At 37.0% G+C, this 144,179-nt stretch overlaps 4 protein-coding genes across 5 annotated transcripts; 2 read left to right on the forward strand and 2 right to left on the reverse strand.

Annotated features, from left to right (window-relative positions):
• Positions 1–6,011: 6,011 nt before the first annotated feature.
• LOC126972039 (PX domain-containing protein kinase-like protein) lies at positions 6,012–24,706 on the forward strand. The gene is made up of 11 exons (XM_050818604.1): positions 6,012–6,224; positions 6,299–6,487; positions 7,377–7,473; positions 8,111–8,217; positions 10,747–10,863; positions 13,694–13,937; positions 15,913–16,155; positions 16,664–16,884; positions 19,314–19,394; positions 21,477–21,573; positions 23,610–24,706. The coding sequence occupies exons 1-11, from the start codon at positions 6,123–6,125 to the stop codon at positions 23,726–23,728; spliced, it is 1,617 nt and encodes a 538-aa protein (XP_050674561.1). The 5' UTR covers positions 6,012–6,122; the 3' UTR covers positions 23,729–24,706.
• A 7,198-nt stretch (positions 24,707–31,904) lies between these two features.
• On the reverse strand, positions 31,905–76,396 carry LOC126972036 (uncharacterized). 2 transcript variants are annotated; one of them, XM_050818600.1, is made up of 23 exons: positions 71,300–76,396; positions 70,994–71,210; positions 68,782–69,201; positions 66,634–66,770; positions 65,886–66,023; positions 65,086–65,176; positions 63,919–64,014; positions 62,007–62,144; positions 60,718–60,858; positions 56,791–56,910; positions 56,435–56,461; positions 54,650–55,038; positions 52,438–52,787; positions 51,071–51,260; positions 47,533–47,703; positions 46,910–47,081; positions 45,616–45,737; positions 39,059–39,258; positions 37,173–38,950; positions 36,430–36,683; positions 34,429–36,018; positions 34,043–34,125; positions 31,905–32,752 (listed from the first exon to the last, which is right to left on the reverse strand). In XM_050818600.1, the coding sequence occupies exons 1-23, from the start codon at positions 76,198–76,200 to the stop codon at positions 32,688–32,690; spliced, it is 11,790 nt and encodes a 3,929-aa protein (XP_050674557.1). In that variant the 5' UTR covers positions 76,201–76,396; the 3' UTR covers positions 31,905–32,687. The 2 variants fall into 2 exon arrangements, with proteins under 2 accessions (XP_050674557.1, XP_050674558.1); XM_050818601.1 differs by lacking the exon at positions 56,435–56,461.
• An 8,550-nt stretch (positions 76,397–84,946) lies between these two features.
• Positions 84,947–101,786, forward strand: LOC126972040 (guanine nucleotide exchange factor subunit Rich). The gene is made up of 11 exons (XM_050818605.1): positions 84,947–85,150; positions 85,255–85,362; positions 87,559–87,708; positions 89,251–89,434; positions 90,801–90,934; positions 94,683–94,774; positions 95,790–95,906; positions 96,802–96,958; positions 98,834–98,947; positions 99,015–99,275; positions 101,647–101,786. Exons 1-11 carry the CDS (start codon positions 85,019–85,021, stop codon positions 101,653–101,655), a joined length of 1,458 nt encoding a protein of 485 aa, XP_050674562.1. The 5' UTR covers positions 84,947–85,018; the 3' UTR covers positions 101,656–101,786.
• Positions 101,787–113,629: 11,843 nt separating this feature from the next.
• On the reverse strand, positions 113,630–118,969 carry LOC126971997 (uncharacterized). The gene is made up of 6 exons (XM_050818522.1): positions 118,892–118,969; positions 118,636–118,728; positions 118,474–118,570; positions 118,183–118,295; positions 115,631–115,829; positions 113,630–113,727 (listed from the first exon to the last, which is right to left on the reverse strand). Exons 1-6 carry the CDS (start codon positions 118,907–118,909, stop codon positions 113,630–113,632), a joined length of 618 nt encoding a protein of 205 aa, XP_050674479.1. The 5' UTR covers positions 118,910–118,969.
• Positions 118,970–144,179: the final 25,210 nt, after the last annotated feature.

Consider the following 144,179-nt stretch of genomic DNA (forward strand, 5'->3'; position numbering starts at 1 on the left):
TCTTGATTATAATATGTAGCCACATTGATGACATCAATTATTTATACATAAAATAATAAAAAACATACAGACACCAAAACAAAACCGAAAGATATCTACAGTACGGGTCCCATTTTCACAATTTTACTAACGAGGGCTCCCAAAAAGTTTTATTTTTGAATGTCTTTTTGTTGAGGGTTTATTACAATAAGGTAAATGGGACAGGAAAAAAATGATCCATTGATTCTTCTGCAGTTAGCAATGGATATACTGAAAGGGACAGTGTTACTAAAAAAAACTCCTACGTAAACAAATAGCACTCACTGTTTACATCCGCTACCTACCCTAAAACTTGTTTTAATAGTTTGATAGTTCAGCTACCTATATACGCACTTGTTTATTAAAAATTATTACATTTCGTATTACATTCACTGCAACAACGAATTTTTTACATTACATTTTAATGTTATAACTATATCAAATTGTAAGCAATTCTGTCAACAACAAACGCGTGTGTACCGTTTTCGTATCGAGAGAGCGACTACGACCAAAGGAACCAATTGACTCCATTTAGGCGATTGATTTTCGGCGCGCTAGTGACATATCTACCTCTTTTAATACTATAATATCATTGTTAAGGGGTAACAAATATACTCACACAAACTAATAAACATACAAACATTCGCCTTTGATGCCATGAGTGTGATTTTTGATAGAAAAAAAACGTAAAAAACGTACCTGAACAGATCTTTATCAGAAACAGGACAGGCTGACAAACGTTAAACTTATAGCAACCCTCTTTTTTGAAAGGGTTTATAAAATACTTAAGTGCTACTCCACTGATGTCACTTTACAATTAATCATGTTCTAACTTCATACGCAGCTTAAACTGCAAAATGTTTACATTGCTGCCTATTGAACAATAATATTTTAAACACGGACTAGTAAAAAAGAAGGACTCGGCGCCGTGATATTAGCAAGTGAAGCGCCTTTATGCTTGTGTGTGTGCGGTTACGGGGTATACTAGTTACACAATTTTTCCTCCCTTAGATAACCATATATCCACAAATACTTTTATAGTATTGTTTTTACACATTTCCACGCTTTTTATTGCGACGCAAACTGATCTGTCACAGACGATGGCAAATCTCATAATGGCGGCCAATCGGCTTCTATTAGTGTAAGTGTATGCGTGGAGCTATGTATTTACATGTTTACCGGCTTGTTTTGGTGCCTCATTGATATGTAAGGTGACACGGAGTCCTTCTTTATTTACTCGTCCGTGATTTTAAACAACTGCAGTAAACGCAGAAGTTACTTCATCCAAGCAGCGGGTTACAATTGGACCATGATTCTGAATAATTTATAATGGCACTGAAAATTATCAAAGTTAAAAACATTGTGGTGCGGGTATTTTTAATTTTTGAAGTAAAACTTTTTTAGGCGCGACTTGGAGGTAACTCAGTAATATTTTCTGACGGAAGTAACCTTCAGTACTCCCGTCAGAAAAAAGTAAATTGAAACAATGTTTTAACAAAATAAAATATTTCAAGTTGCTCAGTAATATTTTTTGAAAATATTCAAGTTTATATTTCGTTAATTTAATACTACTTTTGTAATGAATAAAAGTTTTCAGAAATTTTTGGACATTTGCTCCATTTGTTCATTTGGTGTTGGTTTCTTCGTCCATTATTAGGACAGGCCAAAGGTTGGAACCCATACAGCCATATCCGTTAATATTCAATAATAGCGTCATATTGATATTTGCTAATAATAATCTAACCTTCAATTTGTTATTCTCAGTTATTTTATTTAGTTGATTGAAAATTTCTAAATGTTTAAGTGTATAGTATAAATAGAATATTTAATGATAATAATAATCACCAATAAATAGGATTAAAATTAGAAAATCAAGAACCTGATAATGACTTGACCTGTAAAAAGTGTAAGTGTTTATTTCCTAGTGAATAACATAAATTTAACATTATATCATTCTTTGTAAAATATATAAAATCTGACTTGTTAAAATCAAATCATTAAAACTATTTTTTCCTGGGTAGAGAATATGTCAACTTTGCTCAAGATAAGGTTATATCGTCAGCGTTTCCAAAAAAAAAATAGCAAACAAATGTAACAATGCAATACGTGAGTTCTTAGTTGGTAACACGGCTTTCATTAATATATCTAAAATGTAATAAATTAATGTAATAAGTTTACTATTATTAAGTTTTACTTCAGTCGCGCGTAAAGATGTATGTGTGTAACGCACACTTTTTTTTATAATGAAACTGCAATGCAATAATTTTGTTAATATTATTAATGACTTTATTAATAGACCCAAAAAAAACAAAAACCGAAATGTATTTCGCCGCCATTGCCCTTAGCAGCTTGCCAGTGATATTGACCCTTATTATGTCTCTACATTGCGATTTGAATTATAATGCTGGCAAAAAAGTTTACAATAAACTATGAAAATATTTTTCTGCAACTACGGATCTTTCTTGCCATAATGCTAATAGCTATGATACAGTTATAGGGAGATTTACGGAACCCTTCCGAGTTCGGAGGTTGTCTGGTTATATCCTGTATAATATAACTTATTGCAAGCTTGTAAAATATACGGTAGTTATAAAACTTTGTTAGCAAAGGCTCTAAGATGAACCCCAATGGAATCTAGTTAAAAAATATAACAAGATTGTACAATGTACGGTAACTCCGTTCTCAAAGACTGTTGTAAACCCTTATGCAAACTTATTAAAAAAGTTACTTCCTAGGCCATCGTTTGGTAATCTTACATTACCAAAGCAGCTCAACACCGAACTAAGTATTACTAAAGAAGTTAAATACCTAGGGTTCATACTGGATAGTAAGTTGCTTTGGAACAAACACCTTGAACACAAGCTGGAAAAAGCGTGCATCATCTTTTGGCAGTGCAGAAGACTCATATGCAAAACCTGGGGTCTTGCTCCAAAGATAAGCAGATGGCTCTATACAGCAGTCATCAGACCAATTATCTCCTACGGAGCAATAGCATAGTGGCCCAGGACAGAGCTTGTGACAGTACAAACCAAGCTGCAGCGTTTCCAGCGGCTGGCTTGCACAGCCATAACAGGATGCATGCGCACCACGCCTACTTCCGCCCTTGAAACTATTCTAGGGCTAACACCACTCGACATACACTTTCAACAAGAAGCGACAATGACGACTCTACGTCTAAAGCTGTTGGGTGTGTGGAAGAATGAAGACTGCCTTACAGATAATCTCTGGAATAGGGTAACAAAGGACTATCCACTCTGTGAGCCACCATGACAACCTAAAACACATGTTTTTCATAAGAACTATCACATACAACTATGTGAGAAAGATGCTGGCCAGTCAGGTGTAATTGAATTAAGAATTTACGTGCGTAGCCATCAAGGAAGCCGCCAGTGCAATATTAAGAAGGAAAGTACATGGCCACAGAATCAGAGTTCTTTCTGACAGTATGGCGGTACTAACAGCGCTGAAGGGTACCACCTACAACTCAGCACTAATACACGAGTGTCACCAAACCCTGGAACAAGTTGCCTATTATAACCGGGTAACTCTGCAATGGATCAAGGGACATAGCGGTTCGTTGGGAAATGATGCAACGGATGAGCTTGCAAGGTGGGCATTGGCAAATCTAGTTACTGGTCCATTGCTACTTCTGCCACTGCCCTTCAGCCAAATGCGCTCATGGATACGCTCTCTCACCAACGACCTACACAACACCCGATGGATGAATGTCTCAAGCTGTAGACAGTCGAAGGAGGCGATACCTGCACTGTCGCCCAAACTGACACGTAGACTTATCAGCCTCAACAGAAATGACATCCGTATAATGGTGGGCACCCTAACGGATCACACATCACTAAACAAACACCTTTTCACAATCGGCGTAACGGACAGTCCTAACTGCAGAGGCTGTCTGGCCGAAGACGAAACGGTCGCTCACGTAATCCTGGACCCATGCTAGTGGTTTAATTGCACAAACCCCATAGGAGCGCTTATACCATACCTCCAATGTAGCGTAGAGTCACCACCACTAGCTTTTATGCTGGAGGTTGGTCTGAAAAAATATTGCGGGAATTACAGACTACGCAGGACGTCATCTTTGTTGCTGGTTGTTTACGCTGTAAGGGTTAATTCATCTTCACCTGGCTATGGCACTCTTGGAGAGCTAAGGTGGGCGGTTATGTGGTTGAGGTTCTGTATAGTGATATCATTTGCAGCTACTGGCTTATTATTGGCCATTCTTGCTTCTTCGGAAGTGAGGAAGTGGATGTACCCACTCCCAGACATGTGGCAGACAGAGACCATAGAGTCTTCTATGGTCTAAGTTCAGGATAATTTTTTTCAGTTTTCTGCGTTTCCTTGGACCACCTAATCCTTAGAATCTTACTTTTCTTGGTTTTCTTTTATCGTCATGTCATAAAAATGCCAGGCTTTGTAAGTACAAAGCCTTAAGTAAAGTAAGTACTTTACTTGGTACTTTGTACCACGAGTTCTGGACACAGACAACTCTGTGTAGTGTGCCAGATTAAAGCTGATTAAGTCAGAGGTTCGTCGGCGGGGTGGTGATGACCGCTACTCTCAGGTCCAATCCATTTTTGAGAGCCTTTTTTCATCTATGCTGTTACCATCTCCATGGAACTGGACGGTAAAGATTTAGAAAAATGCACTGGGCTTACTCTTTGTCGGAAGTAGTGATGTAAATAATTTCCCAGGATGCAAGGCCTCCCTTATCATCCGTTCAAAGCCACCTTCAGCTGCGTTCTGGTTGAACTTTCAGCCCTTTTCTCAGCCCGACGTTTCAGCCGCTGGCTAAGAAGAAGTGGCGATAAATGCAAGAAAAGGAGTTAGATACATACACTCTAGTTACTTTTGGGATTTCATCTTCAAATAATTTGTGGGCCTAGATATGAATACGCACCGCCATGATTCGGTTATACAGAGCTGCTTCAGTAATAATTAAGGATTGTGAGGAGCAGAGGTTTTTGTTTTGCCAATCACATAAGATTCTCGGTCAATAAGAGAATGCAACCTCTACAAGAGTAGTCCACTAGCGTTGTTTAGAGATACACTATGAATTGCACTATCGGACAGATACTGGGAGTAGGAGTATCATCAATCTTATAGTTTGAAAGCTGCTGCCGAAGCAAGCAAACGTCGCAAATACGTCGGTCTCAGTGACTCTTACATTTTCGTGCTGTTTGGTGTCGAGATACTTGGCCGATGGGGCCAAGAGGCGCGAAGAATGTATAAAGTACTATCAATGCGCTTCAATGGGGCTACTTATACCCAAAAGTTCTTGAAGCTATTTCTGCCAATGAATCCGTCGAGCATTCCAACGTATCCGTCGAGCTTTCCAACGTGGATATAATATTGCACTGTGTTCTTAGTACACTTGTACACTCGTAGTGATCGTTTCTACTTCATGACAAACATATTATCTACTAGGCTCCGTAAAATTGCTAAATCTTTTAAAGTGGATTGTGTTGTATATTATAATTAACTCCCAAATGAAATTAAAATGTTACCTATTAAAAAATTTAAATGTATCGTAAAAAATAAATTAACATCTAAGGCGTATTATAGTGTGAAAGATTATTTGAATGATAAAGATAGTTGGAATTAATGTTTTAAATTTTGTTAATGAATATTGTTATACTCATTTGAATGCTATTGTTACTTTTGTACTTCATCCTGACTTGCACTAAATAACTTATAAAGTTTTACAGTGAATAAAGATTTTTTGACTTTGACTTATTAAGCATTGTAAATTTAGTTATGTGCATTGTTTTGTTTCAATAAATTTTTATGTTATTATCAATACTAGGTAATGTAACTTTCTATATTTTTTTCTAGAGGATGTATTGATGGTATTGTGTAATGACAACAACGATTGGAATGAAAGAATGAAATCGGATCATTTTATCTATCAAGTGATGACACTTGACAGAATACAGATTACTTGAGAAATGACATAAGTCATATGCTACAATACTTGGTTGTGGACTGTGGTTACCTGATTTTTATGAACAATATTTATTTGTGTTTGGAAAGATACATGTTATTAGTTTTATTCAAATCAATGGTTCTTTACTTTATATGCAGCTGTAATGGCTATATTCGAAAAATCACTTCACTCCAGAATTGTTAAGGATGACACTGATAAGTTATTATGTGTATTAGAAAATGCCCTAAGTATAAGTAAACACATTGTACGTGTTTTTAAATTGTTCTCTTTCTGAACAACATTATGATCTTGGCTATTGTTGATTTCGGTACATTTTAGGAATATGTGTTACGAGTGCAACGAGGTCCATGTAAAGATAATAAATGGTCAGTGTCGCGGCGATATAGTGACTTTGCTGCGCTCCATACTTGTCTTCAGCAGGCAAATATTGATCTTCCCCTGCCGCCTAAGAAGTTGTTAGGGAACATGCAGCCTTCGTTTGTGGCTGAACGACAAATAGCCTTGCAGGTAATTATATAAAACCACATCAAATGGATTCATTGGGATCTGTTACCAGTAGAAGGCAGTGTATAATGTTTAACTTATATATTGAATATGTTAATGTTGCTTTTTAAGTAACTACATTGTGCATACAGAGGATTGTGAGTGTGAGAGTTTGGAATAGTGAAAGGATTTAGAAAAGAATTGCAGAAAGCTAAGACTGGTGTATATTACAAATAGAGTTATTATTTATACATTATTTATTTAGAGCCTTGGAAACAACTAATAAGACCATCAGCTCAACCCAAAATATAATAAAATAATATTTAACTCATTTTTTAATATACTTGATTACTAGTAAAACCTCTATCTATTACTTATTGATAAATAATTGATTGCTTATAGTCTTTTAACAAAGTCAAAAATGAGTTAGAAATACAAAATCTGCTTTAGAGGAAAAACTTAATATGAAATTATAACATAAACTTTTTAATAAATTTGGTCAAATAACTATCCTTTGTGTAACATTGGACTGAAGGTAAGTGATCACTGCAGCCCATACTCTCAACACCAGGGGAATCACAAGAGTTTTCCAACCTTATAAAGTGTCAAGAAAACATACATATAAATTTGAAAACTTAAAACATATGGTATGTGACAGGAGAGGATTGAACCGGAGGCCTCAGCGGTGAGAGTCAACGGTTCAACCTATTGCACCTCCCACACTTAGTTACATTTAAATATTAAAACAATTTTTATATTTATAGTATTATTTGTAAGCTGCTCTAAACTTAGCAGATTTTTATTTCTGTGTTTAAATAATACTTATGTTAAATGTTTAAAAGAAAAAGTAACTAAGTAATTAAGTAACATTAGTGTTTTCCCACAATACATTTATATTTATTATCAATTCCAGAGGTACATAGATGAAGTATTAAGGCACCATATACTATCATTATCATTACCAGTGAGGTGCTTTTTGGATCCCAGTAACTATTCAATGGATATTGTAGGTAAGTTTGAAATATTATATCAAGAATGAAATCTACATGAAAAATATTACAAATGTAAAAAAAAATTGCCCTACACTGTCTATCTTACCAGTGGGAGGCACCTTTGCACAGAATGCTGGCTGGATTATGAGTACCACAACAGCACCTATTTCTGCCATGAAGCAGTAATGTATAAGCATTACTGTGTTTCATTCTGAAGGGTACCATAGCTAGTGAAATTACTGGGCAAATGAGACTTAACATTGTATGTCTTAAGGTGACAAGCACAATTGTGCTGCTCAGACTTTTTGTATTTTTCAAGAATCCTGAATGGCACTGCATTGTAATGGGCAGGGTGTATCAATTACCATCAGCTGAACATCCTGCTCATTGCTTCCCTTACTGTCATAAATTAAAAAATTGTGCAAATTAAAAAAAGTGTTGTTTTGGTCAATGATAATAGTTAATGTAAAAAAAATAAAACACCAGTAATTTTTAAGTTGGCAGCACTGAACTTAATTATCTTTGGTACGGTAATGTGAGTTTGTAACCAAGTGACTTGCTGAAATAAATAAAATACAAAATTAATTTAAAGTTGTTTTCTCCTAGTTGGTTAGGGCTGAAACCCTGCAAAAGTTAATGAGTTCATTTGTTCCAGAACAGTCACTTCAAATTGTATCAATAGCATTGAGGGGTGACGGGCAGTATGAACTGAAAGGACCTTTACCAAATATTGGCTGGAGAATACATAAAAGCTATTTTTCAGTATGTATTTTAGCTATCTATCACAAACACCTTTTTTCCTAATTTTTGAGAGAAGACTTGATGACCAAAAGTGGTGTCTGTTTATGTTAAAAAAAGACGTGTGGCACTCGGGGACTGCCGCGCTAAATGCTATTGCATAGCATTTTTAGCTTATGCAATTCTAATTATTTATTTATTTTATTTATGCAGTATTTTTTTTTGATAAAATTAATTTTAAAAAAAGCAAACGGGAAGCAAGTAAAATTTAACTTGCAAGATTTGATTACAGACAGACAATGGGTCAGGTGAAACTAAATAAAGATGCTTGTCATAATAATAAAAATAAAAAAAACATGGTAAAAAAAAGAAATTAAAAAAAATCAAGATGTACCCCAGGCTCGAATCTGGGACCTTCTGCACAAAAAGCATACGTAATAACCGCTGTTCCACGGCAACTGTAATGACCGTGCCGAAATATCTATATACATCTAGTAAGTAAGTGTTAGGTTATTTTCGTTACGGAATTTCTGGATTCGGTCTCCACACTCAAGGCCCGCGATAGAAGCTATGCAATAGCTTAAAAAAACTTCACCATATGTATGATTTAATGTATGTGACTTAGCGCAATAGGCAGTTGTGGGAAAAAGCAATAGACTTAATCAAATATTGTGTTACCGTACTTTTGATTGTTGATTTAGTAATTCCTCACCATGATAATTAAAATAACAATGTACCTAATGCAAGCAATATACTACGCAGTTCTCACTATTGATTTGTCCCATTTTATTGTAATTTCTTATTAGGTAGTATACTAATAGGTACACAGTGCTAAATATTTGTGGTTGCATGCATATGCCGTTATTTGATGACAAATTTTTTTGGTTTTATATGTTGCGGCAATCTGTTGTTTCAAACAATAACCTACTGTTTTGGCTGCATATATCTCCTCAAAGAGTCATTGTCGGTACCCGATATTTATGTAAATTTACTTTGCTTCAAACTCTCCACTTATTAATGATATCTTATACTGAGATTTGTGATGTCATGTCTCTTAAGCCTGGTGAACTGGATACCACCCTTTCCGCTCAAAGACTTGGCTATCTCGTTGACATGGGTTGTTAGTTTGTCCTGGTATTTCAGTCTAGTTTGGGTTATTTCTTGACTGACAGTTTTAATGCCAAGGTCTAGGTACATGTATAATAACAATTGACTAACATTAATGTTTTTTTTATTCTATTCTATCAACTTAACTGAACAATATACAAATTCAAATAGTTTTAGTAATAATATTAGGTAGTAGTATCTAGTATATTAGTAATGACATCAAAAAGAATTCGAAAGGAATCAATTTTGAGAAAATAAATGCCTTTTTATGCCTTATCGCGCATTGTTAATGTGTAAGTTGTAACAGTACAAAAATGTTATACCCATAAATCAGTTTCAATAAAATCTGTATGTTCCTTCCAGTTTCAGTATTCTACCACATATTCTTGCTCGAATTGTCGGGGACCCAGTGCTCTGTGAACGGTTGGATCACTTGGTGTTGCGTAGAGATGTCGCTTCATTGTGTGTCTTCTACCGCATTTATCACGGCGAGTGTTCCGAAGAGCTGTTTGACCTAATTCCTGCCGCCGAATTCCACCATCGCACGACACGCCACAAGTTAGGATATCATCCCCACCATCTGGATGTGTGGCGGTCCTCCACAGTGCGGTTTTCAAGGAGCTTTCTTCCTCGTACTACAAAGCTGTGGAATGAGCTTCCTTATGCGGTGTTTCCGCGACGATGCGACATGGGCACCTTCAAAAAAAGCGCATACTCCTTCCTTAAAGGCCGGCAACGCTCCTGTGATTCCTCTGGTGTTGCAAGAGATTGTGGGCGGCGGTGATTACTTGACACCAGGTGACCCGTACGCTCGTTTGTCCTCCTATTACATAAAAAAAAATCTACCACAACCATATATTGGTAATGGCTCTATAATAAGTAGTAACTTGGACATTTTTATAGGACCTAAGTTAGGGTTCTAAACAAAACAATTTCAATGGCCAAACTAATGAATTCCAAACAGAATAAGTTTCATGCTGGCCATTCATAATTTTGAATTAGAAGTATAGCTCTTAGATTAATTTAAAATATCTGGATGACCAAGCCTTGCTCGGATTTTTAAGAATGTATAAAAATTAAAAAAAAAGAAAAACTAATAGATATCGGAATTAGAACCGGGGTCTCCTGCTTTCTGGATCACCCAATGACCCATCTGTGCTATTATAGTCTTGTATATAGTGGCGAAATTTACCTTTGTATTCTAATGTTATTGTAGCAGTTTCTCATTAAAACACGGCTAAAACTACATTTGAAACCTAGCTACATCAATTTCTTGTCCCCGAAACTACCTGTATACTAAATTTCATTAAAACCATTGAAGCCATTTCCGAGATTCAGATTATATATATACAAGAATTGGTCGTTTAAAGGTATAAGATATACTCAGCCACATAGAACAAATTATTACCTAAGAAGTATCTTATGATATCAATGTTATGTTTTCAGGTGATTGACTCCATTAGTAAAGAGAATTGTTTATTGGAATGGCAAAGTTATGGACCAGATAAGTATTTGCATGACAAAGACTTGCAGATAGCCTTAAAGAGTCTACAAAGTATATCAGTAGGTATATTTTATATTCAGTTTTTAAAGAATGATTTCTAAATTGTCATCTACAGTCGCGAGCAAAAGTTTAAAATCACTTACTTGTAATGGGTTCAGCGCGTTCTTATTATTATTATCATAAAAATGGCACCATTTTAAAGGTTCAGCTCTTAACTTTATACTGGTAACAAATTCATTAAAATCAAGCCAGTATTTAAGAAGCTATCCCGGATTAAGTGAAGGACTAATGATGTAAGTGATTCCAAACTTTTGCTCGCGACTGTATACTGTATATATATACTTTGGGTGTTGACCATATTGGTTGTGCATTGGCCTTTATAAAATGCATTGCAAGTGAAAGTATTGGTAATTATATGGTAGATTTACACATTTGCTGCTAGTAGGCCGAAAATTTTAACATCCGTACCAACCTCTAATAATCTATCTCTAATATATAAAATTCTCATGTCATGGTGTTAAACTTTGAACTCCTCAGAAACGATTTGACCGATTCTCATGAAATTTTGAGTGCATATTGGGTAGGTCCTAGAATCGGACAACATCTATTTTTCATCCCCCTAAATGTTATGGGTGGTCCAAACTATGTTTTTTTTAATTTTTTGGACATTTTTTTTAAATTTGTTTGATTATGAGTCAGCATTTTTAACATTATAAAATAATATGAAATGCCAAATAAGTAAATATTTTTTATTTTTAAATTGCCAATGGACATGAACATTTTGACGCGTATGCAGCATGCCAACAATGACGTCATAGTTCATCAACATACTAAAAGCAGAGATATTGTGGTAGAAAACACACATTTGTCGCCATTCCTTTGCTTCAAATAACTCTGAACGTGGCTTTTCATATATTTGAACATTCCAGAAGTTATTGAACACTTTGAGAATAATTCCTTGAGAAAAAAAACAAGCCTTTGAGGCAAGTTTGTTTTTTTTTTTATGAAAATAAGGGACGAGACGAGCAGGACATTCAGCTGATGGGAATTGATGCGCCCTACCCATTACAATGCAGTGCCGCTCAGGATTCTTGAAAAACCCCAAAAATCTGAGTGGCACTACAATTGCGCTCGTCACCTTTAGACATAAGATGTTAAGTCTCGTTTGCCCAGTAATTTCACTAGCTACGGCGCCCTACATACCGAAACAAAATAATGTTTACACATTACTGCTTCACGGCAAAAATAGGCGCCATTGTGGTACCCATATAGATTATGCCGGCTTCCAGTGCAAAGGAGCCAATGGAAAATTTGTATATTTCACTTTAGCATTTCATAAAATGTAAGTAGGTACTGAATCTCTTAATCTTTGCGTTTAGCTTGACACCAATTGCAAAATGTTGTTTTAATAATCTTACTTGAGTACCTAACACACAAATAAAATTTTAAAACAAAATTTTATAAACGATGTGGTACTCGAACCCACGAACGTTCCGTGCGAGTGCTCTTCCAACGGAGCTAACGGCTCGAGTGACATATTCTCATAAAATCTTGTATGCTTTGTTCAACTCTCAAGTTGTGGCTTCATCTACAGAATCTACTTTACAGTTGATAACCTTGCTCCACCCCAGTATTTGCATATTAGGAAATGCATACAAGATTTATCAACGATAAGTCACTCGAACGGCTAGCTCCGTAGGAAGTGCACTCGCACGGAACGCGAGAGGTTGTGGGTTCGAATCCCGCATCGTTCTTAAAATTTTGTTTTCAAATTTTATTTGTGTATTAATCCTAGAAGTGAAGGTTACTTTTAAAATATAACTAATTACCTTTTTTGAACATAGATTTGTTTTTTATTTATTTATTCGTATTCAACCCAAGCGAAGCTTAGATACTGGTATGAGTACGTAATCTAATTGTCCTCGACCTTCATTTTGACAAATGAAGGTCGAGGACAATCAACCCACGTCTTCCGTTGTATTTATTTATAACTGATATGTTAGTTAATTTTTAGTTCAACCGCTCCATCGTGAATTAAATTACAATTACTTGCATTAACATGTTACTAAGTATTCAACACTCGATACGAGTTAGGGATGTTCAAGTTTAGATCATACTCTATTCTGTCGTGTAGCAGTAATGTGTAAACATTACTGTGTTTCGGTCTGAAGGGTGCCGTAGCTAGCGAAATTACTGGGCAAATGAGACTTAACATCTTATGTCTCAAGCTGACGAGCGCAATTATAGTGCCACTCAGAATTTTTGCTGCTCCAGGAAGTCTGCGAACACCCCACGAATGTTCTGAACTTCTGGAAAGAGCTGGGCTGGTTGGAGTAACTGGCCAATACTGCACGCAAAATGGACCCACACTAGAGGTTTAATTGCGGAAACAGGAGCCTCTACACCATACCACCATAAAGGCAGACAACGCATCTCTTGAAGCATGCTTTATATCAAAACATGGTGGTCTAGCAGCGCAGCAGTGTAATAATAGAATTATCATTGTTTTAATACTTCATATATTTTACCTGAATATTTTTCTTACAAAGTGTTTATGGTAAAAGCCGGATAGTTGATCATTAAGCTTTTGTGATGTTAATTAACAATGATTTATTGAATATAATATTGTATTGTAATGGCAACACAGTGTTGGTTGTGAAGGAAATGTATGAGGTTATACACACTCTTACATACACATGTAGTTGTTTGAGATATACAAATTTTATTTCGAATAAAAATATTTGAATATGTTTTGATACCCCACATTTACTCTATACAAAAATCTGTATCAGGTATATATATACACATGGCTGCTTTAAAAAAACGCGCACACCTCATATATATTGCAAAGTTGACTATTTGAAATAAATTATTAATTAATTGTTTCAGCATCCATATATAGACGACATATTGGCAGTACATGCATTAGAAACGGGGGCTTATGTTATCAGACGAATACATGAAAACGGGACAATAAGAGATCTGTTATATGACACAGATTACAAGAAGAGTTATCTCGCCAAGTATGGCAACCCGAAAATAAGAAAACCGTTCACAATGGGACAGATCGCGCTTTACGGATATCAAATACTACACGCATTGAAATTTTTACATGAGAAAGGGTTGCCGCATGGTACGTATTTAACTTAGATAATTTATGTGTCTAGAAAGGGTCTCTTGCTGTTAGACAACCGATAAAAAGAGGCAAGGAATATTAGTTTACTGTGCGTGACAAGCTACGTCTTACACTCGCGATTTGTATGACACGTATGTACGTACGTACGTACGTGTGTATGTTCTAAATTATATTTTTTTTCGACGTTTTCTTAGCTGTCATAGTCTATCAAGCCTGTATAGCCGAGTGGTTAGCGATCCTACCTACTAAGCTAGAGGTCCCGTGTTCGAATCTTTGTCTCCTCCACCACTGTTACTGAGTCACTTCTTCTGGAAAATGTTAAAGAATGCCAACAAACTTTCAATTTTAGTTTTGTTAGCCCTGGAGAAATAATTAAAACTTTTAAGTCTCTCGACATGAAAAATACTGCTGATATATGGGGCATTTCTGTTAAAATAATAAGTTCAATAATTGATGTCATAGCACCATATCTTGCTTGCTTGTCTTTAATAATTGTATTAGTCGTGGCGTGTTTCCTGACCTTCTGAAACATAGTAAAATTACACCAATATTTAAGTCGGGTTGCTCTTCTGACCCGAATAACTATCGTCCTGTGTCGGTTTTGCCGACCCTTAGTAAAATTTTTGAAAAAATAATTTTAAGCCAAATGCTAACTTACTTTAACTCTCATAAGTTACTTCATTTGAAACAATTTGGCTTTACTAGGGGACTTTCAACAACGGATGCAGGTGTTGAGCTGATCAATAATATTTTTGATGCCTGGGAGGAATCGCAGAATGCACTTGGCATCTTCTGTGATTTATCTAAGGCTTTTGATTGTGTTCAACATTCAACGCTGGTCAGGAAGCTATACCACTATGGCATAAAAGGAACTGCGCTCGATCTTCTTACTTCATATTTAAACAATAGAATTCAGAGGGTCGATGTGAATGACAAGAGATCTCCTGGGACTCCTCTCAGTATGGGGGTACCACAAGGGTCTAGTCTTGGACCGTTCCTCTTCCTTATCTATAAATGATCTTCCTAATCTTATAGAGAAAAAACATAAGGTAGTATTGTTTGCGGACGACACTTCTCTGATTTTCAAAGTGAAAAGAAACCAAGCTATGTATGACGAAGTGAACGATATTTTATGTGACATCGTGTACTGGTTTAGCGCTAATAACCTATTGTTAAATAGCAAGAAAACTAAGTACATTAAATTTACCGTACCAAATGTGAAGCGCTGTTTGTGTCAAAATTGCTCGCATTCTGCCTATACTCCGAAGTCAAACGAATATAAACAATTTTTTATGTTTTTAAAGTGATAACCCTCACTTCTAGGATTTAGGATACCTACACAAATTAAATTTGAAAACAAAATTTTATGAACGATGCGGGACTCGAACCCTCGACCTCAAATTAATATTTAAATAAGTTACCTGTACTGCCCACTCCTCCCTTAATGTCTTGTGTGCTAACAAATAACAGAGTAGTAGACGGTGGTCTCATCTCGCAGCAAAAAGGAGGTTACAAAAAGAGTTTTAGCTTACTTTCGTGTTTAAAAACAAACTGTACGACTTTTGGATGATACTGTATTTTTTATGACAATAAGGAACGAGTCGAGTAGGACGTTCAGCTGAAACGCCCTGCCCATTACAATGCAGTGCCGCTCAAAACATAAAAAAATTTAGCGGGATTACTTGTGCTCGTCACGTTGAGAATTAAGATAAGTCTTATTTGCCCAGGAATTTCACTAGCTGTGCTTATTACACATTACTGCTTCACGGCAGAAAAAGGCGTTGTTGGTATCTATAATCTAGCCAGCATCCTGTGCAAAGCAAAGGAGCTTCCCACTGGTAATTCCCCCCTAGTCGCCTTTTACGACACCCTTGGGCCTGGGAATTCCATGTTATTTTTATGTCCCAAGAAAGCACAGAGCAAAAACAGATACATACTTTGCAATTTAGCGATGAATAACACAATTTGTCAGGTCACATCCATGCTGGGAACATCGCCATAGAAAACCAAAGAGTATTGTTGCTGGACATTGAGAACGTCCTGGTGGGCGTTCCTTGCGTATACCGACCATACCTGCTGGAGCTGAAGCGCACGCACACAGCGGAGGCTGTTGACGTGTACTGCTTCGGGCGGACTCTCTACGAGATGGCATACGCCGACACCTTAGAAACCTGTTCCTTAGACAGGTTTTCTGAGGGGGTCTCTAATGAGCTGGGTAAATATTATAATTTAGTGATTTCATGCGGCGAAGATATTATTTTATATGGGCGAATTGTTACTGGTAAAATTAACCAATTTTTTTATATGGAATAGGAGGACAAACGAGCATACGGGTCACCTGGTGTTAAGTGATCACCGCCGCCCACATTATCTTGCAACACCAGATGAATCACAAGAGCGTTGCCGGCCTTTAAGGAAGGTGTACGCGCTTTTTTTGAAGGTACCCATGTCGTATCGTCCCGGAAACACCGCACAAGGAAGCTCATTCCACAGCTTTGTAGTACGTGGATGAAAGCTCCTTGAAAACCGCACTGTGGAGGACCGCCACGCATCCAGATGTTGGGGATGATATCCTAACTTGTGGCGTGTCGTGCGAAGGTGGAATTCGGCGGCAGGACCATTATTTTCGGTATTCCTTAGTAGTTTTATTTAGTAAAATACAATCAGCATAGAAAAATCAGAAAGGACATATTTTTTTTAAAATTTACGTGATATTTTTCTAGAATCAGTCCTTCATTTGTGCTTGTCAAGTACATCATGCAAGCATGGTGGTACTACCATTGACGACTTGCTTCATCACCGTTTCTTCACGAGAGCCACTCTGAATGGCCTCACCCCGCACAGCGACGAGAGAGGACATCTTAAGATACCCCTTGGTGTCAAGGAGCAGATCCGGCAAGTGATCATAGGCACGGAGACGAGACTTAAAAATGATCAGAAATTGGTAAGTTAACACTTAACTAGTGTGTCATTTAAATTAAAAGAACCTTTAAAGGCCGGCAACGCTCCTGTGATTCCTCTGGTGTTGTAAGAGATTGTGGGCGGCGGTGATCACTTAACAACAGGTGACCCGTACGCTCGTTTGTCCTCCTATTCCATAAAAAAAAATACGCATTGTCCTAATAGAAAGCAATAACGCGACCATCGCGCGAATGAGTGATGCGACTATCGTACGAGTAGACATACGTATCAAACATATTGATCTAGAAGAATATAGATCTAGAGAATAAGATGTTTGATCTAGAATTGGTGTCTTACTAGGCCATAGCGCGATGCATTCGTGCGACTAAATTTTTTAAAATATATTCGTGCGATGAAACAAAATCAAATTACTGATGAATAGGTGTCCTAACTGAGGCTCGCGCGATGATCGCGTCGCGTCGATAGGGAACGGGGAGAGTGTGTCGAGCTGTGTCAAACCGTGTGTCGAGTTGTGTCAAACTGTATGTCGAGCGGTCATAAATCGTGATAGACTTCTTTAATTTCTAACAGTGTTTTACTTTTTTTTTTAATTTTAATCTTTAAAGATTTAAATTTTTGATTTGAATTTGAAAGATTTCATTCAAATATAAAACAGTCACAGACAATTATCATTTTTCACTGGGAACATATCGGGTCAGCTTGCCCTTTTGCAGAGGCCTCAGTTACTTATGTGCTGTTTTATTTTGTTAGTTTTTTTATTAACTAATCAAGTTTATTTAAAGTGTTTATACTAGTGGGAGGCTCCTTTGCACAGGGTGCCGGCTAGATTATGGGTACCACAACGGCGCCTATTTTTGCCGTGAAGCAGTAATGTGTAAAAATTATTGTGTTTCGGTCAGAAGGGCGCCGTAGCTAGTGAAATTACTGGGCAAATGAGACATAACATCTTATGTCTCAAGGAGACGAGCGCAATTGTTGTGCCACTCAGGATTTTGCGATTTTTAAAAAATCCTGACACTGCTTTTAATTGGCAGGGCGTATCAATTACAATCAGCTGAACGTCATGCTCGTCTTGTCCCTTATCGTCATAAAATCCTTAAACCATAAACCAGTAGTTGCAGAAATCTTTTTGTGTGCGCACGCGCAGTTTTTCTGTTCTTATATAATATAGTATTGGGAATAATAAGCGAAAAAGAATTTAGAATTCGAACATTTGAAAGGTAAATAAAATCTACACGACCGACGGCAAACACTCCCATCCATAATCATAAGATCTTTGTAACCTTAAACCAAACTTTATTAAACAATATGTTATGTTTTTAAAGTGATAACCCTCATTTCTAGGATTAATACACAAATAAAATTTGAAAAACAAAATTTTATGAACGGGATTCGAACCCACGACCTCCGGCATTACATATTGTTTAGATTTACAAGAGCGACATCTCAAGTCAACTTCCTAATATGCAAATATTGGGGTTGAGCAGGTTATCAACTGTAAAGTAGATCCTGTAGATGAAGCCATAACCTGAGAGTTGGACAAAGCAAACATAATTATATATAGCGGTACTCGAACGGTTAGCTCAGTTGGTTAGAGCACCGGCACGGAACGCCGGAGGTCGTGGGTTCGAATCCCGCATCGTTCATAAAATTTTGTTTTTCAAGCACTGGCTTGAAAAACAAAATGAACAGGAACACTGGTTCCTATATGAATTATAAATGATAAGTTTTACGAAGAAATGACTAAACATTTTTATCAAAACATCGAAAGTAAAATTTTAAAACATACAATGAAAATAATATGTTTTGAAATATTTATAATATTGATTTTTCTATATTCTTTAATGCTATCCATGCGCTTGATGCTTGCTGCACAGAAATTTTATATTCGGTTCCAATTAAGTTAGCTTTGATGTCAAGTCTCCGCGTTGTTTTATATCAAGTCGATTTTTTTTATCATTAAGTCACTTACAGCACTAAATTCACATTCAGCTAAATATGAAAATGGAAATGGTGGTTAAAGTTTTCTTGCACATTCTTGGAATTTGCCTTTTTTTGTTAAATTTGTCACCGATATCTTACATTGCATTTAAATAGCCTAAAAGCGAAAGGGTTAAAGTCGTGTCGAGTTCATTTTTTAATTGGCCCCCTTATCTATCAAATTGCCCCCTTGTGTAGCGTGGGCCCCACGCAGAGAAACACTGGTTTACGGCCCTTTTCAATAACGTATCTCTAGACTCTCTCTACATTGCTGTCACCGTTTAATGACAAGATCTTATCTATCCATAGTTATGTCCAATATTGTTATAGTCCAATGCTTTATGTCGATACGTTATTGAAATGTAAGTAAGCGTAAAAGGATAGATTTGTCTACCTCTAGTAAACTAAGGATAGATGGGTTATTGAAATCGGCCGTAAGTTGGTCTTAACTTAACCGTTAGGTGTTGACAGGTGCGGAATGCGAGAAGAGAAATAAGAATACAAGAGATACTAGGCTCTGACGAGGAGATGAAGAAGCAGAGAAGGAAATTGGTAAGGCTTGCATATTATATGTAGTTATAGTTCATTGTGTGTCTTCTACCGCATTTATCACGGGGAGTGTTCAGAAGAGCGGTTTAACCTGATTTCTGCAGCCGAATTCCACCTTCGCACGACACGCCACAAGTTAGGATATCTTCCCCACCATCTGGAGGTGTGGCGGTCCTCCACAGTGCGGTTTTCAAGGAGCTTTCTTCCACGCACTACAAAGCTGTAAAATGAGCTTCCTTGTGCGGTGTTTCCGGGACGATACGACATGGTTACCTTCAAAAAAAGCGCGTACACCTTCCTTAAAGGCCGGCAACGCTCTTGTGATTCATCTGGTGTTGCAGGAGAATGTGGGCGGCGGTGCTCACTTAATACCAGGTGACCCGGTAGCTCGTTTGTCCTCCTATTACATAAAAAAAAAAATTGGATGCGCTCAAAACTAGCTCCTTCAGCGTTCCCTAATCCCTACAGTTGTTACATTATCTTTATTATATTGGAGAAACATCAAGATGAAATTGTTGGGCACATAACCCAATATTTCTTTTTATATATCAGGAAGCTATGCCACTATGGTATAAGAGGATCTGCACTCGATCTTCTGATCTCATATTTAAATAATAGGATTCAGAGGGTCGAGGTCGAGGTCGAGGTCGACAAAAAAATTTGTATTATAAATTTTGTAAACTGATTAGTAATTTAAAGGTTCTCCCTATTTTTGGTAAAAGAAAATATTAGATTACGCGGGGCTACTTAGACACTCCAGTTTAAGGCATGAGAGTTATGCTGTGCGCACTCCAAAAGAAAATATACTCAATTTGAAACTTATCTATGAAAAACCGCATGTGTTCGGGGCAGTGAATGTGTTAAGTACCTAAATTTATATATTATTTAACCAAATAAATTGTCCTATTTTTTTGTAGATTATACTAAGCTGGAGTGTAAAAACAATATCAAAACAATTTGGTATGTTTAATTACACAAATAAAATTTGAAAACAAAATATTATGAACGATGCGGGACTCGAACCCGCGACCTCTCGCGTTCCGTGCGAGCGCTCATTACACTTGAGCTCAGTTTCAAATTTTATTTGTGCAAAACAATATTAATTAAAAATGCTTATTATTTTTGTACGTGACTGTACACGTGACCACACAGCTATCGCTGAGGCGCCATCTCTACGAGCGAGAGAACCGCAGCGATATTATCGTCGTGCCACGTATTGGTATTGGTAAAGGGCTCCTGTTTCCCCAATTAGACCGCTTAGTTGAGTCCATTTTGCGTGCAGTGTTGGCCAGTCATTCCAACCAGCCCAGCTCCTTCCAGAAGTTCAGAACACTCCTGGGGTGTTCGCAGACTTCCTGGAGCGATCTTGTATTTACTAGGGCGTTTTTGCCCGTTTGTTGGCCACCCCAGTAGATTCCAGGATTACATGGGTGACCGTTTCATCTTCGTCGTGCCACGTATTTCTGTATAGTCTCTATGAACGCGTGTCCACATGGCAATGTAATCGCGGCGATGCGGCGAGTGACTAAGTGCGCCCGTAACGTCGTATCGCCGCGGTGTCGTCGCTACTGGTCGCGCGCCCTCTCTCTCAGCGAACACAACACATTGTCAACGAAATGCGGCGATTCCGTGGCGAGTCGATGACGATACGCTGGCGGAATAATCTCTCGTTCGTTTACCCGACGATAGAAGCCACCTTCGCACGACACGCCATAAGTTAGGATTCCATCCCCACCATCTGGATGTGTGGCGGACTCCACAGTGCGGTTTTCAAGGAGCTTTTCCCTCGTACTACGAAGCTGTGGAATGAGCTTCCTTGTGCGGTGTTTCCGGGACGATACGACATGGGTACCTTCAAAAAAAGCGCGTTCATCTTCCTTAAAGGCCGGCAACGCTCTTGTGATTCCTCTGGTGTTGCAAGAGAAAGTGGGCGGCGGTGATCAGTTAACACCCGTACGCTCGTTTGTCCTCCTATTCCATAAAAAAAAAGCGCGAAGTCGTCGCGTTTTTCTCGCTCGTGACATCGCCTGAGAGATCTTTTTTTGAGATGCGAACTATAAGGTGTGTAATATTATTGGTCCGCAGCGGAAACGCGAGAGCGTGTGGCGCTCCATGTCCTCCCTAGCGGAGACCGTGCGCTCTCACTCCAGTGTGCCTTCTACTCCTACGCCGCTCGAGCGATGTAAGTTATCACTTGTTATACACATACACTTACTACTTGCTTCACAATCTTATTAAACCATCTAAATTTTACCAGTGGGAGGCTCTTTTCCACCGGATGTCGGCTAGATTATGGGTATCAAAACGGCGCTTATTTCTACCGTGGAGCAGTAATGTGTAAGCATTATTGTGTTTCGGTCTGAAGGGTGCCGTAGCTAGTGTAATTACTGGGCAAATGAGACTTGACAACTTATGTCTCAAGGTGACGAGCGTAGTTGTAGTGCCGCTCAAAATTTTTGGGTTCTTTAATAATCCTGAGTGGAACTACATTGCAATGGGCAGGGCGTATCAATTACAAGCAACTGAGCGTCCTCGTCTCATTCCTTATTTTCATAAAAAAACTACTCTGCTTGCTTTGTATGCAATGCTTTTTTTTCCACTGTCCACTATAAATAAGCAAAATCGGGCCTAGTTACAAATATTTAAGAGTGCGAATTCGATTTTGAACTGTTCGGCAAATGGTGGTGCGCAAGAATATAATATAAAGTTTTTATAATAACTGTGTAAAATAAATGGGTTCATAAAGTTGACTGCATAAAATATATTTAATTCGCAATACCTGTAGTTAAATAAAACTAATATATTAGTTATGTTTATATTCAAAGACTGGTAAAAATGTTAAAGTGAACCGATTGTGTATTTTTTAATATAATATATTACGGCCAATATTGAGATTCAGATTTTGAAAATAGAACGCAATATCTCAGTTTCCCTAATTAAATGACCAGCCAGCATTATTTGAACAAATAGCACTGTGATAATCTATCAACTATACCGTAAAGAGGTTTAATGTTTAGGAAGTTGTTATTGTTTGTATAATCGGGCACATAAATGACTAATTATACTTACATGTAAGGGATATGGAATCTTGCTTAGACTCGTTGGAAAATAAATTCATAATTTGGTTAACTAGGGAATGTCCCTAATTAGTTGACCACGACTGTATATAACGGTCAATAACGTAGCCAACGTTATAGGACTCTGTAGTGCACTTTGAGACTGTGTGTTCCACTGGAGAAACGCATAAAAAAACATAGCACATGACAATGGTCGTATTCGGTCTACTCTTTAAAATAGTGTCATTAAATTTTTCATTTTTACTCTGTAGTGCATTAAATCAAGATTTAAACTCTAAAATCGTTATAATTATCGAATAATCTGCTCACATCATTGCGATATAAGCTCTGGAAAAAACTGAAAAACATGAAGTTTTCGTCGCGAATATAATACGCGCTCTTATTTTAATTATGTGTCGTAAATAGATTATTTATTTATTAAATCCGGATCTTGTTCGATTACGATTTTAATGCAGTGTTTTCATAGATGGTTGTTGGATGTTATGTCGTGCCGTGCCGGAGGTTATTGCGATGACATCGGTTTATGAAAACCTGGATAACTTGATGAACTTCCATCGACTCATAGCCATATTACACTAATACCGTCTTCAAATTTAACTAACATGTTTTCAGCTTAAAAAATAACAAATATATCTGCATTACAACTTCTATTAAATTTATATTCATTATATTATTGTTTAGTATTTTCTTTGATTAAGCGAGAGACACACTTAAATAAAACACTTTTTAAAAGATTAAAACGCGCGTAATTTTGACGGTACTTTGATGTTAGTTTTTGCGTAGAAATAACATTTTTACTATAATCTTAGCTAACCCGACGTTTCGTAACCTTTTCAGAGCACGTTTTCAGGGGGACTTCGCTTGGCAGAAGTCGAGATAGCTATAGTTGTCATTATGAAGTTTAGCGCCAAGTTTGAAGTTTGTTGCCTCGGAGGTTGTGTTTGTTGTAGACAGATGGTTTTTGGAAAATATTATTGACAGTGTCAGTGCTCTGCCAACTTATGCCAAAACACAGTAATAGTTACACGCGTGTTAATTTTTTGAAAAAGGTTTTTATATTAATGTTATCAAGTTTTTTTTCTCATATTTTATGTTTCTCTCATAACAAAGCCTGTTATAATACTATTATATTTGTTTATAGGTGCGAGCGAGGCATCCCCCCAGCCCGCCAGTAACGTCACTAGTGCGGGGCGGGGCGCGCTGCTGCACGCAATATGCTCTTTCGATAAAAGTAGGCTCGCACGGATCGAGTCACGATGACGGAACAACACTATTACCTATTGTTATTACTTGAAGCTGATTTAAGTGGAATCGATTTTTTAATGCAACTGTGTTATATTTTGATTATTCTCCTATTTTTGTAACCTTGCCAACAGGAAGAAGACCAAAATAGGTGATTGGTTTGTTTTAAGATCGACTAAGGCCGACTGTGATAATTCTTCGTTGATTGAACTTCACTGTTATTCGATCATTAACTGTAACACCCAAATAAATTTTGTGTTATTTACCGGTTTGAATTGTGTCGGTAAATATAAGGGGCGCATATATTTTATTTTATTCTGGCTTCTCATATAATATAAGCTAACGAATTAAAGAGAAATAATATGTATGAGAGTAAATGAGAAGCAGATCTTATGTGTTGTCCACATAAGATCTGCTTCTCATTAAGGTGACGGCTTAAGAGTGACGAGCACAGTGAGCAGTGAACGGGGTTGTTTCGTAGTGGTTTACAAAATATACTATCAGTTATTATCATATACCTTCCGTCACTTAAAAAATCTGTGAATCCCAAATTTACAAGGTCATTTGTCTAGTACAAAACTAAATTTTACATTAAAAAAAAACTATACAAGTTGGTCATTGTAAAGTCGCGTAGATTTATTTGTATGTTCGCTTATTTTCATGATTTAAATCGTATATAAATCCATCATTGTGTACAAATCGTTGAAGAACTGTATTTGATTATAATGATTGAGGGTTATTTTTGTGCGTGACTGTACACATGCGAAATCACAGTGCTGTTTTTACAAAGTGCTAATTATACAAAAGATCTTTAAAATATAATATTATTTCTGTTAGTTTAAGTTGAAGTGATATTTTGACTGGTCCTTTGTTTATGATAAATTTTTCTTTTAAATCATTTTATAAGCTTTAAACAACAGTGTTAAGGACGTAAATTATTGAATATTATAGTTTTGTTGTACATTATAAGAAATTATTCTAATATATCTGATTAAATAAATTGTTTTTTCTTTTTCTTTGCATACCTATACCCTCATAGTTTTTTTTTAATAAATAGAAACGTAATGATCCACCATGGTTATATATTATATTATATATTATCGAGGAGAAGTGGATCAGTGTATTCTAATATATATTAGAATACACCACTATATATATATATATATATATATGTATGACGAGAGACTTAAAATTTAGGAGTATTCCTTCCGTCGGGTAGAGGCGAGCTTATAACGGATTTTACGATATTTCTCCCGCAAAGGGACTAAACAATTATAAAAACTCCAAATGTATAAAACGTAACGTAAACGTAAAATATGCTAATGATAAGCGTAGAAATAACTTGCTTGTTTAATGACGTCATCCTTGTAAAAAGCTAACCAAATGATGAAGCTATCCAAACAAAAAGAAAAATATTAAAAAAAAGATTTTTAAATAAAAAAATCTAAATGTGTGCTGGGTACGAAATGAAACTTCAACGGACAAAGTTTTAAAACAGATATTTCAAAGTTTCCTATCAATATTTTAAAACAAATATTTCGAAGAAATGTATTTAAAAAATATTTTCATACAAATATACCGTAAAATGTTGTTTAAAAAATATAAAAAAAAAAATACAGTGAACAATTTAAATAAAATATTATAAATTTCTATTCTAATATATAATATTTCCAAAATAAAAAAAAAACATTCAATAAAATTTTGTTTAATAATGTTTCTATTAAAAGTCTACTTTCAAAATTTTTTTTTTAAATATAATGTGATAAAAACCTTGGTCTGGGATGTGGGGTTCGAACCTGTAGGTCTACTCGCAAAATCGACAACGATATATTCTGAACGATACGATAATAACACGAATACATCGCACTCTAACTAATGTTCGTATTCCATATCGTTTATCGTAAAAACATCGTAACCATAGATTAATATTTTGATTTTTTTACGATGTTAGAGTGAATGAATTATGCGCAAACTATGTATAATCTATGCTATGTCGCTGCTAAGTGTCAAAAGTCAAAACATAGCTTAGGCGCTTAGAACCATGCCAGACTCTGCACCACCAATTTGGTATCATTTATACATAATGTAAATGTTAAAAAAATATGTAATGAATATGACCATTTAAAATTGAATAAATAATACAAAATTTGCGGATAATAAAATGTAAAAAAAAAGTAACACAACCCTTCTCGTCGACTTCCTATTTCTCAGGCGGCCATTTGCATTATTTCTACGCATAAACGATTAACAAAATGACTTAGTAGTAAAAAAATCCTGTTCACATATAAATCACATATAATTATTTCAATAATATTTATTCAGTATGTATATTGTATGGCAAATAATACAACTTGAAACGATAATAGCATCGCCAGCCTAGAAGGTGTCGTGGAGATTATCGTAAAAGTGACGTTTGATTATTTGTGAAATTCGAATATTCGTCTCTGACATTTTCAACTAAGAGTAGGGTTAGGACCGATAGTATTGATTAATGTTTCGTTCGTTCAATCATCGTTTCGACATTGATTGCGATGTAACTAAGAGTAGGATTCGACACGACTAATGCCACGATTTATCGAATATCGATTTAAGAAGTAGGCCCCCTGCTCTTAATCTTAACTTAAATCTTTTTTTTTTATGGAATAGGAGGACAAACGAGCGTACGGGTCACCTGTTGTTAAGTGATCACCGCCGCCCACACTCTTCTTGCAACACCAGAGGAATCACAGGAGCGTTGCCGGCCTTTAAGGAAGGTGTACGCGCCCTTTTTTGAAGGTACCCATGTCGTATCGTCCCGGAAACACCGCACAAGGAAGTTCATTCCACAGCTTTGTAGTAGGTGGAAGAAAGCTCCTTGTAAACCGCACTGTGGAGGACCGCCACACATCAAGATGGTGAGGATGATATCCTAACTTGTGGCGTGTCGTGCGAAGGTGGAATTCGGCGGCAGGAATTAGGTAAAACAGCTCTTCGGAACACTCCCCGTGATAAATGCGGTAGAAGACACAATGAAGCGACGTCTCTACGCAACGCCAAGTGATCCAGCCGATCACAGAGTACTGGGTCCCCGACAATTCGAGCTGCTCTGCGTTGCACGCGGTCAAATGGATCGAGCTGATACTGGGGTGCGCCAGACCAGCGATGACAGCAATACTCCATGTGTGGCCGGACCTGCGCTTTGTACAGCGCTAGAATGTGGGCCGGCTTGAAGTATTGCCGTGCTATATTAATGACGCCCAGTTTCTTTGAAGCCAATTTGGCTTTGCCCTCCAGATGGCCACGGAATTGGCAATCGCTCGAGATTTCGAGACCCAGTATTCCGATACTAGGCGAGGCTTTTAGGGAAGTGTTGTCGAAGAGCGGTGATGCGACAAATGGGGTTTTTTTAGTGGTAAACGCGCAAACTTGAGTCTTCTGGGGGTTAAATTGGACAAGGTTCAATTTACCCCATTCCGCGACCTTCTCAAGAGAGGACTCGATAGAAGACACAAGTTTCTCCCGGCACTGGTCGACGATTTCCCGAGAGAGACGTGCATGGCCCGTGTATACGGCATCACCAGTGCTGTCATCTGCATAGCAATGAATGTTGGAGGTGTCAAACATATCATTGATATGCAGAAGAAACAGCGTAGGAGATAGCACACAGCCTTGGGGCACTCCAGCATTCACGGGCTTCGGGTTCGAGCAATGTCCGTCGACAACGACCTGTATGCTGCGCCCAGTGAGGAAGCTAGAGGTCCACTTGCACAAGCTCTCGGGAAGCCCAAATGATGGAAGTTTAGAGAGGAGCGCCTTGTGCCATACACGATCAAAGGCCTTCGCTATATCCAGGCTAACTGCCAGGCCTTCCCCCTTGGTTTCAATAGCCGCAGCCCATCTATGTGTTAGGTATACCAGAAGATCACCTGCCGACCGACCATGGCGAAACCCGTATTGTCGGTCGTTGATCAACTGGTGACCCTCTAGGTATACCAAGAACTGACGGCTAATTATGCTCTCCGTGATTTTGGAGAGCAGGGAAGTAATAGCAATAGGCCTGTAGTTTGCCAGATCCGAACTGTCTCCTTTTTTTTGGATCGGATGGACAAGGGCTGACTTCCATGAGTCAGGGACTACGCCTTTGGAATAAGAGTGCCGGAATAAACGTGTTAGCACCGCCGTCAACTCAGGGGCACACGTTCTAAGCACGATTGGAGAAATGCGATCCGGCCCGCTCGACTTCCTGACGTCCAACGAAAACAGAGCTCGCCTAACAGTTTTCTGTCTGAACTGTACTTCAGGCATAGAGCTCTGACACCGCGGGATGGTCGGCGGTGTTTTTCCGTTGTCGTCAAGAGTCGAGTTGGAGGCGAAAAGAGCGCACAGGAGATCGGCTTTCTCTTTTGCCGTATGGGCCAGGGTGTCATTCCTCATGTGCAACGGCGGCATGGACGGCTGGCTGTAGTTACCAAGAGCAGCTTTCGACAACGACCAGAACTTGCGTGTTCCGGTCGGGTAACTGGAAAGCTGCTCGCCGATTTTGACGACGTGTTTTGACTTTGCACGGGCGATTTGCCGCTTAAAAAATCTGGAAGCACGGTTGTATTTCCTCTTAAAAACTATGCAGTTCGGATCCTTTGTGCCCAGCGCCGCAACCCAAGTTCGATACGCCTGTTTTTTGCAGTTAGATGCTGCTTTAATTGACGCATCGAACCAGGGCTGTGATCTGCCACCGATCGGTACTACAGAGCTTGGTATAAAAATATCCATGCCCTGTAGTATCACATCGGCTACTGCAACGGCGCAAGCACTAGGATCATCCGAAGGGAAACAAACCCTGCTCCAAGGGTAGGATGCAAAAAAGGAACGCATCCTATCCCAATCTGCTGACTTGTAGTGCCAAACGCGGCGGGTCGCTGGTGGTCTGCGACGTGGGCGTCGGATAGGCACTACACTCCTGACTAGGCAATGGTCGGACGTTCCGAGAGGGGCGTCGACAATGACCTGGTAACCGTCGGGATGTGTAGTCAGCAGAAGATCTAATAAGGACGGCATGTGGCTATCCACATCCGGGAGCCGCGTTGGCGACTCAACCAATTGGGACAGATCGTACGCCAATGCAAAATTATGCATAGATCGCCCTGCGTAGTCTGTGGTACGTGATCCAAGCCATTGTGCCCGTTGAAATCACCCAAGACTACGATTTCAGCGGAGGGGATCTGTGCAAGCACGTCGTCAATTGCCGCTTGAACGCAGCCCATGAGATGATCGGTTTCTGCGTTACCACTATGGGACCTGTAGACACACGCATAGATGCGGACGCGGTCCTCTAAATCTACGCGGAGCCAGAGAGTGGACAGGTCCCTACCCTCAAAATTGCCGAGACGGCGACAGCTGATATCCTCCCTAACGTACACACATACCCCGGCATGAGGCAAAAAAATGGCCTCCGGCACGTCAGACCGCGCGGCCAAATGATTTGAAAGCAGTAGATGAAATTAATGATACAACTTCACCCATACTACAATCGGCCGCGGTGTGCTTGTAATGCGACACGCGATAGATGGGCGAAAAAATTTGAGGCGATGTACTTAAGGTTTCACTTTAAAAAAAAGGTCACTTAAATATGTTGAGGATAGTGATAAACAAAGCATGATTTTTTACTAGTGGTGTTTAGAAATAAGCTACATTTGATGCAATGATGGGCCTACCACTTCATATTGGACACAGCTCGATGGAAACCGAAGGACATACAACTTCAATTGCAAACTGAGACTAAGCCATAATAGGGGTTGAAGTATAAAATTTCCGTTTTGGCGTACTGGTTGTTTTGGAGGTAAATAAAATTTCTTTCAGAGTGAAACTTTTACTCAACTGACAGCTCAAACATTGGATTGTTCGATTTTCAATTGTGTTTTCGTTCGGTTATAAAAGTGAAGATTGATACATTAAAACTAGCTATCAGTTAGGTTTTGAATACGAGTTCCGGCGTGGAACTTATGCAGCATAAACAGCTCGCATTATCAATTCTGTAATTGGTGATGACACGCCTCATGAAGGCACCTTGCGTTTTTAGTTTAATCACTAAGACACTTCGGCTTAAAAATGAACCCCGAGGAAGACCAGACCGCCAGGGTTAATAAATATTGAATGCGATGGTAGAGACCGATTCGCATCAGGCTGTCAAGGAATTAGCAGCATGGTTTCATGTCATATTTGAATCAAATCTGACTTTTTTTTATTGCATTGTGACACGTGATGAAAAGTGTATTCAAGACGCAATTCTTAAAGCGAAGTTGTCTTCGAGTGTGTGTGGCGGTCACTTCATCGTGTTATTTACAATAGCTTCTTCAGATTTGGTATAGAAATAACAGCAGATGTCTATCGTAATGAACTTCGAATAATGATCGCGGAGTTCTCCGATATCCTTACTTGTCAGACCTGACCACAAGTGGCTTTTAAACATTTTACTTATTTTTGTATGAAAATCTTAATGCTCTTCACAGAATACACCTACTTACAAAGTTTCAACAGTATAGTTCTTATACTTTCGGAAAAAAGTGGCTGCGACAGACAGGGACAGACTTGCCATTCGCTACGGGATCCTAAAAAAGGGCAAATTTCAGATAAACTATGAGTGCAAGAAGTTGATTAGACTAAAAAGTAGCAGAAAAGAGACTGCTTAGAGGTGAAAAAGGGAAGAAGTATCTTGAATACGAGAGCTACAGGTACCTACTGAATATGTTTCTGGACTGGCCTTTTGTAATACAATTATGTAAAAAAATGGTAGCTGTACAGACTGCCGATAGAAATGAAAACTTTGGACTGTTACTGTCATAATGTTTAAAAACAGATAATTATTAATTTCAATTTATTTTCATAATATATTACCTAACCAAACAAAACATAATATTTAAAAAATGAACAGTAGGTACACATCGAACTTCTCACTAAATCCATTTCCATCCATCAAATTCACATAATATATGTATAAGCAGAGATACTGCTGTAAGCATATCGGTGACGCGACTCACGAGATTTCGCCCATCCATAAAGTGTCAACTACATAAATATTTATATTTTTTATTATTATTTATTTATCGCGTGCGCCAGTCAAGAGCATGTCGGTGACGCGAACCCATAAGATTTTTCCGTACCAAAAAGTGTCCAACGCGGGTAAAGAAGTTTTCACTTAAAAATTTCGTATTTGAAAATGGAACACTCCAACAGCAGTTCACAGTTAAGTTGATTAATGGTTTTTTATGATGTTCGCTGTGGCTTGTCAACAAGAAAATTGCCTGAAGCTTCAACGAGCATTTCGTAATGAAACTCCATCTCTATGAACCTATTCCTCTTTCAGACATAAATGTGATCATCTCTGTGACGTTTTTCGTCAGGTTCGACAGGCAACTTCTGTTACTAAAAGTAATATTGATACCACTTACTTATTACTGATTGAATTTAATAAAAAGTTACCTGTCAGCAAATTAGTCGGTACAGTATCTATGAGTCTAGTGTAAAAGACAGTATACACCTGAATTTCGCAACTTTTGCACTCGAAGGACACTACATGATTTAACGGAAGAATGTGTTAATTTATATAACTTCACAGAGATACAGTTTTTAATTTCTTTTGTGGGTTAAGTATCATGTTATTTTCGCCTATAACTGATCCCATTTTCGCCCATAACGTAACATGATTTTAGTACCTATATTTATCTTTTTCAAATAAATTAAAATCAGAAAAGACTGCCTATACAATATGTATAGTGGTGGTGTAAAATTATACAAATATACTAGCGGACCCGACACGTTGTCCTGTACACACGTCTTTAATTTAAAAAATCGGTCAAGTCCTTAGGAATCGTTCACTAACATACACATAATGACTGAATTGAGAATCTAAACCAATCTTAAATTCACTGGAACACAGAAAAAAATCATCAAAATTGGTCCAGCCGTTTAGGACGAGTTCACTGTCAACACACGCACAGAAGAATTATATATATATTATAAAGATAACGGCGAACAATTGGCTGTATAACATACTGTCACCAATACGATGCCTGGGTATATTACCTCTAATCTGAAAGAAAAAGCCCATCCGCGGAACGGGCCTTTTGAAGATTTGCAGTTTAATTGGTCTTATGTCCCAATGACACTTCAGTTGAGAATGACTTGTAAAAAATATTTAAATGGTTGATGGGTTTTATTCATATTTAGTTAAAATCTTCGATTTTTTTCATAAAGATTTAATTCAATTTACATAAAGCATTAGAATTAAACAAACATTGACATTTATTCAATAATATTCGAAATGATAATGAATACTCAAAACAAAATAGTTGCTGCCTGCTGCTATATACCATCCGTGCACTCAGGATCATCGCGTGTTATAGATACGACCCACGGTGGCTCAAAGGATACTGTCAGTGCGAAAAACACACATTTCTTTTCTCTGCCGGCACTGATTGACACTCTTAAGTATTAAATTTAAAAATAATAATCACACGTCCATAAAATATTCACAATACTCTACCTATCTGATAGAGAAAATATTTGTTGGAATAATATTATTTCGTCTACATTATTACTTCCATAATATAATGTATACCTTACTTTAATACTACTACGTACAATTAATATAATATGTACTAATCACCTTAACTAAATAAAATATAAAGCAATAAAAATAATATGACGCTTATTTAGCACAATAAATCCAGTTGCTTACAGCTCTAACATAAGACTCAATCAGTCGTTAACAATTCAAATAAACAAAAAATAAATGTATCACAATAAAAAAAAATCTTATAGATAGATAGAATCAAAATTTTAATATTTAATAATCGCTAAACATTGTTCAATAGTAGTTCAACCTATTATATATTATAATGAATTGTGGCCCACCAAAGAACAGAGATCAATAGTAAAGGTTGCGGGAAGGAACAGTTAACCAACTAGGGTGACCATATATCTGACATTATAATATTGAACACTACTCTAATTCAATAATATCATCTAAATCCTCCAAGTTGAAATCTTTTAGTGTAAGTGGTGGTTCTGAAACAAAAAAAAAATAAGAATACTTTGTAATAAATATTGCATATAATGATCCTAAAAATCATTAACTTTCGGTTTCACTTTCTAGATGGGTTATTGTCAAACAGAAATGTCCGAGAACCGAAGCGGAGACGTCAAACGACAAAGTTACCGAAAAGTGTCTCGCATTCGTTCTCTGACGTCGTGCATACAAAGCCAGCTAATACAACTATCTCGCTCACGGATCGCTTCGCGCGCTCGCTTTTGGTTCGTCCTGGCGTGACACGCCTTTCGGTTTTCTATGTGATTAGATCCAAACGATACACTTAGATTAAGGATTGGTCTTAGCTGCGCTCTAACTAGATACCGCACACTACCTAAGAACAATAGCTTTTTTATTACGGCAACTATTAGATGGTTGTGTGCGTGGAATCTGGACACTCAATGGCATCTTTCAAATTTTGTAACATACGCTTCGTGTTATTTTACATTGAAATTAATAAAATACATAATACTTCCTTATCATATGTGTGTGATCCCAGTGTCTTTCTTATTTCTTGTAGTATCATTTCTTACAAAGTTTTACTACGCAACCCGGCATTTTTGATTCAATTATTAGCAAACTTTAACAGAAAATGTGGCGCTTTGGTAGTATCACGTCACTTTGCGACTATGCCTGCGATATCTAGTTGGAGCGCAGTGGAGACCAATCCTTAATCTAAGACTATACATAACAAATTGAAAACGCTTCGAAACGCTTTCGGTCCGCTGTCTGTTTGACAAAAGCTTGATTGTGAATAAGTAGGACTATATTCAATTAGTGCATTTCTTTACTATTTCTTCTTATAAAAATTCACATGGAGATAATAAAGACAAAGAGATTCCACCTTCGCACGACACGCCACAAGTTAGGATATCATCCCCACCATCTGGATGTGTGGCGGTCCTCCACTGTGCGGTTTTCAAGGAGCTTTCTTCCACGTACTACAAAGCTGTGGAATGAGCTTCCTTGTGCGGTGTTTCCGGGACGATACGACATGGGTACCTTCAAAAAAAGCGCGTACACCTTCCTTAAAGGCCGGCAACGCTCTTGTGATTCCTCTGGTGTTGCAAGAGAATGTGGGTGGCGGTGATCACTTAACACCAGGTGACCCGTACACTCGTTTGTCCTCCTATTCCATAAAAAAAAAAGATAATTTTGTTGAGATAAGTTTGAAACCATTCTGGTCCACTTATTAAAATACAGAGATTTAAAAATACTGAAAATAACTCCTCTTCCCAACAGATTAAGAGTTAAAAAAGCATACTCACTGCGTTGTTCAGCTTTGACCTTTTTGCTCGGATTTTTTTCCACCAATGTTGAAGATCTTTTATCGCCACTTGTTTTGTTGTGCCTAAAATTAATTTCAATATGTTTTAGTATAGTAGGTATATAACTTACTATAAATACATCAAGTTTTTAAAATTAGACACCTAATTATTATTAGGGACAAAAAATATATCTAGTATCCAACCTTATATTCAAAATCGGGCGGGATACCGGATAGTAATAGAATAATCGCAAAAGGAAGTCCGTTTCACATTGGTTGTTGTAATAAGACTTTGTAACACTGACAGTGCTAGTAAACGCGTAATGAAGCGACGGTTCTTCACAGCACCCGTTAATATAATAAATAATAAAGATTCCAGACACTTACGTAAGATCAACCATGTTGATAGCAGCGAATTTATTTTTGTCAGTCTTGTTTGGTTTCCGTTGGCTGGTGCCGGCTCGAGGCGAACTGGCCACATCGACAACTCTTTTGTTGACATTTTTAGTTGATGGCGCATCCGTGAGGTCAATAGAATCCGGAATACGAGACTTTATGACTTCTGTCTTGTTTTTAGGCGTCACTATAGTAACTTTGACTAGCTTATCTTTCTGTTCTAAATTTGAAGAGGTTTTAGCTGAAAGCGGTGCTAATTTCGTGGGAATAGTGCTTGTTATTTTAGTTGGATTGATACTTTTTGGTCTACCTAAGATATTTGGTCGCGGTGTGTCGAGATTGTTTGGTTTCGATTGGGTTGCGATTGGGTTGTCGTAATTCTCGGCCTGAATCTGAACTACATACTTAAAAATGTTCATCGGATCATCTTTTTCCGGCACCACTTTTTTTTTAGTAGCAGTCGTCAAAGTATTATTAAGTATTTTCTGTTTATTCGTATATTTTGCTTGTTGAACAATTTTTATACCTTGCTTCTCTACTGAACGATCTACAGACTTTGACCCTGTCCTTGTGTTGCTATTTCCAGGCATTTTTACCTTAACATTTGAAGTGCTGGGTTTTGATTCAGTTTTAGTCGAACTTATGGGAGCCCTTTCCTGCATTAAAAGTTTACTAGAATCGTTTGTTAACGTTTCTTGAATAGGAGCTGTGGTTGTTTTCGGTGCACTACGTATTGGTTCTAATTGGAGTTTTCCTTGACTTGTTATTACAATCGATGGTGCTTTAGCTTTCTGGATTAAAGGTTTACTATTGCTAGTTTGGACTCCATCTGGCATAGGGCTGGTACTTGAGTTAATTATCGAGCGAGCCTTTACTACAACGTATTTTTTGGTTGGATCTAGCATTTTTTGGACAGAGGGCGGTAATACGTAGGTTTTTTTGAGTTGGACTGTTTCTGTCTGGTTGCTTGGTTGACTTGTGGTAGTTTGAGACGAATCGGCCACTGTTGTTATAGGTGTCACGTATTTGACTGGAGGTCCCAATGGGATAGGTGGGATATTAGTTGGGATAGGTGCCGCTGAAGATACGATTTGCTCTTGAGCTGGTAAAAATCTTTGTGTTGGATTAGCAGCTAGCGCTTCTTGGCTAGCAGAAATATTAAAATACTTAGTTGCTGGAGGTGGGCTAATATCATGATTTTTTGATTGGTTATTGGAGGTGTCAGATGCGTCATTTGTTGCATCCTGCATATCCGATATCGATACGTCGTCGTCGTCGCTATCAAGACAGAATACAGAGTCAACTTCGTACATTTGTTTTTTCAATTGTACGCACTTCAGTTGTGGCTCTGCAACTTGTCGGATTGGCGTAATATTTTCATTTTGCATTTGCTTTGTCTGTTGCGTTGGTAATGTATTACATCCAGCGGTTACGGATCGCAGTATAATTGGGTTAGATTTCGCTTTGAATTCAAGTTTGGGTGTCAAGACAGGGCCCAGTGGAACATCTTCATCAGGCAATATACATTCTTCAACATTATTATTAGAATTCGTCGATACGGGAGCGAGTGTTCTTCTAATCCTGCAATTTGTGATTGTATATTAATTATTAAGTTTAGATTTGCCTAAGCGTTGAAAACTCTGACTGAAATCTGAATGTAAGATATGCTTTAAAAGATAACAAGTATGCTGGCAAATTCTCTCAGATAATGTACTAAGCCCGAATCAAAATTCAATCGAACTTTAGTTTCACAGTGGTATATCTGGTATTGCCAGATTAGGCGTACTGCAGGAATTATAGCTGCTTAGAACATAGAAGGAAGAAATCAATTTTTATTGTAGAAAGTGCACCTATTCTTACAAAATAACTATTCATCCACGCTCTAGAATAAGGATTTAAATTCACGATTACAGATTTGAACAAAAAAAAGTTAACTTGAATCTAAGTATATCGTATCGTATATAAATAAAAAAATGAATAGGTGATACTTACATTCCGACGGGAACGACGCCCGGCCTCATAGACAGTGGAGTCGCAGGAGTAGTAGTTGAAACTATCGTACTCTCCCGCGTACCCAACTTAGTATCAGGCCTTTCGTTATGACAAGAATTTATATTTGGTTTTTCGACAGTTGGTGCACGGATGCTTAAAGATAAATCCGTCGTCGACTGAATGTTTTTTTCTTTGGCGCTACTCCCTGATTTTAAGTTTTCGTTCACCTTCTTCATCATATCTAGACCAAGAGCCTGTAACGTTACATTTCAATGTTAGAATTTTGACGTGATATATGTCTTATTCTGTCTTTTCTTAATAAGCTTATAAGCGACATAGTATGAAAACCCTTCAAATAGAAGAGATATTGTCAAATTCGTTAATGTCTAGTCTGGACTTCTAACTCATAAAAAGTCCAAACACTCATTATACCGGTTTGTTGATAGCTTTATGTACATGGATTTAAATAAAAAAAATAGAGTGTTAGAGATTTTTGATTAATTAGTTACCCAATTTTTCTGCTAATTGCAAACCGAATTTACGCTTTTTTTCGGGTATATTTCAAGGAGCGCTCGTTGATAATTGAACTGTAAAACACCATTATTGCGACAAATGATAATAACATTTTATTAAGTTACTTTGATTTAAATTTGAAACAAATACAGGGGTTCTCAATGTGCTCTCTCAACCCAAAACGTTTTATTTACTGCGAGGGGAATAAGACATAGAAAGAGAATACTAACCTGAACAGCTATCTCATAAATAGGTCCGCTCGTGATAGGTCTCCCGGTCGACTCGATCTCTTTAAGCGCTTTCTGTGTGCTGTACTGCGCTGCGAGAAGCGCTGCGTCAGCGTCCAACATCGAATTGCCATCCACGTACTTATGAGCGACCAGCTTTATAAAATTTGGATTGTTTAGGAACATAGCATGCAATGGAACAGTTTCTTCTTTCTCTTTGCTTTGTTCTTTATTATTGAATTTTATTTTCAAATCAGACCATACGTCCTCCAGTACTACCACATCTTCATTTTGTTCTTTATCTATTTTGTTCGTTATTTTGTATGATTTACCTTTTTTTTCTTTCCCTACTTTCTCGGGTTCCTTTTTGTCTTTCGTTTTTTTTCTTAATAATGATGGACCATCTGAATCCACCTTTTGCTTTTTAAGTTTTAATAAGTCTATTGATGATTCTTCTTCGTCGTCACTGAGTATATTAATATTATTTAAGGATTCTTTTAATGTTGATGATTTTTTTACCTCGTCACTGAGTATATTTAATTTTCTGTTGGATCGACGTCTTTTTAATTTTGATAATTCCTCATCCTCGTCACTAAGTACATTTATATTTCCGTTATATGAAGTATCTTTTAATTTTTGTGATTCTTCTTCCTGATCACTGAGTATATTTATATTTTTGTTACTCCACCAATGTGGACCTTGAAATTTCGATAGTTCGTCTTCCTCATCACTGAGTACATTTATATCGTTATTAAATGAACCTTTTACTTTTGGTGTGACTTTTTCTTTTTTGTTATTCTTTGATGAACCTTTTAACGTTGATGAATCCCCTTCCTCATCACTGAGTACATTTATATTGTTATTAAATGAACCTTTTATTTTTGATGTGGCTTTTTCTTTTTTGTTATTCTTTGATGAACCTTTTAATTTTGATGATTCCTCTTCCTTGTCACTCAGCACATTAACATTTTTACTGTTCAATGAATCTGTTACTAATGATGACTCTTCTTCTTCATCACTAAGTATAATGCTATCATACTCTTTGACCTCATTTTTTAGTTCAATGTGTGTTTCATTTTTTTTTGCTTTGTTTTTTTGTTTTTTATTTTTTGACTTATGCGTATTTTTATTCTTTTCATCGATAGTCTTATTTAATTTCCTTGCCTGATATTGGCTAATCGATTTAATAGTCCATTCATCATCATTTGTATCCAGTATTGCATCATCACTTTCGCATGCATATTCGGTCATGAGAGGATTATCTCTTGATCGTCGAGAACGACCAGAACCTGAACCTCTCTCATTTTGTAGCGTTTTATTAATTACTTCTGGTTTTATATCTTCTGTTTTACTCGATGTACTACAATCAGCTGGATATTGAACATCATCAGGCTCAATATCAGTGGCTGGTGGTATATAAGCCTGTTGTTCACCTTGCATCAGAACTCTAGCGATACCAGCTGTGATAGGATTATTGAAACTGAAACCTTCATTCATACCGGAAGCAACCATTTGCCGCACCGTGGATATTAGTCCAGTCTTTTCTTTCGGCTTCAGATTTTCATGGAATTTTCTACTTATTAGTATTTGCATTATCTCTTTGACGACAGCTTCGTTCGCGATATCATCGCCCTGATTCAATGGTGCCTCTTCTTGTTTAATTTCGGTTTTACTCTTGTGTTCTTCTTGGAGATCTTTGTTCGGTTGTGATGGTTCTTTATAAGATTTAATTTCTGCTTTTTTTGGTTTTTTTAATTTAACAATGCCAAAATTGTTCATATCTGCGGGATAAAACAGACATTGTAAAATTATAAGATCGCAGGTACGTAATATAATATGGCAGTAGTTACAGAGTATAGATAACGAATGGTGAGTATAGTGTTACGTACGGGGGTTAGCGTGCTCCTTCTGGAACGCGTCCCAGGCCTCGGCCCGCTCGTGCTCCGGCAGCGCGGGCTCGGAGCCCCGCAACAAGGAGTCATGCTCCCGCACCGCGTGCAGCGCCCCGCCGGCCGCCACCCGCAACAGAGCCGCGTCTCGCACGCCCGCGGCCACTCCCGCCAGCACGCCCCAACCGTCCTCGTCCAGGCTTCATGTATGTACATAATTATTTGACTACAAATTAAATTTATAAACAAAATTTATGAACTATGCGGGACTCCAACCCGCGACTTCAAGGGTTCCGAGCGCTCTTCCACTGAGCAAAACGTTCGGGTGACGTATCGGTCATAAATCTTGGTATGTACTTTTCAACTCTCAGGTTGTCACTTCATCTACAGGATCTAGTTTACAGTAGATAGCCTATTCATTTAATTATTCATCAATAAATATAAACTATTGACATACACCGCCGCACGCCGCAGTCGTTCCTTATCTTAGTGCTAAGGAGTACTTAGCTAAGTATGCTTTAGAGCGCATTCCCACTATGTCCGATTCGAATCCAATACGTACCCGTGAAGACACAACCCGAAGTAGTAGAACTATTTCTATGGTAGTTTACGCACTAGATCCGGCTTCCGTCGTCCAATTTATTTCCGTCAGTCGTTAGAAATAGTTCTACGACTAGCCCGGGCCGTTTTCCACAGATACGAATCGGACGTAGTGCGAAAGCGCTCTTAACCTACTAAGGAGAGTTCTATTCCAGAGACGTCACTTTTGCTTCCCTTAGCTAAGGTACAGTAGACATATGGTAACAGTATGGAAACTAAGCCTTGTTGATAAAATACTAACCTACACGTGTCTACACTCCATTGCAGCAATAGGGTTGTCAGGTTGCTTTTCTATCCGACTTTAAAAAAGGAGGAAGTTATCAATTCGACTGTATTTTTGGCACGAAGTTCCTTATGGGGCGTTGCGGAGCGTAAAAAAGCGTACGAGTTTTGTGAATAGTCTATGTAAGCGTATGACAGTAGACAGTGTCTAATATAATATTATAGTGTACATTATGACTGTTATATCTTTAAACAACATTTTATTGAGAGTTTTCCTTGGAAATTTCTTCTTGGGAATCATTTTTTAATTGGAAACTTTAAAAAAGTTTTACTTCTACCACTATTCTTAAGAAACTCTTCCCTACATTCACCCCACGAACATGTCTAGAGGGGGCAATTATTGTTTTCGTGAGTGTCAATTAAGTACAATTAACATTTATTTCGAGATACAAGATGGTGGATATCACTTTATCAATAAAATCAATATGGGTATCATTTTCTAGATTTCCAGGAGTGTCAATTACAAATATGACAGCCATTTCGAGATCCAGGATGGCGGATGTGACATTTTCAATGAAATCAATATGGGTATCATTTTCGAAATTTTCGGGAGTGTAAATTACAAAAACCTATTTCGAGATCCAAGATGGCAGGTGTAACTTTAAAACGAAGCCATTGCGAACGTCTGTAAAATATTCTCTTAGTCATTTTCATCAGAAAAGGTGTTGGTTTGCATAAAGAATATACAAGGTATCTCAAGTAAGGAATTAGAAATTGAACTGTTTTTGAGCTGCTGTAATATAGATATATTATGTATTACAGAACATTGGCGTAAGAGTCATCAGCTCCAGTTTAATTTTAGAGAACATAAAGTAGTCAGTTCGTTTTGTAGAAGTAAGGCAATACATGGAGGTTCCCTAATTATTATTAATAACAGACTAAAATGTAAAAATAGAAGAGATATTGTTAATCTCTCTATAGAACAACTAATTGAGATAGCTTGTATAGAACTAAAGCAATTTATTATTGTAAGTGTATATCGCCCCACCACTGCATCATATGAACAATTCCAACATTTCTATGTTGGAGGAGGTACTATCAAAATTTAGCAAAACCAGCAAGTCAATTGTAGTGTGTGGAGATTTAAATATAAACTTGCTTGAACCTTCGGCGAATTGTACTAGCCTTAAAAATTTATTTCAAAGTTTTAATTTGTTCAATGTATTTTGGGAACCAGACTACTACTAGAATCACTTCTACAACAGCAACCTGTTTAGATAATATTATTACAGATGTTACTATTACTAGTAAACTCATAATTAATAATGTTCAGTCCGACCATAGTGGGCAACTTATAAAAGTAAATACAAGATTGGACAATGTCAGACCAAAACAGGTGACGATTATACCAGTTACGGGTAGCCGTCTTGAGAGGTTTAGAAATAATTTGGTAAATACGATACCATTTTTATTTTTACTTTCACTGTGGTGAAACTGCTAATTTTCACTATAACTTAGTCTTCAATTCCTTCTGTGAGGAATTTGACAGGATTTTTACTCCAGTCACGGTGACAGTAAACAAAAAACATTGTTTTAATGCTTGGGCAACAATGGGTATCCACAAAAGTCGTAAACGCTTATATGACCTTTATTATGAGAAACATTACAATAATAGTGAAGAATTTAAAATACATGTAAAAAATACTCCAAGCTCTTTAAAGTAGTTTGTCATGAAGCGAAAACACGTTTCATTGCAGATAAAATTAAAAACAGTAATAATAAAGTAAAAGCGTCTTGGAGTGTAATTAACAATGAAACTGGTAGATGGAATCGCCGTAACACCTCTATCTGTTTGAATATTAATAATCGCGTTATAAATTCGGAAATAGAAATTGCAAATGAATTTGATAAATACTTCTCCGAAATCCCGATTGTCACGACCAAAGACCTTAACTCTTCGCCAAAAGCAGCATATGATATGCTTAAATTACACGTACCAGTATCTTACACTGATTTGAAATTTAAGTAGGTTACAAGTAGCGATATAATAAAAATCTTCAAATTAATTAACCTAAAAAATACAAAAGACCTATGGGGCCATTCGACTAATATTGTAAAATACATACTTGACATTATAGCACCCGAATTAGCAATAATATTTAATGAATGCATAGATGAGGGTGTGTTCCCTGACCTCATGAAATACAGCAAAGTTATACCTTTGTTTAAATCGGGCAGTTCTTTTGACCCTGCTAATTTCAGACCTATTTCAGTGCTGCCTGTTTTTAGTAAAATATTTGAAAAACTTTTGCTTCAACAGCTACATATGCATTTTTGTAAATTAATGAACAAAAATCAGTTTGGTTTCACTAGGGGCTTATCAACAATTAATGCGGGTACAAAAATGTGCTCAATGAGTCTACTCATTGAGCACATCTTTGACGCCTGGGAAGTCACAGGATGCATTGGGCATTTTTTGTAATTTGTCCAAAGCATTTGCCTGCGTCCACCATGAAACTTTACTCTTAAAACTAAAACATTATGGAGTGAAAAATAGAGCCTTAAATCTGTTAAAATCATATATCGGCTAAAGAGTTCAGATAGTCGATGTAAATGGCAAACAGTCTTCGGGTAAACCTGTGGGAATAGGTGTTCCACAGGGTTCTATTCTCGGTCCTTTCTTGTTTCTTATATATATTAACGATCTACCGTTTGTGGTAGATGATAGCCATGAGATTGTATTGTTTGCTGATACTTCACTTATTTTTAAAGTGAAGCGACGTGCGGATATTGATGACGAGGTAAACAATGCACTCTCAAAGATAGTGCGTTGGTTTACGGTAAAACAAAGTGTTTACGGTTCATTACACCAAACACAGCGGATGTACAAACCAACGTACTTATAAATGACCAGAGATTGGAACTTGTGTACACTACGGTCTTCTTGGATATCACGTTAGATAAAAAGCTTCAGTGGGGTCCACATATTGCCCCCATCTAGCAGATAGACTCAGCTCTGCGGCATATGCAGTTAGAAAGATTAGAGAGTACACGAATGTTGCGACGGCTAGATAAGTGTACTTCAGTTATTTTCACAGCATCATGACGTACGGTATATTACTATGGGGTCATGCTGCTGACATTGATATAGTATTTGCTCTGCAAAAGAGAGCTGTTCGTGCTATATATCAGCTTGGTTATAGACAGTCTCTTAAAGAAAAATTTAAAGAAATAAATATTATGACTTCATTGTCAGTACATTTATGAAAATTTAGTATATGTTCACAAAAATCGTCACCTTTTTGCTCTTAATAGTGATTTTCATTATTATAACACTAGAAATAAGGGATTGCTTGTAACTAATTCTAGTAGGCTTCATAAGATACATAGTAGCTTTAAGGGTAAATGTATACACTTCTATAATAAAGTCCCAGCAACTGTTCAGGCATTATCTATAAATAAATTTAAATGTTTTATAAAAAAAATGGCTTTGTCGTAAATCCTATTACTCCACTGCTGAATATCGATTGATGCTCGAAAACCATTAAACCACACTCATAAATAAACTTGATAATAAATATTGCAGCCCCCATCTTAGTTCAACATTTTGAATTATGTTTACGAATTTACTATAATCGATCTCACGGACTTATAATTCGAATGCCTACTAAACATAGCGATATCGTAAATAACGATAAATCATTCTTTATATACTACTTTATAGTTTTAAACGATAGCTCCGGTTTTGATGGAGCCGAGTTCAAACAGCCGGATACCACACAATACGCTGGAATTTTTAAAAAGATCGCGGAAACAAATTTGAAAAAACAACGTGACAGTCGTCTTGACGCGACACTCGCTACTGCACAACACCGCGAAAACCGCTTAGGGGCCTCGTTAATGCGCATGTTTGTGTGGGTGTGTCACATCGAACGTTTGTAGCTAGTTTTCATACTGTTACATATGTCTAATGCAGGATATCGATAAATTATATGTGATACAAGTATAAAAAATAATAAGACAAATTAATTTCTTTTTATTCATAAACACTTATTTAAGATTCTTTATTTTGTTTTCCAAATATATTGAATAGCAGGTAACTCCATAATTATCTGAAAACACCGAATAAAATAAACTGACTGGTTATTTTTTATTGTTACAATATCCGTCCATTCAGCCAGTGTCTTCGACTATGATTGGTGTTGTTTTGTGTTTTGGGAATATGTTTTACGTGAAATTCATTACAAATGATAAGTTACGTTTATAAAGCTCGAGCAAATGAACGTGGCAGCCTGTTTAAAACAGGAGGTGGACCTTCATCTGTACCTCCACAGAAATCGATAGAAGCGTTCCCAGAAGGATACGTCCTTACATACCATACAGCCTTATCATATAGAAAATGAGTGCACTATCAATATATAATCTTAATATATATAAATTACGTGACACGTTGTTTGTCCGCGATGGACTCCTAAACTAATGAACGGATTTTAATGGGGATTACTTCATGGAGTGCAGTTTAGACCAACTTGGGATATAAAATAGTTTTTATTTCGATTTGGGACCCATAATTGTTTTTATTTTCAATATTTGTTTTGTATGGACATATTTTCTATGAGAGAATTTGGTGACGCACGGTTTAACAGCTCCGTTGTGATACAATTTTATTATAATAACAGGAAGCATTTTTTACGAAATAATTCTTGATGTTTTGAAATATTATTGGCAAATTCCTGTAAAACAGTATTTTTTTAATTATCTATAGAACAACGTCTATCGAGTTAGCTAATATCATAATATAATATCATGTAAATGTCAAAACCATTCCTTAACATTTAAGTATAGGTTCGACGATACTTAGGGTTAAGTATTCCTAGGGCCTATAAAGGAATCCTTAAGCGACTATAGGAGTGAACATTTTGAACTATTTAAGTATTCCTCAAACGACTATGAGTACGGCGGTTAGCCTGTTCTGTGCTCTTACTAGGGTTAATTTTAGAACCTTTCCTATATAATACCCCACTATAAAATATAATTGGCCAAATTTCCGATGTGGGAGAATATATTATGTCTCAACGGAATGAGCGCTAGTGCAATGCCACCCAGAAGTTTGTGATTTTCAAGGATCGTCGGGGGCACTGAACTGTATTGGGTTCGTCTTTTTCTCAATATTTATTAAATCTTTGTTACACAGGTCTACAAAGCTGATAATTGTAATAATAATATTTTTATTACAACAAATTACAAAATTTAAAATATCAGTGTTGGAGTCTCCTTTTAAGCATGAGTTGCCTGTAGTAGAAGGCCCCGCTATTCTATAGCAAAAACATAATAACATGATGTAATAATAAACAAGTTTACCTCAACATACCTAAATATTATAAACTAAGAGAATGAAAACTACTAACAATAATAACATTATAACAATTGATATGTGAGTATCTAAACTTAATATGCTGGGTGTGTATTTGAATGTATGTGTGTGATTGTATACAGTATTGGTGAGTGTGTGTGTTAGTTTGAAAGAACACTTAACCTAAGTATAAGTAGGTTTTCTGTATCTTCATAATTATAAAACTTTATCCGCTTAATAATTATTTTCGTGCATTCATGATTTTTCATGTATATTGTTGATTTTATTTATTTTATTATACAGTAAGTCCACACGTTTTTCATACTGTATACTTGCAAACGGCTGATAAGTGTAACATAAAAGTTAAATTTAATTTAAACACCTGTATAGTTCGGTGAGCTCGGCCGAGTTGTAATGCCTATCTATTTGCTGCTCGTCAACGACTCGACAGGCAACAGCCGTCTTTGTCACAGACCGCTCATATATTTTCTGCTCCATTGTCCCCTGCAAAATCGAATGAAATTGCTTTATGAATGTCAAAATACATCTCACACTCTGTCAAAATTTCAGATGTTTTTAACGTAACGTAGACTTTTTTTTATGAAAATAAGGGAAGAGACGAGCAGGACGTTCAGCTGATGGTAATTGATACGCCCTGCCCATTACAATGCAGTGCCGCTCAGGATTCTTGAAAAACCCAAAAATTCTGAGCGGCACTACAATTGCGCTCGTCACCTTTAGACATAAGATGTTAAGTCTCATTAGCCCAGTAATTTCACTAGCTACAGCGCCCTTTAGACCGAAACATAGTAATGCTTATACACTACTGCTATAAGGCAGAAATAGGCGCCGTTGTGGTACCCATAATCTGAGTTAAATTCGTGCGTTTTCCATGTTATTTATACTCCTAGAATCAACGTAATAAAGTATCATTTTTTTTGTAAATAGTTTCTCACCATCTATGTTATCCACTAGGTTGTCATCACTAGTATTAGTACCGCAGACTCTCGCTACAAGGCCAACAGCCAAAATGGCTAATATCAAACAGGCACAAAAGCACTTTGACAGCCGCCAGTCCAATGGTATATAGTAGAGGTGCCGATAGAAGTGATTACTTAAACTAATTTAAGTTGAACTATTTGATATTGAAATTGTTTAACTTGAGAAATATTCTTAGGTTATTACTTAACTTTTATTAATATATCTTTTATTGATTACAAAACATAATTATACTTAGTTACAATTCTTGAATATGTACCTACATTAGAATTTTGTGTATGAACATTATTAGTATCAGTATTTAATCCTAAAAAAGTAACAATTGGTTAGAATAAGATAATAATAATAATATTGACACACTTTTTACACAAATTATCTTGCCCCAAGTTAAGCATATATAGCCTGTGTTATGGGTTACAAGACAATGATATATTTAATACAATATACTAACTTAAACATACATAAATACATTTAAACATCCATGACTCGGAAACAAACATCTATATTCATCATATAAATGCTTGCACCTACCGGGATTCGAACCTTAAATTCGAGATAGGAGGAGCCTGCCCACCGCTGCGGTACACATGAGAGAAAGAGAAAACTGGCGCCGTAACGCGTTACGTAACGAAGCGGTTTACCTTCCCATAAGAAGTAATAACTTCAAAAATACTAACCAAGGCGACGAGTCTGTAGATATAGCAATCCTTCTTCTGGCCGAAGCGATAGACGCGGAAGATGCTCTGTATGTCGTGCGCCGGGTTCCATGAGGTGTCCAGGATGATGACGCGGTTAGCGGCTGTCATGTTGAGGCCGAGACATCCGGCGCGCGTTGATATCAGGAACAATCTGACGTACAACACACATTTTTTTATGACAATCAGGGACGAGACTAGCAGGACGTCCAGTTGATGGTAATTGATACTTCCTGTCCATTACAATGCAGTGCCGTTCAGGATTCTTGGAAACCCCAAAAATTCGAGAGCAGTACTACAATCGTCACTTTGAAACATTAGATGTTAACGTGCTGTGTTGTAATGGTGATTATAATCTGGAGTAAACAAAAGTATTAATTTTTCTGGCAGTACTATTATAGCGACACAGAACAACAGAAACTACAGAACTATTAACAAAAGTCAATGAAAACTTCACAAACAAAGCAGTGATAGCACGAAAATATCACGTCATGTACCTAACGGTAATGAAACTGCAAACCGTACTGATGCAACAGGACGAGCGCGAGGGGGTGAAAGGGGAACGGGAGAGGGCTTCACGTTCCAGAAAGGTCGGTGATACTTACTTGGTATTGTGGTTGGTTTCAGCGTTGAACTCGCGACACCACTTCTGGCGTACTTCGGCCGGCACGGACCCGTCGAGCCGGTAGTACTCCTTGCCGAGGCTCCACTTGTTGATAAGCTTTAGGAAGTACTCTAAGGCGTCCATCGTGTACAAAGACGTTGAGAATATTAATCTGAAAATTATCAACTTACATGAAAAAGTGAAGTTGCGTTCGAATAAAAACGGATAGTGGTGACGATAAAAAGTCAAAGTCAAATAAACTTTATTCAATTAGGCTTAATTTAAGCGCTTTTGAATCGTCAATATACACATTTCTTTTAAATTAAAGAATCTACAATATGTTCGGGTAAAGTTAATGCTTTGTCAGCCATCGTAGACCATAGCAACAGTAATGTACCTATGACCATTTACTTTACACGTATAGAACCTTCTGGAAACAATATTGCTAATGTACCAGTTCACTTTCTGTGAAATAAGTAATGTGACTCTCATTATTAGAATATGCTATATAATGTAAGTTTCCGTAAAACTAAGTATTCTGTGTATAGTCTTAGCTCGGTAAACATTGTAAATCGGGTTTATTGAATAAAGTTATTTTAAGTTAGTAAACCATTCAGTTATTCCTTGACTATCTCGTAAGAAGAAAATACAAGAAACACAACGGCCACTATTTTCAATCACTAGAGTAATTTAACAATGGTTGTAATATTATACAAAAGAAATTAGTTTGTTATGTGCTGCTGAATCCAATACATGAATCGTGTTCAAAGTTAAAAGCGTTTTAACCATCAAATATTTGATAAAATGTAATAGAGAATAAAATGTATAAATATAAAATATCGTATCATGAATACATCAACCTGTAGAGCTTGAATTCATCGTTTGTGTTAGGATGCTTTGTGAACATGATGGTTGTAATTACTCACGGACTACTAAAAAAGTAAGGACTCCGTGTCACCTTACATAACAGTGTAGCACCAAAACGAGCCGATTAACGTGTAAATACATAGCCACGCACACACTTACACTACTACAGGCCGATAGGCGGCCATTATGAAAATTGTCATCGTCTGTGACAGATCAGTTTGCGTGTCAATAAATGTTTTGAAAAATGCTGACGTTCGTTGTGAAAAAGTGTAAAATATGATACTATATATTTTCTTATCTTAAATAATTATATTTGTGGCCATATATAATTATTTAAGGTAGAAAAAAATGTGTAACTAGTATCCCCCGTAACCGCACACACACTAGTATAACGGTGCTTCACTTGCTAATATCACGGCGCGGAGTCCTTGTTTTTTTACTCGTCCGTGTAATTACTGTCATAATTAGAAATCGTTGTCGCTTCGACCAGCCATCGCCCACTTCGCACATATTTTAGGGAAGGAGACGAATATTTGCCAATAACTATCGACTGTAGCCGGCCTGCGATCATGACGTTTGAAGAAACGATTTACGACTTATTATGGAAGTCCCATTGAGTCCAATTTAATTTTATTTCATTCTACATATGTCAGCTTGATGATAGGATATCCCATGTAATAATTACATTTTTTATAACTAACTCATTACTATGTCAGTACTGTTATTTTATATAAAGGCATAAAGGCATTTATTTTCTCAAAATTGATTCCTTTAGAATTCTTTTTGATGTCATTTCTTATACTACTAGATACTACTACCGCTTCGGAAACAAATGGCGCTCTGAGAGAGAAGAAGCGGCGCAAGAAACTCTCCCAGCATTCTTTTCTTTTATATATATATCTTTTCTTTTATATATAATTATCACTGATTAGAAATAACTAAAAGCCTATAATATTCAAATCCTTAGTTAACTTGATTCGTGTTAGTTAGTTGGCATTGCTGTAGAGCCAACTAACAGTTGGTAGCATCATCACGGTAGACGGTCGTTCCCTATATAAGCCTACTCGAACTTAACGTAGTAGACTTATATACTTATTATGAATTGTAAGGGGACACTATGCCCTCATTGTCTTTTAATTTTTAATAATAACTGTATATTGTAATTCTAAGTGGAAACTTTTACACATATTCAAGAGGAATAATATACGCCAGCAGTAAGGTTTCACCTCTATCAATCCTTATTAATTTTTGTGAAGTTGGGTGGAAGATAAAACGCTCCAGAACTTATCTACGTGTCCACTAATGGTTATTGATATTTAATTAAAATTTCTTCAAATAGTGTACGTATTTTAAATAAATTTTATGTTATTAGTGCTGTGTACGCCGTAAGAGTTACACGTACCAGAACTACACAAAAATATGTACTAATACCGATGTAAAAGTGTTTGTAATGTGGCAGTTCTTAATAAATAAATAAATATTGTTCCTTTGTTTTCTGGAGATACAATACGTCTATTAATACTATTATTTATTATTTTATTATATGAAAATAAGGGATGACAAAACGAGAGGACGAGACCCAAAAATTCTGAGCGGCACTAAAACTGCGCTCGTCACCTTGAGACAAAAGTTGTCAAGTCTCATTAGCCCAGTAATTTCACTAGCTACGGCTCCCTTCAGACTGAAGCACAGTAATGCTTACACATTAATTCTTCACGGCAGAAATAGGCGCCGTTGTGGAACCCATAATCTAGAGGGCATCCGATGCAAAGGATCCTCCCAATATCAAAGCTATAATATATATTTTATGCCTAATTATTTTCACGCAGGTGACAACGTGGGACACATCTATGATTTCATGACTAAATGAATCATTCTTTAGTATAATGATAATATATCGCACATTGAAAATTTTTGGAACTACCCACCAAAAGAAAAACCAATATCCAAATTTGAAAATGTAACTCTGTGAGTATAATAACATTAATACGATTATTTATTTATCGATAAAAATTGGTGACAGGAAATCAATCGTTATTTGGTGCTGAATGCTGAAGATGAGAAGATCCCGAAGCTATGAAGATGCATCATGCAGCCGGAGACCCAAAAATTGCAAGGTGCTTCATAAAATGCAAAACAACTATAAAGCTCACATTCTACGACCCATATGCTCTACGAATGCAAATTTTTATGAATACATTCTAAATTTCTCACAATAATAACTGGCTTTAATTGTCGGCACCTGAACTACTGAAACTGAAACTAGCAGTATGTTTTGTCATTCGAGACATGAAGAGCGACTCTACCGTCTTCTACCGCATTTATCACGGGGAGTGCTCAGAAGAGCTGTTTAACCTGATTCCTGCCGCCGAATTCCTCCTTCTCACGACAAGTTAGGATATCATCCCCACCATCTGGATGTGTGGCGGTCCTCCACAGTGCGGTTTTCAAGGAGCTTTCTTCCACGTACTACAAAGCTGTGGAATGAGCTTCCTTGTGCGGTGTTTCCGGGACAATACGACATGGGTACCTTCACAAAAAGCGCGTACACCTTCTTTAAAGGCCGGCAACGCTCTTGTGATTCCTCTGGTGTTGCAAGAGATAGTGGGCGGCGGTGATCACTTAACACCAGGTGACGCTCGTATATTCCATAAAAAAAAAGAGCGACTCACACTTTGTCTCCGAGCGCGATGCACTCATCCAGCAGTCGAAAGAGAACGTGGAACTTGTTGGAGCTCTCCAGACAGTCGAGCATGTTGCCGCCCTCCAGGTACTGCAGCCACCATACTTCAGTCTGCGCTGGCTTCACGTCCTCCGAAGCGGTGATGTCCTCATGCGCGAGGTCATCCTCTATCTTCTCCGCTGTAGTAAAAGGTAAAATGTATAAGCTTCAGATCATTTTAACGTCTAGATAGACTGTGATAGCTGTGAAAATGTCGAAAAATATTACGTTTGACGTAGCTCGTCACGCACACTAAAGTAATAAACCTGGTTTGTTTTCATCGGTTGTCTAGCAGCAAGAGGCTCTATCTAGACGTATAAATTATCTAAGGTTTAAAGTTAAAACCATAGAATTGGAATATACTATCATATAGACCACATGAGTACGCGTTAACATAAAAGGGGCGCTGGGCAGGTTATGTGGCGAGATTCATGGACAAAAGATGGACAAGGACAGTAGAATCGACAATTTGGGGAGACATCTGGCAAAAGATGAAGAGGCCGCTCAAGAAACAGATGGGTAGATGATATAATAAAAATGGCAGGAAAATAATGGAGAGGAAAAGCACAGAAGAGGGACACATGGAGTAAGGTGGAGGCCTACACCTATAGTGGGATTCCAATAACACTTTAACGTTATACGCGTAATTTTAAGATTATATTATGTATTCGAAGATTGTTGGAATTAATTAAAGGCTTATTATTATTATAGACCACATGACGGCCCGCTCATGCGTGAACAATTTTGATGTGTCAATGTGTAAGTTAGCTAGTTAAATATTCGAAATACTATGGCGCTAATGACATTAAGCGTGGCTGACTTTTTACGAGTTGTCAATAAAAATCCGTTCCTAACCGCCGATAAAATTCCTCATTTCTGTTTCGATCTCGCAGGGATACTCCGAGCATTGCCATCTGAGCTACCATGAGCTTTCTCATCAAGCCAATAGTTAGCCACCATGTCCGCGTTCAAGATCATAAATAACTTAAAAAAGTGTCAGACAATATGGAGGCATAATACAAGACATGGTAACACATCTTGTATTATGTGGGATGTCCTCATTATTTCTATTACATTGACCAATTATTGTCCTAAAAATTTAAGAGATAATATATAGAAAGCGTGATACATTTTTATACCTAGACATAAAGGTGGGCAGAAGACTTGTTAAATTTATTATTTGTTCATTTAAAATTAATTCTAGTTTTGGACCACCAAGAACATTAATTTTACTATTCACTATTTCACTACCAATAAACGAGATAACTTAGACTGCAACAATTTCCAAAATCTACTGACTCCCCATATTGAGCTTACCTTTGATCTTAGAGTTCTCAGCATCGCGTGCTCTCATTTGGAAATTGTGCATCACCTGCGGATGCGTCCATATCTTCTGCAGCGAATGAAAGTCTTTCAGGATATTGTTTTTGGCGTGTCTCGCGTAATTCTCCAGATAGTGCCGATACATCGATCTCTGGCACGGAGTCAACGGTATGAACACAGTGTATTCATATTTCTTAGGCAAGTACGGGTACAGGACCGATGCTTCTTGCCTCTGAAGACATCCTTCTAGCACTTTGTGAAGGATGTGAGTACGAGCCTTCATTAGCCTGATGTCTTCCTCTCTAGAATCTCTATGCTGTCCGTTCATTATTGGGTTTTCAAACCTGCAACAATTTTTAATTATATAAGAGGTGCATACGTAATGAATAGAGAAATAAAACATACCGACAAATTGAGAACCTCCTCCTTTTTTGAAGTCGGTTATAAATAAAGATGTCGAGTTTGTAAGATTTTGTTAGGCGATGTATAATATGATTTACATGTTTACAGAAAATGTATAGAACAAATGTGTTACAAAATTCAAAAGAATTGTTAATAAACTTTGTGGTAAAGATAATAACTAACATAAATGATTTTCTTAATGTTACCACAGACTGGGAATGGAGTATAAATACCACTGGATAGGTTGTTTCTATATGTTTGACAGCAAATTTTTTGTGCCTATTTGAAGCGCCACACGCGAGCGTCCAGAGAACTAATTTTGACGTAAAATACAAATGGCTGCGAAGGAACGTATAATACTCTGAAGTATTTTTGCATTTTGAATTAATTTCGTTCGTTTTACGTGTTATTTATACATAAAGAATCAACATAATAAAGTACACAATTATTTTTTGTAAATAGTTTCCCACCATCTATCGATGTTTGCTGAGGTTGTCATCACTAGTTTTAGTACCGCAGACTCTCGCTTCATGGCTAACAGCGCCAAAATGGCGAATATCAAACGGGCACAAAAGCACTTTGACAGCCGCCAGTCCAGTGGTATAAAGTGGAGGTCAGTGGAATGGAATGATCACCCTCAGGCAATTAAATTATAAATTATATCTATATGTACGATATAGAAATTAAGTAAAAGTAACTTACTAAAATTTATTATTAAATAGTCCAGTATTATTAATAATTAAATAGATTACATAAATTATGAAAAAAAAAACCAGCTCGCGCCCGTTCTTCTCAGGTCTGAAGCATACTATTTCGAATGGGTTGTAGTTTTTTGAAGTTCAATAAGTGATTCTAATTCCTATTTTGAATAAAAATATTTGAATTTGTCAAAAAAGCTTCACATCTTCACCTCTAGATAACGTTGATTGGTCAGATGAGCTGAGTATTGTTGAGAGAACGACTTAATAATTTAAAAGGACTTAATTTTTTTTATGGAAAAGGAGGACAAAGGAGCGTACAGGTCACCTGATGTTAAGTGATCACCGCTGCCCACATTCTCTTGCAACACCAGAGGAAACACAGGAGCGTTGCCAGCCTTTAAGGAAGGTGAACGCGCTTTTTTTGAAGGTACACATGTCGTATCGTCCCAGAAACACCGCACAAGGAAGCGCATTCCACAGCTTTGTAGTACATGGAAGTAAGCTCCTTGAAAACCGCGCTGAGGACAGCCACACATCCTGATGGTGGGGATGATATCCTAACTTATGGCGTGTCTTGCGAAGGTGGAATTCGGCGGTAGGTATCAATTAAAAGGCAAAGGCATAAAAAGGCATAAAAGGCATTTATTTTCTCAAAATTTATTCCTTTAGAAATCTTTTTGATGTCATTTTTTAAATTACTACTAGATACTAGATATTAATACCGCTTCGGAAACAAATGGCGCTCTGAGAGAGAAGAAGCGGCGCAAGAAACTCTCCCAGCATTCTTTTTTTTGCGCTCTTTTCAATAAAAATATACAATATTGTACAGTCATTTCTATCGCTATAAAATAATCACAATCTAGTCCCAGGCTGTCCGATCATTTAGATATTCAGCAGTGGAGTAATAGGATTTACGACAGCGCCATTTTTTTATAAGACATTTAAATTTATTTATAGATAATGCCTGAACAGTGGCTGGGACTTTATTGTAGAAGTGTATACATATACCCTTAAAGCTATTATGTATCTTATGAAGCCTACTAGAATTAGTTACAAGCAATCCCTTATTTCTAGTGTTATAATGTTAATTATTAACAACATACCTGTTCGAGTACTCTGCGTACGTTCCCAGCAAATCCGGTTTAACAAAGTTGACCATACAGTAATACTCTCTCAAATTATTCTGCATGGGTGTTCCAGTGAGCATAATCCTGCGTTTGGTCTGAACTCGGCTCATAGCGACCGCCAGTACTGACGCGTCGTTCTTCAGTAGATGGCCTTCATCACAGATGATCATGTCTGGCCCGGGGTCGAGCAACGCCGTGCGGATCTTGTTCACGATAGTGGGCCTTATGTCGTCTATAATAGGGTCCAGAGTCGTGAGACTGCGAAACAGTTCGTAGCCGACAATAAATATGCCACCGCCGTTGTACCAGTCTTCTAGTTGGTATGCACGCTCGTACGTCTTTTTTAGCTTCGATAGTTCAAACACCTGGAATTAAATTTAATTATTAATAAATTTTATTGAGCTTTTATGTTCAAAGAGTGGTACTTTGCCTACAATTGTCACACCCGACAGGAGTTGTCTTGTACACACGTCTTAAATCTTCGGCCTGCAAGGCCCCCGCCCGGCTTCACTTTTTAGCTTAGACTTTAGGGCTGTCAGCAGAGAGTAGGTTTTTAGTAGGGTGTTTACACCCGAGCCCGACATATGGGCCCCGGTGCGGGGTCTTCAATACGAAAATGTATTTTCCTACTCTCGGAAAAAAAATGTCTTAAATGTATATCGCTATAGGGATATCTGTATACAGTGTATAAACAAATTCAAAAGAATTGCATAGTGACGTTTATGTGGTTATTAAAACATAAACCAGACTTTCATACCTACTGATACCGCAGATTGGAAATGGAGCGACCACAATCAGGCTATTAAAATTATAAATTTGATGAAGTCCGCCGGGTTTCTTTCTCCCGTTCATTCGCAGGTGTGACGCATAACTTTTTGAATGAGCGGTAGTTTTAGGCGTTCAATAAGTGATTTCATTTAACAAAATTATTGAATTTGAATATGTAGATCTGGGTCTTCACCCCGCTCCATTTTTTTTTAAATGAAAGCGTCCGCGCCTGTCGTCAGCACTCTTGACGGAATACAAGAATGGGGACGAGGTTGAGCTGTGCCAATGTCTATTTAGTCTGCTTTAAATATACCAAGATTATATTGCTGGGGAAATACAGGTAGCTGTTTGCAAACGAAACCTGACGCAAAATTCTTTATATCGTATACATATTAAATCAACTCATACGGGTCAAGTCCGTTCTACCTCTGGGCTCTGGTTTTCCGAAGTTGAAAGGTAGGAAGGTATTAAATCATGCAGCTTAATCCTAGACAGTGTATCGCCAGTATTTGAAGCTTTGAAGCATGAGAATTCGAAACTTCATTTTAGCAAGAAAATCCGTTGCAACAATTAATAATTATATCTGTCGGGTCAGCTAGTTTTGTATAAGGTAAATTGAATGTTTTCTTATATAAAATCAACGGACTCCAAAAAAGCTATTCCAAAACAATAAATATAATATGCACTAAAAAAGTAAAATAAAATTCCGTATTTTTATACTATCTAATTTACTATTCTAATTCTAGTTATAATTATTGTTATTTTTGGTTAATTGTTAATCGGTGTCAGCCACGGTGCCATGTACCAAATTACAATGGGACCACGCGGGAAGCACAAGTTTTCTACTAAAAAAAGAACTATTAAAATCGGTTCACCCAGTCGAAAGTACTGAGTTAATAATCATTAAATAAAATACCGACGAACTGAGATCTTCCTCCTTTTTTGAAGTCGGTGAAAAAGACAAATGATTAAATAAAATAAGTAATACACTACCTGTAGCTTCCTTCTTGTTTCTTTATGCTTGAAATATTAAAACAGGCAATCAATAAACAGGATTAATTTCACAATTATTATTTAATAAATAAATCAAAAATTACCAGTTTCCCCTTTAGAATACAAAAACCTCTTATTCTTTAACGGATTTAAAAACAGGCATTAATGGGTAAAACTGGAGTAATTAACTTTCTACTAATCTAATATTATTATTTAATATCATATTACTGATTAAGTAACGTACTTTCGATATGAGTTTAAAGTTAATTGATATCTGTAAAAGTTACGGAATCGCCTGGTAATACTTAACGATAACACTCTGTATAAATTCATGTTAAAGACATAATTTGTAATACCTTAATATCACCAGTGACAGGTCCAATCCACTTGTGTATCTCGTCCACCCAGTTGAGTACGGTCGATAGCGGACAGCACACAAGCACGCGACGAATGCCCAAGGCTGGCTGGGTCAGCACCTGAAACAATAATTATACTTTATAAACATTGCGTACTTGACCTTGGGAGGCTCTTTTGCACAGGAAGCCGGCTAGATTATGGGTAACACAACGGCGCCTATTAATTCTGCCGTGGAGCAGTAATGTGTAAACATTACTGTGTTTCGGTCTGAAGGGCGCTGAACCTCCCAATAAGATTTCAGTATCCCACGGCCGCTCTCTTCATTCGGTTGGCTGAATTATTTTTATTGCGAATATAATATATATTAATCACGAGTCTACGTAGTTATAAGGTCAGTATAATAGCGGCAGTGAGGGATAACAAAATAAAATAACAAACTAGTGAAATTACTGGGCAAATTAGACTTAACATCTTATGTCTCAAGGTGACCAGCGCAATTGTAGTGCCACTCAGAATTTTTGGGCTTTTCAAGAATCCGGAGCGGCAGTGCATTGTAATGGGCAGGGCGTATCAATAACTATAAGTTGAACGTCATCTCGCTCCGTATTTTCATAAAAAAAGACATTTCTATTCTTTTAATGAAATGACAGAATTTTGGGTTCCTCTTGAATAATGTCTGTAATAATTGATCTGACTTTAAAACTTAATTTCAGAAAATAAGATATCAATAGTAATTTAAGGCAATGCCACGAAATTAGTACTATTGAGTAGACAGCACAATTTTTTTTTATGGAATAGGAGGACAAACCAGGTGTTAACCAGGTGACCCGTACGCTCGTTCACCGCCGCCCACATTCTCTTGCAACACCAGAGGAATCACAAGAGCGTTGCCGGCCTTTAAGGAAGGTGTACGCGCTTTTTTTGAAGGTGCCCATGTCGTATCGTCCCGGAAACACCGCACAAGGAGCTCATTCCACAGCTTAGTAGTACAAGGAAGAAAGCTCCTTGAAAACCGCACTGTGGAGGACCGGCACACATCGTGGGGATGATATCCTATCTTGTGGCGTGTCATGCGAAGGTGGAATTCGGCGGCAGGAATCAAGTTAAACAGCTCTTCGGAACATTCCCCGTGATAAATGCGGTAGAAGACACAAAATGAAGCGACATCTCTACGCAACGCCAAGTGATCCAACCGTTCACAGAGCACTGGGTCCTCGATAATTCGAGCTGCTCTGCGTTGCACGCGGTCAAATGGATCTAGCAGATACTGGGGTGCTCCAGACCAGAGATGACAGCAATACTCCATGTGTGGCCGGACCTGCGCTTTGTAGAGTGCTAGAATGTGGGCCGGCTTTAAGTATTGCCGTGCTCTATTAATGACCCCCAGCTTCTTCGAAGTCAATTTGGCTTTGCCCTCCAGATGGCGACGGAATTGGCAATCGCTCGAGATTTCGAGACCCAGTATTCCGATACTAGGCGAGGATTTAAAGGAAGTGTTGTCGAAGAGCAGTGATACGGCAAATGGGGTTTTTTTAGTGGTAAACGCGCAAACTTGAGTCTTTGGGGGTTAAATTGGACAGGGTTCAATTTACCCCATTCCGCGACCTTCTCGAGAGAGGACTCACCATTCCAAAATATAATAAAATAACATATGGTGGATTAAGTCATTTAAAAGAAATATTTATAGCGACGATTCACACGGGCTTAGTTTAAGCCTAACTGTTGATGATGTCGAAAATATAACTCGGATGATTTACTGTTAGTAAAACCGACAGACACAAAAACAAAAATTGACCGATCCTTCGTAATCCGAGAAGAATACAAAACTATAATACAGAAATACCTGGACCTGCGTCCTACCAATCGGTTTTTCATCCGTTATCAAAATGGCAAGTGCTTCAAACAAGTTATGGAAAAAAAAACCAAAAGAAATCGCTACTTATTCGAAGTAACCAGATATCAAGCTGTATACAGGACATTGATTTCCTCGTACTTCTGCTTTTGACAGAGCGGACTAAACTGTTCTCAATCGACATGGAGGATGGAAGTCGAGTGCTGTAGCAGAGGGGTATATAGAAGATTCCATTGAGAACAAAACGAAAATATGTGAACGCATCGTGGAAAACATTAAATTGCAACCTTCAGTTAATCCATCCATGCCGCTGTCGCCGGGCCCGTCTACATCCAAACAACGAGATTTTCCTACCACAATATAAATATACTACAATCTCTATTCCTAATAAAAAATTCAACAAAACGTCTCAAATGTAAATACAAATATTTAGTTGTTTTATTATTTAATGTCAATTTAGTTGTTACTTTATGTTTTATTAAATAATAGATAATATTACAATAAAATATGAGGCACCTTTTATTTCCTCATACTGGGTGATGAAAAGTGTATCACTAGGGCGCAAAATATATATCTGGCTCGGGCCACATACTTTGAATCCCTCCCTCAGGATTCTACAAAAGAATCCCCCACTTTGCTCTGGATTCAAAAAAGCGTCCTCGCCGTAAAAATATTATTTTGCTTCCTTATGGAAATAACCTACTATTAAAGAAACACACTTAATTCTTTATTTAACTTATAATTTGAAATTGTTTAGTATTCTATCAATAACTGCGTCTGTAGTAGCGAGCTTGGTGATATTTCTATCGAACCGCTGATTTAGACATAAATCCGTAGTTATTCTAAAGATACCACCTATCCTCTACATATAGTATGTACACCGAATCCACATTCCTTCTAACAGCAAAGTAAGACTGACATATAGCAATGGACATTCGGGATCGAATAAAATTTGGATTCTAAACATCTTAACCCTTTGCAAATCGACCTCTCTTAGATTCAATTCCGTTGATTTCCGAGAGATTTTGGCGCTTGTAGCAAAATAATGTTTATATTCAAGATGATTTCAGTGAATGTTTCAGTGAAACAAGTTATAAGATCATGCATAAATTATTCATATTGTGTTTTATTGTAAATTATATTTTAGAATAAATTATTATTTTCAATTAAAACAATTGGTTTTAAATTTTAGTGTTAATGGTGTTATAATCAACTTTGTATTTACTTTCTAAAACAAAAATAAGATTTTCCTGATAGTAATAATTTGAAATATTAATTCAGAAAGACTAAGAAGAATCCCTTGATCGACCTTGAAGTGCGAGATCGCTTGTGTATGATATATAAAATGTAACTATGCTATATTGGGACAAAATAATTACTGAAATATATTTTACGATCATTTTTCAAGTAAAGTAAACATATTCCAAAATAAATAAAAAATGAAAAACAGAGAAAGGAAATGACGCTTCAAAGTCCTTATTAAATTTGAATGAACACTATATCACGGCGAATTTATATCTACGTACATAATATACACTATATACCATAGTATTAATGCGGTACTATATATCATGTCTTGGAAATATAGCCCAAACTCTACATATATTAGATATATATTAAAATAGCATCTTACCAAGTATTGGATAAAACTTCGAGAAAAAAAAAACTGCGCACTTCACTATCATGTCGGTCCCCTATAAATCCCGCTCCCTTTTCCCGTTAACTTTTGTATGCCGACATCGTACTGTCTTCTAATTTGTACCAAATTTAACGGACTTTTATTCTATTATAAGTTCAAAGGGAAATAAAAAAAAAAAACAAAATAAGGACACAGAAATCTAATGAAGTCGTGTGGATTTCGTTCGTTCGTCGTTCGGTCTCGGTCGTTCGGTTCGGTAGTCCACATGGATTCATTTAGAGTTCACCGAGGAATTCATTTAGAGTTTTTTTTAAATATTATTCTATAATTAATACCGAATATAATTTTTTTTGAAATATCTCTGATGTAATACATAACCAATACAACTGAATCAGTCCGAACCTTCCAGTCCGTCCTCCGTCTCCTGCTACGTACCGTATGTAGTAGAGCCAGCACCTGCAGCGTCTTGCCCAGACCCATGCAGTGCGCGAGGATGCAGCCCCCGCCCTGGAAGCCCTTCGTGACCATAGACACGCTCTCGAAGCACGCGTCCCACATGAACTTCACTCCTTCATACTAATAAAACAAGAAACAATTACAGTATTCATTTTATAACAAGAAATTATATTTTCTGATTCCAATCATGAATAGTCGAGCGCGGGATTCACTTGCTAATCGATTATATTCGCCATTCATTACATCTCCAATTCAACAAGCATCGATAGCGCAATAGGTCTAGATAAGAGTCTCCGATAAAAACAGGCCAGGTTTAATACTTTAGTGTGCGTGACAATCTACGTCTTAAACTCGCGATTTGTATGACACTTTGTGTTGGTGTGCGTGAATTGCTCAAAATACAGGTTAACTCTAAACTCAATTTTTTTTCAACGTTTTCACAGCTGTCATAGTCTATATCATAGGTTCTCAACGTGGGCGATAACGCCCCCTTGTGGGCGTTTGAGACTTTCGGGGGGGCAGTAGAAGACCCAGAGGGGGGCATTGAGATGGCGCAGATGGGGCGTGGGTAGATTAAAAAATATAGTCTAAAAAGGCAAAAAAATACACGAAAATATTCTAGAAAAAAACATATTCTCAAAGTGGGCGGTGAGCAAAATAAGATTGAGAAACTATGGTCTATATAGACGTATTAATGATCTAAGATAGAACCGTTGATCTCCGCGTACACATAGCTTGAAGGTCGGGAACGCTCGTGTATTCCATCTGGTGTTATAAGAGAGTATGGACGTCGCTGATAACGTACGATAAATGACGCTGACGCTAATTTGTCCTAATCTTCCATAAAAAATAACAATATTTCAGCATCGATCGAGTTTTTTTTAATAAGCTGAAAGGACGGTATGGGCTCACGTAATCTACAAAGCAATTAAGATTTTAGTGACAGTCAGAATTGCATTAATGTGGAAAGCAAAATAGACTTCTGAAAATGGTGATGTAGTCTATGGAGCGAGTTAATATTGAGTCTGCTAGAAATGTTGGAGATAAAATTCTCTTGGACCCATCCGATGACTCTTCATACCTCTATATTCAGTGCACCTTTTGGGAATGTTGGAGGTACATTGTAGGCCTTTGAGGTTTGATTAGTTTTGTGGCGTAAAGGTAAGCTAAGGTCATTTGCCTCTAATTACACTGACATACTAGTGGATGTCAAAAGTCCTCTTAAAGTTATTGTGTAGCTAGATATTGATTTAGATATATGATGTTACCTGATGCGCCTTCATGACTCGAGTGAAGAATGGATGAACAGTAACAATGGGTTGATTCTGTTCGAAATCGTACTCGAGACAGAGTTCATCGTTTATAACAACTACGTTCACACCTTCCTCGCAGCCCAAATGTTCTCTCTGTAATAAAATTATGGACAAATAGGTAAAGGAGCAAAATCCATTGGATGCCAGGAACATCAATATACAATGTACACTGGCACTCTGCCAAGAAAATGTTTATTGCATTGCGATAAAAATATATAGTTACCCGACCATTTTAAAAGACATGACATGTAATCAACTTAAAATAAAATAACCATACGGCTAATAAATAATTGCTTTTATTCAATAAATTACTACTTAAATTTAAGGAAATTGATATATAAATTATTATTACTGTTTAATTAGAATTTTATATCAACTTTGTATGACTTAGAAGTTTACATTAAGAGAAATTAAATTCATCAAAATAAGACCGGTTGTAAAACTCACCTTATTTAAATGCAAATAAAGATTATTATATTATTATTATCAATTAAAGTAACTGATGTTCTTAGCATACATTTATAATGTAAACAAACTATTTGAGAAAATAAAAAATACTATAAAAAACAAACTTAACTATTTTTGCAGACTCTACCGGCCATCCATTAATTACGTCACACGTTATAGGGGAGGGAGGGGGGTTGTGTCACAAGCGGCGGGGAGGGGTCCCGAATTTTGTGACGTCACATTTTTACAAAATATAATATTTTATCTAAGCACGACAACACTAAATTTAAACTTCATACCTATTCATGCCTCCGTTTGTTTTAATGTTGATTTCATTGAAAAATAATTAAAATCGAATTAAAAATAGATTCGGAACACTGTTCAAATTCAAATATTTTTATTCAAATAGGATATGATATCACTTATTTTTTACTTTTCACTTATTTTTACTTTTCATTCGAGCAAGTATGCCTAACACCTGAGAAGGATAGGCGCAAGAAACTCACTCCAGTTCTAATTTCATAAATTTAGAATTGCGATATATGTGACATCACACAAGACAGAGATCTCACAAATTTGACCAGCCGTGTCAAGGAGAGGGTAGTAGTCAAAAGTGCATAAGATTCGTGAGACGTAATTTATGGATGGCCGCTATCTGAAATTAATCATTATGCACATTACCAATAATATATACCAACACCAAGCAACAGCTACTAATAAGCATAACGCATGGATTAGCCATCGCTACCAACCCCGCGGGCTAACTGCCCGACGACATCGCCACAAGTGCGGAGATGCTTATGTATTATAATAATAATAAAAGCCTTTATTCACTGACCTTTCCACATTTTCAACTTATATGCTATACTTAAAAATATGTTACATATTATTTACTACAAAAATATTTATATTATTAGCAACCAATTCGCTGTAGTTGGTCAGATTGTCTGTCGACATAGGCCTCCCCCATTTGTTTCCACGTCTCTCTATCTCTGGCTAACCTTCTCCATCCCTTTGGTAAATCATCTTCCCATCTTTTGATTTGACCTCCTCGTTTTCTTTTCCCATTCCTCGGACACCACTCTATTACATCCTTAGTCCATTTCTCTTTGTTCGTCCTCATTATATGTCCAGTCCAGTTCCATTTGAGTTTTCTTATTTTTTTCGTAACACGTCACTGACTTTTGTTCTTTTCCTTACTTTTGCAGTTGTCCATCGATCTCGTAGTCTTATGTTAAGCATACTTCTTTCCATGTTTCGTTGACAAACTGCTAATTTTTGGTTGTTTTTGCTTGTCGCAGGCCAAGTTTGACATCATGAATACATGTATTATATAATTTGCTTTTTATTGCCATAGGAATTGTTTCATTTTTAACTATTTTTAACTAACTATTAGCGTTATTGAATGATTGACACTTACCAGTTGTGCTTGCCTAAAGCTCAGGCGCTTCTTCCTTGCGAACTCTACGTGGTTCGCCATCACCGTCACCATTGAGAGTGCTGTTTTGTCTATCACCTAAAAGCAATATGGTTTTATTAATGCGACATATCTTAATATATATAAATTACGTGACACGTTGTTTGTCCGCGATGGACTCCTAAACTAATGAAAGGATTTTAATGGTGATTACTTCATAGAGTGCAGTTTAGTCCAACTTGAGAGATAGGATACTTTTCATTTCAATTTAGGACCTATAATTATTTTTATTTCCAATATTTGTTTTGTATGGACATATTTTCTGTGAGAGAATTTATTGACGCACAGTTTGACAGTTCTGCTGTGAAACAATTTCATTATAACAACAGGGGGCATTTTTTACGAAATAAATCTTAATGTTTTGAAATATTATTGGCAAATTCCTATAAAATAGTATTTTTTTTATTATCTACAGAATAACGTCTGTCGGGTCAGCTAATATATATATATAATGAGTAACAACACATAGTAGTTGCTGTATGTTGTTTTAAAAGTAATTTTACAGAGAGAAAAAGCTTGGTTAACCCATTATCCCTGCAAGAGCATTTCGACCTCATACCTATATGAAAAACTGTTATAAAATAACAACAGTACATAAACATGAATTTTATATACCTAATTAAAATGTGTAAGTCAACATCAGTTGATTGATAAAGCTCGTAAGCCCATACATTAATTGTATATATTTCAATTATTTTTTGCATAATCAGAAATAACTGTTAAATAAATAATAGTTAAAAAAAACTAAAAAGCACGCTTTATATAAAATTAAACTAAAAACCCCACGCTTTTTTTTTACAATAAAATATATTTTTTTTACAATATTTTCAATTTAAATTTATTTTCTATTTTTTAGTTGAATTTTATATACTTAAAGCGTGCATTTTAGTTTTTTTTAACTATTACTTATTTTTCATTTTTTAGTCAAATTAGTGTAATGTCATCGGTCCTCGATAAATCTACAAAGTTTGAACGAAATCTAGCCGTTTAAAGTGGGTATATCGCGCCCAAAGAAGTTGGTTACAAACATACAAACGTGTAAAAAGTGAACCTCGATTGAACGAAGGAAAGACAATTTCATGGAATTATATTTCTTGTTTTCTAATTTACCTTTCTGATGTTCTTCCGACCTTTTGTATAGGCTTGGGATGACCTCTTTCCAGTATGAGGATTGTCTCCATACAACTCTCGGCGTAATATACTGAAACAAAAAAATATCTATAAATAATTTTACTATGGGACAGTCATCAAAATACGAGAAATTCATTTTGATGATCACCTTAATGATACATAAAAGAGGACCTATTGCATCCAGATCATAGCTAAACTATGCAACTGTCCATGGAGAGAATGCGTCGTGCTGATGTCAGAAAACATAATTTGAAATAATCAGACATGTATAAACTTTGAATGAATGAATGAAAATTCTTTATTGCACTTTATCGCACTAAACATATAAAATAAAGTTACAATTTGTTGGTACAAAATAATAGTTATGGTAGCACCGGCACCGGTGTAAACATTACTGTGTTTCGAGATGAAGGGCGCCGTAGCTAGTGAAATTACTGGGCAAATGAGACTTAACATCTTATGTCTCAAGGTGACGAGCGCAATTGTAGTGCCGCTCAGAATTTTTGGGTTTTTCAAGAATCCTGAGCGGCACTGCATTGTTCTGAGCTGAACGTGCTGCTCGTCTCGTTCCTTAATTTAATTAAAAAAAAAGCACAATTAGGCGACCTTATCCCTATTCAGAGATCTCTTCTAAGTAACCAAAAGGTGTAGGAGATTTATTTATAAATTGGCATGAGGCAATAAATAAATCAGTGCATATTTTTAGCCTGCCCAACAACAGATATGTAATAAGTTACCCATGATAAAATTGGATAGCTTTGTCTGTTGATTAAACTCACTTCATTTGCTTCCGTCGCTCAAGCAATTTTTTGTTTGATCTTTTTCTCTTGGACCCTCGTCTCTGGCGCACCTCGGTTTTGTCACCACGTTTCTCAATGAAGTCGGTCACGATCTTCGCGCGTTTAGCATCTTCGACACTGAAAGAAGAAAGTTTCAATATAAATTCACCTCTCCAGCACGAAAAGGGCGCTATTGCTACGTAAAAACTCGCAGCAAAAAGCGTTTTTGCTGCGAGCGTGAGGCAAAGTGATTTAAATTTCGAACCCCACGTGACCATACATCCGGGAATTACTCCGCGTTAAAAAAATAAAAAACTAAAAAACGTTCAGAAACTCATTTTAGCCTAGCGTATTGTCTCATTGTCACAAAAATTTATATGTTTATAATAATATAATTTTTTTTTATGGAATAGAAGGACAAACGAGCGTACGGGTCACCTGGTGTTAAGTGATCACCGCCGCCCACATTCCCTTGCAACACCAGAGGAATCACAAATCGTTTACTTATCGCAATTTAGATTTATAAATTGATAGTGAACATTGTTAAATATTATCTTAATTGTTTCTCTTACTAACCTAAAACACTTTTCTTAGTGAAAAGTTGTATGTTTCACACAAGAGCAAATTTCAACTCTAGACAACTTCGCCAATTCGTGATTTAAAGTTAGCACTCGCAGCAAAAAATAACTTTGCTCACTTGTTGAACAAATAACTATTGTGGTACGGGTAAAATAAGATATGAACATACTCTGCACTTTCTGTTTTTTTTCCTATTCGTTTTAGTAACTTCTCCTTCGTGTTAACCCATTGCTTTTCTTCTTCCGACGAGGAGTCCTCCTCTGACTTGTGTTCGGCATACATCTTCGCTTTCTTCACAATGCTTTTCTACAATAAGTTAATAAAGTATAATAAATATATAAGTATACACACACAGACATAAACTCACGCCTTGTTCCCGTCGTGGTATAGGTAAACAATAGAAATCCACTTGCTTCTATCCTAACAAACCTCACGTGCTTCCCCTAAATTCATTACTCTTATGCATATTGTATTAGTTATTTATGCAACTGTTGTGTAATAAGGGGTATTAAAACACGAATGTGGATTTATCTCACGAGGCGAAGCCGAGTGTGATAATAGTATCACATGAATGTTTTAATACCTAATTATCAACAGTTGCATACAAGACTTTATCTACACCCAGAATATGAATCCTCTAAAAGATTCTGGAACAGTTAGCTTACTGCTAACATTAAAACACCAGTCCTAGTAGTAACCTAATATCATTCGTTACTGATTATATACAAATAAAATAAGTATTAATGAAACAATTATTTATTTTAGTAGTAATTTACATTTTGTTTTTGTTGTAATGTTCTTTTGCAGCGTTTAAAATGAATCGCTCATTTTTTGTAAACAAAACAATAAAAATATCGAAGAAAAATGGCGTGGATTCGAATAACCTACTTTTTTATTACGGCGCGCGACGTTCTGGGAGTGTGGAGCACGGGTAAACGAAAATGTTCTGTTTTTGAAATTCATACAGATACCACACATCGAGCAATAAGAATGTGGCTGTATGTTGAAACACTTTGCGCATGAAGGGATAAAAAAAAACATAGGAGTGTTGTTATGAAATTCAGTACAACATTACAACACTCTTTTGGGTGATGTAATGGTTATTAGAACATTGGGTGTTTTAATTTTGGCAATAAGCTAACTGTTTCAGAATCTTTAATAGAGGATTTAAAGCATGGGTGTAGATAAAATATATTAAGTATAAATTATATTTATTGCGGAATAATATTATAGCTTTTTGGTTAAAACAGTAAGAGACCATTAAATTTGATTTTTTTTATGAAAATACGGGGCGAGACTTCAGGACGTTGAGCTGATGGTAATTGATACGACCTGCCCATTACAATGCAGTGCCGCTCAGGATTCTTGAAAAGCCCAAAAATTCTGAGCGGCACTACATTTGCGCTCCTCACCTTGAGAAATAAGATGTTAATTCTCATTTGCTCAGTAATTTTAATGATGTAATAGCCTATCAAAAGATCTTAAGATACCTTTGGTAAAATTTGGCAAAATTTCTTAAAGAAGTCTCAAAAAAGTAGATTAGCTACCTTACTACTTATCCCTGTTTTACCAGTAGGAGGCTCCTTTGCACAGGATGCCGGCTAGATTATGGGTACCAAAACGGGCAAATTTCTGCCGTGAAGCAGTAATGTGTAAACATTACTGTGTTTCGATCTGAAAGGCGCCGTAGCTAGTGTAATTACTGGGCAATTGAGACTTAACATCTCAAGGTGACGAGCGCAATTATAATGCCACTCAGAATTTTTGTATTTTTCAAGAGTGCTGAGCGGCACTGCATTGTAACGGGTAGGACGTATCAATTACCATCAGCTAAATGTCCTGCTCTTACTAATGAAAACAACTCCCAAAAATAAGTATTAAAACATTAATTAATAGGGATTTCCACTATAAGGTTTAAATTTAATTAGTTATTCAATATGAAGGTATATATTTTGGCTTTTATCCTAGAAAAAGTTCACATAATTTTCATGCTATAAATATTTTGTTATTATGAATAGTAAGAAGAAAGTCAGGTGCTATGTCATGTCTTGATTTTCTTATAAAGACCTAAGACATGCCATTTGGTCCAGTCATGCATTTACAAATTTGATTTGACCCTCAATGTTCACATCTTACATTGCACTAGTGGTTTTTTATTATTTATCAAGTACTTATGAAATTTAAAAGCAAAACAGATACATACATATTTAAATGAATAACCAATGCAGCCGCTTATGATATAACTATTTTTAAATATGTATGCTTTCAATAAAAATTTCAAATTCAAAAAAAATTCTTTCAAAAAAAAAATACCCACCGGATTACTTCTAGCTGGTCTCTTGTTTTGTTTGACATCCACATGTTCTTGTATCACGATGGGTGCGTGCAATTGATCTAATTCCTTTTTCAAACTAACATCCGCTGTTAGAATTACACTTGTACTCTCCGGACTACTTATTCTTGTCTTTGATTTGGGTCCTGGTCTCCATTTAATTGTTTGAGATGCTTCATCATCTAGCTCCTTTTTTACAGTAACCTGCTCCCATTTATTTTTCTCTAAATTCATTAGAGCCTGCTTTGCAGACTTCGGTCCAGGTTTTAATTTGAATTCTAGGAAAGTTTCATCTTCCGGCTCCATTTTTACAACATTTTCAGTTTTTATACTCTGTTCCTCGTCACTTTCATTATCATCCATGAGAAAGTTTTTTGCGATATTATTCTCTGTAGACCTAGGCATCTAATAAAAGTAAAAGCAATCATGATTTTATCATTCAAGGTTACTTACTGGTCTAACAACCATCTTAATTTCTTATATTCAAGCTTAGAGGTATTACTAATAAATACTCCGTAAATAATGTAGTACTTATGGGATATTTTCATGCTGAGGTTAGCTTTAGCGTTAGTTAGGTCATCGATTAGCTAGGGTAGGGTATGTTTTAATGAAAATCGGAAGTGGCATGAAGATGCAGAAATGGTGAAAACTAGTAGAATTACTGCTCCAACCCTAAATTAACACTCCTCAACCCCATATTCCACAAAAAACACAACATCAAATGGACCTGGATGGAAAGAATGTAATTGCGCAAAACGAATATTCCAGAGGGAAAGGACGTAAGTGCGGAATAGAACATATAAGTAAAAGTGCCCTCAAAGTTCCTTAGTACGGGTACCAACATAGCCAAATATCACACATTTGCAATTCAATAAAAATAATGACAAAATTGGCTACAAGTTATAAATGCTACTATGGCGAAAAGTTGTTTTAAATAATAATAATAAATCTTTATTTGTTGCAAAAAAATACAATTTTGCTTAAAATTACCCCCGACCCCCAAACTAGGATATATAGAAATGTTGTGCAAAATTAGGTCTTATTAAAACATCATGAACGTATGCTATTGTTTTAATTGCCTCATCATACATAAAATAATCTCCTTTCCTCTTATATAAGGAAAGTGAATGGCAGTGAATCAGGATTTTCTCTGAAAGTATGGCCGTGCTAACGACGCTGGAGCCTTACACGACTGTCACCAAACATTGGAATTAGTTGCCTCGGATAGCAGGGTGACTCTACAATGGATCAAGTGAAATAGTGTTTCACCGTTTCAGATAATAGCAGATGAAGTTGCGAGGCAAGTGACTTAGGTGGCAGGCTTACTGTCACTCTTACCATTACCCTTCAGCCACTCATTATATCCTGCACCATAAATGTACAAAAGTTGCTGGCAGAAGAATTCTGAGAACATTCCAGGAATGTTCTGTACTTTTGGAAGGAGCTGGGCTGGATTGGAGTGTCCAACGAAACCTACATGCGAAATAGACCCACTTAAAGAGTTTAGTTGCGAAAGGACCCTGCCCAAGCCATTGGGCAGCATAATATAATATACTTGTACACAAGATTAAAATAATTATTTCGAAAATAAAAATTCAAAACAACATCAGTCAAAGGTAGTGTTTAGAAAACACTTTAGTTCAATAGATCACATACAACAAACTCAAACAGCTAAACTGCAATAAGTACAACAAACCCCTTCTTCTCTATCTAGCTTTCATAGATTTCTATAGATAGCTTTCATAACAGACATCCACATATCAATTAACTAAAAGAGAGATGGACTGAGCACTTGCTCCATTATAAGCATGAATATCATCAAATAAGAAGGTAACTGTCTAGTATCCAACAGATGAGAATTGCAGCCAAGGTCGCAAAATAAGGAGACAAACTGAAAATGACCACATGTCTCCTTTAATAATGGCGGTAGATCAATCATCTCTGAGTCTCATCACTTTTGAGACATTGTTAAGTAAAGTTGATATAAAGAAGCCTACCACTAGTATTTGTTTAGTCAGAACAAGTGAAAGTTTAGATTAAAAAGCTATATCATGGTCTAGACTAAATATTTTTTTAACTTTTTGTTAAAAATGCTACTAATTGAATAAAGAAATTAAATTTTATAAATTAACTCTAGAGAATAAATAGAAAGTCATCTACAAAAAATGTTTAAAGTAATTAAATAAAAGTAACATACGGGTGCTAATGGCATATTATTTTCTAAATCCATTTCGTCTTCTGATGGAGAGAGTTCAGCAAAATGATTATTGTCAGAAAAATGTTGATCCCCTTTATCACCATCTGAAGTTACGTTTGGAACCAAATTTCTATTACATTTATCTTTTTTTCTCACTTGTCCTATAATGTTATGATCCTTGGTTGAATTGCGGTTAAGGCTGTGTAAATTTGTTAACCTGTGAATAAATGGTTATGTGAGAAATCTTAAGTAAACACTGCAATATAAATAAATAAGTACAATAAGTCATTTTCAATAACTACTTACTTGTCTACTTCATCATCATTATCATCCCTACATTCATTGTCACTGGTATTTACATACTTAAAATATGTCTCAACAAATGATTCTGGAAGTTTGTCTAGGAGGACTGATACATATTCATATAGCTTCGTATCACTATTGTTTATTTTAAAGCACATCCAACCATCCTTTTCAATATAGTCTGTTGTTTGGGATACTTGATTCTTATTCTCATCGTCTTCAACATTATTTTGTTTCTTGTCATGAATTTCTATTTCAGATGAACTAACTTTACTTGTCATTTCTAAATTAACTTCACTATCATATGTAGATATTTCAGGTTCACATTCTAAAAGTTCTGAAGGTACTTGTAAATCTAAATCTGGACTCTTTTCTATCTTTTTAAGTGAATTCCTGTTGCTTTTGTAACTTTTCTGCTTCTTATTATTGACCAATTGCTCGGTTTTTTCAGATATAGTAGTTTCAGTTGAATCTACAGCATTACATTGTATGGCATCATCAAATACTTTTGTCTTATCTTCTTTAGCTTTTTCTTTTTGTGCCTGTTTAGGTACACCTTCTATTTCAGAATCTGAGGACTCTGTTTTCTTTTCCAACAGTTTGATTCGTTTATTCATTCTTCTAGTCAAAATTGCAACTTCATTAACAACAATTTTGTCCTTAACATTATTATTAACTTTATGTTTTTTTGTGGTTTTAGGTTTACGTTTATCAATTTTCTTTTTTTCAGATATTTTCTCATTTTCATCACTTGAACTCATCATAAGTGTATGCTTTGCTTGTTCTACACTGTGTGGAATCAATAAGTTCAGGCTATCATTCAATGTATTTGTTTCATCATCTGAGTCAGGGTCATATTGTCTCCGAACTCTTTGACAACTCTGACTAAATACTTCCGTATTTGCTTCACTGTCATTGATCTCATAGTTATTTTCTAAAGCTGTAATAAGTTTGTTAGTCCTAACAAAAGATTCAAACAAATTCTCATCATATGTATTACTACTATCTAGAGAAAGGTCTGGTAGCCTACATTCTGTTATTACTTCAGAACTTTCAATAGATTCTTGTTTAGGAAAAATATCCTTTGAGGAAATGTTATTATGCCCTGCCATAAACATAGGCTCTATCTTAACCTCCGCAGCCATACTATAGTCAGGCAGGTCTTGCGGTTCTATTTTTATGTGAACAACTGATGTGGGTGGAATTTTAGTGCTTTCACAAAATTCTTCTTGATCATTACTATCAATATTATTAGAATCTTTAAGTGCACAAGATCGAAGCTCCTGCATTAGTACTTTGGAAACCCAATTAGATTCTTCTGGTTCCGCAGTATCAGCATATTCCATATCATTATCATATTCAAAGTCATCATTATCATTTACATCATCATATGTGGGATCCGTAAAGTTTTCTAAATTTGAATACATTTCGTCTGACAAAGTGTTCACAGAATCTATTGCGACAGCCATAGTTTCTGCTGGTTCACTACAAACTTCATGTGATGTTGAGATATATTCAAAACAGATATTTGCTAATGTTTTAACTTTATACTTCTGGTTTAAACAATATTGTTCTTGCAAAATGTTATTATAATAGATACAGCAAATCTGAGTCAATGATTGAACTTTATATTTGCTTATACCATTGACCTTTTTTTTATTTAAGCCCTTTAGTGCAGTTGTTGAACTAGAACACTGATTTTCTGATAAAGTTATGCATTTTTTTATTATTTCTAGACAAAGAGTTGATAGTTTCTCTGGGGGATCAACAGTCACTATTTTCATTTTTATAATGGGAGTTGACATGGTCATTAGAATAACACTATTTAACTTTGCAATACTCTGAAGTGATAATTTTTCTGGATTAAAGAAACTTCTATCACTAAATGTATATTTGTTGGAGCCTGCTAAAGTCTGTAACTCACATTTGTCATCTATGACATTTACAATATTTGAAGCTTGACTTCTATGTGGTTTATCTTGCAAGTAATTATTAATTACTTTGATACAAATATTTTTTAGAGATGGAACATGTTGAATGTTGTGTAAATTATCGATTTTGTTGTTTGTTGAACTGATACATTCTTTTACTTGTTTTTTGTTGTCATTTATATCCCATTTGCTTGTCTCATGAAAGTTAGAAGAAGTTAATAATTTAGCTTGAATGACATGTGTACACATTGTGACTAATGATTGAGGGTTTGAAATTACGTTAACTGTTTTCATATTAAGGCAAGTATTAAGAGCAGCTTCTGTTATTTGACTAGATTGTCCAGATTGTTGCTCTGTAACAATTCCATTGCCACTCTGACTATATTTGCCATTCTGGAAACTTTTAGAATCATCAATAAAGTAACTACACACATATTCTTGATTTGTATAAAACCAATCTGGAGATGCAAAATATTGACAAATAGAGGACATCCTGTCTTTATAATATTGGTCAAAAAAATCCTTGACCATTTTGACTGTAATATATGTATCAGGAGGTTTTTTATTTCGGCTGTCCTGGGCTAAAAAAGACTGGTTAGGTTTGACCTTTTTAACCATTATGGAATCATTAAGCCATACTGCATGTCTTCCTTTTATTTTATTTACTGTTTCTGGTGCTTTAGAAAACTTTGCTTTTGGTTCCTCTTTTTTTGCAATTTTGATTGAGAGTTCTTTGTTTAAGAAAACAGTTTTTGGATTAAACTTTGGTTTAGGTGACTGCATGACTTCAACTATTTCACAATCACTGTCATTATCATTAGCTATTACAATTTTCTTCTCTTCTCTGTGTTGCAAAAGTGCATTGGTTTTTAAAAATTCTTCATACTGATTTGCTAAGTCTTCTTCCATCTGAATTAGATTATGTTTTGCAAGTTTAAAAAGAAGAAAAGACTTTTTGACACAGTAATCCATTGTAAATGTATCAGTCACATATTTTGTATTAATTTTCTTTTTAATAAAATCATCAGATTTTTGTGTCATAAGCTGACCTAGCTCAGATGTAGTTTTAACTATATTAGTAAGGAATTCACAAGCTTTTACTGCCTGCTCAGATGACAATTTCACTTTTTCTTTCATAGAAAGGTCATCCCTGTTATCAGTTTGTGAACTAGCTGACACTTTCGATGTAGCATTTGTTTGAATACCAATCTCAACACCCTTTTTTATTTCATTGGGATTGAGAATGGGTATGTCAAAGGGTGTTTTACTACTATTTGAAGGAAAAGTTTTCATTATCTTTATTTCAGTGCTTTGAATTTTCTGAGCAAGATAATTTTCAATTTTGGTTGAATCAGGAGTTGTCTCACTTTTATGGACAACAGATCCTTTTATTGTGTCTTCAACATCACCACTTGTTAGTTCTGAAATCTCACTATGATTTGTAAGGTTGTCATCAGATTGCAGATCAATGTTTTTACCTCTTCTTTTCTTCGGACTTCGAATAACGTTTCCCTCTTTATCAAAAACTTTATACTTTCTTTTTTTCTGTTTTTTTGTTGTATCAACCTCATCTTCATTGAAATCTTCCCCAGAAGAAGACTGTGATAGATATTTTTTTTTATTACCAGGAACATAGTCAGTATCATCATCAAATTTACCTCTACGCCCTCCATGTGGTTCATCATCTGAAAGTTCAATATTTGCAAAAGGGTCTTCATCAGAACCTTCATCATATTTAAATGTTTGCTTGGCTTTATGACGTTTTGGTCTACTTGATATATGGTCATTGTCAATAGTTGTAGGTTCAACAGGTTGTTCTTTTAGTTCCATTTCATTTTGTTTTTGATCATCTGCTATACCATGTTTTTTTGATATATCATTAAATAATAGACTCTGTTCCATATCATTTTTATGATCTTTTAGATATTCTTTGCTTTCATCAATATCTTTATCATTATTTGTGTGTCTTAGCCCTTTTTTAAGCTCACTTAAGCAAATGTCATCAGCATCACCTATATCAGATTTTTTTGTTGAAAAACATAAATCATCTTTTGAATCACCAATATCCAATGTATCATTGCAAACATTACTTGTACTCTCTAGTTCATTTGTTTTCCCATCACACACATAATTATTATCCTCATATTTGTTCTTACACTCAATTGTTTTAAGATTTAATGGAGTTATTGAAGAGATTTCCTGCAAATCTGGGATTTTTTCAACAGTTACTTTCTCAACTGAATCTTTTTTTTTCCTGCCTCTTTTGGACTTGACTGAACATGCCTTTTCATTGGTGGTTGATGATACAACATTAACACTTTCAACTTCACTGTTGTCACTTATATTTAAATTAACTTGCAGCGATTCCTGCTTTACTTTCTTTGGACGGCCCCTTTTCTTTTTAGGTGGAATCATAAGAGGACTGTTTCCAACATGACATGAGTCCTCCAGAAGAATGGAAGACTTTAGATTTTCAGTATTAATATTTTGATCAGTGCTATTTTGTACAGCACAATCATCTTTCCTTTTTCTTCCCCTCTTTTTAACAGGCTTAGGAGATGAATTTTTGGGATACTTTGTTAGCTCAGCTTTTCGCCGTGGTTTTATAATTTGAGTTGGATTGATTTCTATGGATACATCTGATTTTTGCTTGAGATTGTCATCTGAAAACGAAGAGTCTGACATGTCGGGTCTGTTATTACGACTAGTCTTTTTATGACGTCTTAATTTATCTTGCAAAGGTTCAGACCAGCTCGAATCGGTAATTTCTACATTTTCACAAACTTCGATGTCGATTTCGTTAATTATTTTTTCACAACCGTCGCTTGGTTCTTCCAATAACAAGCCGCCAGAGTTAGTGGTAGGGATCAAATCTGACAAAGTAATAAAATCTTCTTTAGAATCCGCTTGAATTTCATTGAACGCGTTCTCTGTTTTATTAGAGCAGCTTTTTAACTCAACATTTTCGGACATTTTGAAACACTCAATAGATTAAGTGGTAGAGAAAACCACATTGTTTATACACCTTTACTTAAGTAAGTAGAACGGATGAAGTTATTCAACGTTTACTTAAAGAAAAACATAATGTTGAAATTCAATTTCACAAACAAACTCTCAAGAATTGTATTTTGATTTATTCCTCTTTTTCATAAATAAATATATCTGTCGCATGTCACAATCTGCATTCTGCAATGATACAAATAAAAAAATAAAAATGGCCAAAGAATAATAAACTTATTTTGAAATGAACTACAACTGCATACTAGACTAGATTATTCTAGTCTAGTAATAATAATGTGCCCCTACAACTAACCAGAAGAAAAAGGCGGGAGATCTTGAATATTGCTACAGCGGTAGATTTTGATTAGGTATTGTACATCATATAAACTTATCCATTCTATGAATGCGTTTAGTGCTCGATCGACGGTCAGCGCTGACCAAGTTGCATTTTTTTTAAATATATTTATTTAAAACGTTACAAATTTATATAAATAAAACAGCAAACCAAAAATCACGAAGATTTGTCCGGATTGCTAACATGAGTTGAGTTCGTAATGATAATTAAAATAAGAACAGAAAAAACTTAAGTAAGTACATACACAAGGTTTACAAACAAAGCATCATTAGATCAGGTTGACATTCAACCGATCATCGCTGATTCATATCTCTATGCGAAAACAGGACACCGCTATCTTTCGATCGCGCTATTCCGTCGCACACGCACAGCGATATGTCTATTCGCTCGGCCGGTGGGCGGCGACAAAGAACCCGATGTTTGACCCACTTAGAATGTATGCTACAGGTGTTCAAAAATTGCAATTTTAACTTATCTCTAAAATTTTTTCTGGTGATGCTAATTTTTACAAATGGATCAATATCATTTAATAGCCGAGGAACCAAATATTGTGTTGTGTGCGAACCATAAATGTTAATGGACTTTAATGTTTTTAAGTGATTATTTGTGATTTTTCTAGTAGTTATTTTATGGCAAATTTTACTTTGAATTTCATGATTGAAAATTGTTCCTTAAGAAGACAATCATTAAATTTTGTGTGTATTGGTAAGATTTTACAGTGCCTGAAGAGATCATTATATTCATTCACTTTATGTTGTTCTTTTACTACTGGGGAGACTATTTCTTTAATTAGCCTAATTTGCATGTTTTGTATTTTATCTAGGTAGGTCTTAAATGTTCTGCCATAGCTGGTAATACCATAACTTATAATGGAATCGGCTTGTGAGTTCTATAATAATAATATTTTATATGGTATTCTACCCTTTATTAAAATTAAATTGGCTAAAATTGATCCGAGTTTGTCACATACAGTATTGATATGGGGGAGCCAGTTAAAACAACAATCGATAACTAAACCCAAGTACGTATGATTTTCAACAGTTTCAATAGTGGGACAGCTACATATTTGTAGCTTTTGATGAAAACACATATGGCAATGCGCCTTAAGCTTCTTGATTGTGTCATAATTAGTTTTAAGATATGGTGATCGAATATGCATCAATTTCGTTTTATCGGCATTGAGGACAAGCTTATTGTCGTGGCACCATTTGTTAAGGCGGTCGAAGTCAAACTAAAGGTTCTCAAGTGCTTGTTCAATGTTTCTATCAGCGATTACAAGACAAGTGTCATCAGCGTATTGATATGATGTACAATGCTTCAGTATATTATTTATATCATTGACATACGCGATAAAGTGTATTGGGACGAGCACTGATCCCTGTGCTGTTCTTTCAGTAACTGATAGAACATCACTCTTGGAATCTTCTATTTTAACATAAAATGACCTATTTTTGAGATAATCCTCACACCAATTTAGGGTGGGGCCTCTGATTCCAGAGTTTCCAAGTTTCGAAATCAAGCGTTCATGATTTAGAGTGTCAAATGCGCGCGAGAAGTAAATAAAAAGAAGCGTGTTTGCGATTACCTAAGTGACCGTTAATTTCATCACTGAACTTAGAGAGCAACAACGAAGTACTTTTGAGTGGTTGAAAACCATACTGGTTTTTGCTAATAATATCATGGTCGTGATAAAACGATTGAATCTGCTCACTGAGGTACTTCTCAACAATTTTATCTATAGATGATAAGAGGGAAATAGGCCGATAGTTAGAAACATCGTTCTGTTTCCCTTTCTTATGCACTGGTCTCACGCAACTTTGCTTTAATTCCCTCGGGTAGTTTCCGACTGCAAAGCTGACGTTTATTAAATGCGCTATAGATGAGGATATTTTCTTTGCGATACATTTGACATCTCTAATTTTTATGCCATCACCACCTTCAGCCTTTCTATTATTTAACCTGGATATTAACTTCTCGATTCTTAAGGGTGTTGCATTTTTAAAGCGAAGAGAGACGTTAGCATCCATTTTATATTCATCTGGATCTAAAAGTTTAATCGGGCAAGAAGGTACGATAGCCTTGACAGCATTTCGGAATTCTTGTGCAAACTTGTTTGCAATAACTTTGTGAGACTGTTAACTGTAGTCAAAAGCCTTAGAAACTATTTCATCTATGGATCTACTAACCCTGCCGCAAATATTATTGACGATCTGCCAAAGTTTTCAAGGATTTATCATATTTCTATTTATTTCATTCTGATAATATCTGTTCCTACTTCTTTCAAGGGTCTTATGAATTTTATTCCTAATCTGATTATACTCTAATCGAAGACATTTGTTTGTCGGATCTTTTTTCCAACTGTTGAAAAGGGCATCCCTTCTATCAGTCATTTTTAGCATAAACTGCTTCACCCAGGGTTGTTTCGGTAGTTTCTTGATGCGTTGCGATTTTAGTTTTAAGGATTTGTTATAAGCTAAAGTAAAATTAGATTTTATGAATTCATAAATTTTTTCAGGACATGAAATATTTGTCGATGCAACCACTCAATATTATTTAGTTCCTCGTTTACAATTTTACTGTCACAGTACTGCATTTTACAGTTATATTTTGTAGCACGCTGTATATTACTTGTAGCTTCACATGCCAACAGAATTACGCGTTGATCCGCCAGAAGTGTATCGACTGCGGCCGTGCACGGACTCAATGAAATTAACTTCGTAAACAAGTGGTCAATGCACGATTTTGTAATTTTATTTAACCTTTCCGATTCAGCGCGCTCCGGATCTCGCTGTACACTGTAGATCGGCAAGCTTCCGGCATTTTCGCGGCATTTTCCCCGTGTGTATTATTTTACGTGTAGTTATAAAATGCTTATAACTAGGGTGATTTGAGTTACTGTCACTGAAAGCTATTGAAACAAGCTATAAGACCATGTATAAATTATTCATATTGTCTTTCTTTTTTATTTCACAAAGACTTTTCATTCGAAAAAAAGTGTAAAAATAGGTATATTTTAAAATAAATATTGTTATTATTGTTAATTACTTGTTTTATTTATTTCCTTTTATGTTTTTGTAATGAATAGTATATGTTAATTATAAAATTAAGCTTAAATCTCCACAAAGAACGATCTTCGTGTAAAGTCTTGATAACGACCGCTCGCTGCGCCGGCCGGGAACAAGTGGACACATAAGTGCTTTGTACGTAAAGCTATGACGTCGAATATTGGTGGCCTTGAATCGTAACGGATCGAAATGTGTTTGGGAATTCACTCGTTCATAACTGCGTAGGCAAATAAACCATCTTGTACACCTAATAAGGGTGAAAACTGGATGAGGTAAGAGTGCCCCGCGGCACAGCCGCTCTCATTGTTTTTTGAATTACCAGTGCCCGCGGGCACGGCCGATGCGGAAAGGTTAATCTCTTTTCAATTCTGGTATAGTCAGTTATAACTACATTGAATCCGCGCTCGGAGAGCATATCGATGTACATATTTCTTATGGAATTGTTGGTTTTTAGGTCTATATTAGCATCGCCGAGAATAATTGTGTTTGTGTTCGAGTATCTATCTATAAACTGTGATAGTTCATAAACAAAAGTGTTTTCGTTTGTACGTGGTGGTCTGTAAAATGCACACAGTGTGACGACGATTTTATCCGCTGTTACTAAATTACCGAATAACATCTCAAAACTTGTCGTTGTTATGGTTGTTAGTTGAGTGAATCTAAGATAACTTTTCACATAAATTATTATTCCACCGCCTCGTTGCTTAGTACGAAGTACTGTGTGCATTTTATAGCCATCAATGTTATATAAATTACTTATACTCGAGGAAATACCCACCTCGGTTAATACAATAACATCGATAGGAATTTCACATGAGTTTAATAATAGTAACAGTTTAGGGAAAAGTTTTTTCATAGACCGAATCTTAACATGTAGGCAAAATAAATTAATTTGATTGAAGGATACTTGATTTATAAAAGAGGTAACAGTAGAACAATCAAAAATTTCAGATGTTGGAGTATGACATGTATTATTTAAGTAGGTAGGTATTTATATATTTTTTTTTCTAAGTTGAACTTATCAAAGTAATAACAGGTAATAAGTATAATCTATTGATTTGATAATAATCCGTCTATGTCTGCTATTGATCGAATAATGTGTGGTCGACTCTTGTCATCACCTTTTTTTACATAGTTAATGACATATTTATAGGTTTCCTTTAGTTTTTGTTGGCCATTGTACAAGAGTACTTTATTACGGTGCGTTAACGCTTCGCGTATAAAGATTCGGGTGTAGCCTGACCCTGTGGTAACGATGTCAGCGTTCAGCTCCATGTTTTTAGAAGAGTGTATCCATTGGGTACGCATTACGCTGGATTTGAGTTCAACTAGGTCATGACCTGGTTGTGGACGATTCCTAGGTTTCTGCAGGCGTCTGGCAGCTACAATGTCAACCGCACTTACCCCCAGTTTATCAGCAACTTTGTTCACTACATCTTTAACGTCTTGGTTCGGAGTTTCCGGTATACCTGCTATCTCTAAAGTTCCAGCTAGCAACTTTTGGTCTACTTCATTGATATGTTGTTCGAGCACAACAACTCTCAACTCGAGATTCTTGTTTTTATTTAGTAACTCCATGTTTTTATTAAATAGGTATTTTATAGTACTTTCTTGTTTTCGTACTATATCTTCGAGATCCGCCACTTGGCCATTCATATGTTCGACAGCAATTGTTAGGTTGCCTACTTCTGCCTTGATGATCCTCTGTGTTTCGCGAGAGATACTCGCGATCAACTTTGTTTCGTTTAGCGCTGTGCAAGCGTGAACTTCTTGTCCTTCTTCTTCGTCAGAGCTGTCTTCTGGTGCCGCAAAGAAAGAGGTACGCCTAAAAGCGTTGCTTAGGCATTCCTGAGAACTCCATTCCAGACCATCCGAGTACCGCAGAGCCGCCATCTGCTTGTTGGTAAGTTTAGAGCAGCTGGTGGTCATATATACCGTTTTATTACATCTACTACAAATGAGACCCGGAGATTTCAAGGTGATGTTTTTATTACATGTAGAACACTTTTTTGGAGCCATCTTAGAAATTACTACAGATTGAAGTTAGTTTAAAATTTCTCAAAAACAACTGTAAACACGACTTTATTTAGTGTTCAGCTGACAGAAAACTTGATGTCGCGTGCACAATAGCAAAGAAAAATGAATCCATTTTAAGCCTCTTTTATATGTGCGTATTATTTACGCAAACGATTACGTAATAAAATATAATATATTTGAAATTGCCAGGACACGAATTTTCGACCGAGGAGGTATATCTTTATTTCTTACAACCACTGACGTTCTATACATATAGACATATCATTCGCAGTCCGATAGCGAAACGGCAGAAGTCTGCTTAAAGACAATGTAAGCACACTTTTCTCCATAGTCATGTGTCAACTGTGAGTCATGTCTAAGTGTTCTTTAAAAAAGTAACCAAATAATACGTTCAAGACTCAAAAAAAGTAAAAGACATCACCAGGAAGTTTATTTTATTCGAATAAGATGGGTTGGCTAAAAGCGTAAATAACTTAGTAAAACGAATATTTTTCCATTAAATATGGTACAATTACTTACAAGTATTCACATCCCTGTCTCTCCCGCTTGTGAGAATAAGACAGATAAAAGAAGGCGACAAGCGTACAATCAGAAATGAAAACTATAGAGTCGAATAATTATTAGCAATTTGTGTACGGAAAGTCATTGCCGATAGAGTTGAATTTTTGAAGTCTAGTGTGTGAACAACATTGTATTTTGTGCACAGAAAGTCATTGCTAGTGAACATGAACGACTGACAAGAACGTGAACAATTACAAATTAGTGCTATTTACACGGTATCACAGACGTATCGTAACCAAGTGATAATTGATTCTAATTTACATCGCAAATCTGTAAAAGCTAATCTTTTTCAACTTTTCCGCACCAAGATGGTGCACGTCACGGAAATAGGCGCCGTTGTGATACCCATAATCTAGCTTGCATCTGGTGAAAAGGAGCCACCCATTGTTAAAGATTAGAAAATTTATATGACACATTATGGAACTTTGAACATGTTTCATTACAGTCGCCGAAGAAAAGTGGATGCGATTTTTATGACTGTAAAAATTTATTTAGTACTAGCTGACCCAGCAAACGTTGTATTGCCAAATAAAGAAATAAAAATAATGTAATATATAAAAAATTTGCGGCATAAAAAATAGATGACGACCGATTCTCAGACCTACCAAATATATCGTACATAAAATTTATCGTACTACAATAATTATTATATTCGGCTGCCATCTTGCAACCCTATTGCTGATCTGTGAATGGAACAGAATAATATAAAAATCATGATTAAGGGTGAACAACGCTTATCACATAGGAGTATGAAAAATAGACAGTAGCCGATTCTCAGACCAGTAGGTTATTCAGTAGAATATGCATATTAAATTTGGAAAAAGTCAGTAAAGCTGTTTCGGAGGAGTAAGGTATCCTACTAGAATCAGAAAACGCCTCTTGAGTAGTACTGACAAAAACATATCTTCTAACTTTCTTAAAAAGTGTCTAATCGAGTGATATTTATCTTTATTCACTAAAATCTCGAGGATCACATTGAATCGTAACACAATTAACTATTCTAATATAAAAAGTTAAATCCTTATTATACTATTGAACTATATTCTATAATAGGCTTCCTTTATTATTTTTTAAATATAAAATTTGAATTGACGAATTGTTAGCTCTACCAATTTTTTCGGAGTTTGTTGTAGAAACACACAGAGTTTCCCATTGAAGAATCCTTAACTTTTTGTAATTGTTATTTTGGAATCAATCATTTATTCTTTTTATCTTGTATTAACGATTTAGCATAGATTTTAGTGCAAACCATGTGCTGGCATATGCTTCGTCAGCACTTGTTACAATAATAATTATTTCATTATGTAATAGTATAAGGTAGTGAACCAAAACTTAGGTGATATTTTATATCAGCTGTACAAAATAGTATTTTAAATCACGTGGACAGCTGTTGAATTATAAAAAAAATCATCAAAAATTATTTTTCTTTTTGGAGCTAACATTCAAAGTTCCATTGTTGAGTTACATTGTATGGCTTGCGGAATAAATAAAATATATATATAGAATCAATTAATAGTTTATCACAAACAGCCAAAAGCAAATGTCTCATTCACCTGTAACTATATCACCTTACATAAGAGCCCTTTTTAATAGTCGGTCGTATCGGGGAGCTTGTAAATTAAACCACCGACTATATCTATCTCTTTCTCTTATGTGATCAGTTGGCACTCCAAGCAATCCTGGGTTGCCAATTTAATGTAGATGCAATCGCCACAAGTCAATGTTATACTTTGATTTTTATACCACTAATATTATAAAGTAGTTTTCTGGCCGCGGCTTTCCCCACGTAGACTATACGTTATAAAAAGTAGCCTTTAAATTAAGTTTACAAACTAATTTAATTCCAAATTTCATCGAAATCCTTTTTGTAGTTTTGGCGTGAAAGAGTAGAAGACGTCAATACATTCTTACAAACTGTCGCATTTATAATATTGTTACATCACACACTGTTGCTGTTCCTGAAGGATACGCGGGTGAAACCACGGGACGCAGCTAGTTAATTAATAAAACAAAATGTCAACATTCAGATTCAACTAACGTCGGCCTGTTCCACTACTTTTCATTATCTTTGCATTCTTTCTTCTTAAGTTAGCAAGTATACTTGTGATTTTTTTTTCTTCTCTTCTTTGACAGCTAACTCTACACATGCGTCGTTTTTTTTTAATTTGTTGAATTGATTTGCAAATGAGTTGCAAAATTGGTTTTTCTTTGTAATTGTTCATATATAAAAGGGATTTTTCGTTGCCCTTGTAACCTCACGTTTCCTGCAAAATAATCGTATTCTGTTAAATTATTTTAACGTTGAAGTTATTTAGTTTAACATCGTTAGGTCCAATCTAAATTTAGAGGTTTATATTAAGCATATCTCTTTTTGAGCATTCATTCATTGGTAGAAATTAATTTTAATTGTATGGTAACATTACTTGTCACAGTTTTAGTACAGGATTCGTGCAGTAGCTTAATAGAAGGAGAGTAGTAGCTCTGCAACTGCACGACTCAAATGACAAGCGTAGCAGAGCAGTTGCTGCCCCTTGCTGTTTTTATGTGAACAATTATCCTTGTTACCAAGTCATAAAAACTCGAAAAAAAAAGTTGTAACAGGGGAAGTGGATGAAAGTTAATTTTTTTAATTTTTATAATATTTACAAGAATGAAGATTTCATAATAAATAAATTTTAATTAAATGTTATAACTTATAAATAATATATTTTAATGTCAATGCCTGATTTATTCTATCCAAATATTCAGATTCCTGGTTTTACCTCAATACAAAATGTATTTTCCAATTGGATGGCCTAAAGTTCTTAGAACTCTAGGCACAGGTTCTCAACAAATAGTTTCAAATCGAGATAAAATTCTATTTGCAACTTTAAGTGATGATTGTATTGCAGTATGGTATTGTAAGGTAAGGACCTCTTGTATACAACATATTAAATAATTTTATTATTTTTTGAATACTTACTGTTATATTAAACTGATAGGTATATTATTAACATTCATTACTTTCAGCCTAGTGTCCCATTAGTTTTTCATAAAAGAAGTTATGATTCATTACAAAGATTGGGTGTTAATGTTGGTGTGGAATGGAAACCAGATTCATCAATGATATGCATTTCAGTAAGTTTGTTTTATATTATTCTATTCAAAATATTAGGACTAACTATTCCTTTTACATTTATGATGTTATTAAAATAGCTATCAAATTGCATCTTAGGAGTGGTCTTTGGAATATCTTCTCCTGATCATCATACCAGTTAGTCTATAATACAAAAACATTTGGAAATAGTTTTTGGTACAGAAATTTGATTTCTAAAAAGCTGTGATGATATTAATTTAACAATATTCTACATAACTGATAGCCTACACACATAGTCGTATTTGGTCCTGCCGAACAATTGGATATGATCTGGTACCATATTTGATGGTTTGTTGCATTGTACATGACACAAAATATTTCTTATTACCAGATTTTGAGCAATGGACAGTGTGACAAACCATCGAATATAGTACCACTTCCAAAAGCCAGATAGTTCCGTCAGACCTTGAGTGTGTGACCGAAATCCTTGTGTGTGTATAATGTATATAACTTAATTCAGAAGCACACACACAACACAAACAGTTGCTTAACAAATTTTAGGAGGTAAACAGTGCTCTTAGTTAATTAATAGAGTGGTTTGAATTTCTTTATTTACTTCTTAAAAAACAAAGTTCATCCTGGTAAAAAACAAAGTGTAATAAATTCACTTGACCAAATGCTGAACAATGGTAAAGTATTTTTAATTATTATAGTACTTTTGCTGGCTGGAAAATCTTGTCAACAATAATCCTGCTTTTGTTGTTAACTTTAAAGTTATATATTTAAGAATACTATATAATATAAATACAACTTTTGCAAAATAGCTATAATAATTTATAGTTTGTGTGTATTAATGCATCAGCAGTATCTAGGATTTTTTATGTTTCACTTACATTTAATATGTTTTCCCTTATGCAAGTCAAAACATTTGAGTATTTTTAGTGCTTTCTTACATGGATTGTATTTAATATAATTTTTAAAATATTAAGCAACTGTAAATATTGCACAAATAGTGTGTCGAGTCCCGCATCATTTTATTTGTGTATTAATCCTAGAAGTGAGGGCTATCACTTTTAAAACATAACAAAATGTTAACTGTAAATATTGATTTAAAAGAGTGGCAATTAGTTTCTGGCCCCAACACAACAAAGATCAACTTTTAACAATGAACTCTGACATTCATATGTGGAATTTTTTACCTGCATGCATAACAGTTTGAGCAAAATAGTGTTACAACAACACTTTTTATCATGCAGATGGAACTCTTGACTTTGAGTTATTGTATATTTCATTTCTCATCCACCACTTAAGCAATCAAATTTAGGTTGACGTCAAAGCAAGTAGGAAATTGAATAGCAAACTGATTTAGTTCGTTCATTCATTTGTACCATGAGGTAATATTTCAACCTAAACTGGATAGCTTGTGTCAAAGAGAGTTATTCAAAAAAAGTGGAAACTTCCTTAGCGGAAAGTGAATTGTGTTGTTAATAACTTTTAAAAAATGGTGAAAATATACAGAAAAAGAAAATTTCATTGATGAAAGATGAGATGAGAATACTTTATTAGACTTTTTTGTAAAACAAAATACTGAAAATAAATACTGAAAATGTAAATACTAAAGACGAGGCATTAAGGGCTAGCTGATCCTGTTCGCAAGAACAAATTAAAAAAAATATGTACTCTTTGCTCCTGTCAAATTAAACATCAATGGAGGTGTGTTAAAAACAAACCTTTAATTTGTAATTCAAAGAACTATGTATATATCTATATTACTATTATTTAATAAGTAAGTACTAAAAAGGCCTTAATGCTTTATAATTTGACTCTATAAAGCGCAATTTTAAAATCTATTTTTAGTAATTTCTACTCAACATAAAACCGCTAAAGTCATATCATTTTAGGTTTTGAAACGCAACACATACGGTTCGAATAAGAGAGTAAAACTTTGCAACAACTGTAGAGCGTCATCTTTTTCTCACACCGCCGACCATAGACAAATTTATTTCGTTTATTCTTCATAAGCGATTCAAACGCCATTAAGTAAAATACATTTCACAGTATGAATTTTAGCGATTCAGTTTAGGTACCTAAACTGACTTGCATCGGAATTGAATCCCTAATTAAAAGTTGATGGTAGGCCTTCTGTACAAATAATTCAGAATTTCTTTAATTTGTTTATTATGTGCCCTTACTATTTTTATAATACATTAAAATGATTATGAAAGTAAACATTTCAGACATCTGAAGGACATTTGATTCTTTACAATATTGAGGTACAAAGCGATCTGACCGCTTATCAGCAGTTCGATCCGCCTACTGCTAGCTTACGAAGAGACTCAGCCGAACTTTTTCTTAAGGAAGTCATACCTTCATTGAAAATCTCTCAGGTATTTAGCATATTATTATTATAATTTATAAAACTCTCCATATGGTGTGTTCTACAAGAACATTATTTTTAGGGTTCTTTAACACTGAAGAAAAACTTACAGTTTACATTATTTCTTCTTTTTTTTATCAAAATAAGGGAAGAGACGAGTAGCACGTTCAGCTGATAGTAATGATACGCCCTGCCCATTACAATGCAGTGCCACTCAGGATTCTTGAAAAACCCTAAAATTATGTTGTCTGCATTTTTCTTACGGCCATTCCCAATAAACTATCTGCAGATAGAGAAAAATTACTACCCTTTACTGTCAGTAATTAGCTGTGAATAATCTGAAGCTGTTCCAATATACCCGATAAGTCATTCTTATCGCCAGTTCACTGTTGCAATTTCCATACAAACTTCTATCCCTGGTAAGCGACGTATACGTCGTCCCATTGACAGACAGCGTGTACGGATGAGTTACCGTCGATAAGTTTATTGGGGCAGAAAAGTCAACGATAGTTACGATTTTTATCTCAAGTAGGCCACAACTGGAGACCCAATATTGGGAATGGCCGTTAGTCAGCAACACACAAGTATGGGTGTCACTTGATGTTATTTGTTTGCACAATCCTATCACACCATTAATAATGAGCCCTCTCTTTTAAATATATTAAAAAAATTACTTCTTATAACTAAAAGTAATTTACTCTTTCAAATTATTGTTCATAGAATATAAATTGTAGTTTCCATCTAAACTAAAACTAAACTAAATGTTCAAAACAAAAGTATTACGTTATTCAAAAGAATTGTTAAAAAACGTTTGTGTGGTAAAGGTTACTATAACATAAATGACTTTCTTAATGATACCACAGATTGGGAATGGAGCGACCGCCCTCAGGCTATTAAATAATAAGTTTTATTGTAAAATGTTACTTTGTAAATGTTACTTTAATTGTAAAACATATTTTTGATGGAAAAAAAAAAGCCCGCTCAGTTTTTTGCGCCCATTCTTCTCAGGCCTGAGGCATTCATTTTGGAATGGGTGGTAGATTTTTCGACTTTCAATAAGTGATTTCACATCCTATTTTGAATAAAAATATTTGAATTTGAATTTGAAAGAGTTAAACAGCCTCTAGCTTGAATAAGATAACGTAGAGGCAGATACATGTTTGACACATTCTGAACTAACGACAAGGCTCATTCGAAGATCAAACGTAAAACGAGGTTGGATGTCTCGTTGGTTTGCACGACTGTTGATTGGCGCCACGTCGTTCAGAATGGAATGATCCACGCGAACACAACAGAACGAAACGTAACCAATAACTTGTGGCTGGCTGTACTGCGATAATATAAATAATTCATTATTCACATTAATTCGTAATAGACTTAAGAGCGTTTTTTACGTTTAACTACTACATTATATTTTACAGTTACAGAAAATATTTTCGCTAAATTGATTAATTATCACATATTATATGCATAGCTTGATGGTGAATATTTTTGAGAATTTAATTTCTTCTAATGCAATTTTTAATGCAATAAAATTGTTATTTTGTTACAGTCAAAAGAGATTCTGGTCTGGGATGGGCAGATCACTCGCATGTGCTGCATATCCGGTACGGAGATACTTGTGTGTACAACAAGAGCTCACCTGCTCAGATATCGATGGGACGGGACACAGAACAGGGATTACTGCCTAGATTTGGGACGCATACCTTTCTCAATTAATCAACAGGTTTCTAAAGGTACGTAACGTACTTAAAGGTAATGAATAAACAATTTGTTATGTTTTAAAGTGATAACCCTCACTTCTGGGATTAATTACGCAAATAAAATTTGAAAACAAAATTTTATGAACGATGCGGGACTCCGGGAGGAACACGCGACCCTCTTCCAACTGAGCCAACCGTTCGAGAGACGTATTGTTGATAAAATCTTGTATCCTTTGTGCAACTCTCATGTTGTGGCTTTACCGTTGGCTCAGATGGTAGAGCGCTCGCACGGAACGCGAGAGGTCGCGGGTTCGAGTACACCCGAGTACCCGAGACCCCGTACACAAACATTTTACTAATACCAACCGTATGGAGAGTTTTATAAATTGCATTTGGCTCCATATCCTACTTTGTGTAATGTAATCACAGCGATTTGGTTCTCTTTATCACCCCACTCCATTTTAATATCGCAAAATATTGTACAATATATTGGCGCCAAAATGTGCTATGAAATATTATTGACAAATTCATAAAAAAAGTGCATTATTTATTATGTACAGAACAACATCTGACGGGTCAGCTAATTAAAATATATACAAGCAATGCATACGAAAAAGTTTTTATGATTTGTGCTGAGTTCTCATTCTTAATTCATTAAATGAGTGAGCTATTGAGAGTGTCTTGCGCCGGTTCTTCTCTCTCGCGCCATTTGTTTCCGAAGCGGTAGTAGTCTGTTATATCTAGTATATTAGAAATGACATTAAAAATAATTCTAAAGGAATTAATTTTGAGACAATAAATGCCTTTTTTATTGCTATTATATTATTATGAATATAATATATAAATAGTAGGTGCAAGGCAGCTGACATGTTCGTCTCAGAACAACATAATTGACTTCATGTAGTCAAAATACTTGTTGACAATTCACAATAATTTAGCCTTTTTTTATGGAATAGGAGGACAAACGAGTGCACGGGTCACCTAGTGTTATGTGATCACCGCCGCCCCCAATCTCTTGCAACACCAGAGGAATCACAGGAGCGTTGCCGGCCTTTAAGGAAGGTGTACGCGCTTTTTTTGAAGGTACCCCATGTCGTATCGTCCCGGAAACACCGCACAAGGAAGATCATTCTACAGCTTTGTAGTACGTGGAAGAAAGTTCCGTGAAAACCACAATGCGCTAATTTGTGGCTTGTTGTGTGGAGGTGGAATTCGGCGGAAGGAATCAGGTGAAACAGCTCTTTGGAACACTCCCCGTGATAAATGCGGTAAAACACACAATGAAGCGACGTCTCTACGCAACTCCAGGTGATCGAGCCGTTCGCAGAGCACTGGGTCCCCGAATTAAACTCTGTTTTCCAGACAAATTTGAATTAAATAAATATTTATATTTTTTCAGCGGAGCCAATCCTAGAGGATAACACACACGTAAACGACATCGAATATTCGCCACTAGTCTGTGGATTTGGTGTTACCTTAAACGACGGACGCGCCGCGTATCTAACTGCACCTAACCTTAAATTTGACCCCAACGTAAGTAATTTAAATAAAATAAAATAAGCCTTTATTGCTGTTCACAAATCTTATAAATAATACTTAACTAAATATAAACTTAAATCTAAATTATATGTTATGTTAAACAGCTTGTCTTTCGACAAAGGCCTCCTCTAAAGATTTCCACGCCTCTCTGTCTTTCGCTATTTGGATCCATTTAGGCCCAGCTACTCTTTTTACTTCATCTTCCCAGCGTTTAGTTTGTCGCACTTTTCTTCTACTACCATCTCTTGGATACCAGTCGGTTATCATTTTTGTCCATTTTTCTTGTTTTTCGCTTAACATATCCATCGCCATTTTAGTGTTCTGCATATTGATTTTGCTTCTTTGAATTTAGTCATACTTTTTATATCTTTTAATTTTACTTTATCTCTTCTTTTAACTCCGATTACGCTTCTTTCTATGCTGTTTTGACAGACATTTATTTTATTTGATAATTGTTCGGTTAGAGCCCATGTCTGACAACCATAGGTCAAGCAAGATAAGATACACATATTATAAACCTTTCTTTTCTCTTTAATTGACATAAGTAATTAACATGTACCAAATCTCACAAAGGTTTGCAGTCGACAGAATTTAATGCAAACTTTTTCGATAACACAAATATATTGCTTAGAAATTCAATTGCACTCCAACGAGTTTCCAAACCGCCACCCGCGCCATACTCCTTAGAGAACCTTAGATTATTTATACGTCTAGATAGACTATGACAGAAAACGACAAAAAAAAATAGAACTAACCTCTATTTTGAGCAATTCACGCACACTAACACAACGTGTCATACAAATCGCGAGCGTAAGAGTAAGTAAGTAGTTTGTCACGCACACTAAACTGTGCCTGAATCCTGATAAAAATTCCTGGCATGTGAGTATCGGTTGTCTAACAACAAGAGACTATCAAGACGTATAAATTATCTATGATGAGACATGATGTTTTAGATCTACAAAGTCATCACTCAATGACTAGTTTTTTTGGAATTTTTTCCTATTTTTTAGTACGTATGTAATAGATCCGGAAAAAGTCACTATGCAGAATTGGACAGTAATTGTTTACACTTAAACGATTATTGTATTTTTCACAAAAAAAAATACATTTTATAGGGAATGAGCTTCTAGGAAAGGAATGGAGCTACAACCTTAGAGTTGGACAAGACAAACCAAGATTTACGAACCTTGCGTCACTCGAACGGTTGGTAAGAGTTCTCGGACGGAACGCGAGATGTTGTGGGTTCGAGTCCCGCATCGTTCATAAATTTTGATTACAAATTTCATTTGTATATTAAGCCCAGAAATGAGGGATATCACTTTAAAAATTACAAATTGTTCAAATTTAATTTGTAGGAAAGGTGAAGGGAAGTTACCACTTACGCCATTTAGAACACGGGTATTACCAAAAACGGTTCGTCTCGTCATGAGTGATAATTAATAATGTAGGAACCAAAACATCTAATATATAAAATTCTCGTGTCATGGTGTGAACTTTGAACTCCTCCGAAACGGCTTGACCGATTCTCATGAAATTTTGAGTGCATATTGGGTAGGTCTGAGAATCGGACAGCATCTATTTTTCATCCCCCTAAATGTTAAGGGTGGTCCACACGACTTTTTTTTAAATTTTATTGTATTCTTTTTTTAAATTTTGATTATGAGTCAGCATTAAAAATACATACAACTTCAAATCAACAGTTACTTTTGTATCGCGATTTTAATATCGGCAATACAACGTTTGCTGGGTCAGCTAGTAATAGATAAGATTTTATACCCGACATGGAAGACCCCACGAGAAAGCCAAAATCCGTACATACATCCAATGTTACTAGAGTTTGAACATGATAATATGATTCAAGCCTTCTTATTTAGATTTCTATATTAGCAACATCAATAAAAACAAAAATATTGTTTTTTTTTTAGTTAAGTTTGGAAACAAAATTAAGGGTGAGGTTCACCAGAAACAATAAAACAGTAGTATTTCCTTGTTTTTCAGTGCTAAGATGTTTTTAATGCTACTTTAGCACTTTTGAATTCATTATAATTATTAGTGCATCGCTAGGATATCATATATTCTCGCGCGTGATGGGGTATCCAGTACTTAATATGCAATCAAGACATTACATTAGCGGAATTTAAACTCAAGAAGGTTCAACACATTTGAATTATTAAATGGTTGTCAAAAAATGTCAAAGCAGCATTGTATATACAGTATTAAAAGGGGCACTTACTTGAAACACGACACTTTTTACTGTAATTGTGGCGGCGCTGTATTCAAAGCGCGGTCGAAACACAGCTGAACGAAAACTCTGCCTACTAGACTCATTGAGAGTTTTGCTCAGACAATTTTAGAGCGTGACTTGCATCGCACTTGCACTAGTCATTTTGAGACAAGATGTTAAGTCTCAATAGCCCCGTAATTTATTACCTATCGGCGCCCTTCAAACCGAAATATAGAAGTTTGCACATTACTGCTCGGCGGCAAAATAAGGTTCCGGTTCGGTGCCAATTTTGCCGGCATCCTAAGCTAAAAAGCTGGTGTTTTTTTTTAAGCTAAGTAGATAATATTTTGCTAGTGTTTAATTAAATATTAAATTGTTTTTTTAACTATTTTTGCTTGGCTTATTGGTGGCTATTATTATTAAAGACTTTTTGTATCTTTAGCAGTTCAAATATGATCTGATTAAAAACTTGGATAATATCACTTCGCACCACATTGGTGAAATTTATCAATAAATACCAAAAAGTTTTTCATACTCAAATAACATGGGTACCAACGGATGTTCTGCCAGATCGATATGATATGGGTACCAACCCTTAATAAGTGCGTAAACTCTTTAAAGGCGGCAACATTCTTGTCCTCTGCTATTGCTAGAAAACAAATGAGGCAAATCACTTACAAATGACCCGTAGCCTCGTTTATCTAATCTTCTGTGAAAAACCAAAAAAAATAAATTGATATTTTAATAGCACAAAAACAGTACTAAGGCCGCGTTTTCACTTGCAAGCAAACTCGCGGAAGTCTTGCATAAGTTCCTTGCAATAGTGATTACATGTGTACAAATTCCTGCAATTTATTTCTGCTATTAATGTCTTACGAGAAGCTAGCGGATCATACTATCGCAACTTATCGCGAAGGTGTTGAGACACGAGAGTTTATGAGTGTCGCGATAGGAACTATCGCAATTTATCCTATTATATTCTGCGTAATCATGCCGCCTTTGTTGTTGAATAAGAAAAAAAAGATTAATTAGGGTTCGAAATGGATTTTTAGGAGACGTGAAGCTGGTGCTCACCATAATTTATTACGTGAAATACAACTGAAAGATGGTCAGCAATATTCCAATTTTATTCACATGACCGCAGTTGATTTAGAAGTGTTATGAGTAAAAGTTGGTGACGTTATAAAAAAACAAGTCACAAGACACATTTCAGAGATTCGATATCACCGAAGGAAAGACTGGTTTTGACTTTTTAGATTTCATTGTCAGTTGTAGAGAATTCTTTTACGATGGAATTAAGCACAGAACTTTTTTTAATTCGGTTTTTATGATGCGCATGCCGGTTGACCCACAAACAAGGATTCCACTCATAAAATCCTATTAACTATTAACTAATTATGTAGTTTATTTAAAAAGCCAGGTATTATTTATGTACAATTAAATAATACTGAGCATTTTTCTGTTGAAAATAACCCAAAAACATACGAAGGCAAAGTAATATTTTTTTTTTAATTTTAGGCAGTGCAAGGTATATGGGCACAGGGTATCGATGACGCGACTTGTGTCAGAGTAAATCATAAATTCAGACTTATTGCCATTGGAAGAAGGAAGTAAGTAATTTGAATTGTGTTAAAATGTTAAATTACCTCGTTCATTTTATTTTTACTACAGTTTCTATGATACAATAATTGTCACTTCAGTTAACTGTAGTTAATGTAAAAAAAAATAACAAATAATACCCAACAGAAAAAAAATACAGAAAAACTTAGGAAATTATCTATTTCAACAAAAATTTAGACGTAGGTAAAATTACAGTATAAATCATTTTCATTATGTATGTACAGTTTCATCATCATCATCAGCTGGAAGACGTCCACTGCTGGACAAAGTCCTCCCCCAAAGACTTTCACGACGATCGGTCCTGCGCTGCCCTCATCCAACGTATTCAGGCGATCTTGACCCGACCGTCGGTCCATCTTGTGGGGGGCCTACCAACACTGCGTCTTCCGGTACGTGGTCGCCATTCGAGGACTTTACTGCTCCAACGGCCATCTGTCCGTCGAACTATGTGCCCTGCCCCCTTCCACTCCAGGTTATAGAGGGATAAGTTATTCAAGGGCATAACAATCATGATACAAGTTCTTTTGGACGTGTCTTTTTTATTGGACTGGACCAGGGCGAGTTTTTTTTTGTATGCCAATGAAGGACTAGACAAGCAGGACGTTCATCTAATGGTAATTGATAGACCCTGTCCATTACACTGCAGTGCCGCTCAGATTTCTTGAAAAACCCAAAATTCTGAGTGGCACTATAATTTGAATAACATGTACATAAGATGTTAAGTCTCATTTGTCCAGTAATTTCACTAGCTACAACGCCCTTCAGAGCGAAACACACTCACACACAGCCTCCCACTGGTGTAGTGGTGGTGAGTTGGCCAACTTCACCTTTTGAAAGCCTTTTGTGTGCAGAGAACATAGTAATTCAAAAAATGGAAAATAATGGTACGTCTTGGAATAGAACCGGTGCCACCCTGATATGAGCACTGCTTGCCTTTGAGCCAGTGTCTCTCTTCTAGGATTTTATTTTATTTTATTTATGCTCAATTTACCTACATACTTTCAGCTCTCAAGTGGATGTGTTCACGATCGACGAATTGACTGGTGGTCTAGAGTTATCGCATACCATGGTGCTAAGTTCTAAGGACTTTCCAGGTGATCCAGGTCCTGTCAAATGCATAAGGTAATTGATTAGCTAATATGAATTCTATTTTGTGAAATACATTGTAAAATATGATTAATTTTCATCATTTATATTAAATAATTGTGTATGTTAGAAATGTTAGGTTATTTGAATTCACGGGACTTTAACGTGACCTTTTTGTTTTATTATGTGTCGAACATTACATAGAAATGCATCGCTGACCTAGATTATATTTTAATTTCCAAGGGGGGGAGAACAAGGCCTTAACATTTTTAAGGCCATTTTTTGAATCGTATATAGTAGAAATGTTTCAGTCTTTTTGTTTTTTGCTTGTTTATCAATCTTAAGTTTATTTTTATTTTTACCTCATATTTTTTGTATTTGTACAAACTACTTACTTATACGTTTCAAAATAAAAAAAATCTTTCGTCTTTCTTTCTTTCTTACATGCTGTTTTTACCGACACGACCCCAACGTTTGTGAACGACGTTCGTTGCCTTATCGGAGTTATGGAATTTATATATACTCGAATACTACACATACACCCAGGGGATCGAAGGGCTTATAACTATGACGTAGACAACGTGTACTGTGGGTACAGTAATAGAACAGTACTTTAACTTCATACTAGAGCGCCCGAATCGGCGCACGCACACATACACATAATTTACACGGCCGCTAAGCAATCTTAGGAAAACAAAACTATTGAATGCCACCCCGTGCGCTGCCAAATCTGTTACTTGTATTGTGGTAAAGTTAATAGAATACTAAAGGAGAATGAAAATAGCGAGAGTGCCAATCTCGTTGCAGCGTTTGTCAAGTCCACAGCACTTGAAGATGCCTCGTGTATAGGTGAAACTCGAAAATCATAATTATTAAATATACCCAACGCTGTCAATACCGAGATTCTGCCATATAAAGTTTATTTCAACAGATGGACGGGAGACGGTCGCGCGGTGTCAGTGTGCTGGGAGCGCGGGGGTCTGTCTGTGTGGAGTACGTTCGGAGCGCTGCTCATGTGCTCCCTCGGGTGGGACTACGGCTTGAGCCAGGACCTCGCCTGCCACAACCCTCTCGTGGTCACTAGCATGGTAACTACTCTCTGCCCATGTCCTCATCGCTATATATTTGGGATTAAGGCTGGGAGCGTACTAAGACTTTACTTACGTCAAACTAAGCTGAGTGTAAGCTTAGCATAATCTTTGATTTCGTTTTTATATTCATTTTTTTATGAAAATATGGGACGAGACGAGCAAGGCGTTCACCTACTAGTAATTGATACGCCCTGCACATTACAATGCAGTGCCGCTCAGGATTATTTAAAATCCCAAAAATTCTGAGCGGCACTACAACTGCCTCAGTCACCTTGAGACATTTGCCCAGTAATTTCATTAGCTACGGCGCCCTCAAACCGAAACATAGTAATGTTTACACATTACTGCTTCACGGCAGATATAGGCGCCGTTGTGGTACCCATATATCTAGCCAGCATCCTTTGCAAAGGTGCCTCCCACTGGTATTTGACAGCTGAAATTATGCTGAGCTTATGTTAAGACAGCGCAATGCAAATGTCAAGTTCGCGTTTTATCACAGTCAGCTAAGTTTTACGTGAGTAAAGTGTGAGCAAAGTTTAATAAATCTCTCTCTATAAAATATCTCACCCTAAGTGATACATCTAGAGCGCCTCGTAAGGCCGGTGAACATGACATCTCGAGTATCACGTTTAAATTGCAAAAGCGCGCGTTTACTTTCCCGACTGGAAAAAACATGAATCGATATATCCGAATGCATAGTTCGCAAACATGTATAAAATACATGTATAAATGTATAAACGAGCGGAAATTTCCATTGGCTTCTACGCTTGCTGGGAGAGTTATCATCATTCGATACAATACGATCACGCACGTTAAAATTTCTCACATATTTTTTCCAATTTGGAAGATCGAATGGGGAAATGAAGGTATGTGTGCGGTTGAGCTTATTAGATATCTGCAGCTGATAAAATTAGCTGTAAGCACCTTTGGACGATGCACGCAAAATGGACCCAATTAAGCGGTCTAATTGCGGAAACAGGAGCCCTTTACGAATACCAAAATACCTTTGGACGATTTCATGAATTTTAGACTTGGTTATAACATTTTTTTGACAGAAAATGATATTCGAACTATATTTGGTTCTTTTTATAGTACTCCATTAAGTAACTTCAGTTTAAGTCCACAATTGAGGCCATAACATTCTTTGTTCCAACTTCTCGCTTGTGGACATCACATAATGCACCAGTTAATAGATTATCTCGTTCATATAATGACTTAGCAAATATCAATAACTGTATTGATATTTTTTCTAATAGTCTGTGTAGTTTTCGACGTCTAGTTTTAGACACTCTGCGCCTGTTAGAGCCTTAGCTTATCTTTACGTGCTTCATATAATATGTTTTTTGAAATTTGTATCAGTTTCGCTTTATTGTATGTTATACTAATTATAATATGTAGGATATAATTTTAGTTTGTGTGTTTTAAATTTATGTTTATTTTATTTTCGTTAACAAGTTAAATGCATTTGCCTAAGTCGTGATAGTAACATAAAATTATTTATTGTTTTATATAACTCTACATTTATTTAAGTTAAATATCACGTGTTACCATCATAAGTGTTTCCATTTAATTGACGTATATGTTTATAATGATTTACTTGTACTAGCGTTATTTTGTAATAATTAATACATGTATGTTGTATGGGAACCAATAAATAAATAACTAATAACAAGGGCACTCCATTACATTTCAGGCCATGGTTCTGGCCTCAATTGTAAATATTGTCGGAGCTATATTCGATTTTCACCATCCCGTGCGCTAGTAAATAATTATTATTTTTCAAGTTTCAAAAGTTTCAAGTCTCTTTAAACGTTATTAACACTCCAAAAATGTTTATGTTCAATTCATATTTTTCACTTTATTATCTCACAGGAATGGGCTACGGAAGGTTACCAGCTATGGATGGTGAAGCTGGAAGAAGACACGAAATCTAATCTCATTCAAATGGACTTCGTAAAGAGTCCACTCTCTGTTAATCCTTGTATGGTAAGAGGTAGTTTAAATAATTTTTTTTCCTTGTAAGTGCTGATATTATATAAAAAATAAATTGCAGGGCAATCAAAGGCACCTCTACCTACAAGGCGATGATAAACTCTACGTGAACTTAGAAGACAATTTGACTAGACGCACTAAACTCTCCATATTAGACTCATCGGATACATACCAAGATAACGTGCAGGACCATACAGATTCCACTCAGGAATACGAGACAAGTGCTAAATACAAGGAGTATGTTGATGACAACGAGTGTAGGAAGCAGTGGATTGTTTTGCAACTACCCGCAACATACATCGCTAGTAATTGGCCTCTGAGGGTAGGTGATTTTTTTATAGTTGTTTAATGAAAAAAATTACAAAAAACAAACGACTTCAAACAAAACTATTCCAAAACAATATAATATGCACTAAAATTTAAAATTATTTCTTATTCTTCTAGAACTTAATAATCAAAATATTATTAGAGTCAAATTATTACGACAATATAAAGTAGTTACAATAATTGTTATTTTTGGATAAAATAATAAGATATTTGACGAGGAAAGAACCTCTGTATTGTTTTTAAAAGGTGTGGACGTCATTACTGTTGACATCACAATTGCTATCTTACTGAAGATCACTGATTGGTTCTTCCAAAGAAAACGGCAGCGTTACGTCGTCCCAGAGAGGTCCGTACCGTACGACAGCCCGAGCACGACTGACCCAAGTGTCGACCGTGCGGCTGTATTTATAGGACCCGGCGCACGTGCTAATCCACGGATTGGCAACCGTACTGCTATTCACTCGTGCTCGTTGTCAACCTTGCTCTCTGAGTCCCTTTATTTTTAAAGCTACCCTCAGAAAGCGCCGCGCAATCATCCGTGGTGCGAGGACGCCGTCACCAGCTCCGATCTCCGGCTACGTAGCTGCCCTCCAGGCTCAGCCCGCCCTTTCGGCAAAGGGGTCCGCTTCTTGCCAGCGGACGAAGCAGAGTACAGAGTGGTACAACAGTACCTCTCAATTCAAGAGGAAACCACGAAGCTCCCCTGGTTCAGTTACTCTTTGCCGGCAGATCGCAGACTTAAGTTTGCGATTCGGGGCCTGCCGGTCGACACTGAACCAGCAGAAATTGAAGATGCTTTGCGCTCACGGGGATACAGTCCCGAATACTGCCGGCGAGTGCAAGCAAGAAGAGGCCGGCCAGAATGTATATATTTTATAATCCTGAAGAGATCTCCTGGAATTACCCCCGCCATATATGAGATAACTGAACTATTTAACATGGCGGGCATTAAGATATAAGAGATAAAGAACCGTGGCGCTCGAAGAAAGGGCCAGCACAGTGCCACCGCTGTCAGGGCTTCCGACACTCGTCGCACGGCTGCCATCGGCAGCTGGCCTGCGTACGATGTGGCGGACCGCACCCAGCCTGAGACTGCAGCCGCCCACTGACGGAGCCCGCCACCTGCGTTAACTGCGGTGGTCCCCACCCGGCAAGCAACACAAGCTGCCGGGTCTACAAAGAAGAGGCTCGCAACAAAAGGGCAAGCACGGTAACGCGCACCGGCTCAAGAAAACCTGTTGCCTCCCCCACGCCGCCCCCACCGAAAGATGTGGAGCAAGAACCAGAAGCCACGCACAACAACCAAGAGTACACTGAGAGCAGCCACCCGAAGAGGTATGACGCCGCTCCCCTGCCGCCCCTCCTGCAAGCTGAGGAAAATGAAACTACCCGCAGTGAGTTTTTTGAAAATACCCACAATAATGAAGATACCCACAATAACTATGAAGAGTTGTTGCGCCCAGAAAGCAACCATCCAGAGCCACCCCCACGATCAGAAGACGTTGCGGCAGACGACTCCATACCCAGGGCCTCGGCAAATCAAGCCCTGCCTCGAGAGGCCAAAGGAAACAATGGAAAAACTGATGGTTGACTTAAGTGATGGGGCATTCGAAAGTTTGGGCATCCTCATAGAAGGACTCGAACTAGAACACTTAGTCCCGGAAGCCTTGAAGCCAGGAATCCTCGCCAACCAACTGATCGCCCCGTGTATCCTTCCTACGGGGCTGGATCGCTCGGGACAAGCGGGGGCGCCAACCAAGAAGCCAAATGAAGACAAAAATGTTGAAAAACGGAAGGAAAAACGTCATGGGGGACGAAAGAACCCCACCCCAACGACCTGGACATAGTCATGTCCAGCGCTGATTCCTGATGCAGGAGGCTATCGCCTCGATCATCATCCCCCACGCGCCCTTCGGGCGTACACACATCAGATGTAGCGACCACAACCACATTCCAAGAAGACTCCAAATATAATCAAATGACTCTCCCAACGTCTTGGGAGAAGAAGTGCCAGGGTATATGGCCCCGCCCTGACACCCTCCTTCCGCCCTCACACAGGGGCTGAGAAGAAAACTCGACGACGCTAATCCACGTGTTTTGAAATGCGGCCGTATTTATGAGGCTCGGTGCACGTGCACGTGTTTTCAATTCGTGTTGTAGTATTGGCGCCGATATATTTTATATTTAAATAAAACTATTGAATATCTCTAGGCGACGACCGACACTGAGGGATGCGGGCTATTTTGTTATGCCGGAATTTATTATAATCATTTTAGACTAGATAATGTAAGAGTGATATATTATGATGTATGTATGCGTGGTGCTTTATTTAAATTTAAATGAATGTTGTTTGTCTGGCAGTATAGTGCGATTGATGAGAGTGGCGAAAACATGTGCGTCGCGGGACGCACTGGCCTAGCGCAGTACAGTCGCGGTGCCCGGCGGTGGAAACTGTTCGGCAACGAGGCGCACGAGAGAGACTTCGTGGTCACTGGCGGGATGCTCTGGTGGAGACAGTATGTGGTTGTTGGTGAGTCGTCGATACACATTGAAAACACCGATGCCATATCATGAAGCTTAGTGTATTTTTTTTTATGGAATAGGAGGACAAACGAGCGTACGGGTCACCTGGTGTTAAGTGATCACCGCCGCCCACATTCTCTTGCAACACCAGAGGAATCACAGGAGCGTTGCCGGCCTTTAAGGAAGGTGTACGTGCTTTTTTTGAAGGTACCCATGTCGTATCGTCCCGGAAACACCGCACAAGGAAGCTCATTCCACAGCTTTGTAGTACGTGGAAGAAAGCTCCTTGAAAACCGTACTGTGGAGGACCGCCACACATCCAGATGATATCCTAACTTGTGGTGTGTCGTGCGAAGGTATAATTCGGCGGCAGGAATCAGGTTAAACAGCTCTTCGGAACACTCCCCGTGATAAAGATATAGCTCAAAATGTCACGAAATAGACGTATCAGCGTATTAGTAATAAAGAAAAAATTATCATCATCAGCCGAAAGACGTCTAATGCTGGAGAAGGCCTCCCCCAAAGATCACCACGGCGATCGGCCCTGCGTTGCCTTACGACTAAGAGACTCAAGAAAGTCTATCTGCTAGCCTGCTGAAGCCAGGCCTCTGTATCCATCTCTCGCATGCAGCCAAAAAAAGGCCAAAGCCTATATTTAAAAACAACAACTGGCCAACAGTCTGAAATAAACAGATTACACAGTAACAGAACCACTGTTTACAAATGTCAGGGCCTTGAAGTGGAAGTTTGGGCCTTAATTTGTAGTAGGCGGGGATTACCTACTATTAAGTGAGCACGGTTAATGGTTGCCGTACAGATTATTTAATATATGTTTCATAATCATTTATGAAAGAAGGCGCAGATTTTATAGTCAATTCAGTTAATTATCAAAAATTTGATGATTCATCAGAGCTTAGTTTAAATCTTTATGAATAAAGATAGTTTGAGTTTGACAGGTTGATTAAACTGGTGGAGGGAGTGCACCAACTCAAATCTGATAATCTGATATCTCGTACATATTTCCCTATTTGATAAGCAATAATGGTATGATAGTTAAAAGCTATTACATTTGTCAGGTTGCTACAGTTTAACTGACGCTCACGACGAGATACGTTTCTACCCACGCGACGCGAAACTGGACAACCGATTCGCGAAGATCGTTCGCGTGCATTCGCAAGTGTTCGCCATCGACATGTTGGACGATCAGTTGGTCGTGTTCGGCGCAGATGCTCTCGTCACTATTTATGAACTGACATGTTTGGACAATGGTGAGTTCTATTTTTTTTTTATTATAGTGGGTGGCAACAGTAGCAGTATCTATATGTGTCAGAAATAATTGTTTTTATCGATTCAAGCTTAGATCATTATACGTATAGATAGACTGTGAAATCTGTAAACACTTTGAAAAAAATTGTTGACATTTAACCTCTATTTTGAGCTATACACACACTAACACATAGTGACTTACAAATCGCGAGTGTAAGACGTAGCTTGACACGCACACTAAAGTAATAACTCCTGTCTTCATCGGTTGTCTAGCCACAAGAGGCTCTATCTAGACTTTTTTTGTATGAAATAAGGCACGAGACGTTTAGCAGATGGTAATTGAAAATCCCAAATATTCTGAGCGGCATTACAACTGTGGTCGTTACCTTGAGACATAAGGTGTTAAGTCTCATTTGCCCAGTAATTTCACTAGATACGGTGCCTTTCTGACCGTAACACAGTAATGCTTACACATTGCTGCTTCTTGAAATAGGTGTTGTGGTACCCATAATCTAGCCGGCATCCGGTGCAAAGTAGCCTCCCACTGGTAAATGAGACGTATAAATTATCAAAGGATTCAAGGTTGTATTTCTTTTACGTTATCAGTTGGCAATATCGAGTTGCGCTGCGTGCAAGCGGTGGACATATCCGCGCTGTCGCACCCCGCGTGCGTCGTGTCCGCGTCGCTGTGTCGCCTGCAGGAGCCCGCACTCACACACACACACGCAGCTCGCGGGCCGGCCGCGCCCGCACCCGTCGCTCCCGACTCGCTGGTAAGGGCCATTCCACAACACTGCGTTGCGGCGTCATATCGCTTAAACAACCTCGTGCGATAAAACCCTAAGCAGTAATGTGTAAGGCTATGGTCTCCTGTTTGTCAAAAATCTTACTATATAAATGTACTTTTGTGGTCTCTTTCACACGTCGACGCTGGCGTGTTGACGCCGTACGTGGCATCCGAACACACACCGTGTGCCGCGTCTCTAGTGATTTCGAACCATTGCAGCGTGAAGGTCGTCGCTCGCGTCACACAAAATCTTGAGGTTTGATAAAGGAAAAGACGAGTTGTTGATTGAATCAGTAAAATCGTATAATGCAGTGTATGATAAAAGTGACAAGAATCATAAAAACAATTTTTATAAGCATTAATGTTGGGGAAAAATTTGAAATGCACGCTTGTGCCTCTTCTTCTAGAAACAAATATACTATTAAAAGTATCATCAAATCCATCGCGAAAACACTATCGCACGTGACCGCTCGCGAGTATCCACTGAGCCACCTGCGTTACGGCAGACGTATTGACCGCCGACGCTGTGCATTGCGTCCAGACATTGGAAGCCACGGAATTGAACGTTGACGCTAACGCCAGACGCTGCGTACGACATAAAATTAGACACCACAGCCTAAGCATTACTGTGTTTCGGTCTGAATGGCGCCGTAGCTAGAGTGTAATTACTAGGCAAATGAGACTTAGCATCTTATGTCACCTGAGACGAGCGCAGTTGTAGTGCCGCTCAGAGTTTTTGGTTGTGTCGAGAATCCTGAAAGGCACTGCATTGTAATAGGCAGGGCGTATCAATTACCATCAGTTGAACCCTGCCCTGCTCGTCTCGTCCCGTATTTTCATGAAAAAAAAAGACGCTAACCAACGTTTCAGTTTCTAGTGAGACATTGACCGCACTGCGCGTGTTCTACTTCAGCTTGCTTTAAGACGCACTAAGAAAAGATACAGAAAAAAAGGTACTGGGTGCACCCATGCGTTCTGCATCGTCGTAGATTTTTACGATACGACGCCGCATCGCAGTGTTGTGGTCGAGCCCTAATTACAACTCGTGGCAAACCGAGTCGCGCCACGTGCAAATCAAAGTCAAACAAACTTTATTCAATCAGGCAACTTCAACTTTAAGCGCGTTTGAATCATCAATATAAATAATTCTTTTTAATTACTGAATCTACCATATGAAGTAGAGCTCGTGAGAGGAACAATCAAGAAACTCAACAGACACTTTTCAATCAATAGAGTATTTTACAATGTCTGTTATATTTTTTTTTATGGAATAGTAGGACAAACGAGCGTACGGGTCACCTGTTGTTAAGTGATCACCGCCGCCCACAACCTCTTGCAACACCAGAGGAATCACAGGAGCGTTGCCGGCCTTTAAGGAAGGTGTACGCGCTTTTTTGAAGGTACCCATGTTATATACAAAATAAATTAGTTTGTAAGGTGATGCATCCAATATATGAATCGTGTTTTAATAATATCAAATATTTCATAAAAACTAATAAAGAATAAATATAAATTATTGTATATTGGATGCATCAAGCGATTGTCATATTATGTCGTGTCTTACTGTGTTTGATATTTCTGTCAATAAGCAGCCTATTTTCTGAAGTCCCTTGGCGCTTCCCTTTTGGTTAGGCCCTAAAGTCATTCGAAAAACTTGCCTTGCCTTGATTAACAAATATTTAAGTGTTAAGAAAACAAAACTATTTAGAAGGCACTGTATTTATTAGATTCAAAACTGAGTAAGTAAATAAAACTGTAAGTATATCAAAATAAAAATAATGGAAAGAAAACAAATGCGTACAGATGACTCGTAATGCGGGTAATGTCTACACTTAAATTGAGCTGTGAGAAGACAGTAAAGGTAAAAATTTGCATTTGTTTGCTTAACGAAAACAAACTTTTTATCAATATTAATAGTGAAAACAAATAAGTGATTAATAATTAACAAGTCTTTAAATCGACACAAAAAACCAATCACATTAACCCATTACTAAATGTAAAAAGTAAAGGAACTTTCATTTAATTTTATACTACCTCTTTGGTCTTAAATAAAATTGTATGGTATTCAAAGGTAAAACATTTGAGCGATTCGTGATTTAGCTCTTAAATATTTTTGTAATTGCTGCAAGTTCAGGTTATTTCCTTACATAATTTCTAAATTTGTTTAGGAATATCCTAAAGAGAATATCCATAAGTGCATCGGAGATACTTTTGGCAACTGATTTAGCCGTACCGTACCACCGATAGAACCATACTCGGTCTTCACTTCCCGTACCTCGTTCTGGAGAACATGCGGTGCGATCACTTACCCACTGCTCTCAATTACCCCAAATTACATTATTTTATTAATTATTTTAAACCAAAATGATCAAGCAGCTAAAGTCTCTAGTTTTAATATAACAGTTATTCTTTACGTATGATCTCGGGTTTTTCTGTGTTTCATTTGAAACATATTTCGATCCCTGCTAAATTAAATTAAATAGCTTATATACTTTCCGAAAAGGAGACAGCAAATATAAATTAAAACACTCGAGCGTTTGAGCTACAGATTTCTACAACAACAATTCATTGTGAGTTTATAATTAACATATAAGTCAGCCACTAGATTGAGTCATAATATTGGGAAGATTGCTACATCACAGAATACGTAATAATATTACAGAACTCAAAAAAACTGTTTCTGTTTAATTTAATACTATTACTATTGTAGGTACAAAATAATATAATACTAACTATGCTAGATTATTCTTGGTAGTCGATTGAATTAAAACAATAGAACTAATGTGACAATTTGTGTTTAGGTAATAAATGCAAGCGGGAAACTAATGATGGTCCAACGAGAAGAGTACGACGTCGACGAAGACAATAATCCGGTGAGTTTTATAAGTTGGTATTTAATACAGCTAGGACAACAATTAAATATTTCAATGATTTACCTGTGAAATGTAAAACGTGAGATCTACACGATTTCACACGGCATTATAACGGTAGCACGGACAATGTTATCACTGTGGCGCTCGGTTGCGGACTGAGAAACATTAATGGGTGGGGCCGGCTGTTAGGCAGCGACACTGCCAAACCCGTGCTAATGCACATTAGCACCGCATTGCCGCTAGTAGCGCGTCGTCTTTAGGTTGAATTGTCTGTGGTGTTAAGAAGCGTTGAGCAAAGCAATTCCACGATAATATTGAGGATGTACTAACGAGAGGCAACATTAACAAGAACAACACAATATGAAACGTTTGATGTCCGTAAAAGAAGGAGTCATTCGTGATTATATATGAATTGCGAATAGAATGCACTTCTAGAAGCGTCTGTTTCAACTGCACCGATAATTCTTGCATTTCGGGTAGCGAGCTTTGGTCATTATACTATTCTAATGTAAGCTAACTTTAAAGTCCTTCCGCCGCGACCCGCTCTCGCCTCTCACCTCATCACGACTCAAGCACATCCCACCTATAACTATGTATGTAGTTACAAGCGATATTGGATGACACCGACTCCAAAATTTACAATAATCGTAACTAGAATTAGATTGTATAAAAATACGCAATTATTTTTATACTTTTTAGTGCACATTATGTCTATTGTTTTGGAATAGTGTTTTTGAAGGCGGTTGTTGCTTTGTTAAAAACTTTTTTATTTTATGATTTTTAGTGAATTTGAAGTACACTAACTAACAATTTGTCTAAATATGTGTAAATATACTAAATTTTTCAATGCAGCAATGAACGTAAGTACTTTGCAATTTGATTACAGACAGTGTTCCGTTACTTTGTCATGGATTCCGTAATCAGAACCTAACCACTCTCTTCAAACTATATGCTTTCCAATAAAAAATCATCGAAATCGGTTGGCGCGTTATTGATTTATTCGTAAATTTATCATCCACTTTGCTATACGTATGTATAGCAAAATTTAAGACTTATGGTTTTCTCATGGATTCCACTGTCAGATCTGGAGCAAATTACAATAGGACAACTCGGGAAGTACTAGTTTTCAATTAAAAAAGAATTATCAAAATCGGTTCACCTAGTCGAAAGTTTTGAGGTAACAAACATAAAAAAAAAATACTGACGAATTGAGAACCTCCTCCTGTTTTTGAAGTCGGTTAAAAAGTGTGGCCACATTGAGTAAAAAATATGAGCACACGTTTCTATTACTTATTGATTCTAAATAATGCATGGATTATGCAACGGCTAATGTAGTATTTCCTCGACAAATAACTTTTGTACTAGCTATTTATTAATTAAATCGTTACAAGTGAATGAACAATTTATAAAATTACGGCGGTTTGTTGTTTTATATTATGTAATATGAAATTGAATGTGCAATATTAAATAAATAATTAATTGGGCTTACAATAATATCAGATATATACGAGTCTCCTTCTAAGACCTTGTCTTCCAGAGTAAGATCTCCCTTCTCTGTCACTAGCCTCGCCGCACTCTCTTTCGTCTCTTAACATTTTTTCTCTGGCATTCGAGATGAAATAATTATTATGAGATGTATTTATCTTTTATTATCTGATAATATTGCCAAATGTAAAAAAATCTCAAGTTCATTTAAGTATTTGGGATTGGCTTGATAAATTTATCGAATGGACTGTTTCCAATGAACACTATTTAATAGAATAGAATATAGGCTTTTTTTTATCCCCCACATGACCTACGTATGTTCCATAAAAAATATTTTTTTCTCATATATATTATTATTCAAATTATAGGTTTATTAAACATTTATGATTAAGTTGTTTATGCCCCACGTTGGGGGCACTCCCCACTTGGGAAATACTCGGAATGCAAGTTCTTGTTGTGTATATATTTGAGAAAAAGGCGTAATGTAAAACTACGAGCATAAATTAAAATGATTTTGTGATTGTTTTCGCATCTATGATTTAAAATGACAACAAAGAAACACATTAATTTTAGGATAAGTTTATTTACAGGCTCAGTCACAAATTATTGGGTACACTTCATTGCTCGGGATACACAACAATGCTAGCTTAACTTCTATTGACCTATGTGTATTTTTGCACGTTCTCACACGTGCAAGAACACACTAGCGCCGCGAGTAACAAATAAGGTTACCTATACACGGAGAAGTTAAAATGTTTAAGGTCATTTACACGCATGACTTAGTGATTATATCTCGATCTAACAGTGACGGTGTTGCCGCCGTGTGTCGATATCGGCCCAGTTGCCCATCGGCGCACTATGTTGCCATGTTTTCCGTATGTGGTGCTCGATACCTGTAGGTATGAGGAAGGTGCCGGATAAGGCAGAGGTAGCGGTGGATAGTTGTATTGTGGGAGTGGAGCGTACAGACCTGGGTCGACTCCATAGTTTACTGGTAGCGGGGCAACGTGATCATACGGTAACGGAGCTGGTGGCAATATGGGGGCACTGGGGTATGGGACAGGGGCAGGCTCAATAGGTGTCACTATTTCTTGCACGGGTGCGACTTCAGCTTGAACTACAGGTTGTTCGACAACGGCTGCTGCCACTACAGGTATGGACACAGAGTGGACGTTCGGGCCTGTCCTCCGCACCACTGCGTTGAAGCCCCTCACAGGGTCGGCTGTGTATTCCACAGTGCGTGTGTTGCCGTCGGGTTCGACTAGAGAGTAAGCACCTCGGACTTGGTCTCCTTCACGTGCCTCCCATTGCGCTTTGTTGTCTCCGGTCGACGGATCGTTCACGGCGTAGTTGAAGTTGTAGTTCGGGTTTGGCTGTAAATTGTAAACTGTTTTGTCTAAATCTTGATCGATTTGAATGAAAAAAAATTTGAAAAAAAAGTTGACTCTAGTATTTTTATACATTTCTACATCTATGATTATAATATGCGACCAGACTGAGTCCAAAATTGCACGCTCAGTTTTCGGTGATCTCACACTTAGCTTAAATTTGTCATAAATTATTAATATAGGGGGAGTGTGAAATGAGCCTTATTTATTATCTTGTGATGTTAACTTTATAAATATAAATTCATATAGTAATTAGTAGTTCTTAATTAATTTAATAAATATAACCTTTCTTAGTATGAGGGTTTTGTATAGAAAAACAATTGACTTACGATGCTTTCCACAGTGTTGACTGGGAGTAGGCCGTACCCGTAAGGGTTGGCTGTCGCCACTGCGACGTACGCCAGCAAGCCGGATATCTGAAATCATTGTCACTTTCATTACTTGAAAACGTCAACATTTTTTCTAAGCACCACCAGCGGTTCCGTCGTATGGTGCATTTTTCGAGATATAACTAGAATATAAAGCTGAAACCGTAAAATGACACTACATTGCATGAAACCTCACGCAATCAGAATCCAGACCATAATATCCATTCAATCCGAGTTAAGCTAACATCTCTTTAGCTAACCGATCTGTAATATATTCAATATATAAAAAATATTTAAAGATTAAACCAAGTAACAAGCGAGATCGCATTATAATCCGTTCTTAGACTTTTATACGCGGACCAAAATGCGTTGACTTTTGAATGGCTATAGACGACCCCAATTTGAATCAATATTTATAAAATTTAATATCAATTACCACCAGATGCATATTCATGTTTCTAACACTGTGTTCCCTTGAGCTACCGAAGTGCACTGTACTTTGTCAACAAAACCGATCCATATTTATACCATTATACAATACAGCACTGACGCCCCGGTTCTGGCAAACCTTTCCGGATCGGTTGGCGTCGATTTTTTACCCGTCAAACTACACGCCTCCCGAATATACATAACTTGTTAATTCGGCACGGATTTGAAAATTTATGCTTGTTGAATAAGTGTGGCACTAATTAGTCCAATAAACTACAATGCAAAAACTAGCAAAGTGTGAATAGTTGATGTAATGATAATATGATACCTACGATCAATTGAGACGTAGTAGTAATAGACAAGACTAGCGAATTTTCCGTTGCTTGTGCCTGGCATCGCTAACATGATCCTCTGTTGTTGTAAGAAACTCCGGACAACGGAGATTATTCACTGTGATTAGACCTTTCTGTATTTAATTAGAAAAATTTATTCTTCTCTGTCCTAGCTTAAAAATAGTGCGTTTGCGGCATATAACCAGTGGGAGGCTCCTTTGCACAGGAGGCCGGCTAGATTATGGGTATCACTTCGGCGCCTATTTCTGCCGTGAAGCAGTAATATGTAAGCATTATTGTGTTTCATTCTGTAGGGCGCCGTAGCTAGTGAAATTACTGGGCAAATGAGACTTAACATCTTAAGTCTCAAGGTGACGAGCGCAATTGTAGTGTCGCTCAGAATTTTTGGGATTTTCAAGGATCCTGAGTGGCACTGCATCATAATGGGCAGGGAGTATCAATTACCATCAGCTGAACGTCCTGCTCGTCGCTTGCTTTTTTTTTATAAAAAAAATATAACCAATGAACAAAGTACTCGCACGCTTTCAAAAAATTTTCTTCGTTTTCTGTTATTTTGGATTTTTGTAGTGCCACGCACTTCGTCAATGTTGAGTTGTTTGGAGGAGGCATGAAGGCGATGTAATATTTTCTTTTATCGGCCAATGGTAATACACACTCCGCCCATAATATATATGGGCTAGAGATAAATGAATGAATATTCTTTATTGCCGTAAAAATAATGTTTTTTAAATAATTTGTACATATGAGGTATTAAGATAGTAGTTAAGAGATGCGTCGTAATAGATTACAGATACAAAGTCGGCTCGGCTTACTCGTCTCGACTTTTTCCATTTTCTCCGAAAACTCTCCTTGAAATAAGATGTACACGATTTAGAGAAATCCCAGCTGTGAAGCTTAGAATGACGTCACATTACATATTATAGAGCTTCGTTTTTTTGAAATACCCTTACTTGTTACTATGGGTCCTCTCAGCTAGTAGTCCCGGGTGCATGTAACATGCAATCATTGTCTATAATTGTTTTAATTACTTACATCCTATTCGTTGCATGATCATTGTATTATAGTTAGATCTTATTCGTTTTTACCCATAGTATAAGATAATTATTATTACATTTTATAATTATTCTCAGCCTTTGGCACGTTTGTCTGCATTTACGGGTCAAAACCAAGTAAATGCAGCGTGTGGTGTGTTAAATTTATGTGTTGTGTGAAATGTCGTGCTCTTAAATTTAATATGTAAGAACTTTCTTACGATTTGGCGTGTTTTATAGTGGCGGCTTTTTGTAAGGTGTTTAAAGAGTTTCTTTTAATTCTAGTAGTTTGAGACTATCTAACAGATGGTTTCGGATAACACCTGTGGTGGAAAGGACTATTGGAATTATGTATTATTCATTTTGGTTCCAGATGATGTATTTGTTGATTTTTTCAGAAATTGTATTTTGTATGTTATGAGTGTTAGTATCAGCAATATCTATCAGGTCGGTTATTTTATTTTATTTATCTTGGAGCCTTATATCCGAACTATTGTAGTGAATTAATTAGTGTTTAACTTTCTATTATATTCAACATTTGTTATTGTTCAGACTACCATATTATTCCAATTAATACTTATTAAACAACTTATTTTTAAGATACTTAAGTAGTTTTTAGTTACCTTAAATGCAAATTAGAGTCACTGTTATTTTTATGGATTGATGTGTTCTCCTATAATTAGTAGTACATACAAATGTTTAGATATAAGGCATGTGTGAGATGTAAGTTAATATTATGTACAACTATTGGAGATCCATACAAATAAATAAATAAAATGATTTTGTCTGTAAGTATTGCGCGATCGCTATAAGGTTTATATGTATTGTTTTCGAAAACTGTTGAAAAGGTGTATTTGTGTTTTGTAAGAGTTTGTCTTTGAGTGCTAACTTTTGGTGAATGATGTTGACTTCTTGGTTATGCTTATGTGTGTAATCTGTTTGTGTGAGTGTTGTACATGCTCCGGTAATGTGTTGAACGTGATATTTGCGGCATCATTTCTGTCAGAAGACAGAAATGATATAAATCAATATGGCCCCTTCCTCCATATTCTCTTTTGATAGTAAGTCTTTCTATTGCAGATTTTCTGTGTAGATTAATGTGCTGAGTGAGTGTGGTGCGATTATTTTTATTATTATGGGGTAAGTGAGCACTCAAATCTGTAGGTCTCCTGTGCCCCTTCACGTGCATTGGATGCTTGTGTGCTTGGATGCACGCCCTTGTGATATGACTATGATCGTTGTGATGAGGTAGTTGGGCAACATTTAGAGAATTTTTTCCCTGCATAATCGGAGTTCTTAATTGTATCTAAATCACATCCTCCATGCCTATCATATTTAATAGGCGTAGTATCCCTAGTGGACAAAAGTTGGGAAGGTTCTCTGTCTGGATATTGGGGGCTTTGAGGCATCCCGCCCTCATTATGGGGATGGCCTCACATTTCAGGAGAGTGTGTTTAGGATCTTCGTAAGCCTCTTGGCAAAATCTACAGTAGTATAAGATAAGCTTAGTTTGGTTTCAGGTCCAAGATTTAATCGAAAATCACTTAAATAAAAAGCCATTATTGTTGTTAACAAGTTTTACACAGAGTAGTTTCGTGTGCCTAAAATTAATTTACTTATGACTACTACCTAAAAAACACATTTTGACTATTAACTAGAGTTTAACTAATATACTAACAATTTTAATATCTATTGATTATCGGCAAACGGTAGTTCGGTTACAACTTGTCTTCCGACAAAGGCCTCATCTAAAGCTCTCCAGTCCTTTCTCATTTTTGCAGTGCGAGTCCATGTTGAACCCGCTATTTTCATAACGTCATCCTCCCATCTCTTAGCCTGTCTTCCTCTATGTATCTTTCCGTATAAAGGGTACCATTCTGTGGTAAGTTTTGTCCATTTTTCTTGCTTTGCTCTCATCATATGTCCTGTCCACCTCCACTTCAGCTGCATGCTTTTGATTTAATGCGAATTAGATGCAATTCTCTTCCCTCCAACTCAATAGATAATAAGCAATAACAATTAAATATCGGTAAACGGAAAACACAACATACCTATAACATAAACAACACAAGTACAAAACACCACGCTCCCCCAAGCCGACTGGTCATCGTGGGGGAAAATGACCATGACCCTCTAATCGAAAATCACTTAAGTAACGCCAAATCTACACTTAATATGTAATTTTAAAATCCTATTTAAAATAAAAAATTTAATTGAAAGTGTATCAATTATTATTAAACATTGTAAACTATGGTTAGTTATCTTGGTTGTAATCTTAGTTGCCGGGTTCACCAATAAAACAAAACCATTTAAAAAAATACTCGAATGAGATAACCGTTTACCTATCTTTTCATGGATTAGGGAGATAAACGAGCGTACGGGTCGTCTAGATACTCTCTTTCAAGACCAGAGAGAATTACAGGAGCAATGCCAGCCTTTTAGATATCTTATCAAAGGTAGTGATGTTAATGATATTTTTGACCCGCATTTTGTTATTATCTGGTGCTGCAGATAATTTTTTTTTGCAAAGAGGCATGGACGTCTTTATATCATTTTTAAACAGATAACCCACGTTTCTACAATATCATATAAGAAAATCGCAATCTTATTAATTTCATCATGAAAACATGTTTCAGACTCTGTTGTGTTACGATATGCTACGCCATTGGTCGCTTTCTGGTCACCTACAATTCAGATCATGTTGTTTCTGTTACGGGCAGGTGCTATATAAAGTAGGTTAAGTTAGGTTTGTTTGGTCGCTCGTTGTTATAAAGTATAGCAAAATGAGAACGCTCAGCTTCACCTCACATGGGATCATGGATTCTTGTTTCCATGCAGAGTTTTTCTGCCATCCCCTCCCTGTTGTTGTGTGGAAGTTTATGTATTATGGCTCCCTGATTCTCTACTATAGCTTAAGTAACTTTTTCAACCAAGATTTACCCTTGCAAGTGTGTGTGTGTGTGTGTGTGTAAGCGTGTGAGTTTCTATTTGTCTAGTTGTAATTTATAAATTATATGCTTCTAGTTAGACCGTGCCCCGCTTTTCTATGGCTAATTCGTATATTATAGTAGCGATCCTCCCAAAAAACGAAATTAAAAGTTTTTCCTTCGGCTTACTCGCCGCGTTAGTCTAAAAATTGCCTGATAATTAGGTAGTATAGGATAAATATAATAAGTAGGTACAGTGCTTATGTCGTTATTTGAATGTGTACATTGTTAGCTTGCATGGTATTTACTGGCTACTTAAACAGCTTGAGGAAGGTTAAGCTTATTTGCCAGATCTAAATAATGGCTTGAATTTAGGCTTAGGGACTGAAATGTTATCTGGCAATGATGAAATAATAACCAATTCTGTTTCATAAACATTCTTTATTTGCTATCTACCCGCATGAAATGTTTATAAATAAATAAACACTTAAAACCTTAATTTTTGTATATTTATAACACGAGATACTGACCGAATACAGATAATTAATGTGATTTCCTTATATACAACGTTCTACCGCGTAGGGATATGGGACCTGTTATATATTTATATACATTTCCGTCAATGTATTTTGTATTATATATTGTCGCGTAGAGACCCTTGTTATAACTGGGTAATGGTCTCCAGCCGCCGTATGAACCTGAAATGGGATCCCAGGGTAAACTGCTCTTTTCATATACAATTCTAGGAACTCCTATAGCTGCAGAAGTAGCACCAAGGCCATATCTTATCGAATCTGCTAAAACGACGTTATTAGCAGGCACAGAGACAGCTAGTTTGGGAGCTGGGTGTCGCAATGGAACATGTACTGGAGACTTTAAGTTAAATGGTACAAGTTTCACGGCTTCGCTTGGGTGAATACTTTCACCGATCTTCTTCACGACAGCGTTGAAGCCTCTATGATCATCGGCATTGTACTCCACAACTCGAAGAGTTCCATCTGGCTCCACTAATGAATAAGATCCTTTGACTACATCACCATCTCTAGTTTCCCACTGCGCTTTCTTGTCATTAGTGACTGGGTCGTAGACGGCATAGTTATAAGCGTATTGAGGGTAGTCCTGAAAAAAAAAATTGTATTGATTTTGTTAACGCATATCTATACATACTTTATGATATACATATATATTTTTGTAAAATAAATAGATTGGAACGCATAATTAATAATATTAGATTCAAGGTTGTCACCTACAATCAGGTTTTGCATGTAACCGTTGATATAACACTTTTCAAATATACCGTACCACACATTTTAGCTAGCTATATAGCAAGTTGATTTTCACATCTTCATTGTAACTTATGCTCAATACAATCGAATCACCTTCGTAAGACATAATTTACTTACTGATGTTTCAGCTGCAGCGACCACCACACCATGACTACTCGATGTCCCTTTGAGACTTGTACTAGATACTGTGACGATACCTATGAGTAAAATCTGAAAAGATAGAATAGATAATGTAGAATAAAGTGGTCGTAAAAAGAGTTAGTAGCAAGATTTGTCATTTAAATAAGCTCATCAAAACCTTATTACCACCGAATCGGAAAGTTGCAAAGGTTGTGAACAAAAATTGTTACTTTCATTTTATTTTGTGTTTAATTTCTATATATTCAATGGGTGTCCGAACGGGGACTAAACCTTGTCACACTATCGGCTGCTTGGTTTCAGCGAGCAGTTATATGTTTGTTAACGTTACTGTTGATTGGTAAATCATCAAGGTGCCGTACCCAAAGGTTAAAAACGAAATTCTATAAGACTCCACTGTCCGTCTGTCTGTCTCTGTATATCCCATGATAGTAAGGCAGTTGAAATTTTCACAGATGATGTATTTCTGTTGCCGCTATAACAACAAATACTAATAACCAGAATAAAATAAGTAATTCAGGGAGCTCCGATACAACAAACGTGATTTTTTTATATGATTTTTTTCCCTACGTGCGTGTGTCCAACTCGCACTTGACCGGTGTTTGAAGTCTGTCCCCATCGTATCGTGCGGAGTTTATACTTTTTTTTAAGATTTGACTATACTTACGGATGAAGATTTCGAATTGAAACCACGACAACTCGTCAATGTTTTGATATAAAAATTAAAATTAAAAACTTACCCCAACTAGGCCTTTCATATTGATAGTCACAACTTGACGCAGTATTGTTAAATGTTTGATTGTTTTAGTGTCGAGATTTTATAAGCAGCCGTTTAATGAAATGTTTATAGGCTGTCGTTCTGGTTTTCAATCGTATTTGGTTAAGCCGTCTGATCGGCTTTATTATTCACCCCCTACGTAATACGTTAAATTACTTTTTTTATGTAATAGGCTGGCAAACTGGCTTGATCATCTAATGCCAGTATCCTCTTATAAAAGAAATATACTCATATCATATCTTTTCAGCGGTGATTTAACAAATAAAATGAACGCTTGCAATTCAAAGCGTAAACCAGGTTTTAGCTATGATACTTATATTAACAATAAAAGTTAAAGAATATTTGTCCCTAAAGAAATTTCTGGAACAGTATCTGTTAGCGCAGCAGGTATTCATGAAATCAAAAATTTATAGGACCTACTTATTTTCTTACCCCGAGACTATTCAAGTTCAAAGAAAACAACGTGAAAGTACCACATAGTGGTGTTTATTAACGCTTAGACGCTCCGCATCTAATATAATGCATTGAATAAAGTTATATTACAAAATATATTACAATACACACATTGACGACAATTTATCGTCTATATACAAAGCTCGTTAATAGTAAGCGGCGTACATGAAATGAGGATTCTCCGTTATATTATTAAACGAATGATCATATCCTAATGAGGGTATGGGTACGGAACAGCTGAGCTGTAGCCATATCCATTGTAGGATGGGAGAGAGTAAGTAGGGAGTGGATAAGGAGCTGGTAAAGGCAAAGGTAACGGCAATGGCTTCGGAAGAGGCAGTGGCGGAGGCAATATTGGAGCTGGGGCCTCGTAAATCGGTGCTGGAGGTAATGGAGGTAATGCAGGTCCATATCCATAAGCTGGCTTAGGCACAGGTAACGGCCATGGTTTGGGAAGTGGTAGTGGCGCAGGCAATATTGGAGCGGGAGCTGCGTAAATCGGTGCTGGAGCTAATGGAGGTCCATATCCATAACCCGGCTTAGGCAGAGGTAGCGGCCATGGCTTCGGTACTGGCAGTGGAGCGGGCAATATTGGAGCAGTAGGGGGCAATAACGGAGCTGGAGGGGGCAATAACGGAGCTGGTGGGGGCAATAACGGAGCTGGTGGTGGCAATATCGGAGCTGGAAGGGGCAATATCGGAGCTGGAGCAAACGCAGGCGCTGATTTGATATATTTTGCGACGGGTCCGACTACAATGGGTGCTAATGGTGCATGTCCTAAAACTGGAATATTAGCTTTGTATATAGGAGTTGCAACCGGGTGAACATTAGGACCAATTCGCTTGACATTAGCTTGGAAACCCGTTTTGTCGTCAGCTCGATAGTCCACAACTCGTATGCTTCCATCCGGTTCCACCAACGAGTAGGCTCCTGTAATTAAGGTTTTACAAAAATTAACAGATATCTTTGAATCTATCTTAAAAAGTTATTCTCTAAGGGCGATATTTTAAGGACGAATGGAATTTAGTCCTTTTGTTTGCAATGTGAATCGATTGACAAGTTTTTTAATAAAAATTCTATACGATTAATTTTTGTAAGTTTTCTCTACCTGTGACTACATCACCATCTCTTTTCTCCCATTGAGCTTTGTTGTCACCGGTGTGCGGATCCCTTACAGAGTATTCAAAGGCGTAGCTTGGATAAGCCTGTAAATGAATTACGTGTTAATATTAAATAATATATAACTTCTGTTGAATGTTGTAATACGTACGTAGTAGTCAGGAGAGGCGTGACCGGGGGCATAAACGAGACCGTCTGTTCCATACGCTCTGGTTGTCGCCGATAGAGCGAGGAGGCACGTTATCTGTAACCATTCCAAATTGAATTACGCACATTAACTTTTGCACCACATATTTAAAACTGTTATCCGTCTAGATATTTTTGCTTGCATACTAATAGCAAGTACTTAGATTCCAAAGTCACTTATATTTGTAATATCTTGAAAAATAGGACTTCTTGACACTGACCGAAAAGAAATATTTCATGTTGTTACAACCGCACTGAATACCGGTTGGTAAAAAGTACTGCTTGGCTCGAATATGATGTTGCCAATTTATAGGTTCGGTAGTCCTTCGAATATGGACGTAATTTTAACGGATATTGGTTGTTTCGAGCGCGTAGTAATGCTGATTGTACACCGAATCACAAGAAGTTGCATCAGCCATCCTCAGTTTCATTGAACCTTCGGACGGTGAAACCGATATACACAAATCGATGAACTAGTAAATAGGTCTGGCGCTTATCGGAATTTAAATTGATGCCGATGATTAATACCTTTATGAATTACAGTAGTCTTTAATTGCATTGATTAAATAGAATTACAAAATATCTTTGTTGTAATTATTGCTTTGAAATAACATATAAGTGATGTGTTATAGAGCGTGTCTGTTTTAATTTAATTCGCGATTAAAGACGATTTGCTCCAATTATCCAGTAAACTTGTATCGTTGTGATTTATGCGATATGAACATTTATAGTATGTTGTATCGTGACGGATGCATGTCATCGTGCAGTCGGAAATATTGGTTTACTCTTTTACTGGTTGCATAATTACCATATTATACAATATTCTTTTACAATTACGTATATGATAATGAACTTAGTTGCTAACCTTAATATCGTATTGTAGAATAGTTATTCTCGAATGCACTAGTTTTTTATCTAATGTATATAACTACCTATTTCAATGGTGAATGCTTAGATCATTTATACGTGTAGATAGACTATGACAACTGTGAAAAGGTCGAAAAGAATTCAGTTTAGAACAAACCTTTATTTTGAGCACGCACACTAACACAAAGCGTTATACAAATCGCGTGGGTAAGACGTAGAAATTTGTAATTTTGTACTTTTCATATTTAATATGTTAAAATTGTTTCTATTAGCGTTCAAAGTGTGCAATAGCTAGAGTTTTTTATGTTTTCTTTCGAATGTTACAACCACTCTGGAAATTTGTAAATATTGGTCCAACATTTCCGGAAGTGTGGGACTTTTTCTTAGGAAATGTCCTTTTTTGAATATTTTTAAATTTCAAAAACTATTATCAATTAGTTTTTGAGATATACCATATATTTGAGATATGCAAAAAACCAAGCCTCTATTTTGCAGTAATGCTATTCTGTAGCGGATAACCTGCTTTATATTTTTCCAAGACTGCTGAAAAAAATTTACTTATTCTATTCTTCTTAGTTCTTACTGTGGCTTCTGTGGAACATACGCAATAATTCAGGCAGTGAAGAACTTGTTGGGTTGATTATAATATGTCATAATCTCATGAGTAACGTACGTTCGCATATTACAGTTCAAATACAAATTCAATTATTCATTCACGTGCAAATATGACATACAACTGTCAAGTGTCTGTATTTTACCACCACTACTCAATGATATTATATACAATAAAGAGGTAGATATCGCACTAGCGCGCGCAAAATGTTGGAGACAAATTCAGACAATTGTCGTAATTTCATTTAGTCGGCTAATAGCAGCGAACTAAGCCGAACGTTTTCGTGGCGTGACAATAATAATCTAAAATGCCAATCTGTGTGTTAAGAAAATGTAAAAACTATGTTTGCATGATATATAATAGTGAGGGTATTTCATACCATACGAAATTATATAAAAGAATGTCGTATTTGTATTTTATCACGATTTTATTTCTTATTTACAAGTAAATCTCGAATTATTAACGTGGTGGTTCGAGCGAACGACACGTTTGGAACACGGTAATACTCCGAATATACCGCAACTACCCTGTCTGCTGCGGGATGATCGAGGTAGTATATTTTAGGACAATTTAGGAAATTAAGTAAAAAAGGCGTTGTTGCAGTGAATGGAATACGAAATTTAATATTGTTTAATAAACAAGTGCGTAAAGCTGAACTATCAAACTACAAAAACAAGTTTTAGGGTAAGTAGCGGACGTAGACAGTAAGTGCTATCTGCTTGCGTAGGAGTTTTTTCAGTAAAACTGCCCTTTCGGTATATCCCATGCTAACTGCAGAAGAAACCCTCAACAAAAATACATTAATAAATAATATAATAAACAAGAAATAATAATTGTAAACTTAAAACTTTTTGGGAGCCGTCGTTAGTAAAATTGTAAAAATTGAGCCCTTACTGTTAATACATTTCGGTTTTGTTTTGATATGTCTGTATGTTTTTTATTATTTTATGTACAAATAATTTATATCATTAATATGGCTTTATATTTTAATCAACATTATTATTTTTTTAAATCAATAACACCTAATATACCTAATTTAAATGTAGTTTTACTACTTTATAACTTTTATTACATGAACTCATGAATTAGACATGACTCAGTAAAAAATCATATCTGGTGAATGATTCTGTGTTTTTATTATGCAAATACGGAGCAATTAGCAAATTAGACTTATCTCTTTTTCTCTTGAGATAATTGCAGTATCCTTCTTTGACGTGTAATCGTAATGTAGTGTGCTATTGCAATGTTAAATTATTCATGTGTGCGTTTGTGTATCATTTACAAACACCGAATGTTGTCTAGGTAACCTATCTATACTTTTAAATATCATTGCCATTACTACATTATATCTGGGCCTGATTTCGATGACGTCTTGTCGTCGCTTTGTTACGGTGTGATATTTTTCTGGCAGTACTATTATAGCCACACAGAACAACAGAAACTACAGAACTATTAACAACAAAAGTCAAAACGCAACAATGAAAACTTCAGAAAAAAGCAGTGATAGCACGACGATATCACGACATGTACCTAACGGTAATTTAACTGCAAACCGTACTGAAGCAACAAGGGGCGAAAGGGGAACGGGAGGGTTTACGTTTCAGCGAGGTCCAGAGATGATGTGGCCGTGTAGTTCTAATGCCACTTTTGAAAAGGATACGTTAGGCGTCACCTTTCAGAATTTTAAAAATATTTTATACATAATTCCAGGACGAAGTAATTCCTGAGAAAGTTTACAGACAGCCACAACCTGAGAGTTGAACAAAGCATTCAAGATTTTATGACGATACGTCACTCGAACGTCTAGCTCAGTTGGCAGAGCACTGGCACGGAACGCCAGAGGTCGTGGGTTCGAGTCCCGAATCGTTCATAAAATTTTGTTTTCAAATTTTATTTGAGCTTACAGGCAAAACTACATTAACAATTTAAGTACTGTTATATATTTTGTCCATATCTTTACAGGCCTACAGCTGTCTGCCAGCTACGGTGCTCGCGTCGTGCGTGGAAAGCGTTTGGTCTTCGGGCAGAAATGATGGCACTCACACACAGCTCTCCAGAGCCCTTTGGCTATGGTGCGGGGCGCTGGGCGCCAGGGTTTGGCTGCCATTACTGCCAGGAGACGCTGCCAGGCGCCCCGACTCTTCGAGGCATACTTTTATGGCTAAGAGGATAATGCTACCGTTCCATCTTGATATTTATCCACTGAGTAAGGCTAATAGCAACTTTTTATAGTTATTTATCTGAAATTTATTCTGGGCTGTTATTGTTTAGTCTTTAATAAATTAGTTATTTAATATCAAGCATAAAACTCACCTGTAATCTTAATTTTCAGCAATACTATTTGATGACGCAATTCTATTGGGTGCAGAAAACGACACGACCCTTTACGCGTCTGAATCGAATTCGGTGTTCTCTTTGCCCTTCTGTGTCATCAATAGGACGGTGAGAATTTTATTATGTTATTAAATATTTTATAAAAGGTATAAAATAACATTACATAATAGGGTAACTAATAACTAACGCAAGACCTTTGTTCTACGACTTTTGTAGAAATGCAATACATTGCCTAAAAATATTTTTTCTTTCTTGTGGGGACTTCGTAGCTCTATAGGGCTCGTAAACGATAAAGAAGTCAAAGTTGCTAATCGCTTGGACTTTATCTGTCCTTTTAAGCTTTAGGTTATGCGATGTAAGCACAGGTTTATAGATAAACGGTTGAAATCACCACATCTAATTGTCATCACGTTGTCATAACACCTAGCTTACATTCGCACCATTCAGTGTACTCTACGTTAGGGTTAGCTATGGAGCTGAGACATGTACACTAAAGAAAGATGCTTCAAATCCCTTGGACAGTATTCTGCCCCAACCAAGCCATCCTTCACACTCTAGGTGTAAAAATCAGACTCTCATCCATCTGCCTCCGTAGAATCTTAGAGTTCTTTGGACATATCGCCAGAAAAGATGGCTACAACCTCGAACCACTGATGGTTACTGGGAAGGTCGAAAGACGACGCCCCAGAGGTCGAAGCCCTATAATATGATTTGACCAAATCCGCACATCTCTGGATACCGGACTTCATGACGCACTGCACCTAGCCAAAGACAGCAAAGATGGCGAAATATTGTCAAAAAGTTGAATCCTCAGAGAAATCACGACCCTCAGCAATAAGGAATACGATGCGAGGAGGAGGACGTTAGAGTACCAATCAGCGCTGCGCCTCGATCGCGTTGCGCAAGCCCATCAATTTTCATGCATCGCCTATTAGGTCACGTTCAAAGCAAGTAATAATCCACGCGAGCTTCAAGAAAAAAAGAAAATTAAAAATTTATTTAATTAGCATTTTAGGAAATAGTATTTGAAGGATTTCCCTTTTAAGTTCGCAGAACCTGTGTTAGGGAAGACCGCTCTTTCCAACGGGTAAGAATGCTTACACATTTAACAAAAACATAAATTATACTTAAATAAACCAATCTTAAGCATGCTTGCATCATCGAACTTGCAGAAGTCGTAGAATGAGAAAAATTTGTGAGTATTTTTGTCATTTTGCGTTAGTTATGTAAACCCTGTGATAAACCCGAACTAATCTCACTAGCGCAGTAATTTCAAAATTCTAGCCACGGCGCCCTTCAAAAAAAACTCACCTAATCGACAAAAAAAGCTGATAATAATATTGGAAAATAACGTTTTAAGAATTTACCAATAAAAATGGATCATGAAATCATTTTTTTTATGGAACTATAAGACAAATTTAAGTGATCACTTCCGCCCATACTCTCGCTCAAAAACCGAGAAAATCACACGAGCGTCACCGGCATTTTAGGTGAGTGTATGGGTTTATTTATGGTACCCATGTGATGTCCTATCGACCTAGATAAGTTTGTATCGAGTTAAAAGGTGATTTGGCCTTGTCAAATTGGTCCTGTATCTTACAGCCACAAGAAAATAGCTTAGTAGCGTGATAACGGCGCCCGTTCTCTTATTCGCGCACTTTAGCCATGAGAAACTTCAAGTAAATCGTAGTATATTTGTCAACTTATTCATTTTTTTTAATTCAAATAAGGGACGAGATGAGCAGGACGTTCAGTTGATGGTAATTGGTACGCCCTGCCCATTACAATGTAGTTCGCTCAGATTTTTTGCGCAGCCTTTGCCGCGATTCTTGAAAAACCCTAAAATTCTGAGCGGCAATACAATTGTGCTCGTCACCTCGAAACATAGGATGTTCAGTCTCATTTGCCCAGTAATTTCACTAGCTACGGCGCCCTTCAGACAGAAACACAGTAATGTTTACACAATACTGCTTCACGGCAGAATTAGACGCCGGCATCCTGTGCAAAGGAGCCTCCCATTATCAATTATCCATGAATAGTCCAACGCAGCTACGAAGTGAGGTAGATTTATAATGAATCTTACTAGTGGGCATCTAGAGTACCAATTTCCTTAAGGTATACCTTAGTTAAGCTTCTGTAACTATTAATTTCTCTTTGTTCTGTGACACATCGGCAAGCGATCGAGCCGCTCATCTAGTGATAAAGTGTAGTAAAATAGAAACACATCGCGTATTATATTATTACGCTTAACAGGAACTGTTTTGTAAAGTGAGTGTTATTTCAGAGTCAAGTGTACCTACATCAGATACTGCGGCAACTTCTGCGCCGCAATCTGGGCTACCACGCGTGGGAGATAGCTCGCTCCTGCTCCCAGCTGCCATACTTCCCGCACTCGCTGGAGCTCCTGCTGCACGAGGTATGTTTTGTATGCCATGTAGATACAGAAGAAAGGAAAGGTGTTAGTTTTATGATCTAGCGGCCAAGAAACGCTCGAACCATTTGACCGCGTGCAACGCAAAGCTGCTCGAATTGTCAGTGCTCTGTGAACTGTTTGATAACTTGGCGTTGCGTTGGGGCGTCGCTTCATTGTGTGTCTTCTACCGCATTTCTCACGGAGAGTGTTCCTAAGAGCTGTTTGACTTGATTTCTGCTGCCGAATTCATTTCAATTCATTCCGAACACACAGACATTTTAATACAATTACCACGTACCTGTTACGTACGCTTGGATATAAAAACACAAGATATAAGACAACTGGTTTTAAAAACTTACCGTCTGGAGCAAAAGTATTTGTGTGCATTATTTTATTTATTTTTAAATATACATTTGATGTAGTGCACATATAACCTCAATTACACAAAAACTAATTTAGAAATAAAGTTACAATATGTATGATTTTTGACATGTTGATAGAGGACATGTATGATGTATGTATGTATGTAGATAGAACTTCTTGCTGCTAGACAACCGCTGAAACCAAGCCAAATTTATTACTTTAGTATGCGTGACAAGCTACGTCTTACACCCGCGATTTGTATGTCACTTAGTGTACGTGAGCATTGCTCAAAATAGACGTTAACTGTCAACCTTAAACAAAACAAAAAACAAAAACCTGAGATTGTATACAATTTTAATGCACTTCAGCTTAAACTAAATTGACAGAAGTATTTGTTGTATTCGTACTTTAAGTTGTATGGACACAGGGTGTAATGCGGAACATGCTGTACTTGTAAACAATATGTTATGTTTTTAAAGTGATAACCCTCACTTCTAGGATTAATACACAAATAAAATTTGAAGAACAAAATTTTATGAACGATGCGGGATTCGAACCCACGACCTCCGGCGGTCCGTGCCGGTGCTCTAACAATTGAACGGTTAGCTCAGTCATAAAATTTTGTTTTTCAAAGCTGTACTTATTAATATTTTGTTCATTGAAATTTGTTTATATTGTTGGAAGGTGCTGGAGGAGGAAGCGACCAGCAAAGAGCCCATCCCGGACGCTCAGCTTCCCAGCGTCATTGAGTTTGTGCACGAGTTTCCTGTCTATTTGCAGGTACAAATAAAATTCAGAAGTAGAATTTACTTTTAATATCCATATCAAAGTCCCATATCACGAAATATTCATAAAAGTTGAGCTTGTATTTTATTGCTTTTTAAATTTAAAAAATATTAATGAAAATAAATAGTACTGTTTTTTTTATGGAATAGGAGGACAAACGAGCGTACGGGTCACCTGTTGTTAAGTGATCACCGCCGCCCACAATCTCTTGCAACACCAGAGGAATCGCAGGAGCGTTGCCGGCCTTTAAGGAAGGTGTACGCGCTTTTTTTGAAGGTACCCATGTCGTATCGTCCCGGAAACACCGCACAAGGAAGTTCATTCCACAGCTTTGTAGTACGTGGAAGAAAGCTCCTTGAAAACCGCACTGTGGAGGACCGCCACACATCCAGATGGCGGGGATGATATCCTAACTTGTGGCGTGTCGTGCGAAAGTGGAATCTACTACTAATATTTAACCATTGTAATAATCTTTCGGTGACAATTTGTTATTTTTTTAAAGTGAGGGTTCACTTCTGGGATTAATTACACCAAGTCACAACTTGAGAGTTGGGCAAGATTTATGAACTTTGTCACTCGAACGGTTGGTTCAGTGGAAATGCACTCGCACGGATCACGAGGTCACGGGTTCGAGACCCGCAACGTTCATAAATTTTATTTTCAAATTAATTTGTCCTTTCGGTGTTTGTCTTCTTATAAAAAATATAATATAATTGTTAGTAGTTTAGTGGAAAGCTTGTACAGACAGTTGGTTTACTAGATGCTGATTTGCCTCTTGGTAAAAATTAAGTAATTTAATTATTTATTTATTTATTATTTATTTATTTATTTAGGTTCACCAACAGATTATACACTATTACTAGCTTATAAAAATAACAAAATAAGTATAAATTATGGTGTAAATCCAATTACAGGCAAACCAGCATGCATTTTTGAGTTGCACAAGTGCGGGGTTGCAAGTTTACAATAATAATATAAGTAATATAACACATTTTATGAATCTACCAGTGGGAGGCTCCTTTGCACCGGATGCCGGCTAGATTACGGGCACCACAACGGCGCCTATTTCTGCTGTGAAGCAGTAATGTGTAAGCATTACTGTGTTTCGTTCTGAAGGGCGCCGTAGCTAGTGAAATTACTGTGCAAATGAGACTTAACATCGTATGTCTCAATGTGACGAGCGCAGTTGTAGTTCCGCATTATTGGGTATTTTAATAATCTTGAGCGGCACTGCATTGTAATGGGTAGGGAGTATCAATTACCATCAGCTGAACGTCCTGCTGTTCTCGTCCCTTATTTTCATAAAAAAATATCAATGAATACATTATTGCAGACAGTAGTGCAATGCGCCAGAAAAACTGAGATAGCGCTTTGGGCTTACCTGTTCTCCGCAGCCGGGAAACCCAAGGAGCTTTTCCAAGAATGTTTACAGAGGAAGATGCTGGACACTGCCGCGTCGTATCTTATTATATTGCAGGTATTTGTTAACAAGTATATTGTGACCGTATGACCGCCATCTTCCGGCTTCCTAACAGGGCCTAGTGAATGTTTTGAGTACTTCCATGTATTGGTGAAACATGAAAAAACGATACGACATGGGTACCTTCAAAAAAAGCGCGCCTTAAAGGCCGGCAACGCTCCTGTGATTCCTCTGGTGTTGCAAGAGATTGTGGGCGGCGGTGATCACTTAACAACAGATGACCCAAAAAAAAAAGTTATCTTGATCGTTTTAAAGTCCATAAATTTAAAGCGATAAATGAACTTACAGGTCAAAAGACTTATTTAAATTATTAATAAGCTTTATAATAATCGCAACATTCTTATAACTTACAATTTATTTGTTTGTCTTACTATCGGGCATAAAAGGCATTTATTTTCTCAAAATTGATTACTTTCGAATTCTTTTTGATGTCATATCCAATATACTAGATACTACCGCTTCGGATTTTTTTTTATGCTAACTGTCGATTTGCTAATATCGTAATCATTTTAATTGAAAGCTTGAAAGAATTTGAATTTTGTTACAGCTATTAAGGGTATGTGTTGCCTTGAATTATGTATACCATTTTTTTCTTTCATTGTACCTAATGTTTCTCATCGTATGTATGTAGTTCTTATTCCATTTAGACGGTCGTAGTAATTATCTATGGTTTTGTGTGCTTTACTTTTTTATTCCTCAGCTCATAATGAAACAATTTTTAAATATCTTAAACAGCATAATTTGTATTTATAAAATTAATATGTGTATTAGTATTAATATGTAAAGCGAAAACATTGACCCCTTTTTAAAAAATTGCGCGAACGGATGAACGTGAAATTTAACACAGTTAAAGTCGAAGGAGAAGTGCATAAAGATATTTTTTTTATATAAAATACCTTATAAATACATTGAATTAATTAAAATATAATAATATATTAAACACACAACTGTTATGACACATACGAGGTCTTTGACAAATATCTCCTAATAGAGTTGAAATAAAAAAAATTAAACGAATTATGGTCGAATCTCGACCTCTGGGCGACCACTAGTTTAGTTAGGTAATGCACGTAGTACGTGCGACCGAGTGCGCATCATTTGAAATACAACTATTTCGTTTTATTATCACTGCCGTTCCGATACTTCGTCCCATTATTTTCTGTTTCTGCTTCATGTATTAATATTGTTTTAAATTATTTCACTAACGAAACACAAACATTTACTGACATGACACTCATAATTTCCATTTCTGTTTTTATTTTGATACTAGATTATTAAGTTCTTTGGGGTTAGTCATGAATTATTAATGTGTGTATTGATAGAAGTGTATCTCTACAGAACCTTGAAAGTTCGTCGGTGAGCAGACAACTGGCCACGCAACTCCTGGACACGGCGCTTCAGCACGAGCGCTGGGACCTCGCCAGAGACTTGGTGCGATTCTTGAGAGCCATTGGTAAGACAATTTATAGAATAGACGTAATTTTGCGGAGATCTATAATTATCTAAATGTTATGAGTTATCTTAAGTTTTAATTCCACTAAAATTTTGTTTTCAACCAATTCGACACGTGAATCTACACGAGGCGTCCCCAGGAGATGTTGACTTGCCAAACCCTGGAACTAGAGATAAGAAACTTTAAGAGAAGTAGACAATGAACACTTGAAATTACTCATAACATTCAGATTGCCTTAGGTAATGTCATTTGTCTTCGAACGTGATTTTCAGCCACTTCACTTGGCGTTGCGTAGAGACGTCGCTTCATTGTGTGTCTTCTACCGCATTTATCACGGGGAGTGTTCCGAAGAGCTGTTTAACCTGATTCCTGCCGCCGAATTCCACCTTCGCACGACACGCCACAAGTTAGGATATCATCCTCACCATCTGGATGTGTGGCGGTCCTCCACAGTGTGGTTTTCAAGAAACTTTCTTCCACGTACTATAAAGCTGTGGAATGAGCTTCCTTGTGCGGTGTTTCCGGGATGATACGACATGGGTACCTTCAAAAAAGCGCGTACACCTTCCTTAAAGGCCGGCAACGCTCCTGTGATTCCTCTGGTGTTGTAAGAGATTGTGGACGGCGGTGATCACTTAACAACAGATGAGATAATAAATTAATGTTAATCTAATTAAAATACACTCTTTAATAGCTTATACTTATAACAGCAACCTTTAAAGCAGTAAATCATTTTCAATAAGTTTAAATTAGGAATAGTGTGATGTCTACTATATTTTATTAATATCTGTCATATATATAAATCCAGTGTCCTGATGTTTGTTTCCAGTGAACTCCGAAACTAATGAACGGATTTAAATGGGGAATTACTTCATGGAGTGCAGTTTAGTCCACCTTGAGAGATAGGATAGTTTTAATTTCGATTTGGGACCGATAATTATTTTTATGTATATTTGTTTTGTATGGACATATTTTGTATGAGAGAATTTATTGACGCACCGTTTGACAGTTCTGGCTGTTAAACAATTTCATTATAACAACAGGGAGCATATTTTACTAAATTATTCATGATGTTATGAAATATTGACAAATTCATAAAAACAATATTTTATTTATTACGGGTCAGTTAGTCTGTCATGCTTTTTTAAATGAAATACATATTATTAATCACAGCATTCCTAATTGAAAAGAATTTTCTACATTTTGGTTTGGTTTTCTGTAAAAACGTGTATTCTAATTTTTTTCAATATTATTTAGTTTTCCTCACCTTATCGAAATATTCAGTTTCTTATTCGTTATTCTGATTAAAGAACTCATTTGATGTTAATTTTATTCCACCACTTCAAAGAAAAAGGGAATTGACAGACGGATAAAGAATACGTGTTTGTATGAGAGTTCTTAACTTTATTAAGAGATAAAGAAAACTCGAAAAAAAAACAATTTGGCGCCGATGTTTATATCTGTTCTGTTAGTTAAAGCTATCCACAATTCATTCAAATCTATTATTTCATTTCAGATCCCAATGACGTAGATTCCCCGCGCAACTCAGTGAACGTTCAAACCAAATACGGCCAAGTGGTACAGTCTCAGACGGTCAGTCCGAACGCCGAAGACTTATCTGTCATATTGGGAAGCATGCAGGTAACTTTTAACTTTTCATACTTAAGGAGAAACTCATTCTGATCAATTCAAATTCAAATATTTTTATTCAAAATAGGATGTGACATGAGGCCTGAGAAGAATGGACGCAACAAACTCAGCGGGCTTTTTATATATTATATACTAGCTGACCCAGCAAACGTTGTATTGCCGATATTAAAATCGCGATACAAAAGTAACTGTTGATCGTAGATGGGTGAAAATTTGAAGTTGTATGTATTTTTTAATGCTGACTCATAATCAAACAAATTAAAAAAAAATGTCAAAAAAAATAAAAAAAAAACTTCGTGGACCACCAAAATGCACTCAAAATTTCATGAGAATCGGTCAAGCCGTTTCGAAGGAGTTTAACTACAAACACCGCGACATGAGAATTTTATATATTAGATTGCTTTTATATATTTATATTATCGTCGTGCATACTTTTCTAAGTCACCGCTAATTGTTGCTAAGTCGTTAAAAGTTCTTTCAAACAGTTGCAAGTACATTAGCTATTGAAATTACAGAAGAGTTTCCTCCTGAAGTATCCAGTATTGCATTAACTTATTCCGTTACTAATTTTTTCGATTATTGATATATCAATAATAAACATACATATAACAGACACAATAATAATAACAATAATAGATTAAATTTCTAACCAAAATTTATTAATCATACGGGGCTCAAACCCGTGTCTCTCGGTTTCGTCTGAGTGCTCTTACCAACTGAGCTAACTATTCGAGTTGTTCAAATTTGGTTACAAATTTAATTTTTATAATTAATCCCAAAAGTGAAGGATATTACTTTAAAATAACAAATTGTTAATAATAATATTTATAATAGTATAATTAATAATATAAAACAAATGATTTTTGTTTTCTATCCAATTAAACAAGCGCTTGAAAAACGGGAGCTACCATTATTAATTCTATCATTTACATTTTAACATGCCTAATTCCATTTCTTACTGTTGTATTTGTTTTTTAACTTTTTAGTTAGTTTAAAAAAAAAAAATGAAAATAAGGGACGATACGAGCAGGACGTTAAGCTGATGGTAATTGATACGGCCTACCCATTACAATGCAGTGCCGCACAGGAATTTCGAAAAACCCAAAAATTCTGAGCGGCACTATTATTGCGCTCGTCACCTTGAGACGTAAGATTAAGTAATTTCACTAGCTACGGCGCCCTTCAGACCGAAACACAGTAAGGTTTACGAATTACTGCTTCACGGCAGAAATAGCCGGCTTCCTGTGCCAAGGAGCCTCCCGCTGGTATGTTATTCGTCACTCAGTATTATTGCCTAGTTGTCGGGCGGTCGCGGCCGCAGCTTCAGTACGAGCGCGGCTCCGCGGGACCCCTCGCCCCCCGCGCCCGCGCCCCCGCCCGCTCGACGCCCTGCTCACACGGCCGCCGTCAAGCGGAAGAAATCAGTTCCAGCACGATCCGACCGGTAACCTTCCTCCCTACAGTGCTCGCTACTCCGTCGTCGGCAGAACGACTCGCTCGCCTGCTTAAGAGATAGTCTAACAGACACCGACCCTAAAGCGTGAGCGAAGCGTTTTCATTTCATGTATAGTTTGAATGTAGTCACATAGAAAAATGAAAGCAAACCGAAAGGCGTGTCACGCCAAGTCAAACCAAAGGCGCGCGAAGCGAGGCGTGAGCGAGATAGTTGTATTAGCTGGCTTTGTATGCTCGACTTCAAAGAGAGCGAATGCGAGACGCGAAGCAAGAGCGAAGCGCTGTTGTGTTACTTACAAAACATTGAGAGGAGTGGCGTCCCGGAACGCTTTCGATTTGCTTTCGGTTCGCACATTCTCCATGCATTAATTTCGGTTCGTACTTATGTTTCACAATACCTTTATATTGCGTTGGCCGTGCACTACCAATGCCTTAGAGACCCGGCGAGCTAATCGCCGCCAAATTGGACAACTCGTGGACCACGCAATATCTATGTTAACAACCTCTCGATAACGAATGGACGCCGAACGACGGTGTGGTTTCGATTGTTGCTCTAGTACGCTATACTGATCTTAAATCATGCGACCGACCGAGTGAACTAATACGAGCTATAGATAGTACAAGGACAGCAAGCTCCATTGTATGCCCCAAAAAAAATGGGAGCTGAATTTAAACGGGGTCGGATCTGCATACAACAAGAATACCAAGTCAGGTGTAGCAAATTGTCACAATTTCAGTAGTGTCAAATAAAATTCACGACATCATTCCACCTGACTGAAGGAACGGCGGGTCCATTACATTTCATCTGAAGAATTTCACGTCAAATAAGTATGGGCAATATAGTGTGTTATTGTTATTTATTACTATAACACTATAAAACACACACATTCGCATGAAAAATTCTCAAGAATATTTGGACTGGTTTAAAACTAATACTATTGATTTCTGCAGCGGTATATCACAGATGAAACATGTCATTGCCTGCTTGCACAATTTTATTATAAAAATAGTTCTTGGTATTTATGTTAATATTAAGATTAACTGGTATGATCCGGTCTGACGTAGCTGAATATCAGATTGAATTATTCAACCAACGTACAACGTATAGCTCGAAATATTATTTTCAGTATTGAAGTAAGTCAAAGAAATAGGAAGTGGATCTTTTTGAAGTGAAAAGTTTTTTTGCTGCGTTGGGCGTTTTTTGATAGGGGAACATGTTATAGGTTCTCGTCACCGATATGTTAATTACTGGCGCACGCGATAAATAAATAATTAAAAAAATAAAATTAGATGGGTGGAAATCTCGAGAGTTCGTGTCACCGGAATTCTTATAGCAGGTATATCTGTACCTATACAGCTGACATATTGTGCAACATTAGTGCTGTGTGTATCTTATAAGTGAAATTGAATGGATTTAGTGAAAAGTCCAATGTGTATATACTGTGCATTGTTGTAATAGTGTTTTTGTTTGAATTTTATGTTATTGAAAATCAGTTTTAAAAATAAATTGAAATTAATAATGTAATTATTTTTATCTACACCCATGCTTTAAATCCTCTATTAAAGATTCTGAAACAGATAGCTTATTGCCAACATTAATTTTTTTATTTTTTTTTTATTTTTTTTTATTAAGAAAACCAACAGCATATTACAGATTAGATAAATAACTAATAATATTTTACAATAATAATGCCAATAACAGGTTTCCCTTATATTATATTATATTAAATTACGGTTTCCGAAAAATTTCAACATGGTGCGATATATTATACTAAACAAAAATGAGATTTATCTTGAGATTATATAGGTCGTTTCATTACATAAAAAAAAACTGGTACTAAATATATACATAAAAGGTAATACATAAATATGTATACTATATGTGGTAAAATAAATAAACATATTAATATATTATGTTAGTGCATCAGTTACTTAGATGTATCATTGAAAGTAGCTATGAGTTCTGATTTGAATTTAGATTTATTTATGCTGAAAAGATCTACGTGACTGAAGGTTGTGTTGTAAGTATGTATTGCCCGTGATATGAAAGTGTTTTTGGAATAGTTTGTATAGTGTAGTGGTTCATATAGTAGATTCGTGTGCCTCGTGCGGGTTGACGGTGTACAGTATGATATTTTAGAGGTCAATTTATCACAGACAACGAAGCTGTTCACAATATCAAATAGTAGGCTCATATCAAGTAAAATGCGTCTCTGCTCCAACGTTAATAGTTTGTGCGCCTTACAACTGTCATAATAAGAGCCGGTGTGTAATTTTTTACGGTAGTTTAGGTGGTTTAAGAATTTTTTCTGTATACGTTCCAAGCGTTCATTGTAAATTATATATTGTGGAGACCATATTGGACAAGCATATTCCAGAATACTCCTGACATATGCATAGTAGATAACTTTAATAGGTTCTATATCAGAAAATGGTTTGCACGTGCGCAAGACAAAGCCCAGATTTCTTATGCTTTTTTTTGCTATGTTGTTAATGAGGTCGCAGAGTAACATTTTGTGATCAAAATATACTCCGAGGTCGCGAACAAGTTTGGATTTCTGTAAAAGTGTGCCATTTAAGGTGTAGTTATAGACAAAGGGCTTTGATTTACGCGTATAACTGATTTGCACGCATTTGAGTATGTTGACTGTAATGTTGTTTCTTTTATAATATTCAAAAAGACAGTCGAGATCCTTTTGCATCAACTGACAATCATTTATAGATTTTATACTACGATATATCTTATCGTCAGCATACATAAGATATTCAGAGTTAGCTAAGCAGGAACCGATATCATAGAGATATGCATTATAAAACAATGGCCCTAAATGCGAACCCTGTGGTACACCGCAATATCAACGAGATCAGACCTGTAAACACCAATTACAACCGCTTGAGATCTATTTGAAAGATAGGACTGTACCCAACGAAGTAAATCTCCATGAATTCCAAGGAGCTGCAGTTTGTGGAGAAGGATGACATGATCCACACGATCGAAAGCTTTTTCAAAATCAGTGTAGATCACGTCAACCTGACCACCACGTTGCATGTTAGAAAGTACATAATCGGTGAAGCACGCCAGGTTCGTGGAAGTCGATCGCCTCCTGAGAAAACCGTGCTGTTCATGAGGAATGGATTTAGCAATTATATGATAAATTGAATTGTATACGATAAGTTCGAGTAACTTAGCTACAGTGCATAGCATTGAGATACCCCTATAGTTCTCAATCATTGTCCTGCTACCTTTTTTGTGAACAGGCACGATGTATGCTGTTTTCCATCTGTGTGGAAAGATACCTTCACTTAGAGAGCGATTGAATATGATTAAAATATCCAATGTTCTAATAACTATTACATCACCCAAAAGAGTGTTGTAATGTTGTACTGAATTTCATAACAACACTCCTATGTTTTTTTTTATCCCTTCATGCGCAAAGAGTTTCAACATACAGCCACATTCTTATTGCTCGATGCGTGGTATCTGTGTGAATTTCAAAAAAAGAACATTTTCGTTTACGCGCGCTCCACACTCCCAGAACGTCGCGCGCCGTAAAAAAAGTAGGTTATTCGAATTCCCGCCATTTTTCTTCGATATTTTTATTGTGTTGTTTACAAAAAATGAGCGATTCATTTTAAACGCTTCAAAAGAACATTATATTCTAGTGAATTTTAATTATTGCACTATACAAAATGTAAATTACTATTAAAATAAATAATTGTTTCATTAATACTTATTTTATTTGTATATAATCAGTAACGAATGATATTAGGTTACTACTAGGACTGGTGTTTTAATGTTAGCAGTAAGCTAACTGTTCTAGAATATTTTAGAGGATTCATATTATGGGTGTAGATAAAGTCTTGTATGCAACTGTTGATAATTAGGTATTTGTGGTGAGGTGTAGGCCTTGAAAAATAATCTTGATAATAAACAGAGATACGTACGGCGGGACTGCTGAAGAGTTCTTCATCGACATGATGATCCAGCGTCACGCTCGGGTGCTCCTGTCGAGCGCTCGGTTAGCGTCGCTCGGCAAGCTGGCGGCCGCGCTCGACCTGCACCTCGTGGCGTGGCTGGCGGGCGAGCGCGAGCGGGCCGCACGCCTCGACAGCGCCGTCATGTGCCTCCAGCGGCTGCACGATGACTTCGACTGGCCTTATCCCACCGTTACTGAAGAACTTGCGCAGAAGAAGACCACGCAAATCCACAGTGAGTTTTAGTACATCTAATGGAAAAGTTTTTTTTTACTTAGGATGTTCAGCTGATGGTAATTGATACGCCCCGCCCATTACAATGAGGTGCCGCTCAAGATTATTGCAAACCCAAAAATTGTGAGCGGTAATACAACTGCGCTCGTCACCTTGAGGTATAAGATATAAAATCTCATTTGCCCAGTAATTTCACTAGCTACGGCGCCCTTCAGACAGAAACACAGTTATGCTTACACATTACTGCTTCACGGCAGAAATAGACGCCGTTGTGGTACTCATAATCTAGCCGGCATCCTTTGCAATATAATCAGTGTCAATAATATGTATCTGCTGTCACCGTCTCGGCAATTTTGAGGGTAAGGACCTGTCTACTCTCTGGCTCCGCGTAAATTTAGAGGACCGCGTCCATATCTATACGTGTGTCTACAGGTCCCATAGTGGTAATGCAGAAACCGATCATCTCATGGGCTGCGTTCAAGCGGCATTTGATGACGTGCTTGCACAGATCCCCTCCGCTGAAATCGTAGTCTTGGGTGATGTCAACGGGCACAATGCCGAATGGCTTGGATCACGTACCACAGACTACGCAGGGCGATCTGTGCATAATTTTAAATTGGCGTATGGTCTGTCCCAATTGGTTGAGTCGCCAAGGCGGCTCCCGGATGTGGATAGCCACATGGCGTCCTCTTCTGCTGACTACACATCCCGATAGTTACCAGGTCTTTGTCGAAGCCCCTCTCGGAACGTCCGACCATTGCCTGGTCAGGAGTGTGGTGCCCATCCGACGCCAACATCGCAGACCACCAGCAACCCGCCGCGTTTGGCACTACAAGTCAGCAGATTGCGATAGGATGTGTTCCTTTTTTGCATCCTACCCTTGGGGCAAAGTTTCTTTCCCTTCGGATGATCCTAGTGCCTACGCCGTTGCAGTAGCCGATATGATACTGCAGGGCATGGATATTTTTGTACCAAGCTCTGTAGTACCGATCGGTGGCAGATCACAACCCTGGTTCGATGCGTCAGTTAAAGCAGCATCTGACTGCAAAAAAAAGGCGTATCGAACTTGGGTTTCGGCGCTGGGCTCAAAGGATCCGAACTGCAAAGTTCTGGAGAGGAAATATAACCGAGCCTCCAGATTTTTAAAGCGCCAAATCGCCCGTGCGAAATCGAAGCACGTCGTCAAAATTCGCGAGCAGCTTTCCAGTTACCCGACCGGAACACGCAAGTTCTGGTCGTTGTCGAAAGCTGCTCTTGGTAACTTCAACCAGCCGTCCATGCCGCCGTTGCTCAAGAGGAATGACACCCTGGCCCATATGGCAAAAGAGAAAGCCGATCTCCTGTGCACTCTTTTTGCCTCAAACTCCACTCTTGACGACAACGGAAAAACACCGCCGACCATCCCGCGGTGTCAGAGCTCCATTCCTGAAGTACAGTTCTGACAAAAAACTGTTCGGCGAGCTCTGTTTTCGTTGGACGTCAGGAAGTCGAGCGGGCTGGATGGCATTTCTCCAATCGTGCTTAGAACGTATGCCCCAGAGTTAACGCCGGTGCTAACGCGTTTATTCCGGCACTCTTATTCAAAAGGCGTAGTCCCTGACTCATGGAAGTCAGCCCTTGTCCATCCGATCCAAAAATAGGAGACAGTTCGGATCCGGCAAACTACAGGCCTAAAGCGATTACCTCCCTGCTTTGTAAAGTCATGGAGAGCATAATTAACCGCCAGCTCTCGGTATACCTTGAGGGTCACCAGTTGATCAACGACCGGCAGTACGGCTTTCGCCATGGTCGGTCGACTGGCTATCTTCTGGTATACCTAACACAGAGATGGGCGGCGGCTATTGAAAGCAAGGTGAAAGGCCTGGCAGTTAGCCTGGATATAGCGAAGGCCTTTGATAGTGTATGGCACTAGGCGCTCCTCTCAAAACTTCCATCATTTGGGCTTCCCGAGAGCTTTTGCAAGTGGACTCCCAGCTTCCTCACTGGTTGTTGTCGACGGTTATTGCTTGAATCCAAAGCCCGTGAACGCTGGAGTGCCCCAAGGCTGTGTGCTATCTCAAACGCTGATTCTTCTGCATATCAATGATATGTTGGACACCTCCAACATACATTGCTATGCAGACGACAGCACTGGTGATGCGGTATACACGGGCCATGCAGGTCTCTCTCGGGAAATTGTCGATCAGTGCCGGGAGAAACTTGTGTCTTCTATCGAGTCCTCTCTCGAGAAGGTCGCGGAATGGGGTAAGTTGAACCTTGTCCAATTTAACCCCCAGAAGACTCAAGTTTGCGCGTTTACCACTAAAAAAAACCCATGTACCGTATGACTGCTCTTCGACAACACTTCCCTTCAAGCCTCGCCTAGTATCGGAATACTGGGTCTCGAAATCTCGAGCGATTGCCAATTCGGTGGCCATCTGGAAGGCAAAGCCAAATTGGCTTCGAAGAAGCTGGGCGTCATTAATAGAGCACGGCATTACTTCTTCTGCCCACATTCTAGCGCTCTACAAAGCGCAGGTCCGGCCACACATGGAGTATTGCTGTCATCTCTGGTCTGGCGCACCCCAGTATCCGCTCGATCCATTTGACCGCGTGCAACGTAGAGCAGCTCGAATTGTCGGGAACCCAGTGCTCTGTGAACGGCTGGATCACTTGGCGTTGCGTAGATACGTCGCTTCATTGTGTGTCTTCTACCGCATTTATCACGGGGAGTGTTCCGAAGAGCTTATTAACCTGATTCCTGCCGCCGAATTCCACCTTCGCACGACACGCCACAAGTTAGGATATCATCCCCACCATCTGGATGTGTGGCGGTCCTCCACAGTGCGGTTTTCAAGGAGCTTTCTTCCTCGTACTACTAAGCTGTGGAATGAGCTTCCTTGTGCGGTGTTTCCGGGACGATACGACATGGGTACCTTCAAGAAAAGCGCGTACACCTTCCGTAAAGGTCGGCAACGCTCTTGTGATTCCTCTGGTGTTGCAAGAGAATGTGGGCGGCGGTGATCACTTAACACCAGGTGAACCGTACGCTCGTTTGTCCTCCTATTCCATAAAAAAAATACATTTTTGAATTTAGCGCAATTGCAGCCAGTTGTTAATTTGGCGGAAATACTTATAATCTATAATGTATATGTTGCCGTGTGGCAAAAAAGGAAGTAATAATTTGATACGACTAATATTTATATGTTCAGAAGTTTCCGAAGTGAGTCTAATTTGAAGATGTTAAATTGTAATTAAATGCTTGTAGGTAGCTCCATAGGTTCATAATGCACTGATTGAAACTAACCCTAACAGCAGCAATAAAGTCGACTTTTATCAAAGTACCTTCATGACATATCGATAACTTTGTATTCATATATATATAAGCCATTTTTAATCCCTATGTATATATGCAAAACTGAACCTTGTACATATTTGACCGAAGCTGATTCCAATAGAAAAAGACTTATATACAGTCACGTAGCGAAAAATATATCTTAGCCTGTACCACTTCGAACAAGCCACCAATGAGAGATCAAAATTATCGTAAAATTATAAACATCGCAGATAGTTGGTAAATAAGTGTTTATAATGTTTCCATTCAATATAAGTGTTGGAATAATTATTAAATCCGAGTTACAGGGATCATTGCCGAAAATATTCAGTGATACACGATTATAAATTAGCGAACATAGGGTATTTACGGTATGACATTATTGTACATCAATAATTGAATCGATAGTGAAAATACGGGGCAAACGAGACTTAACATCTTATGTCTCAAGGAGACGAGCGCAATTGTAGTGCTACTCAAAATTTTTGGATTTTTCAAGAATCCTGAGCGGCACTGCATTGTTATTAGATGGGCGTATTAATTACTATTAGCTGAACGTCCTGCTCTTCTTGTCTCTTATTGTCATAAAAAATCCAATTTGTCGCATAAAAACTAGTGAGATACTTTTGCCGGTTCTTCTCGGGCTGTACGAATTAAATTTTCCTATTCCGGAAAATCTAAACCAATTTAAAATTATAATATCATCATCAGCCGGAAGACGTCCACTGCTGGACAAAGGCCTCCCCAAAGATTTCCACGACGATCGTTCCTGCGCTGCCCTCATCCAACGTATTCCGGCGATCTTGACCAGTTCGTCGGTCCATCTTGTTGTGGGCCTACCAACACTGCGTCTTCCAGTAGGTGGTTGCTATTCGAGGACTTTACTGCCCCAACGGCTATCTGTCCGTCGAACTATGTGCCCTGCCCACTGCCACTTTAGTTTCGCAATCATTTGGACTATGTCGGTATCTTTGGTTCTCCTACGGATCTCCTCATTTCTGATTCGATCTCGCAGGGAAACTCCGAGCATTGCCGTCTGAGCGACCATGAGCTTTCTTATAAGGCCCATAGTTAGCGACCATGTCTGCGTACCGTAAGTCATCACTGGCAACACACACTGGTTGAACAGCTTCGTCTTCAGACACTGTGGTATTTGGGACGAGAAGATTTTACGGAGCTTCCCGAACGCTGCCCGAGTTGGATTAAAAAAATATAAATTTAGAATTATGTACAGGCGTGCAAAACGAGGCGACGGAGAGCGGCAGTCAGTGCGGCGACAGCGGGTACATGAGCCTCAGTCTGCGTGCGGCGCTGCCCATGGCCACCGCCCACGTGTCGTGTGCTGCGCCCAGGTACGACGTAGTCCGTTAAAGCGTTGGAGGCTTATTGTCCAGAGAAGTGTGTTCGAATCCCAAATCGTCCATATATTGTAATATTTATTAGATTTTGTAAGTAAATGGTATTTAAAAGTTTTATATTTCTTAAAATAATTTCATAAAATGTTGATTGAAGGTTCACACAGTGCCTTTATCAACATTATATGAAGATTGAAGCATCAAATGTACTCAAAACACTTTTGAGGTTTTTTTTATTATTGGCTTACTTTTCTTCACTAACGTAAACTTTGATAATATGTTTTGTTGATGACTGTACGCACATGTTAATATCACAAAGTTCCATACATACATATAATCACGCCTCTTTCCCTTAGGGGTAGGCAGAGACCACTTCTTTCCACTTGCTACGACCCTTACATACTCGTTTCGCTTCGTCCACTTTCATTACTCCTTCCATACATGCTCTTTGGTTCAGGGTACTCTTGACCTGGCCTTTTTTAAAGACGTCCCTGATTTGATCTCGAAACGTCCGCCTAGTTCTACCCCTTCCATCACTTTCAATGGCCAAATCATCTTCGCATACCTTTCTCAATTTTTGTCAAAACATCTTCTTTCAGACCGCAACGTTTCCTTATCTCACTATTTCTTATCCTGTCACTCAGTTTAACTCCTATCATACTTCTTAACGCTTTCATCTCAACTGTATTTATTCTGCTTTGATGTTTCTTCTGCCTTACCCGACTTTCACTTCCGAACATGAGTGTTGGAACCAACACCCCCTCATGCACAGCCAAATGAGCCTTGATAGATACCTTCTGCCTGTTCATAAAGGAGTGCAAAGCTCCATTCACCATGTTTCCTGCATTCTCTCTTCTTTCAATATCACTCTCAACCAATGTTCCAATCCTTTATTTTATTTATTTATTAGGCACTTCAACAGAATACAGTGCTCCTAAATTAATAATGCGCATACAGATCCTCGCCACTTTTCGGCAACGGTCGTATTTCCCGACCGTCGGGAGACTTTATCTATATAGAGTGGTAAAATGCATTAATTTTGCATAATTTAGTAGAATTATATTACAATAATAATAACAAGAGGGGTGTGTAATAGGAGCTCTATATAATTCCACATAGACTGAACACGTACAGTCGGCACCAATACTTAAAGACGACTGACTGACGATGATGAAAATGCAAGTGCATTGTTTAGGGCTCTTACGATTTAATGATTCGGGTGTTTCCGGGAATACGGCCATTAGCGAAGATCTGTATGCGGATTATTAATTTGGGAGCACTGTACATATTAATACATTTACAAATATTTATTTATTTATTTATTAATATAAACATAACATTATTTACAATTCTAATATGCACACCTATAAAAGAATTGCACAGCATTGACTAATAATCATATAAGTGTTTTATAACTAAGTACAAATAAAAGTAAATGTGAAAGTTAATTTAGGTTACTGGGTTAATTTAGGTTACTGGGTTACTTTATAGAATAACTTAAAAGTATGTTAGCATTTTATTCTTAAGTGAGCCATGAGAGTCATTGAATCTATATTTGGGTGTTTTCCAATAAGCATGTTATATTGTTCGCCAGCTCCGATAATTGGCGAATTCTGTCCTAAATTTGATTATATTTGAGGTCTGCTAATCGTATTATGAATACTTTTACGCGGATACCTCGAAGGTACGGAGAAAGTATTTTATCGAGTAGCTCCGTATTATTGAGATAATTGTTAACTTTTTTGGAAATAACCAAGATATCAAACATTTTACGGCGCGTGTTTAGGGATTTCATCTTAATGAAAGAAAGACGCCGTGTTTACACACAAGGTAAGGACATCTGTGGCTAATTCCACTTGCTAAAAAGCCAAGTGTCTGGTGAATGATCTTTGAATGTTTTCAATGCGTTGAGAATGAATATTATAAAAGGGATTCCATATTACACAAGCATATTCTAAGTAACTTCGGACTAAAGCATTGAAAAGATTAATTTTGGTGGATAAGAGCTTAAACTCTTTTGAATTTTTTTGATAAAACCAAGCATTGGTGCAGATTTAGTCCCAATATGATCAACGTGCGATGTAAAGCGAAGTTCTCTGTCCAATGTAACCCCAAGATCCTTTATTTCACTAAGTTTCAGCAATGTTGTAGTATTGAGATTGTAATACAATGGAATTGGTTTCTTCTTCCTTGAGAATCTAACCTGATACCAGTTTTGAGTATGAAGTTCTATTTTATTGTTCGTGCACCACTGTTCAATTCTGCATAGGTCAGACTGCAATTGAATTATATCCTCTGACGATAATTGTCTTATAAAATTTCAAATCGTCGGCAAATAACAAAAATTTTTTAGTAATTATATTTCAGAGGCAATATCGTTGACACAAATTAAAAATAATATAGGACCGAGGTGAGAGCCTTGAGGAACGCCAGAAGGCAAAGTAAGGCTGCGAATTGTAACCATTCACTGACACAATGTGTAGTCTTTTTGCTTGGTAAGACTGAAACCAACTGAGGAGGGAACCAGTTGTTCTAAAGTGGTATAGTTTTTTGATGAGAACGTTGTGATCAACTTTGTCAAACGCACTAGCAAAGTCTGTGTAGATTGTATCTATTTAATCACCCCGATCCACTGTAGCGCAAAGATCTGATAAAAACATGCTAAATTTGTTGTAGTGGAACGACCTGGTAGAAATCCATGTTGATTAACAGAAAGGGAATGTTTGTCATGTGATGTTAAGACCTTAACATACAAGATACTCGAATATTTTTGCAAAAAAAGGTAAAATAGCTATTGGCCGATAATTTTTCACGTTTGCCTTATTCCCTTTTTGTGTGCAACGGAAATATTCGGCCATTTTCCATTAATCTGGGAAACATCCATCAGCCAAAGAGCGGTTAAAAATAATACATAATGCTAAAGCAATAGCAGAACTACGCTTAACAAAAACAGGAGAACCCCGTCGGGGCCAGAACCCTTAAAATATCTATTTGTTTTAATTTAGCTAATACTTCCTTTTCGTTTACAGTAATTTTGTTAATAGTATTACTATTAATAATGAAATGATCATAGGGTGTGTTTTGTGAAGAGTTCTCGTTAGCATTATAAACTGAATAAAAGTGGCTAGGGAGGAGATTAGTAATATCAGGCCCGAATTCAAGAAATTTGCTGTCGCTATACATAGTCGCTGGAAGTAATGTCAAATTTTTATTTTTTG

Source organism: Leptidea sinapis, chromosome 25, assembly GCF_905404315.1.
Source record: "Leptidea sinapis chromosome 25, ilLepSina1.1, whole genome shotgun sequence".
Taxonomy (NCBI): domain Eukaryota; kingdom Metazoa; phylum Arthropoda; class Insecta; order Lepidoptera; family Pieridae; genus Leptidea; species Leptidea sinapis.

Bases quoted from the DNA above. Each gene is read 5' to 3' on its own strand.
- LOC126972039 (XM_050818604.1), top strand. From the start codon at position 6,123: ATGGCTATATTCGAAAAATCACTTCACTCCAGAATTGTTAAGGATGAC. The intron at 6,225-6,298 runs GTACGTGTTTTT...GGTACATTTTAG, and splicing joins TAAGTATAAGTAAACACATT to GAATATGTGTTACGAGTGCA. The intron at 21,574-23,609 runs GTAAGTTATCAC...ATTTGTTTATAG, and splicing joins TCCTACGCCGCTCGAGCGAT to GTGCGAGCGAGGCATCCCCC.
- LOC126972036 (XM_050818600.1), bottom strand. From the start codon at position 76,200: ATGTCCGAAAATGTTGAGTTAAAAAGCTGCTCTAATAAAACAGAGAAC. The intron at 71,211-71,299 runs GTAAGTAGTTAT...ATTTATTCACAG, and splicing joins AATGATGATGAAGTAGACAA to GTTAACAAATTTACACAGCC. The intron at 38,951-39,058 runs GTACGTAACACT...TTTATCCCGCAG, and splicing joins GAAGGAGCACGCTAACCCCC to ATATGAACAATTTTGGCATT.
- LOC126972040 (XM_050818605.1), top strand. From the start codon at position 85,019: ATGTATTTTCCAATTGGATGGCCTAAAGTTCTTAGAACTCTAGGCACA. The intron at 89,435-90,800 runs GTACGTAACGTA...ATATTTTTTCAG, and splicing joins TAATCAACAGGTTTCTAAAG to CGGAGCCAATCCTAGAGGAT. The intron at 98,948-99,014 runs GTAAGAGGTAGT...AATAAATTGCAG, and splicing joins TCTCTGTTAATCCTTGTATG to GGCAATCAAAGGCACCTCTA.
- LOC126971997 (XM_050818522.1), bottom strand. The intron at 115,830-118,182 runs GTTGCAACTCCT...TTTTTTTTTCAG, and splicing joins TTGGTCCTAATGTTCACCCG to GACTACCCTCAATACGCTTA. The intron at 113,728-115,630 runs GTATTCACCCAA...AAAAGCATGCAG, and splicing joins CGTGAAGAAGATCGGTGAAA to CTGAAGTGGAGGTGGACAGG.